The sequence below is a fragment of the Canis lupus genome, chromosome 8, assembly GCF_048164855.1.
Source record: "Canis lupus baileyi chromosome 8, mCanLup2.hap1, whole genome shotgun sequence".
NCBI classification, from domain to species: Eukaryota; Metazoa; Chordata; class Mammalia; order Carnivora; family Canidae; genus Canis; species Canis lupus.
In genome coordinates, this window is record NC_132845.1 from 36,768,229 (window position 1) to 36,888,094 (window position 119,866).

Below are 119,866 nucleotides of genomic sequence, written 5' to 3' on the forward strand. Positions count from 1 at the left end.
GGTTCTACTCAGGGCAAACACTCAGGTTGCTTAACACCCATTCTGCCTTTATCTTGGCTGGCAATCTTTGGCTAAAGTTGTATCACGTGGGCGGAATCTGATCCTTGAAGTCCAAGTTTCCTCTCTCGAGCTTCATTTATAGTGGGCATGCAACTCAGCTCTGACTAGTAAGGAGCTATCTATTCTAGTCGGGGGGCAATCTGCTGGGGATATCTGGTACAAGTTTCTCTAGAAGGGATGGTATTTTTCTGCCTCTGGACATCACTGGGTTTGGACATGACAGGAGCTGCTGAGATGAAGCCAGCACTTGCGCAGAACGAGGCCAACATGCTCTCAGAGTAAGGGGGCAGGTGCCAGGGGTGGCTGGCAGGAGCTGGCAGCTGCCTCAGCTCTGCACTTCTTACCCGAGGTAATAGTTCTCACAGAAAGGGGGTGAGCTTTCTAAATACATTTTACATGGCATACAACACAAATACACATGCATGTAATATACAAAAAACATAAAACTTTCACAGGACAATACCACTCCTACTCTGTGCAAGGTATTTCTCCTTTTTTCTTCCAGTCCACTATTGCATTTTTTAAAAGAAATAATTGAGTGGGGCACCTGGGTGGCTCAGTTGGATAAGGGTCCAGCTCTTGATTTCAGCTCAGGTCATGATCTCAGGGTTATGGGATCATTCAGCCCCTGTCAGGCTCTCCGCTCAGCCGGGAGTCTGCTTCAGATTCTCTCCCTCCCTCTCCCTTTGCCCCTCCCCACCCCTGTGAGCTCTCGCTCGCTCTCTCTCTCTAGAAATAAATAAATGAATAAATAAATAAATATTAAAAGCTATAATTGAGGCACCCTAAAATGATTACACCACTCCCCCAAAATGTGTGTGACTATGCTTTAAAAATTTGGGGCTTTTCTGGTACTTTTTCTGCAAATTCTATAGTCAGACTACCTGGGTTGGTATCCCAGCTCTGCCAGTTACTAGCTTTGTTAAATTAGACATGTTTCTTAACCTCTCTGTGATTTAGTTTTCTTCTATCTGGTAGGAATAAGAATGGTACCTACTTCCTAGGGTTGTTTAAAGGATTTAATGAGTTAATACATGTAAAGCACTTGGAATGGGCAACCATTGGGAAGTCTGAACAGAAAACTGGCACTATCTCACAAAGATAAATAAGGCATGGTCCCTGTCCTTACAGAGTTTACATTCCTATGGAAAAGATATTTTAATGCAAAAGTACTGGGATTAAGAAAAATACGCAGCTATCTAGGGCCATGAAGGAGAAACGTGCATTCCAGCCCAAGAAATTAAGTCTGATCTCCAGGAGGTAGGATTGTGAGATAAAAGTGAATTTGGAAAATTCTATTTACTGGAAAAATACAATAATTTTTAGAGTAATTTCAGGTATACAAAAATCAAAAGGAAAGTACAATACAGAGAATTCCTATGTATGCCCTCACCTTCACCCTCATAGTTTTCCCTATTATTAACATCTTGCCTTTGCGTGCTACATTTGTTGTGACAAGCCAATACTGATACACTGTTATTCACTGGTGTCCATAGTTCACTTTAGAGTTCACTGTTTGTCTCATACATTCTGTGGATTCCGCAAACCTAGAGTAACATGTATTCATCATCACAGTATCAAGTGGAATTTCACTGCCCTAAAAGCCCCCTGTGCCCTACCTATTCGTTCCTCTCTCCCTCCCTTGAAGTCCCTGGCAACCACTGATTCTTTTGTTGTCTCCATAGTTTTGCCTTTTCCAGAATTTCATAGAATTGGAACCATACAGTATGTAGACTTTTCAGATTGGCTTCTTTCACTTAGCAATGTCTACTTACTTAAAAAAAAAAAAACTTTCTAAATACAGAATACATTCAAAAGAAGAGCGAACAGAATTTGAGAGTTTCGTTTTGGCACTATTCAGGGCTTTGAGCAACTGATAAACATGACCAATTTTCTTACAAGCAACTACTTTATAGTATTTGTTGAATAAATATGAATAAATTCCCAGCAGTACGACTGCAACATTAACGCATGCTCAACATGTATCTGTTGAACTGAACTATAGTCCTAAATCCTTGATTATACTTAGGAAATTCCCAGTTCTTCCTGGCCATTCATTCATTAGGAACAGACCACTCTTCGTGGATTGAACTTTTTCTATATGTAGGCACTACACTAAGCATTTGATAGACATCAAATCAGCTTTACCAATAATCCTTCGAGTTAGGCATTACTATTCCAGCTTTATAGATGAAGAAACACTCTCAGAAATGTTAAGTAACTTGCCAAAGTCACAAAGCAGATAGAGTGCATCTTTCGTTTATACTCAGATGAACCTTATTTCCAGGTTCTTGGGGTGGAGGGGGGCACTACTGATGAGTATACACCAGCAGTTGTCGTAGAGTCTTCTGTGAAAGCCCAGTACTCAAAGCCTTCTCTGATGCCCTCAAACAGATACCTATGTGGTGATACTCAGGCCAGTCAGCTCATTGCTCCCAGTGTGCCCTATCTTCCACACTGAGGAATTCCCCAAACTATATATATTTTTTAATAATAAATTTATTTTTTATTGGTGTTCAATTTGCCAACATACAGAATAACACCCAGTGCTGATCTCGTCAAGTGCCCCCCTCAGTGCCCGTCACCCATTCACCCCCACCCCCTGCCCTCCTCCCCTTCCACCACCCCTAGTTCATTTCCCAGAGTTAGGAGTCTTTATGTTCTGTCTCCCTTTCTGATATTTCCTACCTACCCCAAACTATATATGAGGACTTTTTTTTTTTTTTTTTGTCATTGTTTCCTACATGGAACAGAGGCTCATCATAATAGGTGTCACTGCTACTGGCAGTCCTTGAGATGTAAATGACAGCTCCAGAGATAAGGCAGATATATAGTTCTGTAATGCCAGGGAAATTAGCCCATTGTTCACCATTGTAGGAGCAAAGAAGGGCACTCAAAGATCAGGGAGGGCTTTGTAATTCATCAAAGATCATTAGACATTTCCACCTACAATTAGATATGAGAAATACCTGATCTTCTCCACTGCTTCCAACTTCTGATCCAATAAGCACCACCTTCCCAAGCAGGTGGACAAGCCTTGTAAATCAAACATATCCGCCTGCCAAACGTGGTATAAGCAGACAGAGCATAACCAAAGCAGCATCGCGAAGACAAATTACTTTACCTGAATGAACACAATTTATAAAGGTACTGATCCTGATTCATTTCTTTACGGTCTCCCTGCTTCTTTGTGCAATTTCCCAGAACTACATATTTTTCACATCTGACCAAGTGAAACTTAAAAACCACCTTGGTGTCATGATGGCAGTAACAGACATTTCAGAGTCAGGGCTTGGTCTGAGACTCTGGATGGGGAAACAAGGCTTATGCAACAATTCCAAGATCATCCTAGATGAGCCCTACATTAATAAGCCGAACCCTTCTTATAGTAATAAAGTCTTCTCAATCCTACACCTTTGTCATCTATACCTGCATCTTCTACCACTGTTTTGATTTTTTGAGTGGTAACCTTTTTTTTTTTTTAAGATTTTATTTATTTATTCATGAGAGACTCACAGAGAGAGGCAGAGACACAGGCAGAGGGAGAAGCAGGCTCCCTGCGGGGGAGGCATGGGGGGCATGATGTGGGACTCGATCCCAGGACCCCAGGATCACGCCCTGAGCTGAAAGCAGACGCTCAAGTGCTGAGCCACCCAGGTGCCCAGAATAGTAACCCTTTCACCAAAATGTCTTCGGCATGAACTCTAATTGACTAATTTGAATCCAAATTCAGCTTTTCTTTATCTGAATTGCAGTGAAATATTTCTATTGTCTGCGTGAATTCCACACCTCTTTGATCCCCTACAACTCACTTGTCTCATTAACCACCATATTCTGGTCATTTACTGACAGAAGAAACCTAGAATCGTCGAGTCAGAAGGAAGTGTATCCGAGGCATTCTTGTGCTCCAGGCTGTCCCTGTCATGTGCTGGCACCTCTGCTGACATGGTCTCCACAATGGGAAGATCCCCGCCTTGAGAAAATGAGAGTCTTCCAGTTCCTGGCCTTCCCAGCAGGGGCAGGGGGTGGGGTGTAGTGGTGTGGGGGTGTAGGGAAGTCTAGTCACCACACAACTAGTTAGTGGCTGTCAGGATCAGAACCTAAGATGGCTCTGTCCAAGCCCTTGTGTTCAGCCTAGTGAAGGGATCTGAGGAAGAACTAACTACCTTCTATCCTTTCCCTTTTATTCACTTAATGAGCAGAGACAGGAGCACGTAGCACTGCCCTACGACATGGAAATCAGTATATATTTGTTCACTGACTGATGAATGACATCGACACCCAGCTGTCCACGTTCACCCTCATTACAAAACCCAAGAAGGTATGACCTCCATGCCCCCACAATTCCCCCTCCTCTTCCCCTGCCCAGCCCAGGAAGAAGCTGTGCTGAACAATGGTGGCCATGGCCATTGTGGGGGAAGCTAAGGAAATGATGAAAGGCTTTGAAAGACAAGCATGTGAAGAAAGGAGGAAGTGAGGGGGGAGAGTCACGGTGGAGAGGGATGAGGAGGGAAGAGAGGAACGTGGTTGGGTAGAGAGGCTGGGGGCAGGACTGGAATCATCCACAACCATGGCCCCCCACCAGGGTCTGAGAGACTGCCCTCTTCTCTTCCCTTTCGCTCCTGCAGAGAATATCATTCCACCTTATGTCCTGGTCATACTTAAAGAGATGATGTGCATAGATGTGTGTACGGACTGATGTACACACTCACATAGGTACCTACGGGTCTATTTACCTATATGCCTCCAGTTGACACCTGTTCCAAAACTGGACTCTACTGAATACAGCCACTCAAACTCGGTGCCCTTGGGAGCTTGCACACTTGAAATTAGACACCGACTCAAGGGTAACGGTTAGCCTCAGACTTGGCAGGTGCCCTTACCAGACCTAAGAGCTGAGAAGGGCTAAGCCCACTTCCTCATTTCTCCTCTTCCCAGCTCGCCTCAGTTGTCACTCTAACACCTCTTCCTGCAGCTGTCCTTTGCTGAGCGTCTCCTGTATCCCAGGCCCGCTGCCATAGATTGAGTCGCGCAAACCCGAACTCAGCCCCAAGAAGGCACCGTTTCAGCTCTCAGAGTTTTCACACCCAACAGAACCTGTGGGCTACTTGCAAAGGCCAGGGGAGACTTTAGTTGTGAAAATGCTCTGAATAAGCTGTATCTGAGCTAATATTATGCTGTGTTGTACTTCAGTGTTGTATATAACAGAGCTCATGAGGGAGCTTACCGCTGAGAGGAAGCAGAATGTAACAGCACTTGGCACCTTCTGGACTGCATGACAAGTGGGAGGTCTGAACAGCAATCCAGGTGTGAATACATGGGAGACCACGAGCATCAGGTTCCCAGGGTGAATGGGGTTATGAAATGAAAGCTGCTTTCTTTTGCTTTTGCTTTATCATTTTTGCTTTTTGTGACACACCAAAAAAACAAAACAAAACAAAACAAAACACACAACAACAAACAACCCCAAAGGAAACCAAATTCAGATTGCTACTTATTCTCAAGGGGCCCAGATACCTGTTCCCTGCTTATCAGGAAATTAAAAGTATCGGTTGCCCTAGTAACAGAGGCCTGGCTGCTGGAGACCTGGGGGGTGGAAGGTAGGGCTAACGTTGTTTACCAGCATGTTCTGGGGAAGGAGGTGGAACCGTCACCCACAGCACTAACCAGAGGAAACTGCCTGTTCCCCAAGGTTGTCACAAAGCTTCCTGCCAGAGCCTCTGACTTTACAACTGAGGTGGGCCGTCACCTCAAAGTCTTTCCATAAATGTAGACAGGAGGGTTTGAGAGTGACCAAGCACTTGCCGCCTCCCTGTTTGGACCCCAGCTCCTTCATGCTGGCTGGGGTGGGGTTGCAGGTGGAGACAGCACCAGGCTTTTGTTTGGTTCTGGGTTTGGGTTTGTTTTTTTCAGGCCTTTGAATTTCTGTGTTTAAACCCTGGGTCTCCTGTGGGAAAGCTATGGGATTCCTTCCCTGTAACAGGCAGGCAGGCTATAATGTCCACCAGCTGAGGGTCACGGAACTGTCTTTCCCATCCATCTTCATTTTCCCCTTCCCTTTTGGGTTCCCGGGATCCCTTTACCCCTCCTCTTGCATGGCTGGCCGAAATTCAAAACTCTTTTTTATTTGGCAAAGCAATTTTGCTTAATTTGTGTCATGTGTGGTTCTCTAAACCAAATCCTGGGACATAATTTTTTAGAATCAAGTGCTAGGCAAGTGCTTTGCTGACAACAATGACGAAAGTTCCCTAAAAGTGATTCTGCCTCCAGCTTTAATATAATATAACGCATCCCCACCCCTCCTTGGCTATACTGGTTCTTTACTCTGCATTCCCTTGTTTCTCAAGATAACCTTCAACAAATGAGACAGACAGTTCAACAGGACAATAGACCTGTCCTACCCTCTTCTATAGACTTCATGAATCTCCAGTGCATTGCTCCCCTCACAGGCCGGGTTTTTTTTTTTTTTTTTTTTAATTTAAATTCGATTTGCCAACATACAGTATAACACCTGGTGCTCATCACATCATGTGCCCTCCTCAGTGCCCATCACCCAGTCACCCCATCCTCCCACCCCCCTCTCCTTCTGCAACCCTTTGTTTCCCAGAGTTAAGAGTCTCTCATGGTTTGTTTCCCTCCCTAATTTTTCCCACTCAGTTCCCCCCTTCCCTTATGGTCCCTTTCACTATTTCTTATATTCCACATGAGTGAAACCATATGATGATTATCCTTCACTTACTTCACTCAACATAATACCCTCCAGTTCCATCCATGTCGAAGTAAATGGTGGGTATTTGTCATTTCTAATGGCTGAGTAATATTCCACTGTATACATAGACCACATTTTCTTCATCCATTCATCATTCGATGGACACCGAGGCTCCTCCCACAGTTTGGCTATTGTGGACTTTGCTGCTGTGAACATCGGGGTGCAGGTGTCCTGGCATTTCACTGCATCTGTATCTTTGGGGTAAATCCCCAGCAGGGTAATTGCTGGGTCATAAGGTAGCTAGCTCTATTTTGAACTTCTTGAGGAACCTCCACACTGTTTTCCAGAGTGGCTGTACCAGCTGGATGTAGCTTGTAGGAAAGCTTTTGCTTTCTTGGGTAAAAAAGAGACATGCTCAACTGGCAGGGCACCTTGGCCATTTCTTATTTCCTGAAATACTGATAGTATGCCTGGAAGTACAGCAGCCACCTTGGGACCATGAGGCACAAGAACAAGGGTAAAGAAACAATCTGTTAAAATATGGTTTAATAGAAGGATAGCAAGAGCCTGGGATACTATGGCAACCTTGAGTAGTGGACCAACCTGGGACTAACCAGTAATGTGAAATGAATAGGCCTCCATTTGTTTATGTCATTGGGCCTTTTGTTATGCACACTTAAATGCAGTCCTAACTGATACATAGTTTTTGCTCTTAAGAAATAGTCAGTGGCTCAGTGTATACGACTTGACATCACTCTTCATTGTAAATCCAGGACATGAAAAAATCCTGTCTGCTCTACCACCAAATACATCCAAGGAGGTGCCTGGCTGGCTCAGTCGGTAGAGCATGCAATGCTTGATCTTGGGGTCATGAGTTCAAGCTCCACATTGAGTGTAGAGCTTACTTAAAAAAAAAAACAAAAAAAAAAAACTAAAAAATACATCCCAGATTTCAACCATTTCTCTTGCCCTACTATTAACCTAGATTAAGCCACCATCATTTCTCACTCAGAATATTGCTGGCACTCTGCTGTCTGTTCTCCACAGAAGCCAGGGTGGTTACACTCAAAGGTAAATCAGATGGGATTACTTCTACCATCAAAACTCTCCGGTGTTGTCAGGTTACCCCGAGTAGAGGCCAAAATCCTTAAAGGACCTACAGGACACCTGCACGATTTAGCTCCTATTTTTTTGTCATTTTGTTTGGTTTCTATTACTCTGCTTTGCTATTTTCTTCTCCAGAATCTCATCTACTTCTATGCTCATCCAGTGAATTTTTCATTTTGAGTATTTCATTTTTCAGCTCTTGAGCTTCCCTTTTTTTCTTGGTTTTTCTCTTCAATTGTACTCACGATTCCCTTACATCCTTGAACATACTCATGAAAGCGGCTGCGAGGCCCTTGTGTGTTAATCTCTGTCACTTCTAGGCCTGTTTCTAGACAGAAGTTTTTCCCCTGATTCTGAGTCACATTTCCTGTTTTGTTAGCATATATAATAATTATCATTGGATGTCGGATGCTGTAACTATTGTGTCGACGCATGTTTAGAGTATGTGGGCAGGCAGTTCATTTACTTACAGATTGACTGGAGCATTTTGCAGCTCATGTTTCAGCTTTGTCAGGGAAGGGCTGGAGTTGTCTTCAAGGGCCAGTGTGTCCTTTACAAGCATTGAGCTTTCTGAGATATCAGTTTAATTTCCTCGCTGCTTAACCAACATTTTCCACTCTGGCCAGTCTGACAGAGAGAGAGAGAGAGAGGAAGAAAGAGAGGGAGGGAGGGAGGGAGGAAGGAAGGAAGGAAGGAAGGAAGGAAGGAAGGAAGGAAGGAAGGAAGGAAGAGAAAGAAAGATAGGAAAAAAGAAAGAAAGAGAGAGAGAAAGAGAGAGAGCGCGTGAGCACACAAGCAGGAGGAACAGCAGGCATCTGGAGAAGCAGGCTCCCCATGGAGCAGGGAGCCCGATTTGGTGCTTGATCCCAGGACCCTGGGATCACAACCTGAGCTGAAGGCAGACACTTAACCCACGAGCCACCCAGGCATCCTGCCCTGGTGTTTGTTCAGTTTTCAGCTGTCTGATGGCGAGTTGGTTTGTTTGTTTTTATCATTGTTGTCTATTGTTCTGGAGCTACACCCTGTGTACATACAGCTTTGCATTCAGCAGAAGATCCAAGGGAGGACCACACAGGTTTCTGAAGCTCTTTTCTTGGATTGCTCTGTCAGCTCTGGTATTCCATAGCACAATTTCATACAGCTCCAACAGCTCAGTGAGACTTCCAGACTCTTCAGTTTCCCCTCCCTTGTGTTGCAGTCTGAAATTATCCCAAAGCAGAAATCTGGGGTCGCAGTGGGGATCACCTCATCTGTTTTCCTTCACTCAGAGCTCACAATCCTGCAAAATGTGTTGCCTAACATCTGAAAACATGGTTTCGTATATTTAATCTAGATTTCTAGTTATGGCATGAGGTTACTCAGTTGTAACAGGAAGTGGGCACAAACATTTCTTTTTTTTAATGATTTTTTTAAAATTTCATTTTGCCATTTTTACCTTCACATGACATGATTTATAATGATGCTGAGAAGGGAGGTGAAGGTGGCAACAGCTCTTTGGAATATGGTTATAGCTCAAGTGGATTTAAAAGTTATGAAGAGCAGAGTGACTCAGAGCACTGGTCCCCAGGTCCTTCCTGCACAGCAACCACCAAAAGCAAGTATGTGTTCAGGCTGTGTAGAAGACAGAGTATCTCATGTTTGTTTCCTTTTTCAAGTTTTTGTTGAGATTCTAGTTAGTTAACATATATGGTTAGTTGTTGGTTTCAGGTATAGAATTTAGTGATTCATCACTTACATATAACACCCAGTGCTCATCACAAGTACCCTCCTTAATACCCATTGCCCATCTAGCTCATCTCCCACTCACCTTCCATCAACCCTCAGTTCGCTGTCTGTCATTAAGAGTCTCTGATGGTTTGATTCCCTCTTTATTTTCCTTCCCTTATGTTCATTTGTTTTGATGAGTGACTATCTCAGGTTCCCTCCAGGGTCCTGGCCCCCCTCTTCTACAGCATGAGCCCCTGATAATGGTTTCCTTCTCACCTGTTGCTGGCTCCCTTTCCTCCTTCCTCCCCCAATTCTCAATTCTGCAAGTGTAGCAGCCCATGCACTGGCCCCACTAGCAAAGCAGAGGCACTTTCAGTGCCCAACACCCACCCTCGAAAGTAGCAACATGCGAAGCTCTCAGCCCACATCCTGTATCTGAGCAAAGTTCTCACAGGTGGTTCAACCCAGGCAAGGCTTTATGCAACATCTTTGAGCTTACCACCAGTCTAGCAACCACCAAATCTGGGCTCCCAAGAGGTCATTCATTCATTCATCCATTTATCTACACTGAACCACCAATGATGGCCCTACTGGGTACAGGGGCCGGCTGGAAGTACACAGATGAATCATCTCTTCTGTCATTCATATGCTTGTTTATTTAACAATGACTTACTGAGATCCTATGCTTTCTGAAGCACACATCCTGGCCATATGGTGGGAGCAAGAAGCAATCTTGACCTTGCATTCCACAGGAAGGGAGAAGGCTTAGAGCGTATTATTCAACTACACACGAAGTCCAAGGGACGTACAAGAGATTTTTAGTTCAGGTTGGACAGTGACTTCTCACACAGAGGGGTTCTCTCAGACAAGGTGGGTCTTTGGGCATCTCCTTTGGTTGGTTCCTTCTTAGTTCTTTTTTTTTTTCTTTTTAGATTTTATTTTTATTCATGAGAGATACACCGAGAGAGGCAGAGACAAGGCAGAGAGAGAAGCAGGCTCTCCGCAGGGAGCCCAATGCGGGACTCGATCCCAGGACCCCGGGATCATGACCTGAGCCAAAGGCAGACACTCAACCACTGAGCCGCCCAGGTGGCCCCTCCCTAGTTCTTTTGGGGCTGGGAGTTTTCAGTTAGGCTGAGTGCCTCACAGGTGCACTCTTCTCACCAAGAAGCAAGCCCCTCTCTCAAAACCTGCTCTCTCCTCTCTTCCCTCCCAGGGCTCTGTCTTGTAGACAGGCCTTTCTTACGATGCCTCCTGTGTGTTCCCAAGGCTGACATATGCTGAAAAAGCCCATGCCTTCCTCTGCCTAGAGGCACATAAACAAAATGCCCCTTATTGTTACACCAAGTTTAGGCCTGAACCAGGTCCCAGAAAGCAAGGTGGGGAGGTGCCAAGCCTTAGGAATGCATGCATGTTGGGGCAAGCAAGGAAAACCTATCTTGCCATATTTAAAACAGAGTGCTTCTTCCTCATTTTTTATGCATTTTCTCCTTGGACTTTCCCTGGGGTTCTCCCTCTGCTTCCTTCTTTTTTGGGGGTCCATACCTATTTTCACAATAAGCCAGGTTATGGACTCATTCCTCTCTCCCTATTTATCCTCCCAACTTTTCAGAGACAATCCTTATCCCAAGAAAAGACTTGAGAGGCTGGAGGAGACTACCTCCCCGGGCGCCTCCCCAGTGTTGAGCCGCCTGCCAGCCACCTCCAGAGGGCTGGGGCTCCCGTCCAGGCAGCGGGTGGTTCAGGGGCGTGGGGGTCGCTCAGGTCTCCGTCGGGACAGCGGCACTGCCTCCGTTGCTTCGATGATTAATAAAACGCCATCTTCCATTTTTATTCCCTTCTTTGGCAGAGCAGGCTTCTGAATTTCCTCCTCAAGCCAATCACTAAAGCATATGTTTTTTGACCAAACCTTGGATTAATAATATGGTTTACTCCACTTTTAGGGATTCTGATTTTCTCTGGGGTTTCAAACAGAGCTAGGTTTAGCCTTCTTAGTCCCTTGTAAGCCAAGGTGACCCAGGACTGGCATCTAAGTCTGACCTGACCGTGTAGCCCCCCCCCCCCCGCCCCCCGGTGGCCCAATGGTTGAGCATCTGTCTCTGGCTCAGGGTGTGATCCCGGGGTTCTGGGATCCAGTCATGCATCAGGTTCCCCACCTGGAGCCTGCTTCTCCCTCTGCTTCTCTCTCTCTCTCTCTGTCTGGCTTCATGAATAAATAAAATCTCTAAAAAAATAAATCTGACCTTACTAACCAAAAGTGGATGTCCTCACATCTGGCAATTCTCAGTTGCTGTGAGGCCCCCAAAGGCTCTTGCTGCGCCGTCTGCCCAGGAAGACCATATCCATCCCCAACACTTCACTGATGGGTGAATGCTGAGTATGTTTCTAACTTTTCTTCTGCACCCTGGTCATGCCCAGACCCTCTTTCTAATTCTATCTCAAAGTTCACTGCCCCCCCCTACTTTTTTTAAACTTTTAATTTAAATTCCAGTTAGTTAACATACAGTGTAAGATTAATTTCAGGTGTACAATATAGTGGTTCAACACTTCCATATGACACCCAGTGCTTATCACAAGTGTCTTCCTTCATCCCCATCACCTATTTCCCCTATTTCCCCCACGTCCCCTCTGGTAACCATCAGTTCATTCTCTAGAGTTAAGAGTCTGTTTCTTGGTTTGCCTCTCTCATCCCTCCTTTGCTCTTTTGTTTTATTTCTTAAATTTGATATATGAGTGAAATCATAGGGGATTTTTCTTTCTCTGACTTTTTTTTTTTAAGATTTTACCTATTTATTCATGAGAGACACACAGAGAGAGGCAGAGACACAGACAGAGGGAGATGCAGGCTTCATGCAGGAAGCCCAATGTGGGACCCGATCCCAGGACTCCAGGATCATACCCTGGGCGGAAGGCAGATGCCAAACCGCTGAACCACCCAGGGATCCCTTTTCTCTGACTTTTTAAAAAAGATTTTATTTATTTATTCATGAAAGACACACAGAGAGAGGCAGGGACATAGGCTTCTTAGGAAGCCCGATGTGAGACTCGATCCCAGGACCCCAGGATCACGCCCTGAGGAAAAGGCAGATGCTGAACCACTGAGCCACCTAGGTGCCTCTCTCTGACTGACTTATTTCCCTCATCAAAGCTCAGTTTCCAGAGGAAGCCAACCTGATTCCTGCCTGAGCACACCCCTTCGTTCCATTCACCAGTCTGCATCTCATTTGTACTGCTGTGCTGCTTAGACACAATCCTCTGCTCCTTCCTCCTGGATCTTACACAGGTTCCCCACTATGTCCTCCTTCCAAGGTTCTGTCAGAAGCCATAAATGAAGATTGACAGATTGGACTCCATGAAAACATTTTTATAATCGCACAAACACAATATAAACAAACTATGATGGAAGAATATGGGGGAAAATGGAAATAAATATGAGAGAAAAGATCAACTTATGTAATACAGAGAGAACTCCTAAAAGGCAATACCAAAAAATGGACAATCTGATAGGAATGGACAGAAAACTCAGAGTAGCAATAATATTGGCCAATAAATGTATGAAAAACTAATTTCTAAACCTTTAATTTTAATATAAGAAGGTGTCATTGTTTAATATAAAAGATATAGAAGTGATAATACCCATTATTTGTTAGAATGGGAGTAATGGGTATACTTCATACACTGGTGGAACGAATATAAACTGAAGCACATTTTGAAGAGTGGTATAGAAATAGTAAGTGTGTGTTCTTTTATACAAACTCATTGCAGTATTGTCTATTACTGTGAAATTTAGAAACAACATCAGTGGGAGATTGTAGCCATTAAAAGAGCATAACATTGACATATCTAAATTGATGACATGTGAGAATGCTTGATCTTAAATTGTTGAATGTGTGTGGACGGAGATGGAGACAGAGGCAGAGAGAAAGAATAAAGTTAGGAATGATAAATACTAAACATTAATACTGGGGTTTTGGGGGGGAGAATGAGTAGTTACTTTCATTTTCTTCCTTATATACTTTCATATTCTTTAGGGTTTGGTTGCAATGCACATTTGCTATACTTGTAATTTTTTTTCAAATTTCCAGTTTGAGGAAAAAAGAAACAATTTGTTTATGTATTTGTGTCTTGCACTAAGAATATGAGATATTAGAAAGCTGGAACCAAATCATATTTATATTTATAAAGTAGCTGGCATAAATACTCCATTTATATATATATGCAAATATATAATTTTTTTTTGAGAGAGAGAACACACATACATGCAAGCTGGGGTGAAGGGGAGAGAGGAGGGGTGGAGAGAGAGGGAGAGAATCTTAAGCAGGCTCTATGCTCACTGTGGAGCCTGATGCAGGGCTCAATCTCACAACCCTGAAATCATGAACTGAAATAAAGAGTCAGACACTTAACCGACTAAGCCACCCAGGTGCCCCACCTATTCACATATTTTGAACTGGTTATCTTTTACACATTTTAAAGATTGGTACTCTATTTAGCATATCCTCATTTTATATAGTATTATATTTAGTTGTATTTACATATTTGCCTCCCTAAGTGGAGTCAAATTCCTGACGCAGATCAGATGCATCCCTTATAAGCTCCTAGGAGTTCGTTGCAAAATGTAGCTCTCCCATAAAGTTTGTTGTACTTGCTGGATACTGAGTGATTAAAAGTCTTACTCCCTTTCCAAACTTTAACCCCTTCAGCCATGTTCTCTTCCTCTTCCATGGTGGAGCTTTGAGTTTAGAACATACTACTGCCTGTTTGGGAAAGAGCACAAGTCTGAGAAGGAATGTCCTCAGCTTAGGCTTTGAGTTCAGATAGGCAGTGTAACAGTAGATCAGAATCCACAGCTTGGACCTGGAATGAGACTTGTTTAAGGTCTATAAACAATTGTCATGACCTTGAAGGTAACAGGATCCCAGCCGGGCTGGCAGCAGGCAGAGAGCTGGGCAGAACGGGACACAGGAGCCTGGGGGAGGGCCATCTTCATATACTACGGCTGCTCTGTTCTGACATTCCTTTGCAACCATCTGCCTTGTTTTCTTACTGATTACGCTGGTTCTGTTCTATTGGTGGGTTTTCCATAGGCTTTTAAAATAATAACTGTGATAATTTTGATTACCATTTTCTGTGCATAGTCTGAATTAAGGGCTTTTTCTCATATGTGTAGTAGGGAAACACTGACTCTACCATAATCCTTCATTACAAAAGCATCAGTTTTAATTTTCTAAATGAGAATAAATCTGATCCTGCGCCCTTAACTCCCTGGGCTGATGAGAAATACAATCTCAATCATGAGTAATGCTCCCTCCCCCCACTCCAACAGTTGATCTTATTTTAGTCCATATATTCAGGAGTTCCTATAGTCATTGTTGCTATGCTCCTGCCCAAGCCTACCTATTGTTCTAGAGGCAGGTGGTTTGGTGGCCCCTTCATCCCTGGGTCATAGGTATCCTATGGCCTCTTTGGTAGGTGGGAGCTGTTGCTGACTCACCAGCCAGGACAAGATGGTCAGAGTGGAAGCAGAGGGTTGGGGCCCCCTTGCAGACAGACCTCTGGAGAGGACTGGCCATGCTCTCCTGGAGTGGAGCCCAGAGCAGTTTGAATCTCCTGGAGTAGATGGCTGGGCAGCCGCCTTCCAGGTCTCAGCATCAACACTTTAAGTGACTTGGTTCAGGCCTCAGGTTACTAACTTGGGCTTTGAAATATTTTTTTTTTCTTTGTTTCCAAGCTTGACTTATTTCAGAATAGGCAATGTGACCTTACTGTGTGCTTCCTATCCAGGAATTCTTGTGTAGGATTCTTGGAGGCTATATGAACCCTCCAGATCGCCCCCTCCAGGCCTTCCCTTGACTTCCTCTCAGACCTTGAACTTGGCTTTGTTCTCCTGCAGCTGCTGACTTGTTACACAGACACACACACACACACACACACACACACACACATTATTTTGTTCCATTGTTCCAGCAAGTGTGGCCTCATTTGTGCAATCTTGACCCTGCGGTGTAAGGCTGTCCTGTTCCTACTGTTTGTGAGGCCCTGAGCTAGGGTGCAAGCAAAGGTCTGTATATCGTATGTTTAAGTATTTAAAAGAGCTAACTGTTAAAATAGGATTTACAGCCTATATTAACAAATAGGATTTCACAACAGCCTAGAAGATCAGGTTTGGATTTAGCATTGTCAGATTCCTGGGAATTCTACACCAGCATGTGTTTGGCACTTAGCTCACGGGCAACCCCCCACTTCTCCTTTTCAGCTTCTCACAAAGCAGGGGCTTTACACGCATACTTGTGGGCAACTCAGTCTTTGCATCCAAGCTTCAAGTCTACCCTACCCCCATCCCCCAACACACACACACACAGACACACAGACACACACACACACACACCCACACACACACACACACACACACACCACAAGATCCTCTGGGCCAGGCATGTGTACATCAGCTTTGGGGACCACACTCAGGATGACAGTACCAAGGAAAAGGCCTATGCAGCCCTGACAGTGGGCACCAGGCTATTCGGGCAGGAATCCTGGGTATCTAGGTCATAGTTTACAAGAGGAGAGATGTGAGTTCCAGGTGGTCATGCTCTTAGCACTGGAATCGTGTCTCATGGTGAGAGGTGCAGCTGGAGGAAGACAGAGAAGAATCACCAAAAGCAGAGGGCAGCCAACTACAGCCCATAGATCAAATCCAGCCCACTGCCTGTTTTTGTAATTATATTTTTTGGGAACACAGCTATGCCCAATTTGTTGATATATTGACTATGGCTGCTTTCTCTCCACAGTGGCAGGGTTGGGAAGTTACAACAGACACAGTATGGCCTGCAAAACCTACAATATACCAGATGGTCCTTTATAGAAAAGTTGGCAGTTCTTTCTCTAAAGCATGGTCCCCAAATGAAGGACTAAGGCTGTCAGGGTGTAAGGCTGTTTCTGGGTCCAGACACCTTCATTTCACCATAAATTTCCCCTGATTCTCCTACCTCTCTTCTAATCTTTTCCTTCTAGAAGAATAATTTTTAACCTAAACTTTGAACTACACTTTCATGAGCCTATTTAATCCTCACAGCTTATGCAGGAGGTCCTACAGGCCTGATATGCAGATGAGCTAAGTGGGGCTCAGGGAATGTAAGGTCATATATCTAAGGGGTGGCAGCACCAGAATTTTCTGCAGAGGAGTGGCTGCAGATGGCTATGCACTCCAAAGGGGAGTGAGAGCCATTCACTTGGGGATTTATTTCTGAGGGGCTTTGAATATTTCCTTATGGCTGAGAAAACACCAGATGTACGTCCCAAAGAATGGCGGGGGGGTGGGGGGGGAGCACTGCTGGAGTAGGGGAACTTAGTCCCCAAAGCTGCCTAAACACTGCCCTGGCTCTCAGATTTTCTTATGATAAGGTGGACATTACCTGGGACAACTTTCTGACTTTAGTTTAGTGGTTTCCTCGGGGCATTGTGTTCTCAAGAATCAGAAAAGCAGAATAATCAAGAGTACAGTCTAAAATCAGACTGCCCGGTTTCATATCTTGGCTTTGTTGCTAACTTACTGGCTGTGCAACCTTGGGCAAGTTATTTACCTTCTCTGTGCCCCAGTTTTCCCATCAGTAAGATGGGAATAATAAGCATATTTATCTCCCAGAGCAGCAGAGCTCTCAGCATCACTCTTCCCAGGACCGGCAGTTGCTGTCATTTTTCCTGGATCGTCCTCTCACCAGATCCTTGGAACTACATTCTATGTGTCCCAGTGTCATCCACAAGGGATTTGCCCCTTGGAGTCAGCCATGTGCAGCACAGCCTCACACCAACATAAGGGCTAGCTGCCAGTTCAACCTAAAGCGGATCTTGTGTCAGTTAAATGCTTCACATATTTACTGGACGGCAACTGTGTGTCAAGCATGATGCTAGATGCTTTTCATTTATTAATTATGTAACCCTCACAACAAACACCACGAAGCAGGAGTTTTAAAGTTTTGAAAAACATTTTAAAGTTAAGAAAACTGAACCACAGAGAGGTTAAAAGCTTTCTTTGGCCCACAGACTAGCGAGTGCAGAACCCAGGAATGCTTGATCAGATAGGTTAATTGACACTTCAGTCTAGTTGGGAATCCAATGGGCAGGGTGTAAGGTCAAGCTCTCAGGACCTGAGTGCTTGCTGGAAGATATCACGGAAAAGAGAAATTTGGTTTGAATCCTGGCTCTGCCACCTTAGTAGTCAGGTGATCTTAGGCAAATGGCTTAACTTTTCAGAATATCACTTAAAGGTCAAATGAGATTGTTCTTTGTGCCAGTGACTGGAAGCAAAGCAGGGGACCTAGGGTGAAAATGGAACCATGAACTCTTTATTTCCAGCAAGGATTGGTGGAGTACAGAGGAAAAAAAGGGAGGCACGAGGGGAAAGTGGCCCTAGCAGAGCAGGCCATATCTGATTGATAACTGTTCCTTCTGCACCTGCCCCAGGTCTGCTCTTTCCTGAAAGGAGCCACCGAGTTGTGGAACATTGCCCCCACCTCTTCAAGGAGGTGCCCTGTGCCTAGAAGGGGAACCAGTGGATTGTGTATGTCAACCTTAAAAGCTTCGCCCTCAAGGTAAAGCCCTCTGCACTCCTTCTTCTGCTCAGTTGGGAAAGACAGAGTGCCTCCCAGTGCATTTGGTGAATTACAATCCCAGAAACACCTAAGAGAGGTAAGGCAAGGTGAGGCAAGACCAGGGAGGCCCTAAGGTTTCAAAGTGAGCCAATGACCTAGCTGCAGAATGTGGCAGTTGCAGGAGCCCCTCTGCTCCTGTGCAACTGCAGCTGGCTTCCTTTCTTCCCTAAATTCCTGCACCTTCTCATCCCCCCAACTCATGGAGACTCCCTTTTGGTCTCTTCCCCTGCTCTGCTCTGGTCCTGACCCAGCTCAAGGACCAGAGTGTAGTGATCTACACTACACTGGAGTTTCTTCCTCTCCTTTGCTCACCTCCTGCTTATAGCAAATATGTACAGGAGACAAGAGATCTTTCAGGCCATTAGGCTTCCGCCCCTGATCTTTGCATGCTTGGGTGTGGGTGGTAATTATGTACCAACCCCAGGGCCCTTCACTCTGTACTTCCACATCTTGAGCCCTATCTCTTTGCCCAGACACCTGCTATAAGAAAGATGCTGCTGTATTTCTTATGACACTACAACCCACGCAAGTCCCAACTCAGACAAGCCTTCTCAGAAGGTGGTTGATAATAACTGAGGGCAGGGAGAGAGGGATGCTTGGAATCCAAGATGTATTCTCCCTGATTCGGCAGTCCTAAAATCTTTCCTTGTAAACAAATAAGTCCACGAACCCCCCAAAGTCGCTGTGAGAAAGCCACTCTCCTATTCCCTCCTCCCCATGATTGGATCATCTTCCTCCCACCATCCTCCTGGATTCATCATCATAATAATAATTCTAAGAGATAGTACGATTATCCTATCATTAAATGGAGGAAATAGAGGCACAGAGAAGTTAGTGATTTGCTCATGGTCACACGGCTCATGGCAGAGCTGGGTTGTGAATTTGAGTAACATAGATTCAGGCCCAGAGCATTTAATGACTGGTTCGGGCAGGATGTTCCTTCCCTTGGCTGAGAGGAACCTCCAGTGTTGGACACAACAGTCACGCTGGGAAAGGAAGCCATTGCAGAACCCACAGGGGCCCTTTTCTTATTCTCTTCAGGTTGCAGAGTGCTCACCTCTGCTGGGGTACCAGCTCAGCCACCATCATCACTGCGGCTCCTGGGGTGGAGCACTAGTGAGAGTGGATTCTGTGCCAGGAGGTCCAAGAGTCTCTATCCCAGTTCCTTCCCACCCCCCTCACCCTCACTGAGTGCACCTTCTATGTCCATGTGGATGGGCACACCCATGAGGAGGCTTGTCAGATGGGCCTGATCTTTGAGCCAACTGCTCTTGCTGTAGCTTAAGCCATCCACCTGTTGGGTCCACTGGGGACTATAGGATAGAAGGATAGTTAGATGGAGGTTTTCCCTTAGAATACCGGCTGTCTCTTTGGATTTATAATTATGCGTGCTTCTGCCCTGCATGTAAAGGAGAAGCCCACCTTCCTGATCTGCAGAGATTGGGGCTGGAAGGAAGGCAGGTATCAAGTCCTTGTTCCTTCCCACAAATATGCTTCCAAAGGGTCTTACAAAAGGACCTAGAAGAGTGGCTGGACTCAGAACACTTAATTTACTTCCTTACCTCCTTGAGGAACTCTTCCCTCATCAGGTTTACATCTCCTAACTCCAGGGCTCAAACCCCACACAAGCTGTACTGGTTGTTTGAGGATAGAGCCTGGTGTCAGGATAGTCTGAGCATTCCACTTCCACACCCTCGAGGGTAAGAATAAACACTATCAGCTCTGATTCCAAAATTAGTTCCCTTAATAAAAAAGTAACCTCCTTATCATCTTTACTGCCACACCACACCCAAACGTTCCTTTCAGTTCCCACAGGGAAGGCATCAAGAAAATTAAAAGAAAGGGGCTCCCCGATGTTTATAACAGCCATGTCCACAATAGCCAAACTGTGGAAGGAGCTTTGTTGTCCATCAAAAGATGAATGGATAAAGAAGATGTGGTCTGTGTATACAATGGAATATTCCTCAGCCATTAGAAATGACGAACACCCACCATTTGCCTCGACGTGGATGGAGCTGGAGGGTATCATGCTGAGTGAAGTAAGTCAATCGGAGAAGGACAAACATTATATGGTCTCATTCATTTGGGGAATATATAAAATACTGAAAGGGAATAAAGGGGAAAGGAGAGAAAATGAGAGGGAAATATCAGAAAGGGAGACAGAACATGGAAGACTCCTAACTCTGGGAAATGAACTAGGGGTGGTGGAAGGGGAGGAGGGCGGGGGATGGGGGTGACTGGGTGACGGGCACTGAGGGGGGCACTTGATGGGATGAGCACTGGGGGGTTATTCTGTATGTGGGCAAATTGAACACCAATAAAAAATAAATTTATAAAAAAAAAAAAAAGAAAAGAAAGGGGGTGGGAGTCTTGTTCTCACCATCCTCAGAACAGCGTGGCCTCTGTCCGTCCTCAGGCCAGGTTCCAAGCTGAAGAAGCTGAGGAAGAATGCAGCTCCCAAGCAAGGACGTGCTTCCACACTAACTAGTTCTGGGTTGGGGGTGCTGAGGATTAGGCTCTTTTGACAAAGCCATAAGAATAGTAAGGGGAAGCAGGATGTGTAGTCATCTGGGTCTGCTTAAGGTGGTCCTGCCTGTTAACTGTGGTTCCAGCCTCCCATTCACTTACTGATTTTGCTGGTGTTTCAATTTTATAAGAATGTTTTTGTCACTGGTTGGAATGAAATGATCGGAATGGGCTTTATAGACTTCCACTTTATACTTTGACTTTCTGCTGTGTTTTGTACACAAGAGTTCTTATTTTTAACACGTGGTTACATCTAAATGTTCACTAGTGATAACCAATTTTTTCCTTTCCTGGCCCTTTCAGACAAAGTGTAAATTATAGCCTCTTGCAGTGACCACTGGCAGGATGATCACTGATGGACTGACATTTGCTTGGGTGGACATGGCAAGGCTCAGCTATCAGTCTGTTCTCCAGGATTGGTTGGAAGATGCTGGTGACCCCCCCTTGTGCCACGGCTGAAACTTTACATAGCCTGCGAAGTGCACAGTCCTCAGGCCGCCAGTAGTGGGATCAGTGGGAAATGTGGGAAATTTTAGGTTAGGGGTATGTGGAATATGATAAGGAAACAGAAGCCAAGCATTCCTACCATGGAGCTTGTAGAATAGTCCAAATGCTTTCGCTACAGGCTTTGCCACTTTTTGTGTGGCATAAATCTATAGCCACTTACTTATTTTACTGTTTGAAAACATATTTTATTTTGCAAGTAAATGCTTTTGTCAGTAATGAGATATGAAAAATAAACTTAAATGCCTATTTAATGAAAAATTAAGTATTCAATATCTATTTTCCAAGAAGGTTCAGATGAATGTATAACTTGCATAAAGATAGTAGTTGGCATTTACTCTCTGCCATGGAACTGTCTGACACTGCATGAAAACCAAAAGACACAGATCTGCTGAACAAGCACCAGCATCTACATCAAAAGTACTAATTATTTTAAGGGAATTTTTACCTCAGGAGAACGACTTAGTAAAGGTAGTTGTCAAAGGTGTTTTTCATATCACCCTGTAAAGCATAAATTTACATTTAGGTGAATCTAGTAACAGCTGTGCCAAATTAATTTTTCCTTTTTCTCTATTCTTGTTCCGTATGTGTTTGTACACATATAAAAGTGAAACTCTATTTACAGAACTAATTCACAAGTTTTTAAGTAAGATCAAATTGATATCAAAGTGATCAGATGCTTCAGATAGAAAATCAGATAAGTTAACTGCAAAAATGGGTGAATTTCTTTCACCCAGTTCATAAATTAAAAGTAAGGCTCAGGTGGCACATTTTGTCAAACATGAAACATCTGACATTATTGTAAGTGCTATTGTAAATTCAGTGAAAAAGCTCAACATTGAAAATAACTTTTGATGATAATAATAAAGTCCAATATTAATGGAGTACATTATGTGAAAACAATATTTTTTTCTAAATTAAAAGAAAAACAACATACAAAGTAGAAATGCCCTGGGGATTGAGTGTAGGCCACAAATAACTCATTGATGTGTCCAAAACAAACTGCAACATTCTGTTGTACAAAATAAAAAGAGTGAAATTTTCAAATATTTTTAGATACATAGAATAACTGGCCGATAACTGTGAAGAGGTAATTGGTAAAACAAAATCATTAGAGTGGGCCCTCATGACTAGTCCAGTATGACTGGTATCCTTACGAAAGAGGATATTAGGACTGAGACACACACAGAGGGGACTATGTGAAGACACAGGGAGAAGATGGCTCTCTACAAGCCAAAGAGAGAGGCCTCAGAAGAAGCCAATCCAGCGGATACCTTGATCTTGGACTTCTAGCCTCCAGAACTTTGAGACAATAAAATTCTGTTGTTTAAGCTGCCCAGTTTATAACATTTTGTTATGGCAGCCCTAGTAAACTCATACAGAAGGTATCAGCATTTTCAAAATAATTAACTATGAAGAGCGACTTTGAGGATTTCAGGAAATATTATGAAAAAAAACTAAAAATAATAAAACCCTATTGAAAAACTCCATTCTTCAGAAAATGTCAGTGATACTGAATTAGAAATATGGATGAGAAACTGATTGAAACTTATCAGTATATAGCAAGAATAGTTAGTTAGATTATTGTTCATTTTATTAAAATCATTTTCTTTTCTTTTCTTTTCATCATATGTGTACTCTTTAATCCCCATCCCCTATTTCACCCATTCCCCTACTCACCTCCCCTCTGGTGAGACAAACCTTCAGTTTGTCTTCTATAGTTAAGAGTTTATTTCTTGTTTTATTTCACTCTCTCTTTTCCTTCGCTCTTTTGTTTTGTTTCTTAAATTCCACATATGAGTGAAATCATATATTTGGTTTTCTCTGATTGACTTATTTCAGTTAGCATAATACTCTCCAGCTCCATCTACGTCATTGTAAATGGCAAGATTTCACTCTTTTTTATAGCTAAATAATATTCTATTGTATATAAACATCACATCTTCTTTATCTATTCCATCAATTGATGGACGTTTGAGGTGCCTCCATAATGGGGTTATTGTAAATAATGTTGCTATAAACACAGAGGTGCATGTATCCGTTTGAATTAGTGTCTTTGTATTTTGGGGAGTAAATATCCAGTAGTATGATTACCTGTTCATAGGGTAGTTCTAGTGTTAATTTTTTGAGGAATCTCCATGCTATTTTCCACAGTGTCTGCAATGTATAACAAAAATGATTACATTTTTAAATTTCGATTTACTCTGCAGACGTATATTATTTTTTTAGAAAATATATTTTTGAAAAGTTTCATTGGAAGTATTTAATAAGTTTATTTGTATAGCAAAGCAATCAAAAATCAATATTCCCAAAGTGAAATAATTCCAACGTCCCTTTCACTCTCCAATGTCTGGGTTTGGATGATGATTCCGTGAAGGGATTCAGAATTGTAGGTCAGACCTGGCATCACAGAGCCCGGCGCTCGGCGCATACCGCCCCGCGCCCTCGGGGTTCCCCAGCCCTGGGCTCCACGCCCCCTCCCGCCAATCCTTAGACGGGCGCTGTCCGCAGGCCAGAGCCCGGCCGGCCGCGCCTTCCCTCGCCCCAACCGCAGCCCGAGGCCGCCCCCGCTCCCAGCGCACACGGCTGCCCCGGACCGCACCCGACCTGGGGAGCTGGCGCCGCAGGCCCGGGGCGCCACACGGACGCCGCCGCCCTCTCCCGACTTCTGCGCAGCGCACCCAGACCCCGGAGCCCTGGTGCACAGGCCCCCACCGCGGAGCCCGCACAGTCCAGACACCTCTCCGCGCCCTCCCCTGCGGAGCCAGCGCCCCGCCCCCGGGCCCTGTCCGCCCCGCCCCCGGGCCCTGTCCGCCCCGCCCCCGCCCCGCCCCCGCCCCGCCCCGGGCCCTGTCCGCCCCGCCCCCGCCCCGCCCCCGGCCCCCTGTCCGCCCCGCCCCCGCCCCGCCCCCCGGGCCCTGTCCGCCCCGCCCCACCCCCCTGGGCCCTGTCCGCCCCGCCCCCGCCCCGCCCCCGGGCCCTGTCCGCCCCGCCCCCTAGCGGCCGCCAGGAGAGCGCATTGTGGCTCCGCGCTCCGTTCCCTCCCCTCCGCCCCTTCTACAGGCCCCATCCTGCGGGTGGCGGGGGCCCTCTCCCCAACCCCTTCAAGGAGTGTCTTCAAGGGTGGTGGAACGTTGAGCTGAGGGCTCGGCCGAGGCGCCGAAATCTCCGCTTATGGAGATGAAGTGGCCGCAGGAAGCTGGCCTGTGGGCAAGGCAGCTTGGGATAGAAGGCGACAGGGTGGGGTGCGCCCAGCAAGGAAATCCCCATCCCTGTCCCCGTAACGAGGTGACTAACTGTAAAGTGACACTCCGTGAATTGGAGGTGTCGGTGACCAATGCCTCGTGCACTAAACAATTCTCGCAGCTACCTGCGCCCTTCCTCCAGACGCTGGCTGGGTGATCTATTGCCAAAGGCTGTTAAGAGTTTTTCAGGACCTCTGCGCGAGCATCCAACATCCCTGAAGTGGCCTGAGCCGTCAAGCAAGACAAACGCTGGCCGGAATTCAAGGGAAATAGCGCACCTTCAGCCGGTTGGAGGGAGCGTCAGGCTCTGCCCAGGAAACTCACCAGGGAAGTACAGACCCTTACTGGCACCACTGCCTGCCACTGCGGCTCTAAGGACTCTCTGGGCCCTGGGCGCTAGCCCATGTGGGCCACCACCGTGTAGCCAGGGGCAGTCACCACTATTCTCAGCAACATGGGGCAGGGTTTAAAAACTATATGGGGGATCCCTGGGTGGCGCAGTGGTTTGGCGCCTGCCTTTGGCCCGGGGCGTGATCCTGGAGACCCGGGATCGAATCCCACATCGGGCTCCCGGTGCATGGAGCCTGCTTCTCCCTCTGCCTGTGTCTCTGCCTCTCTCTCTGTGTGTGTGACTATCATAAATAAATAAAAATTTAAAAAAAAAATAAAAATAAAAACTATATGGGAGGATCCCTGGGTGGCTCAACCGTTTGGCGCCTGCCTTTGGCCCAGGGCGCGATCCTGGAGTCCTGGGATCGAGTCCCGCGTCGGGCACCCGGCATGGAGCCTGCTTCTCCCTCCTCCTGTGTCTCTGCCTCTCTCTCTCTCTCTCTCTGTCTATCATAAAATAAATAAATAAATCTTTAAAAAAATAAATAAAAACTATATGGTCTCATTCATTTGGGGAATATAAAAAATAGTGAAAGGGATTAAAGGGGAAAGGAGAGAAAATGAGTGAAAATATCAGTGAGGGTGATGGAACATGAGAGACTCCTAACTCTGGGAAAGGAACAAGGGGTGGTGGAAGGGGAGGTGTGCGGGGGGTTGGGGTGACTGGGTGACGGGCACTGAGGGGGGCACTTGACGGGATGAGCACTGGGTGATATGCTATATGTTGGCAAATCGAACTCCAATAAAAACATATACAAAAAATAAAATAAAAATAAAAATAAATAAAAACCTTCTGGTCAAAATTTCCAAGTGCCCAGAACTGATCAGGCAAGACTGTGGGACCAGATGCCCAGACCAAAGTCTCCTCACTGACATTTGTTCCATTCTTATACTGCTGTCTCTAGGTCCTCACTCCACTCTTTTTTTTTTTTTTTTTTTTTTACCTCCCTATCAGAGTTATCATTTGGATCTCAATAGGTGGCCACTTCCTTCAGCTGAGGCATTTCACAAAATGGGTTCTAAATAACACTAGCATTTTGTAAGCTAGTAATAGACTTAACACATTTGGGGAAATGCTATCCTATATTCATGCTATGTGTGGGCCACAGATTTGATTCTATACTTTTGGTAGCTAATGAAAGATAGGAAGTGAGTTACACAATTTATACTGTCCAGAAAGTCAGAAAAAAAGAACACAGCAAAACAATTTAGATTCTAGGAGCAGAAATATACTTCTCCCATGATATTTATAAAGAGAACTCTAACACTGTATAATGTTAGGATGAACAGTCTTATAATAAACACAGGCCTATTTTATATATGGATGCTCCCAATAGCATCCCTCAGAAGAAAGGGAGGACCTAACTGCAACCAATCAAAGCAAACCTATGGGAAGCCTGTAACAGAAAAGCCATATCTGAGCTCTCTGCCAGGCTCTCTAGAGCCGGATTGTCCAATACAGTAGCCACTAGTCACAGCTGGTTACTGAACACTTGAAATCTGGCTAGTCCAAATGGAGATGGGAATTTAAGTATGAAATACACCTCAGATTTTGAAGACTCACTAGGGGAAAAAATCTCAATAACTTATGTATAAATTATATAAGTGAGTAGAGCAGTCCCATGATGAAATGATAATAGTATAGATAGATTAGATAAAACATTTAATTTCAACAGTTCCATTTTACTCTTCTGAAGGTAGCTATTAAAAAATTAGAGTTACATATGTGGTTCTTAATATATTTCTATGGAACAGAGCTGCAATGTTTCTTGAAATATAGACTCTAAGATATCAATAAATACGTATGACAAAAGGATACTATGGCTTAATGATTTGGGAAACACTGTTTGCACTTAGCCCCTTCATTATGTGTTCTGTAGGACGATAATGCAACGTCATAAGTTTCAAACTTGGGGGGTAATTCCATAAATTAACACATTTAAGGAATGCCAGAATAAGCATAGAGGGTTTCTCACAACTTTTTTTTTTTTTAAGATTTTGTTTATTTATTCATGAGAGACACAGAGAGAGAGGCAGAGATAGGCAGAGGGAGAAGCAGGCTCCCTGCAGGGAACTCAGTGCAGGACTCGATCCCAGGACCCCAGGATCACAACCTGAGCCAAGGCAGACGCTCAACCACTGAGCCACCCAGGTGTCCCTCTCATGACTCTTAATATAATGATAATAAGGATTTTCCAAGAGCAGTTTCTCATACATAGCATTTCTTCAACATCATCAGTCAAAGAACTCCTATTCATCATGAACTTAACGTTCCATTGATGTCATTCTGAAGATCAATTTAGGGAACCCAGGGGCCTTACCCCAGGCCCTAAGCTTCCCTATATGACTTGTGGTTTGGCTCTGAAGTCTTTCCCCTGGCTTTTTTTCCTCCAACTAACATCCTAACTGGTATTTTCACCTGATTTCAAGTCCTTCTCCCAGACTAAACGAATCTGATTCTTTGAGACCACCCTTTTTATGTTAACTTTAGCTACATAATAAACCACCTCAAAATATAATGCCTTTAAAACAGCCACAATTTCACTTGCTACAACATGGGTGAACTTTGAGGACATTATGCTGAGTGAAATAAGCCAATTGTTGGCAAGATGAAAAAGTTCTAAAGATTTGTTACATAACAATGGGATTAGAGTAAACACTATTAAACTATACCCTTAAAAATGGTAAAGAGGATAAATTCTATATGTTTTTTACTAAAATTTCAAAAAATGAAATTTAAATTTAAAGATGCCAGCAGCAATTGGTTCACTACTCTATGGGTCAGCAGTTTGACCTAGGTTGAACTGGGTACTTTTTCTATTGGTCTTGGCTGGGCTCCCTCATGCATCTATGGTCAGAGGCAGTTAAGGAGATGGGCTTCTGGGAGTTGCCCGGCTGTCAGCTAGGGCCGTGAGCATGACTAGCCACATGTTTCTCACATTTCCTCTATCTAGCCCTGCTCACGTGGCAATCTTGGTATTCTAAGACTGTGAGAGCCAAAGCGTCATGGACTGTTCCGGACAAGGCCCTGAAATCACCAGTGTCACTCCAGCTGCATTCAGTTAATCGAAGCAAATCACAAGGCCAGCTCAGATTCAAAGGGTGGGGGAAGAATCTCTGTCTCCCAGTACAAAGAGCTCAAAATCACTGTGGCCATTTTTTAATGCTCCACACTTGTCCCATATTCCCACTGATGAAGGAGAAAGGACTGTCTCTATGCGGCAATGAGGAGCCATTAAAATCCCTATCACCACCACCACCACCACCACTAGGGACTTGGGGCCATATACTGACCAGATTTAAAAGGAAATGAAATGTGAGGCCACAGTACAGTGTCACAGATGATAAACTCTGAGAGCAGTGGTAGTGGATAATGGAATGGAGGGTACTGAGAAGAGGAGACACTCTGGCACCAAAGGGGAAGAGCACTATATCTTGGTGATCAATGGGTTGTGGAGAGTAGAGGAAGGGATAAGTCAGAGAGACTACTGTGCTGTGAGCCTCAGTAACCAGGAGAAATTTGGAACCATTTACAGAAATGACAATGGGAAGAGTGCTGGACTAGGTGAAAAACCCACCTGGGGAGGGGCACTCATTAGGCTCAGGGTCTGGTGGGCAGGTCTGCTATGCTGGGGGCAGCCAAGACTGTGGGATAGAGCCTGAGCAGAGAGAAACAAAGCTAGGGCCACTTCAACAAAAGAAGTCTAGGAGAAAGTAGGAAGAATAGGAACAGGGAAATAAAGAGGAGTAAAAGAAGTAATAATGAATTTGGGGGCAAAATGACAGAATAGGCTACATGCCTCTATGCCTTTGCTTAAGGAGGGACCTTTCTTCTTACATTGAATGAATGCAAATAATGACTGCAAACAATGAATGAATACAAATGTAGTCAATGCTTCTGCCCATCAAAGAAAGTGTGAAATAGTGCTTCACTATCAAACAGAGCATAACCCACTACATAAACCATTTTGAATTATGTAACGTACTCTGTAATGGAGCTTAAAGGTGTGGTTCCTGGGCTTGAGGCCAATCTTTTCTCATAAAGTAAAATCAAGATAGTATCGTTTCCTGGCCAACAATGGGGCTCTTAAATTGGTTTGAGCTTTGTGAGCACTACCAAGGTCAACATTTACTTTAGAGGCAATCACAAAAAAGAAGAATCTGATAAGTCATGAGAGAGGAGGAGAGTCTTAGAAGGTAGGTTTGATGGGGTGGTGTCTACTACTGAAGCAGGATGACCAATCTTACTGTCCTCACCGGCAAGAACCATCACAACTCTGTGTCTGTGAGACACTCTCTCCCTCTTATTGTTTTGCCCCTTTAAAAGTTTCAAACAAATTACCTGAGATGATTATCTTTGGCAAAAGTACAGGGACATAGTCTCCTCCCCAGTGATAGGGGACTGCCCCGCATCCTCCCTTCCTTCGAAAGCCTCAAGGCTATGGTACCTTAATGATCTCATGAATGGGAGAATAGGGGAGTGGGCTTCCAGAAGAAACCATGAAGCTTTATCAGCCTCAGTAGGTTGGGAGTCTATAGAGAGTATTAAAACGACTCATGGAGTAAAACAATAAAATTTTCCTACTATAAGTGAAGCACTAGTTTACAAAGTCTGCTCTTCCTCTAGTTCTATTATTCTCCATGTCGCTTTAAGATCTGCTTCTTGTGGGGAGGTCTGGGTGGCTTAGTGGTTGGGCCTCTGCTTCGGCTCAGGGTGTGGTCCTGGAGTCCCGGATCGAGTCCCACGTCGGACTCCCGGCATGGGGCCTGCTTCTCGCTCTGCCTGTGTCTCTGCCTCTCTGTGTGTGTGTCTCTCATGAATAAATAAAATATTTTAAAAAAAATATCTGCTTATTTTGTTTGCAGTTGGCATAGGTATGCATTCTTGCGATGGATCACCATATTATTTGTCTTTGTCTTCATAATTTGGAAATTCAGAATGGCCCTTTGTCCTTCTACTTCAAACAAAGGTCATTAATTAATCTTTTTAGAGAGTTTGAAATTCCTTAACCAAATTTACAAGATTGGGATCATGGACCTAAAAATCCCAAAGCTGAAACCAACTGGTCTTAAAAATGAATGTTAACAATGAAAAATAATATGGAGAAGCCATACACATGTTGCCTTCAGCGCTGTTAAAGCGTTTTCAAATCTTCATCTTACTGGGTCTTTAAAACAGCTCTTCCCTGAGAGGTGGACAGGAAAGGCATTAACACCCCAGCTCACAGACCAGTTAACTAAGAGGTAAGCCGTAGGACTCATCCTAGGAGATACGGAGTTTGTGGAGGAATCCGCAGCGGAAGCCAGGACTCTTGACTGCTAGTAGATGGCGAATTTCCCCAGGTGAGATTCTCCTTAGGGAGCTAGCTTTTTATTTTTATTCTTTTAATTTTTATTTATTTATGATAGTCACACATGGTGGGGGGGGGGAGAGAGAGAGAGAGAGAGAGAGAGAGAGAGAGAGAGGCAGAGACATAGGCAGAGGGAGAAGCAGGCTCCATGCACCAGGAGCCCGACGTGGGATTCGATCCCTGGTCTCCAGGATCGCGCCCTGGGCCAAAGGCAGGCGCCAAACCTCTGCGCCACCCAGGGATCCCCGGGAGCTAGCTTTAAGTGCTGGGTAGACTTCCACCATTATCCTTTCTGCGTTTAATTTCCAAATGGATAAAATGGAAGTAATAATAGGACTTACCTCATAGGGTTTTGGTGAGGATTAATAAATGAATTTAGTAAATTACTCAGAGCAGTGCTTGGTATATAAAAGTGCTGAGTAAGCATTAGTAATTGCTATTGTTAACATGTAGAAGAGGCTAGAATACGTCTAAATCACAGTTTACTAACTATAAGTTTTCATTTCAGGCTTATGACATTGATTTCTAAGGTTCTTTCATTTTCCCTTGGAGGGACAGAGCCACCTCTAAGAGATATCTTCCTGAATTGCCTGCTAATTATGGGTTTGCCACAGTACACAAGGTTCTCATGCAGATCTTCCCCCTCCCTTTGAGACTTAAACAGGAAAGTTATCCGGAAATCTGTGTTTTCTGAAGCTACTTATGGTCCTCTGGGCAGCTTTCCTGCAATAGTTTCTCATTCTTCCAGTAAAAGGTTCTGCCTACCAGCTGACACTACTTCACCACCTGGGCCTAGTACTGGTCAGGCCTGAGGCACTTCAACCCTGAGGTTATCAACCCCTGCCTCTGTACTCACCTGAAGTGGGATACAAGATGAGATCACTGTCTGTGAATGCAGTATGTTACTCCGGGAAGCTTTCAATGACCTGAAAATGAGTAAATAGTGAAAGGATCAAAATCCTTTAACCTTCAAGAACAGTTTGAGCAAAACCTTCCAGAGTAGGCTCTAGGCTGCAATTCCAAATAGGCCAACAAAGCAGAACACAGTTCAGTTCCAAGCTTTCTTATTATTTCCAGCAGAGTGGTGACTCTAAAATTAAGAGGAATGGATGGCTTTCAAGAGGTGGTTGTCAATTAGTTCAGTTGCCAAGGAAATTTAGCAAAGTCCAAGTACTTGTAGACTCAGATGAAAACAATCTTCCACTTGGAAACCACATAAAGCTGGCATTGATGACACACTTGGTGTCCTTAGGGACTTCACTCCAAGGGGAGTAATTGCAACTGTAGAGACATTGAAACATACCAATCCCAGGCCACCTACTCCAACCACTCTCACAATAACAATGAGAATGAAGAAAACCAGTATGAGAGACTGCATCAGACTTTTCCTGCCTTCTCAATCCTTATAACTAATGTTGAAATGAATGATCTTTTGTTCTGACCAACAAATCTTTGCTTTTTTTCCCTCAGAAACAGCCACCTGAAAAACTCTTCTGGCTTTTGGTGTCTAGAAGTTTAGACTGTTTTTTGATATGACTTCCTACAGATTTTACTACAAGGTACTGGGACCACCAAGGCATGTCTTCTTTGCGTTTCCCTCAACTTCTCTGCCATGGTTTCCACTTCTGAGAACTGCAGAACTTCATTGCCTCAGTCATCAAATTCCTGCATTGGGAGGAATGGGAGTACTCCGGCTCTCATGGAACCTCTCCTCAGGACAAGCATTTCTTCACTTTCCTGGTACAGGGGATCCATATTCCATATCATTTTGACTGGAAAGCCCACAGCTAGTCTCCTATGAAAAATCACTGAAAACCTAGCTTGTTATGATCTCAGTTGGAGATGGAGGATCCTATTCCAGTAAGGATACTGAAGAATGAAAAATGGGAAAGGTTAATTTAATTCAAAGAGTAGTCATGGAAGTCAACTCAGAGTTGATACTCATAGACTTTCTCCTATTTGTATATAAGAAACATGTGAAGCTTATGAATAGGAAGCCAAGCAGATCAACAAGCCCAAGTTGATGGTTACTGCCATGGTAATCACTGGCATCTCCAACATCTAGTCTGGCTATGAGATCCCACAGATGTCTTGGTGAGTGACAGCTTGTCCCCATCGCCTCTGTGTGTCACTTGTTCAATGAGTATGAGACATACTCATCTTTAGTCTGCCTGATGATCAGAGAACTTGTTTAGAAAGTGTTCATGAACTGAACCCAAACAAATAAAGCTTTATTATCCAAAATAAAGTTAAAATATGAGCTTAAGTAACTTTTAAAAACTAGAGGTTGTATTAATCAGGGTTCTTAATTTTGTTTTTTTTTAGAGCACATAACATAAAATTTTCTACCTTAACCATTTTTTTAAAAAGATTTTATTTATTCATTTGACACACACAGAGAGGAAACATAAGCAGTGAGTAGCTGCAGAGGGAGAGGGAGAAGTAGGGAGCCCCACCTGGGGCTTGATCCCAGGACCCAGGGACAATGACCTGAGCCAAAGGAAGACTCTTAACTGACTGAGATACCCAAGTGTCCCACATCTTAATCAATTTTAAGTGTACGGTTCATTAGGGATAACTGTAATCACATTATTATGCCACAGATCTCTAGAACTTTCATCTTGAAAAACTGAAAGTCTATACACATTGAACAGCAGCTGCCCCTTTTCCCTCACCCCCAGCCCCTGGTATCCACCATTCTAATTTCTGTTTCGAAGAGTTTGGCTACTTTAGGTACCTTGTATAAATGAAATCATTAAGTATTTGTCTTTTTGTGACTTCGTTCACTTAGCATAATGTCCTCAAGATCCATCCATGTTACAAATGGCAGGATTCCTTCTGTTTCATGGCTAAATAATTTTCCATTGCATGTGTGCCTGTGAGTATTTGTGTATATTGTGTACCATATATAGACAGATGATAGATAGATAGATAGATAGATAGATGTAGACATATAGATGTCACATCTTCATCCATTCATCTGTTGACAGACATTTTTGTTTCCATTATCTTGTATACTGTGAATAATGCTGCAATAACATGGAGTGCAGATGTCTTTTCAATATCCTATGTTCATTTCCTTTGGATACAGACCCAGAAATGAAATTGCCAGTGGTTCTATTTTTAATTTTTTTATGAACTTCCTTACTGTTTTCCACTGTGGCTGAGCCAATGTACATTCCTACCAACAGTGCACAAGCATTTTTCTTTTCTCCACATTCTTGTAAACACTTGTTCTTGTGTCTTACTGATAGCCACTCTAACAGGTGTGAGGTGGTATCTCAATATGGTTTTGATTTGCACTTCCCTGATGATTGGTGATGTGGAGCATCTTTTCATCTACCTTTTGGTCATGTACCTTTAGATGATTTCTTTGAACATTTTTGCCTATTTTTAAGTTGGATTTTTTGGAGGGTTTTTTGTTTTTGAGTTATAGGAGTTCTTTATATATTTTGGATATCAACCCTCAATTTATGGTTTGCAAGTATTTTTTTTTTCTTCCATTATGTAGGTTGCCTTTTCATTGTGCTGATTGTTTTTTTGCTGTGAAGATGTTTACTTCTTTGTCTTGCCTAATGTCTCTGGCTAGGACTTCCAGTATTATGTCAAGTAGAAGCGGCAAAAGGAGGAATCCTTGCCTTATTCCTGATCATACAGGGAAAGCTTTCAGCTTTTTACCATTGAGTATAATGTTAGCTGTAGGCCTTTTTTTAAAAAAAAATTATTTATTTATTCATGAGAGACAGAGAGACAGAGGCAGAGACATAGGAAGAAGGAGAAGCAGGCTTCCTGCGGGGAGCCTGATATAGGACTCAATCCTAGGATCCTGGGACCATGACCTGAGCCAAAGGCAGGTGCTCAACTGCTGAGCCACCCAGGTGCCCCTGTAGGCTTTTTATACATGGTCAGAGTTCTTAGTTTAGTATAATAAATTATACTCAGGCTAATGGAGCTTATTAAAGATGTGTTTTGACCCACAGAATCTCTGGAAGACTGAGAGACTGAGAGAAACAGTGCCTTTCTACTGTGGGAGCAGCTCTAGTTGAGATAGCACAGTGTCTGTCTACAACCAATGACACTCAGTACTGGACGTCAGCAGCTTACCAGTGCTGCCCTGGAAGAATAAGTCACATTCGCCATTGCACTTCTTGGAAGGTGGATTCTCTCACATAAGGCCACTTCTCATGTTACTTACTTTGTAATGCAAGACTCCCACTGATTGGCAGATTGTGGGTCACAGGCCTGCTCACTAGCTGTGTGGGAGACAGGAAATATAAGTTTCTTACTTCTACTTGGAAAAGTGGGATTCACAAGGAAGAAATTATCAAACCGTAGGTATAGTGTACAAAGATGTTGGATGACCACAAACGACAAATACCAACTACAGTAATAAAAGGATTAGAGTTAGTAGGTGTATTGCAGATAAACATCACACTTTCTTATTTTAGCAGAAGTCAAGAAAATTCTACCTAGATAGTATAAATCAACAGTGAGAGCAACTGGGAACATGCAGACCTGGCTAGACGAAGATCCCTCAGTGCTTACAAAGTTTTGCACAAATAAGCATACCAGACCGAAATAAAATCAATAGGACAGAGTCCTGGATGAAGGCTACTTTTCCCATTTTGCCTGTTTTTACTCCCTAAATCATATCTCTAATAATGAAGAATGCTTTGCTCTGAAGAGCTTTATGCTATGGTTTTTGAAGATAAGAAAAGGATTCATTGAAGTATATGTCAATTTAATCATTGTTATTTCTTTCCCCTTTCTTACCAAGATTTACATTTCTCTTCAATGAAGTTCTGCAGCTTCACTATTTTAGTTTATATTTAATTTTCTGTTTAGGTATGGTTTTATTTTTTTCCCTTTGACAATGTCATTTTCAATCTGAGGACTCACACAACTTTTTTCAATTCTTACCCTTTATCTTTTTAAAGATCAACCTTAGTTTTGGCGGAAATAATACATGTACATAAATTAGGAGTTAAAAATACTACAAAGTTACAAAATAAAAACAGCAGTTCCCTAGAAGGTTATCTCCATCAGCTATATTTCTTAGTACTTATTAGTGTCATGTATTCATTAGCCATTATTTGTACAAATGAAAGAAGAGACAGAATAATTTTGTAAATCACAAGTAGAAATGCTCTTTATAATAACAAAGTATTTTATTTTACTTGAGTTTAAAATAATAATATGAAAATTGCTGAATTTCATACACTTTTTCAATAAAATTTATATAATTACTTACTGAGCACCTACTAGATTTCAGGCACAATTCAATGTATTAGAATACAAAAATGAGAGAAAGATCCCTGTCCATCATGGAGCTTACATTTTAGCCAGGAAGGCAGATATTAAATAATAAATATAATAAATACATGAACTATACAGTATGCTGGATGCTGAAAAGTGTTATAAAAAAAATGGAAGGAACAGGGGCTGGAGGCTTCCAGGGGAGAAGTCACTGTTTGAAATGGGGTGGTCAGCCAGTTTCTTAGGTGCATTACCTACGTGCTTGCTTTAATGCTCTGCTGTTAACGTGTCGGATTCTTAATAATTTTTGAACATGGGGTCCCACGTTTTCATTTTATATGGAGCTCACAAATTAACTGAATAAAGGGATGAAGATGTTAGCCTTGTGGCTATCTGGGGGACAGTGTTGTGGTGGGAAAGATTCATACAAAGCTCCTAAGGAAAAATTACTGACATACTGAAGGAGACCAGTCTGGAGAAAAGGGAGCAAAGGCAGAGGGGGTTGAGGAGCAAGTTATAAGAGATATCGTCAGGAGTGAACAGATTGTTTAAAGCAGCAGTTGGCAAACTTGTTCTGTAAAGGGCCAGTTAGTAAATATTTTAGGCTTTGTGGGCCATATGGTCTCACTGCTACTACTCAACCCTGCTGTTGTAGTGGTGAAAGCAGCCAGAGACAATGCATAAACGAATATGCATGGCTGTGTTCCAATAAAAGGTTATTTATGGATGCTGAAATTTGAATTTTGCATAATTTTCATGTGTCACTACATGTCCTTCTTTGTTTTTTTTTTTTCCCCACTCATTTGAAAATGTAAAAATCATTCTTAGCTCCCAGGCTACTGTACAAAAAATAAGCAAAGGTCACATTTGGCCCTCAGACAGTAGCTTGCAGATCCATGGCTTAAGGCTTTACAGAGCATTATAAAGACTTCTGCCTTTATTTTGAAGCAATGAGGAGACATTGAAAGCTTTTAAGCAGACAAATGATTTTACTTCTATTTTAAAATAATTTGGCTGCTTTGCTGAGAATGTAGCTTGGAGGCTATTGCAGTGATTTAGGCGAGAGATGATGGCTCAGAATAGGGTAGCAGCAGGAGAGAGTGGTCAGAAGTTATTGAATTTAGGCTCTGTTTTAAAGCTTTTTTTTTTTTTTTAACTAAACAGATTTCTTCATGGACTGTATGTAGAGTATGGCTGGGAGAGGGAAGGATTCAAGAATAATCCTAGCATTTTGACCTGAGAAATTACAAATATAGAGTTGCCATTGACTGAAATGAGAAAGCTGAAGGGTTCTGGAGGAGGATTATGATCTCAGTTTTGGACATGTTAAATTAAGATTCCTATTGGATTTCTAGTAGGAAATGTTGAGAAGGCAGGTGGACATGAAAGTTTTGGAGGTTGAAATGTAGTTAATATTTAAAGTCAATAAACTGGATGAGATCTTTATGAGATAAGTGTGGAAAGGGAAAGGAAAGAGTCCAAGGGCTGAGCCCTGGGCATTCCAGAGGCTGCAGAGAAAAGTAGCAATGAGTAATGAAGACCAAAGAGGGAGAGATGCATGAGGGAGAACACAAGAGAGTTCAAGAGTCTGGAAAGAGGAAAAAGTGATCAACTGTGTCTAATACAGCCAGTTTGGTTAAGTAGGGTGTGCTCTGTGAGTGACCATGAGATTCAACATGTCAGTCATACCCAGAGCAGAGGCAGTACCTTGCTTGGTGGCAAAAGCTTGAGTGGAGTAGGTTTAATAAAGAATGGAAGGAAAAGAATTGAAAATAGAATATACAAATCCATCTGATGTGCCTCAAAGGAAAGCAAAGAATTGGGTTAAGAATGAAAGATGAGGGATCCCTGGGTGGCGCAGCGGTTTGGCGCCTGCCTTTGCCCCAGGGTGCGATCCTGGAAACCCGGGATCGAATCCCACATCGGGCTCCCGGTGCTTGGAGCCTGCTTCTCCCTCTGCCTGTGTCTCTGCCTCTCTCTCTCTCTCTCTGTGACTATCATAAATAATAAAAAAAAAAGAAAAAGAATGAAAGATGATGGAAAATAGGAGCTGGACTTATGTGTTTAAGCTCATGCTTCAATATTAGAGGTATGAAAACTAAACATTTAACACTCTTCCAATACTTTCACCTCTAGACTTTGTTATTTTCATTTGCTCAAAAATTTTAATATCACTTCATTTTATAGAACTAAACCTTTTTTTTTTTAGAACTAAACTTTTATGTTTAAATTAACACAATGCTCATGATGAGTACTTTTACTACAGTTTCTCTAACACTGAATTCTCCAGTTCATCTCCTCCTTTGTTTTGGTTTTGCTTACCAAGAAGGGCTTGAAGTTGTGGTCTTCTGTTTTCCCACAGGTATGAAAATGCCTGACTATTGCTTTTATACTTGATCTATAGCTTGTTAGACATAGAGTTCTTGGCTCACTCATTTTCTTAAAATTTTATATCAGTTCTTTTTAGAAAAAAAATATGCCATTGCATATTGAGATATTTCTGCTCCTATGGCTTTTCATTTACTTTTTGTTACTGTTGTTGTTGTTGGCTGATTTTGCAGCTGAAAAGTTTTATTTAAGTTGTGTTGTGGCTGCTACAGACAGAGTCCCCTCACATGTGAGAATGTCTGCCTGTTCCTTTTTTACTTGCAAAATTTCTCAGCAGAGTATGATATGACAGGTTAATACTTTCTTTTCATCAGAACTCTGTAGGTGTAGACAAAACCTCTTAGCACTATTTCAAATTTTCACTGCCTTACTTTTTAACTTCAGCCACAACTGCAACAAGCCATCTGCATAAGTTTCAATCACCTTCATGGAGTTGTAGTACCTTGCTTCAGGCATGTGTGATGCGTTTCTGGCTCCTTATATGGGGCTTCATAGATATAGGCTTCCACTAAAGTATTGACAACCTACACATGCAGAGGAGTTAATCTCATCTCTGGGATGTCAAAGGACCACGGTCTTTGCACTTTCCTTCTCTGGGTGGTCTAGAAACACATTTCATAAGACTTCTAAGACACTCCCAAGGGACTGAGCATCCAATGGCCTCTAGCAATAACCAACTTAATATATTTTTGTAGTGTTCCTCCCTTTTCTCCCTGCTTGATTCTTTCATCTTTTATTCCTCCTTCCTGGATTCCACTCCCAAATAAATTACTCTCATATCAACTACTTCCAGAAAAACTTAGCCTTAGATAGTAGGCATTGCTCTATTGTGCTCTGACATCAAATATTATTGTGGGAATATTTGAGGCCAGTGAGTACTCACTACCCCTTCATCAACCCACACATTTTAAGTTAGTTGATAAATTTTTCTTTCTGGTGCCTGAAGAACTCAATAACTTAACCAAGACGTGTCTTGGTTATGATGGTTCTTTTTTTTTAATAATAAATTTATTTTTTATTGGTGTTCAATTTGCCAACATACAGAATAACACCCTGTGCTCATCCCGTCAAGTGCCCCCCTCAGTGCCCGTCACCCATTCACCCCCACCCCCCGCCCTCCTCCCCTTCCACCCCCTTCGTTTCCCAGAGTTAGGAGTCTTTATGTTCTGTCTCCCTTTCTAATATTTCCTACCCATTTCTTCTCCCTTCCCTTCTATTCCCTTTCACTATTATTTATATTCCCCAAATGAATAAGAACATATGTTTGTCCTTCTCCGATTGACTTACTTCACTCAGCATAATACCCTCCAGTTCCATCCACGTTGAAGCAAATGGTGGGTATTTGTCGTTTCTAATGGCTGAGTAATATTCCATTGTATACATAAACCACATCTTCTTTATCCATTCATCTTTCGATGGACACCAAGGCTCCTTCCACAGTTTGGTTATTGTGAACATTGCTGCTAGAAACATCGGGGTGCAGGTGTCCTGGCATTTCATTGCATCTGTATCTTTGGGGTAAATCCCCAACAGTGCAATTGCTGGGTCATAGGGCAGGTCTATTTTTAACTCTTTGAGGAACCTCCACACAGTTTTCCAGAGTGGTTGCACCAGTTCACATTCCCACCAACAGTGCAAGAGGGTTCCCTTCTCTCCGCATCCTCTCCAACATTTGTGGTTTCCTGCCTTGTTAATTTTCCCCATTCTCACTGGTGTGAGGTGGTATCTCATTGTGGTTTGGATGTGTATTTCCCTGATGGCAAGTGATGCAGAGCATTTTCTCATGTGCGTGTTGGCCATGTCTATGTCTTCTTCTGTGAGATTTCTGTTCATGTCTTTTGCCCATTTCATGATTGGATTGTTTGTTTCTTTGCTGTTGAATTGAATAAGTTCTTTATAGATCTTGGAAACTAGCCCTTTATATGATGGTTCTTTATCAATTTTTCTTGGAAGATAGCTGACTTAACTGATGATAGCAACCCTTTAACTGATGGGTAGGCTGGCCTCCTGGAGAGGAAGTTGGTTTGCTGCCTCTAGCACCAACAATAGCCTATGACCTAGGGTGTGTTGTAATGCATTCTGGCAGAGAGCTGACATGTGGATCAGGACATCAGCCAAGTTTCCACCTACTAGCAATGCTGTAATCACAAGGGTTAAGATCACACCTGTGGAAAGCCAAATGTTCTCCCAATTGATGAATGCTGAGATAGTGGGTAGAGCTGAAAGCCAAGGTTCTGCTGGTAGAGTCTATATCCTAATATCACTAGGAAGAGGTTGGTTCTTTAGAAATTAATAAGGTTGAAAAACCCCAACATCTAAGGCCCAGGATCTCTCCCTCAGACCTAGATTTATATATAGTCTGTTGTATTGTTGTGGGCTTCCTGAGAAAAAGATGGTCATGAGAGGGTCATTCACATGTATTGGGGATAGAATTCCTTTAAAGGAGGTACTTAAGGTTAAATGAGGTTACAAGGATGGAGCCCCTGATCCAATGGAACTGTGCCATTATAAAAAGAGATACTAAATCTATCTCTGTCTCTATATCCCTTGTGAGAATACAGCCAGAAGACTACTGTCTGCAAGCCAGGAAGAGAGCTCTCACCAGAAGCTGAATCCTGCCAGAACCTTGATCTTGGACTTTCCAACCTCCAGAACCATGAGAAAATAAATTTCTGTTATGTAAATCACCTGATCAGTGGCATTTTGTTATAGCAGCCAGAGCAAACTAAGACAATCTCCAAACCTAACCTGATAGCTATTTCGTGTTTCTTATTACCCACAGAGGATGAGAGCAGAAGAATGAAGAGAAGTGAACACAAAGACAAATTGCTTAAGCCTAGTGTTCACTCCAACTGGTGTGCTAACTGGATTGCTTTCCAATACTATAAATATCCTAAATAGAGCCATTCCCAGCAACAATCCATCTGTTCTCAGCCATCTGTTAGGAACCTAGGAGACTGAGGACAGGAAGTTTTCTGGTGCTGAACAACTGTGATTTGGGGACCCAATCCAGATATCCCTTCCCATGCCCTTTTCTTTTTATTCCCCCAACCCTGTCTTAGCAACTGTGGAATCAGGACTGCTGCCCTAAAGGACAGGTGGAGAATAAGCTGGGTTGCTATCTCACCTGTTGTTGATGGCTTACCTGATTGCATCTTTGCCCATTACCTTTCCCCTGCTGTGGTCCCAATACTCTCCCATGTGGGCATTGAGAAGCCATTTTTACCATGATGTTGGTGCAAAGGAAGTGGTCCAACTATTGCATGACCATGGGAATGGGAAAACTTTGGTGCAGGATTCTCACCACGGTAATGGTCCCAGGTATAAGCAAAATGCCATGGATATTTATGGAAGTAGAAAAAGTCCCTTGCTGAATAGGAAGGAAACTTCTGAAATCATGAGATGTGGAGTGGTGATGCATTCTCACTGTCTTGCATTAGATCCTCCCAGGATAATTCTCAATCAGGTTGTCCCAAGTTGCAACTCTCACAGGTAGTAGACTCTTCTGTTAATCTTCATGCTACTAAATCTATTTTCCCCCAAGCTTTTATTTAAATTCCAGTTAGTTAACATACAGTGTAATATTAATTTCAGGTTAGAACTTAGTGATTCATTACTTACATACAACACCTGGTGCTTATTGCAAGTGCATTCTTTAATCCCCATTACCTATTTCCCCCATCCCCCCACTCACCTCCCCTCTGGTAACCATCAGTTTGTTCTATACAGCTAAGAGTCTGTTTTTTGGTTTGCCTCTTTTCTCTCCTATGTTCATTTATTTTGTTTTTTAAATTCCACATATGAATGAAATCATATGGTATTTGCTTTTCTCTGACTGAATCTATATTCCAGAAGTAGATGCAGCCAGGGAGACCCAGGGTGCCATTTTGGTGATTCCTAATGTCATTATCCTTTTAGAATATTCTATTGAGTTATACCCCCGGGATCTGCCAGTGTAAATCACTGTCAGTGTAAGATCATAGGTCCTAGGCCTAGTAGGCCATGCAGGAGAGATTTATTTCCCTCTGGGATGTTATTTGCTCCATGGTCATTGGAGTTGATATGGGACCAATGTAGTAGCTATTACTTAGTTATATCTTGACCTTTGCACTGCATCTCCCAATAATGGCCTTGTTCAACTCCACAGAATGCTTATGTTCATCAGTAAGGAGAACAACCAATGACTGGATGACACTGGCTGTATGTGGTACTTTCTGGCCTGTATAGCATGTCCATGAGGGGGTCTTCCTCCTTATGAATGCACATACTCCCTGGTCAGTCTCAAGCAAATGAGACCTGTACCCTGCAGAAAGTTCACCCAACCACTCTTAGTTTTCCAGTACTTCCTTCCAGAACTCTATGCCCATTATTTGTTCTGGATAAAAAGAAGTCACTTTTCTGTGGGGTGGGAGTCATAGCATTCCTCAACTTCACCTATAGTCTCATCTTTGAAATGCCAAGAACTATCAAATTCACTAGAGATATGAAGATGCATAAAAAATAGTACTTGCCTCCAAGGAGCTTACCTATTAGTAGGAGATGTAAACTGTAAACAAGTGACACAAAACACAATGATGTATATAATGAAAATATGCCTAGGGTTGTAAAAAATCAATTTATCAATCACACAATGAGTGAGATTTGAGTCGGTTTCTGAAAGAAACTCCGTGTGAAGCAACAATATGATAAAGTTGTTGCAAAAGATAATAGTCTTAGGCTGCATTAGTAGAAACATAGAATTCAGCAAAAAGAAAGTAAACAAACATAGGACCAGGAGTCAGCAAGTCTGAGCTTCAGTTCAGGCTACACATCTGACTGTAAAATTTCATCAAGTTCTTGTTATCCATTTCCTCATCTGTATATATGAGCAATAGAGTCTAGTTTGCCTCCCTCTTGGGAGAATGGTAAGAATCAAAGGGGTCAGAAGAGTCTTTAATGGTCAGCAAATCCATTGTCTGTTGACAATCAAAAGTCCTTTACAAGGTGACCTCAGATATCTTCCAGTCTATACTTAAACAACTCCAGAGTAGGAAATTTACCACTTTTGAAAAGTCTGTTTCCTCTCTGCCAGATTCTAATAGTAGGCTTTTTGAAGTAGGGAGAACCATTTCTAAAATTTAAAAAAATTAATTTATAGACTCCTCTCTGCAAACACATAGAGGGAGAGTGGTAGTTGTTTTCCTCCTCTACCAACTGAGGAAATACAGGAAAAAGCAACTAGAATTTTCAAATGAGTTGGTACTTTATTTAAAATCTGTATTAAAAACTAATAAATTCATGTTTGAAACATGTCATTTAACCCATACACAAAGATTAGTGTGCAAACACTCCCAGCACCCATCATTGCTCCTCAGCTATCCAAGGAATTCAGATCCCCAGCCTGGGAATAATTACAATGGCTAAAATTTATTAAATACCTAATATGTGCTAGGCACAGTACAAGGTGTGTTACATAGGTGATCTCATTCAATCCTCACAATGGTCCTATAAGAAAAATTATTATCCAGAGGTGATGGGTGAGGAAATTGAGGCTAATGGCTAGAATGACTTGTTTAATGTACATATATACTAAGAAGGAGAACCAGGATTGGGATCCAAATTTGTGATGCTAGAGTCTACCTTGTTACTCTGTTCTGTTCCAAGGCAACCACAATGTCAGGTCAGTGTGGGAGAATGCTTTATGACAGTGGCTATTGTGCTAATCATGCTCCTCTTTCTGTGTGAATAAACTGGCATCCAAGCATCACCTTAATTCCAAAACCAGACAAAGACCCCACCAAAAAGGAGAATTATAGACCAATATCCCTGATGAACATGGATGCAAAAATTCTCAACAAGATACTAGCTAATAGGATACAACCATACATTAGGGAGATTATTCACCATAACCAAGTGGGATTCATCCCCGGCATGCAAGGCTGGTTCAACACTTGTAAAACAATCAATGTGATTCATCATATCAGCAAGAGAAAAACCAAGAACCATATGATCCTCTCAATAGACGCAGAGAAAGCATTTGACAAAATACAGCATCCATTCCTGATCAAAACTCTTCAGAGTGTAGGGATAGAGGGAAAATTCCTCAACATCTTAAAAGCCATCTATGAAAAGCCCACAGCAAATATCATTCTCAATGGGGAAACACTGGGAGCCTTTCCCCTAACATCAGGAACAAGACAGGGATGTCCACTCTCACCACTGCTATTCAACATAGTACTAGAAGTCCTAGCCTCAGCAATTAGACAACAAAAAGACATAAAAGGCATTCAAATTGGCAAAGAAGTCAAACTCTCCCTCTTCGCTGATGACATGATACTCTACATTGAAAACCCAAAAGTCTCCACCCCAAGATTGCTAGAACTCATACAGCAATTTGGCAGTGTGGCAGGATACAAAATCAATGCCCAGAAGTCAGTGGCATTTCTATACACTAACAATGAGACTGAAGAAAGAGAAATTAGGAGTCAATCCCATTTACAATTGCACCCAAAAGCATAAGATACCTAGGAATAAACCTAACCAAAGAGCCAAAGGATCTAAAAACTATAGAACACATCTGAAAGAAATTGAGGAAGACACAAAGAGATGGAAAAATATATCATGTTCATGGATTGGCAGAATTAATATTGTGAAAATGTCAATGTTACCCAGGGCAATTTACATGTTTAATGCAATCCCTATCAAAATATGATGGACTTTCTTCAGAGAGTTGGAACAAATTATTTTAAGATTTGTGTGGAATCAGAAAAGACCTCGAGTAGCCAGGGGAATTTTAAAAAAGAAAACCATATCTGGGGGCATCACAATGCCAGATTTCAGGTTGTACTACAAAGCTGTGGTCATCAAGACAGTGTGGTACTGGCACAAAAACAGACACATAGAGCAATGGAACAGAATAGAGAATCCAAAAGTGGACCCTCAACTTTATGGTGAACTTCGACAAAGCAGGAAAGACTATCCTGGAAAAAAGACAGTCTCTTCAATAAATGGTGCTGGGAAAATTGGACATCCACATGCAGAAGAATGAAACTAGACCACTCTCTTGCAACATACACAAAGATAAACTCAAAATGGATGAAAGATCTAAATTGAGACAAGATTCCATCAAACCCCTAGAGGAGAACACAGGCAACACCCTTTTTGAACTTGGCCACAGTAACTTCTTGCAAGATACACCCATGAAGGCAAGAGAAACAAAAGCAAAAATGAACTATTGGGATTTCATCAAGATAAGAAGCTTTTGCACAGCAAAGGATACAGTCAACAAAGCTAAAAGACAACCTACAGAATGGGAGAAGATATTTGCAAATAACGTATCAGATAAAGGGCTAGTTTCCAAGATCTATAAAGAACTTATTAAACTCAACAGCAAAGAAACAAACAATCCAATCATGAAATGGGCAAAAGACATGAACAGAAATCTTACAGAGGGAGACATAGACATGGCCAACAAGCACATGAGGAAATGCTCTGCATCACTTGCCATCAGGGAAATACACATCCAAACCACAATGAGATACCACCTCACACCAGTGAGAATGGGGAAAATTAACAAGGCAGGAAACCACAAATGTTGGAGAGGATGTGGAGAAAGGGAACCCTCCTGCACTGTTGGTGGGAATGTGAACTGGTGCAGCCACTCTGGAAAACTGTGTGGAGGTTCCTCAAAGAGTTAAAAATAGACCTGCCCTACAACCCAGCAATTGCACTGTTGGGGATTTACCCCAAAGATACAGATGCAATGAAACGCCGGGACACCTGCACCCCGATGTTTCTAGCAGCAATGTCCACAATAGCTAAAGTGTGGAAGGAGCTTCGGTGTCCATCGAAAGATGATGGATAAAGAAGATGTGGTCTATGTACACAATGGAATATTACTCAGCCATTAGAAACTACAAATACCCACCATTTGCTTCAACGTGGATGGAACTGGAGGGTATTATGCTGAGTGAAATAAGTCAATCGGAGAAGGACAAACATTATATGGTCTCATTCATTTGGGGAATATAAAAAATAGTGAAAGGGAATAAAGGGGAAAGGAGAAAAAATGAATGGGAAATATCAGAAAGGAAGACAAACATGAGAGACTCCTAACTCTCGGAATCGAACTATGGGTGGTGGAAGGGGAGGTGGGCCTGGGGTGGGGGTGACTGGGTGACAGGCTCTGAAGGGGGCACTTGATGGGATGAGCACTGGGTGTTATTCTGTATGTTGGCAAATTGAACACCAATAAAAAATAAATTTACAAAAAAATTAACTGTAATAATGGTTTTTATGGGCTAAATGAAACAATGAAGTAGACCCTCTGATGAATATTCATTGTTTTTCAGTGACTCAATATTAGCCCTCCACTATTGTAGGATTTCATTTAGTGATCAATCCTGATGGAAATTTGAATCCAAGTGCCCTGTTTTTTTCCCTAATCAAATGTCTGATGGAAGCTCAAAGATACACAAACTATTTCTCCTGGGACTTTGATTCTTATGTGGAATGAAGCATGGCTAAAAAATAAAATTAGAGTTTATCCTAAGACCCCTTCCACTCCATTCCTCCAAGAATTACTTGATTTCTGTCTTATCAGAGGCAGTCCTATATTTATCTTTGATTCTGTGAGCTTCCTCATATTTTTTCAATATACCAATCTGTGCTTGTTATAGTTGGTTTTAGCCATTTGCAAAAATAAGTTCTTAATGATATAAAACACCAGGAACAATCTCTAGCACATAGTTTTTGTTGTAGAGTTTGTTGATATTACTATTTTCACAACTGAAATCCTCCCTGGCAGCACTTCTACCAAACCTCTGGTCCTATGTGTGGGAACTAAGCACTCAGGACCTAATTATCATTGAGTGAATGGATACAATTTAGTTTCTAAATGTGATAGAGTAGTCAGTTTGCATTCATAGTAAGTCAGTGAAGGCACCCATGTGCCCACCAACTACCTTTCCAATATTATACAAGGCAGGAGCATATAAGAGTGCAGATAATAGGTACTAGAGTGCACAAGGTATTTCAGAGGAAGAGGAGATAGATCATTGAGCTTTGAAGAGAGTGTCTGAGCTAGGCTTTACAGAACTGTCACACTGGGACAGGCAATGAAGAGAAGGAGCAGATGTTACAGACAAAGGGTGGAGAGACAGTATAAGCAAAGGCATGCAAGACATGTTTGGGGACAACAAATAGACCATTTGGTTTGAAGACCAATCTCTGGCTGAAGCAGAAATTTATTATAGGATAATGGTAGTGGATAACGTTTAGAAAGGCAGATTGCAATTAATTTTAAACATAAAATTCTAGACATAGTCAAGTTGCAAACACTTCTATTAAAAGAGACTCCTTTCAACATCATCAGCATTATCTTTACCCATTGCCAATCTGAAAATATTTTTTTTAACATCTTCTGGATGTAATTTGGAACTATAGAATACTAGAGAGTTCTTGTTGCCCTTCAGAGAGGACATTTTGGAAACCATACATTCTTAGATAAAATTATCATATAATGACGACTTAGGGTCATTTCAAAGAACAGGTGCGGGTAAAATGTTCAGAAAATAGCACCTAAAGATGGAAAGTTTGTACTGATTGTACAAATTATACATGAATAATTCCATGAAGAAAAAAAGGTTTAAAAACAGCTAGTAACTTCTAAGTGTTTTTATTATTTGCTTTCCAATAAAGATATGCTTTCATGCCAGGCACGAAATGTCCACAACATAAAAACCTAACCAGAATGTTTAAACAGATGCTTATCAGTGCTGGGAACTGCCATAAAAGCTATTATGCTGGTGGTTTCCATTGTGATGGTCTCTACCACCTTATTAGGGGTCATAGCATTACTTTGTCCTTATTGAGCATAGAAAGTGGTGGTGGTAGGAGACTATAGGTTGCAAGTCTAAGGGTGGTGTTCGTAGAGGAGATTTGTTGATTTACTGATTAGCTACATACACATCTGAGTTCATTGTTCTCCACTTGGAAGCCCTTATGATAACCTGGGACTCGGATGGTATAAAAAGTAAATCCAGGCTTTCCTAGACCAGTACCAATAATAGCCATGGCAAAGCTTATTCTCCTGACAGGTGAGTCTGCAGTCAGAGACAGAGCCTTACTTTTACCTGATTTCCTTTTCTTTCTGCATCTGACAAGCCATGAAGGTGTCTTCACATTATACTTCTAGGGTGTTCCATTCTTCTTTCATCATTTCAAATTTCCAAGAGAATCCTGACATATACAAACCAGTCTATCTTTTATTCCTTTAATATCAGTTATCTCTAGTAACATTTCTACCTTCATTGATCCCATAGGCATTGTCCTAAAAGAAAGGCTTGTTTTCGTTCAATGCTTATCTTATTGTTATCCCTTATCGATTGTTTCTTGTTCTGTATTCATCTTCCTGTGGCCACCTCATTTTAATTGGTATTATTTTTATCTACATGCTTGCATCCTTGGTCTAGCTTTTCCAGGGATTAAAATCAGTAGAAATTATGTGTACTGTTTTTAGAGTTACTTGTCTTTTATCCCCTACTGTCCTACTGACTTGCTGATGTACCATAAAAATTTCAGCTAGAAACTCAGTCATTTAAAGGAATTAAGCAAGTAGATTGTTTAGGACAATTGATTTATTTTTATTTTTTTAATATTTTATTTATTTATTTATTCATGAGAGACACACAGAGAGAGGCAGAGACACAGACAGAGCTCCTGGCAGGGAACCCAATGGAACTCGATCCTGGGACCAGGATCATGCCCTGAGCCAAAGGCAGATGCTCAACCATTGAGTCACCCAGGGGTCCCTAGGACAATTGATTTAGAACAGTTGTTTAGAACAATGTGATTTACAACCCTTTTATAGTTTCAGAACCTTTTCTCAATGAAACCTCTAATTCAATTTACAGAACAATCATGTCAGAAGTGCTCTGGTAAGACCAGGGAGAGGCATCTGTTCTTGCCTCACAGTTACTGGTACTTCTTTTCTACTGCAAGAGCTCCTAAAAGGTGGCTCCCCAAAAATTCCAAGGCTCCGGGAGACACTGATGCACTGCTTCAGAGGATGCCTTGTCTGTGGAAGGTTGTACTCATCCTGGTTCAGGGAGATGAAGCATGGATGGTTGTGTACTTATTGAGTAGAGTACATTCTGGGTAATTTCAGTAGAAATTCAGTAGATCTTCTATAGATAGTAGACTGTGAACTCTGCATTCAGGAATATATATTACTGACATGAAAAATGGGAGAAGAGAAACCATGGCCATTTTTTACTAAGAGGAGGGAAGTGTAGATCTGTTGGTGCCTTCCTGGAAAGCCTATTTTTCAGCAGAATCCCTATTTGCCACTGGGTTGTAACAACCTATGGCAAATAAGATGGCACCCAAGGCCTCAGAATTAGATTCCATATGGTATAGACAATTGATTCAGAGTGCATGTGTTTTCCTTCCCTCTAGGTCTGGCTCTTCTGCTGAATACTCAGCTAGGTAAGTCATGAGCTCTGTCTTTTATATTTTCCTACCATAAACCACAAATCTCTATAAATTACTCATAATGCAATTGTCTGAATAATATATTTTTTAAAGTGTATCAAGAGATAAGCCATATGAGGGAAAGAGAGCTACTATCTACTTCATAGATGAGTTTGACATCGGGAGAACCTATTATTTTGGATTGACTGTCAGTGCTATCCTCCTTAGCATGACCACTGGGAGTTTAAGTTGGTATTCACTGGGTTTCACAGGAGTAATGGAGATCTTTTCTTACGTGGTTCGTAGGCTTAAGATCCCCAAATGACTCTGTTAAAGTAAAAAATAACTAATCCCAAGTCAGTGACTAGTTCCCAAGTTAGACTATTTTAACTCACTTGCAAGAGTATTTATATTAAATACCGCCACATAGAGTTCTGGCATTGAGGCAAAAGGAGGGAAATAAAAGTAGGGCCCAAACTCACAGCACATTTCAGTGGCACCTAAATCAGGGCATTATTCTCACTTCTTACTGCTCTCAGGTTCTGCTTACCAGTTGACATGCTACTTCACTAACTGGGCGCAGTACCGGCCAGGCCTGGGGAGCTTCAAGCCTGATGACATTGACCCTTGCCTATGTACTCACTTGATCTATGCCTTTGCTGGGATGAAGAACAATGAGATCACCACCATCGAATGGGATGATGTGACTTTCTACCAAGCCTTCAATGGCCTGAAAAACAAGTAAGAGATGGTGGAGAGATCTAATTTGGTGTCTCCTAGGTCAGTGCTTCCCAAACATTAATATGCAAACAAATTACCTGATATCGTCTTAAAATGAGTTCAGATTCAGTGAGTGTGAGGTGAGGACCAAGATTCTACATTTCAAACAAGCTCCCCGATGATGCTGATGCTTCTGGTCCAGGAAACTACACTTTAAGTAGCAATGATATAGATAACATAGCACATCGCCTGCTTTCTAACATATTCAAACTATATCAGTTCTGTCTCTTCTTTTCCCTGCCAATATCTTTCATTATGACCCAAGAAACTGCAAGCCATAGTAGCTACTTACATCAGAGAATAGGAGGTAGAAGATAATGAAGATTAGACATCACTGAGCCCCCAAATCAGAAATGTCTGCTGTATCTTAAGAGTTCTATTTGTGTAAAAAGGAAACATAACAAAGAAACAATAACCCTGGTATCTTTTAATTTCTGGTTTTCTCAGTTTAGCTATTTCTAGGAAAAATAAGGCTACATACCATCACTACCACCAGTAGTGGTACTATCTTGAATGTAGCTGCTAGAATTAAAGCTGTGATAGAGAGGAAATAAACTCCTTTGGAATGGTATTTTTTGAAGTGTGATCCATTAACTCTGCATCAAAATCGGATGGGGTACCTGATAAAAATGTCAATTCCTCCCATAGTTCAACTAAATCAGAATCTCTGAGAAAGGGGCTATAACACCAAAATTTTAATGATTTCCCACTCTGACCCTTGTATTCCATTCTTATATAAACTGAGAGCCACTATTCAAAAAATGTGCATAATTTTAATCAATTGATTTATATTCATTATTTTGGAGGCTGAGAGGGTAATTACGCTCAAGCAACATTATCATTTCATCTGAAGGAACAGAATATGATTTAATTATGCTTTTAAGTTTTATATATATTATGTTGGCAAATTGAACCCCAATAAAAAAAGTTTTATAGATATTATGGCTAATGGATTCATATTTTTACAAAATCTGCTCTCATAGTGTGGATTTCCTCAAAGAATTTTGACTGCATTTATTATAACAACACAATTTTTGTTGTTATTGAAGTATAATTAACACACAGTGTTATATTAGTTTCAGGTTTGCAATATAATGATTCAACAATTTTATACATTACTTAGTGCTCATTATGATAAGTGTACTCTTAATCTCCTTCTTATTTCACTCATCCCCCTATCCACCTCCCCTCTGATAACTACCAGTTTGTTTTCTATATTTAAAAGTCTGTTTTTTGTTTGTCTCTTTTTTGTTTGTTTTATTAAATTCCACATATGATTGAAATAATATGGCATTTGTCTTTCTCTGATTGACTTATTTCACTTAGTATTATACTTAGTATTGGATAACAGCATAATTTTTATAAAGAAAGTCTTCAGTACTGATGGAAAATTATCCTACAGGATATCTTTATTTATTTATTTATTTTATTTATTTGACAGAAAGAGAGCGTACAAGCAGGTGGAGCAGCAGGCAGGGGGAGAGGGAGAAGCAGGCTCCCTGTGGAGCAGGTTGCCCAATGTGGGGCTCGATCCCAGGACCCTGGGATCATGACATGAGCCGAAGGCAGATGCCCAACCAACTGAGCCACCCAGGGGGCCCTATCCTGCAGAATATGTTATCAAGGCAACATCAAAGTATATGACCAGGCCCAATGCCAAAGCAATGTTATGTTAAATAGAAGGACTTGTGAATTTTGAAGCTTTTCTTTTCTATTCTTCACTTTTTAGGAACAGCCAGCTGAAAACTCTCCTGGCCATTGGAGGCTGGAACTTTGGAACTGCTCCGTAAGTCCTCTGTGAGAGAGCCTGGTGTTCATTTGTTATTGAAAACACGTTATGTTCCTTAAACTTCACAATCTAAGACAGGTTATGAAGGATATGTATTAAACAAATAGGCTACTGGGCTACTAGAGTAAATTACCAGAACCTCAAAATTATTTATTCTATACAAAATAAAATTATTTATTTTACATTTAGATGGATATTCTGGGATTCTATTCACAGCCATTTAGTTACTGAGATTTCAAAACAACCTGTTCCTAAAGTATTTCAAAAGCACAATACCTGCGTAGAGTGTGATAGCACTCCTATTTATCTTCTAGGAGAAGAGAAGAGAAGTCATGCAAATAAACCAGAAGACTTCTTTGAGGGCATATGAACTTGGCGCGGGGCGGGGGCGGGGGTGGCCAAGGTTTGGAGAGAGAACAGTGAGCTGGGAAGCCAGGTGTTCAAAGCAACAAATGCAACCTAGGAAAAAAATCAGAGCTGGGTGGATAACAAAATAAAGAGAACACTGAGGTCCCATGGCTGACTGAGCACTGATTACAAAGTAAGTACAAGAGAAAATCAGAAGCATATTTATATTCAGGTTGTGTGTCCTGGTGAAGAGCTCTGAGGTGGAAATCTAAAAGTTTAATTTTACCACAAGGTGTTAGGATCACCAAGGCACTCCCTCACCTTTCTTTCTTTGGGTCTCCCTCAGCTTCACTGCCATGGTTTCCTCTCCTGAGAACCGCCAGACTTTCATTGCTTCAGTGATCAAATTCCTGCGCCAGTACGAGTTTGATGGGCTGGACTTTGACTGGGAGTACCCTGGCTCTCGTGGGAGCCCTCCTCAGGACAAACATCTCTTCACCGTCCTGGTGCAGGTGAGGATGGAAATGGCAGTCTCTAGCCCAAGAAAATTCAAAGCCTTTTCTTTCCACAGAGAATCTAGTGGTTCCCAACTACAACTAAACTGGAATTTAGAATTATGGAATCTTCACATCGCAGATTCTTAGAGATCATGCCTTCATTCAAGAGCATTTCACAATGATAACAAGAACACATGTGTGCTATGTGCCAGGCACTATTCTGGTTTATTCTACTATTCTATTTTAAAAATTATAACTCATTTCACTTGTACATCTAGTCTGTCATCTAGGTACTATAAGTATCACAATCTTTTTTTTAAATTTTGATTTATTTATTATTATTATGACTTATTATGATGATTTATTTATGATACACAGAGAGAGAGAGAGAGAGGCAGAGACATAGGCAGAGGGAGAAGCAGGCTCCATGCACCGGGAGCCAGACGTGGGATTCGATCCCGGGTCTCCAGGATCGCGCCCTGGGCCAAAGGCAGGCGCTAAACCGCTGCGCCACCCAGGGATCCCTCACAATCTTTATTTACAGAGGAAACTAAGGTTTAAGCAAGTTGCTTAATACCTAGACCCTGATCAAAGATTTTCAAGCCCAATTCTCAGAAAAAGGTTCCCATACACAAATGTACACACACCCAGGGGTGGCAGCAGCTCCCCCTCTCAACAATACACACTAGTGTCCCCTAGGCAGCTAGGCCAGGCACATCATGATGGCTTTGACATGTCAAAGCCTCCAGCTATTCAAACACCAACTTGGATGTTGATGTGAAGCCATTTTGCAGATGTACTCAAAGCCCCTAATCAACTGACATTAAGCAAGACTATAGTGGGTAATTTGAGAGGCTTGATTCAATCAGCTTAAAGGTTTTTTAACGAAGGGCAGAGGCTCTCCCCACGAAATCCCATCTGAGAACAGCAGCTTCAACCTGTGCTATGTGGGTTCCAGCCTGCACATGATATTCTCTGACAGCCAGGCCTGATTTTGTATTTGCTTATTATATTAGCTAGCCGCCCCCCCCCCCCCGATCACATAGGCCAATTCTTTGTAATGAATTAAATGCACGTATACATACATAGAAAGTCTTGTAGTGGTTCTGCTTCACAGCTTTAGCCCTGGTAAACACCAATATTAAGGACAAGACCCCACACCTAAGCTGAGGGGCTAGACACCTATGGAAGTCTCCCAGGAGCACTCAATCCACCCCCTCTCCAAGATATGGTTAAAGAAAAAAAAAACCCTAGTAGGGGTCATAACTACCCTTGTAGTCTGGCTACCAAGCCCCCTGCCTCTAACCATTGCACTAGACTGCCTACTATTACTGAACACCTACTCTGTCCCAGATATTGGCTTAGGTGTCAGGTTGAAGATAAGAATAAGATAATCCTTGGCTTTAGGGAATATAATATGAGGTGGCAGGTTGAAAAATAACCAACAATTATAGTATGCTTTGAGTACACTGCAGCAGGTATAGAGGGTACCTAATTGTACTCTGGGAAAGGATCGAGAAGAGCTTCCTAGAGAAAGTGACACTTGGGCTCAATCTTGAAAGCAACTGGTATTAGCAATGAATAGGGGAACCTCACAAATGAATACATGTGGATGATTGAGTCATATGAGTCTGCATATGTGGCAAGAAACAGATCATGTGGGACTTGTATGTGATGTTAAGGAATTTGGGTTATATCTCAAGGTTGTAGGGCAGCTTTGAAAGTAATGGAGAGATATGATGAAATTTGTGCTTTAGAAAGGTAACACTGGCTTAACCATGGAGGACGAATCAGAAGCAGGTAGGAAGGCAAGGATATAGTGCTGATGGCCCAAACAAAGGTTCTAACAGTGAGGACAGAAAGGGCAAGTATACAAGGGACATTAGGAGGGTACAATCGATAGGATTTGGACACCAATTGGAAGTGGAAAAGAAAAATAAAATAAGATAATAAAAATAAAGGAAGTGGAAAAGAGAGGACTTTCAGTTTACTGACTTTGAGAAGGGTTTGATTGTGTTTCTATTAACTAAAATGTAAAAACAAGAAGAAGAAGAACAGATTTGAAACAAGAAAGACTCATTAATTTGTCTTTGAACACCAGGAGTGAGAGGAATCTGTAGGACCTCCTTTAGGAATGGCCAATAGTCACTGAATGAATACCACTCCAGAGTTCAGGACAAAGAAACTAACTTTATATTCTATATTAAAGTTATCAGCAAAGGCAAATAATTAAGAGATCACCAAGGAAAAGTGAATGGAGTAAGAAAAGCCAAGGATGGTTTTTAGATCTACTCTCTTCCAAGATAGTTTCTACACCATCTCACATACTAGATCAGCCTCCAAAAGGTTTCAATGTTAAGTAACTCACTAGTTGAAAAGTCAATCTACTTATTTTGTTGAACAGATCTAGGGATTAAAAAGAACATCTCTATTCTTAGCCAAAACATGCCTCCAGTCATAATTTATGACTTCTAGTCATTGGGAGTCTAGCTCTGCCCATCAAAATAACAAAGGATAAAACACCTTTTATAATTTGTCATTCAATATTTGCAAACTGCTATAACATCCTGCTTATAATTTCTCTTCCTCAAGTTTAAATATCCTAATTCCTTTAACCAGTATCACATGACAATTCTCAGACCCACCCTTCACTCTGACACACCCTAATAATACAATTATAAAAACTGAACCCAGTCCTCCAAATGAGATTAGAGTCACCCAAAGTAAATATGCTAGTGCTGGATGGGAACCTATCACCTGGTAACCACTTCCTTTATTGGCTAAATCAGCTTTCATTTGATGGGATGTCAGTCCTATGAAGTAATTTGTTTACTGGATGAAGGGAAGCAACATATATACTGCCAAAAGCTGGATATAGGTTACTGCAGCAAATTCAGAATATAGTGATATAAATGGAGCTCTGACAGGTCATCTGGGACCTACATCTGATCATGACCTGGCTACTAACTTGCTCTGGGACTTTGGTGGAATTGTCTAGCATCTAGTCATATTAGATAGCTATAAAACTGATTAATGTCATCTAAAGTAAGACAAAATGGATAAAGAAGATGTGGTTTATGTATACACTGGAATATTACTCAGCCATTAGAAACGACAAAAACCCACCATTTGCTTCGACGTGGATGGAACTGGAGGGTATTATGCTGAGTGAAATAAGTCAATCAGAGAAGGACAAACGTTTTATGGTCTCATTCATTTGGGGAATATAAAAAATAGTGAAAGGGAATAACGAAGAAAGGAGAAAAATGAGTGGGAAATATTAGAAAGGGAGACAGAACATGAGAGACTTCTAACTCTGGGAAACGAACTAGGGGTGGTGGAAGGGGAGGTGGGCAGGGGGTGGGGGTGACTGGGTGACGGGCACTGAGGGGGGCACTTGATGGGATGAGCACTGGGTGTTCTATATGTTGGCAAATTGAACACCAATAAAAAATAAATTTATAAATAAAAAAATAAATAAAGACAAAATATATGAAAATATTTTGAAAAAGAAAAGGGTGATACAAACTTATGATTTAAGGGGCTGAAATCATATGCATAGATGACCTACCGTACTTGATTATTTTATAGGAAATGCGTGAAGCTTTTGAACAGGAGGCCCAGCAGATCAACAAGCCCAGGCTGATGATCACTGCAGCAGTCGCTGCTGGTATCTCCAACATCCAGTCTGGATATGACATCCCCCAGCTGTCCCAGTGAGTGATTCAGTTTATCCTCAAACTCACTTTTGCAAAGTAGACTTGTCCTCAGTCTCTCTTGCTATTTAGGGACCTTGTTCAGGAGGCTTTGGAAATGGTATCTTTTGCCTACATAGGAAATGACTATCACAAACATTTTTAAATCCCTTAGGTACCTGGACTACATCCATGTCATGACCTATGACTTCCATGCCTCCTGGGAGGGCTACACTGGAGAGAACAGCCCCTTATACAAATACCCTTCTGACACTGGCAGCAATGCCTACCTCAATGTGGTGAGTCCCTGCACACATGCAGATGCAGACCAGGTATGGTTGTATATCACATGGAGATTCAGGGACAAAACAAATGAAAATTCTACAAATATCTCACTTGGATAACTATCCGTTCTAGGGGCTAAGCATATCTCATTAACTATAATTTCACCAAAATGCTTTGAAAAAATACTATCTGTCATTAACATCATATAATTTTGCCTATCAGAACAGCAGACTATCATAACTAAGCACTGGGTCATCCACGGGGTGGTATCTTTAGCTAACACCCTGCCATTGCAGGATTATGTCATGAACTACTGGATGGACAATGGGGCCCCAGCTGAGAAGCTCATCGTTGGATTCCCTGCCTATGGCCACACCTTCATCCTGAGTGACCCGTCCAACACTGGCATTGACGCCCCCACCTCTGGCGCTGGTCCTGCTGGGCCCTACACCAGGCAGGCTGGGTTCTGGGCCTACTATGAGGTATGTAGATTAGGCTGTGCAATTCTGTGGATTCCATGCCCTGTGCTAAACAGAATGAGTGCTTATTCTGTCCACTGCGTATCTACTTAAAGCACAGCTATCATTCCAAATGCTTCAAGTATTTAAATAAGCTATTCATTTACCTAATCTAGTATGAAGAGCACTTATAATGAACAATATCCCTTCAAGAAACAGACTACATATTTAAGGTCATTTATATTAGCATAAAATGGAATAAAAGAACTATATGTCTCATATTAATGTGGGTTCCTAAAATCAAGCATTAAGGATAGGGATAACAGGAATATTTCAAAAGCAACTTGATCCCATTAATTTCAAATAACAACCCATAATTAGAAAACAGGAGAATCCCAATTGAAGACAAGAAAGAAAAATAATCAAAGAGACAAGTGTTTATTTTTTTCCCATGGGAATCATATTTAAAAGATTTGATCTCTTGACTTTTTAAAGATCTGTACCTTCCTGAAAAATGGAGCCACTCAGGCATGGGATGCTCCTCAGGATGTGCCCTACGCCTATCAGGGCAATGAGTGGGTTGGCTATGATGATGTCAAGAGCTTCGGAATTAAGGTAAGGTCAGCCCCTCTGACGTACTGTGGGCCCAAGCATGAGTCCAGGGAAGTAAAATGACCTTTGGTGTCCTTGATCCTTAAATAGGCTCAGTGGCTTAAGGAGAACAATTTTGGAGGTGCCATGGTCTGGGCCATTGACCTGGATGACTTCACAGGCACTTTCTGCAACCAGGGCAAGTTCCCCCTGGTCAACACCCTGAAGAAAGCCCTTGGGCTACAGAGTGCAAGTAAGTGAAAACAGGAGAATGCCAGGGGTAGACAATGACTCCTCTCTAATTCAAAAGGCAGCTCTAACATCTGTCTGCCCCACAGGCCAGAGAGTCACTTCTCATTTCACCTCACTGCTCTTGCCCACTGAGACACACAGGTGCTGCATTATTTCCCTACCCTTGAACTCCCAGGTCAGGAATATTATGCTGTTGTGGAAAACTAGGCCTACGGGGGGGGGGGGGGTTCCATGTTGGCTAAATCTTAAAGGTATGGGAAAGCCCCCAAGAAACTAGGCTGACCTTCAAAATATAAGCATTTTACTTTTTCCTTTTTTTTTTTTTTTTTTTTTACTTTTTCCTTATTAAAAGTCTCTCTCAGTCCACCTGGAGACTGAACAAGAAACTCTAAGTACTGCTCACATGTTTTTAATCTATAATTCAGGGGAGATACCACATCGCTAAACTTTTTCCAGATTTTTCTCTTAGAGCTTATTGGCTTGCCACTTATATACCTAGATCCTAGAAAAGTATTTTGGACATACTGGCACTCAGTAATTTTTGTAAAAAGTTGGGACACCTGGGTGGCTCAGTGGTTAAGCACCTGCCTTGGCCTGGGGTGTGATCCTGGAGTCCCAGGATCAAGTCCCACATCGGGTTCCCTGCATGGAGCCTGCTTCTCCCTCTGCCTGTGTCTCTGCCTCTCTCTCTTTGTGTGTGTCTCATGAATAAATAAATAAGATCTTTTTAAAAAGTTATTTTGACATAAAGGAAGAGAGAACTTTTTGTTTTTTTTTTAATTTTTAAATTTTTTTTATTGGAGTTCAATTTGCCAACACATAGCATAACACCCAGTGCTCATCCCACAAAGTGCCCCCCTCATTGCCCATCACCCAGTCACCCCAATCCCCCGCCCATTTCCCCTTCCACCACCCCTTGTTCATTTCCCAGAGTTAGGTGTCTCATGTTTTGTCACCCTCACTGATATTTTCACTCATTTTCTCTCCTTTCCCTTTATTCTCCTTCACTAATTTTTATATTCCCCAAATGAATGAGACCATATAATGTTTGTCCTTTTCCAATTGACTTATTTCACTCAGCATAATTTAAAACCAGAGTAGCTTGAAATTGTAGCTTTCCCTGAGTATGGAGTTCTCTTGTGATCTCCTCACTAGTAAGGATCTAGAGCTAACAGCACCCCACCTCCAGACCTTCAGGGCCACTAGTCTCCTCACCTCTAGGAGTCCCTGGGAGCCTCTCCCAGGTCCATGAATCTGTTTTGTGCTGTTTCAGGTTGTACCGCCCCTGCTCAGCCTGTGGAACCCATACCTTCTCCTCCCAGGAGTGCAAGTGGGAACGGGAACAGCAGCTCTGGAAGCAGCTCTGGAAGCAGCTCTGGAAGCAGCTCTGGAGGCAGTGGATTCTGTGCTGGAAAAGCCAATGGCCTCTACCCTGTGGCAAATAACAGAAATGCCTTCTGGCATTGCCTGAATGGAGTCACATACCAGCAAAACTGCCAGGCTGGGCTTGTCTTTGACACCAGTTGTGATTGCTGCAATTGGGCATAAACCTGACCTGTCTCCATTCCCGAGTCTCCTTTGCTTAGTACATCTTGCTCCTACTTAGAGTTCTGCAATAAAAGCCATTAGTCAAAACATGAGCGTTTTGGGTTTTAATTGCTTTGGGTGGAAACCTATCTAGATGTGAAAAGACAGGCTGCTCAGGGGGAGGAGGTGGTGAGGAAAGGGAGTGCCAGCAACCCCACAGTCTTCTCTTTGCCTAGGTTGATCTGCATGAAAGTTGGAGGCTGTCGGGAGGAAATGCTTGAATATTTAGTGTTGGGATCGGATGAAGAAGATAGGTCTGTAGCCTGGTGACTGTGCTCTGGAAAGAGCCAGAATGATTCTGTGAGACTTGGGGGCACAGGCATGTGTGGCTTACTCAAAAAGCAGATGCCCAGGGCATTCTGTCCATATCTACTGAGGTCCCCAATCTGGTCCAGTGCCTCCTAGACCAGGCACTGGGAAGATCTGTGTAGTGGACTCCTTTGGAGATGTCTGCCCAGCCTGTGGACCAGGGGTGTCCCTTTATTAGGAGATTGTCCCCTTCTGCTGCCGTGCTTATACTACATCTTCTCCTACCCTGGCTTGGCTGATTGGCTAGGACGGACATCAGACTTAAGAGGGCTAATCAGATTATCAAGCCTTAAAATCTGCAACTGACAACAAGGAATGGCTGTCATACCCTGAGTGGCTTGCCCTGGGATATTTAAACTCAAGAGGTATAGTGAGGGACTGCAGAGAAGGGCAGTTACAGAGCAAGAAGACTAAAGGGGAACTACAGAGAAAAGCCACTATGAGAGATGGAGGACACTCACTGACAGCTTTCCACCTTCTGATTACAGCTCCTTACTGAGATCCAGATGCATTTCTGCATTTGGGCTCTGTGAAGTACCCTATATCTATACGATAAGTTCCTCTTTGCTGCTTAAGCTGGCTTAAGTTTGTTTTTATTTCAACTAAAAGAATCCTAATCCTAATGGCTCCTGTTCTTTTTCTGGCAGACTTAATGTATGTCAAACTCTGTTCTAGGTATTTTACATGTATCTTATTATTTAATTCTCCCAGCCACCATGTGAGGAAGATTAACATTAATTCCAGGAAACTGAAGCACAGAGGAATCAAGTCACCTGTCCAAGATCACATAATAGGTGCAGAGCCAGATCTCAAGCCAGGCAGGCTGGCACCAGGGCTCACAGTCCTAACTTGTATATTTTACCACCTCCCTTCATACAGATGTCAGCGTTCACACAGTAGATGGCCACGTTGGTGACAGTGATGAGGCACAAGCAGCTTTATGAGTAATGATGACACACTCATGATCATACTCACAGCCCTTAGTCATTATTATGTGCCAGGTAATATTCTAGGTACTAAAGACATAGTAGTAAATAAGATAAAGACTCTACCTCTATGGTGATTATATTTTGATGCTGAGAGTGTTAGGCAAACAAAGAAATGAGAAAAGTGTAATAATGATAGAAAATGACAAGGGAACAAACGTACTTTTGTTTGGACAGTCCAGGTAGGCCTCTGTGAGGGGTTCCTGGGTGATACAGTTGAATAAGTGCCCGACTCTTGGTTTCAGCTCAGGTCATGGGATCAAGCCCTGGGTCAGGCATGGAGTCTGCTTGAGATTCTCTCTCCCTCACCCCCTGCCCCTCTCCACACCCCACTCAAATAAATAAATAATCTTTTAAAAAGGGGGAAAGGCTTCTGTGGGGAGTTCCCAAATGGGATGAGCCTTGATATTCAAGAAGAACCAGTCATTTTGAGATCTGGGAAGAGGGCATTTCAGGCAGAAGTGCAGCAGCTACAAAGTCCTTGAGCTAGAAATGAATGTGGCATGTTAGAAAAAAGACCAGGGTTGCACAGAGGTAGTGAGCACAGAAAAGAAATAAAGAGGAGTCAGATTACATAAGGTCTTGAAACATGGTTAGAAGTTTGGATTTTGGGGCACATGTGTGGCTCAGTGGCTGAGCATCTTGCTTCGGCCAGGTCATGATCCCAGGGTCCTGGGATCAAGTCCCACATCGGGCTCCCCACAGAGAGCTTGCTTCTCCCTCTGCCTATGTCTCTGCCTCTCTCTTCTTTCTCTCTCTCTTTGTGTGTGTGCGTCTCATGAATAAATAAATAAAATCTTTATAAAAAATAAGTTTGTATTTTATTTTGAATGAGTTGTGGAGCCATTGGAAGTTTATGGCAGGGATGGGGAGGTGGCGCTGTGATCTAAATTCACCATTGAGAAGACAGGGCTGGGACAGCATTACAGAATGTGGGAAAATCGGAGAAGGACAAACATTATATGGTCTCATTCATTTGGGGAATATAAAAAATAGTGAAAGGGAATAAAGGGGAAAGGAGAAAAAATGAGTGGGAAATATCAGAAAGGGAGACAGAACATGAGAGACTCCTAACTCTGGGAAACGAACAAGGGGTAGTAGAAAGGGAGGTGGGCAGGGGGTGGGGGTGACTGGGTGACGGGCACTGAGGTGGGCACTTGATGGGATGAGCACTGGGTGTTATTCTATATGTTAGCAAATTGAAACCAATAAAAATAAATTTAAAAAAAAGAATGTGGGAAAATCACACTCATGGTGATTGTAGCTGATGTATTGACTTCTGAGCACTTACATGACATGCCTTGGAGATCAAAAGCATAGATATAGGAGTGTCCTCAATAAGCAGGGGAAGGCAAAAGCCAGTAAAATTCGGTATTATTATTAATATAAACACATTTCTTTTTTAAGATTTTATTTATTTGAGAGAGTATGCGAGCACAAGCAGAGGCAGAGGCAGAGGAGAAGTAGACTCCCCGGTGAGCAGGGAGCCTGACACAGGCCTCAATCCCAGCCCAGGACCCTGGGACCCGGGTCCCAGGATTATCCAACTGAACCACGTAGGTGCCCCAAAGTAATTACACTTCTCAGCAAAGAATAAGAAAGCCTAGAGTAAAACAGAACATAGGAATTTGGGCAGTCTTTTTGGAAGGAGTTTCCATTTAAGTCACTACTATGGCAAATGACACTGAGGAAAGGATATGCAGGGAACTAGACTTGGTGAAGGACATGAAAGAGGCCATTGATCTGAGGAAAAGTGTCTTTGAACAATACAATGACCAGTTGCTAGATCAAATTGGTTTCCCAGACATACCTTCTTCTAATGCCACTATTTTCCCATAATGATTGATTCTGTCATCATTTCTAGAATGCAAAAACTACTGCAGCCCCCAAAAATGGTGTCTCCCATTTCTCCTGCTACATTTACATATTAACTAGTCTATCAAGTGAAAGTTTACCGCACCTGCTACATGCAAGAAGAGGACATGCACAATCTGGCTCTAGATCTATGAAGGCTCTAACCTCACCTCATTTGACTCTTCTCATTCCCTCTATTTTACCTAGTTCAGCTTCTTTTTCTGTTTCTCAAGTAGCCCAGGCATGTTACTGCCTCAGGGCCTTTGCACAAGCTACGACACTCACCTCAGATTTCCATTCGACTTTTGACCTCACTTTCTTCAGGCCTTTCTTCAAAGCCAACTTCTCAGGGAGGCCATTTCTGGCTGCACAACCTAAAATTGAAACCTCCTTATTCCTTCTCCCCTTCCTGTGCTTCTTTTTTCTTGGTACCTGCCATATCATACATATTATATATTTATCATTTTTATTGTCTGCCTCCTTCAGGAGAATTAACCTCTGTGAGGATAAGGATTTGGGTTTACTGCTATGTTCCCATTGCCTAGAGCAGTGCCTGGCATATTGTGAGAGTTTAATAAGTGCTTGTTTAATAAATAAATTAATGAGGACAGAAAGGGAGACAGGAACTAATATGGTGAGTATTCCAAGCAGGACATGAGGTACTTTATTTAGGCTATCTCCTGTGTGGTGAATATTGTCCCCATATTATAGGTAAGGAAATTAAGATCTTGTGAGAAAACCTTGCCCCAAATTGTGCAATTAATAATTAGAAGAAATGATTTTCAAAGTGGGGCCTTTCTGGCTTCCTTTTCACCATGATGCGACCCTTCAGAAAGTAATGTCACAATGACTTGGAGGATTTCAAGGGTGGGGCTGCTGCTTAGCAGCCAGTCTTAGTTATACCCTTCATTTTCTTGGTTAAAGTATTTTTATGAGAGTGGTGACTCATGGAGCTATTCTTAAATGAGAGAAAAAAGTCAATTCAAAGGCCTTCTGATGGGGATATCTGGTACACAACTTCTTGGAGATCTTTAAACTCTATACCATCTCATCCATTTGAGAATTTGAGAGACAACAAAGCCATTCCATGGATCACCCATCCATTTCTTTGGAACTTCGCTAATGGTAATCATGTTCTTAAACTCTAGTACATCTATGAAAACTCATTTCTTCGGTATGGGAGTCTAACCAGAAAGAGATGGTATATGCACAGGATTCCATAAAAGCCCTGATCCAGGCAGGGCTGGGGCAGTGCTCTTCTCACCAAGTCCTGAGCCTTGATAAGAGGTGGCACCCATTCAGATGAAAGGGTTATTTATTTATTTATTTATTCCCATAAAGGAACTCTGGGAGTTAGCTGTGGCTCTGGACACAGACGTGGTAGATCAAAAGTGCTTTATCAAAAGTTAAATGCCAATTTTTAGGCTAGTCATTTGCTTTGTAAGATTTGTCTTGCATTTCTTAAATTCCCATGGTAGCCCTAGGAGGCAAGAAATAATTAGTGCCATTTTAGAGATATGTCAAGCCTAAGTAGCTTCCACAAAGTCATGTTGCTAGTAAAGGACATACCAGTACCTTTTGGAAACCAGTTGAGAATCTTCAAAGCCTGTGTTCATTCCTCTACCACCAGATGAGAGAAGCTGGTACTTAATAAAGTCTGGAAAGTGGGATTAATAAAGTCTATGTTCCTCTCCTTCTACCTTCTGAAGACACATCCATTCTCCCGCAGAACCCCTATTCTCTAGATAGGAGTTCTCAATCCTCTTCAGACCCAAGTAACTTTGAGTAACATTATTTTTAATACTCCTTTTATTATCCTAAAATTAAATTCATTGAAACATAACCTACCATGAATAATATGTCACAATTGTAAAGAAGAAAAATAATGTTTTTCAATATATAAATGCTCAGATGTGACTACTTTATGAAGTAGTCAGACTCTTGCACCATATAATAAATAATGAATAAGCCTGTAATTAAGAAGGAAGATTAAATGTCATCTCATACAAGCAGTTTAGGAAAACAAAAAAGTAGATTTATAAGTGGGCACCAGAAAAAAGCTAGTATTAAGAAAATTACTACCACTCCAGACTTACTGCTTCCTTATAACAGAAAGAGGTGAACAGCTTTATTTAAAGTAGGGATAGGGGCAGCCTGGGTGGCTCAGCAGCTTGGCGCCTGCGTTTGGCCCACAGCATGATCCTTGAGACCCGGGATCGAGTTCCGTGTCAGGCTTCCTGCATGGAGCCTGCTTCTCTCTCTGCCTGTGCCTCTGTCTCTCTGTCTCTCGTGAATAAATAAATAAAATCTTAAAAAAATAAAGGAGGGATAATACTCAACAAATTACAAACCAATGAAAAAGGAAAAGAAGTATGACTATATTATTTTTGAAAAGAAGTAAATAATGTTAATGTGCTTCCTCTAGGATTGCCAGATTGTTAAAAAATAAACTATTTTATGGGTCTATCATAAATACCAAAAAAGGTCCAAATCATAACTGAACAGATTAATAAAATATGCAAAGTGAACTCTGCATAGGCAGTACCCAGTCCAAGAAAGGGATCACCATTATCTCTCCAAAAGCCCTCTCATGTCCCCTCTCTTTAATTGCTTTCACCCTCCTTAAAAGGTACAGCCATCCTAACTTCTAACACAAATTAGTTTTGCCTATTTTTGGATTTATGTAAATATATTCATAAAGTATGTAAATGTTTGTGTCTAAATTATTTCATTCAAAACTGTGAGATTGGGATGCCTGGCTGGCTCAGCAGTTGAGCGTCTGCCTTCGGCTCAGGGTGTGATCCCAGGGTTCTGGGATTGAGTCCCACATCAGGCTTCCTGCATGGAGCCTGCTTCTCCCCCTGCCCGTGTCTCTGTCTCTGTGTGTCTCTGTGTGTGTGTGTGTCTATTATGAATAAATGAATAAAATCTTAAAAAAAACAATTTAAAAAACTGTGAGATTAAGCTATATTGTTACATGCACAGGGTTTTTGTTCCTATTCATTGTTATGTAGTATTCCTTCATCTGAGTATTGCAAAACTTATTTTTCCATTCTACCATTAATGGACATTTGTTCCAGTTTGGGACTATTATGGATCATGTTGCTTTTAATGTTCTTATACATGCCTTTTGGTGCACAGTTGTATGCATTCCTAGCTAAGTAAGTACCAAGGAGCAGGAAGTATTAGGTCATAGGGATGTCCTTTCATCTTTGGTAGATACAGCCAAACAATTTTCCAAGGTTAATATCAATCTGCATTCACACTAAAAGTATATTCAGCTGTTTTGCTTCTTAGCAGAACCAAGTGCTATCTGTTTTTACTATTTAAGCCATCTTGTGGGTAGCTCATTACGGTTTAAATTTCTAACTCCTTTATGACTACTGAAGTTGAACACTTTTTATATGTTCACTGGTTATTTGGCTATTCTTTTTTCTGAGTTCCCATTCAAGTATTTTATCTATTTTTTTATTAAGTTGGTTTTTTCTTACTGATCTGTAATAGTTGTTTTATATATCCTAGATCAGCACTATTCAATGGCAATATAATGTAAGCAATGTGTTAAGTTTAAATTCCTAGTAGCCACATTAAAAAAGTAAAAGAAAGAAAAAATAAAAAAATTTAAAAAAGTAAAAAGAAACAGGTGAAGTTAATTTTACTACTATGTGGAATCAGAAAAGACCCCGAATAGCCAGGGGAATCTTTAAAAAGAAAACCATAGCTGGGGGCATCACAATGCCAGATTTCAGGTTGTACTACAAAGCTGTGGTCATCAAGACAGTGTGGTACTGGCACAAAAACAGACACATAGATCAATGGAACACAATAGAGAATCCAGAAATGGGCCCTCCACTCTATGGTCAACTAATATTCCACAAAGCAGGAAAGACTATCCACTGGGAAAAAGACAGTCTCTTCAATAAATGGTGCTGGAAAAATTGGACATCCACGCGCAGAAGAATGAAACTAGACCACTCTCTTGCACCATACACAAAGATAAACTCAAAATGGATGAAAGATCTAAATGTGAGACAAGATTCCATCAAAATCCTAGAGGAGAACACAGGCAACTCCCTTTTTGAACTCGGCCACAGTAACTTCTTGCAAGATACATCCATGAAGGCAAGAGAAACAAAAGCAAAAATGAATTATTGGGACTTCATCAAGATAAAAAGCTTTTGCACAGCAAAAGAAATGGTCAACAAAACTAAAAGACAACCTACAGAATGGCAGAAGATATTTGCAAATGACCTATCAGATAAAGGGCTAGTATCCAAGATCTATAAAGAACTTATTAAACTCACCACCCAAGAAACAAACAATCCAATCATGAAATGGGCAAAAGACATGAACAGAAATCTCACAGAGGGAGACATAGACATGGCCAACAAGCACATGAGAAATGCTCTGCATCACTTGCCATCAGGGAAATACAAATCAAAACCACAATGAGATCCCACCTCACACCAGTGAGAAAGGGGAACATTAACAAGACAGGAAACAACAAATGTTGGAGAGGAGGTGGAGAAAGGGGAACCTCTTGCACTGTTGGTGGGAATGTGAACTGGTGCAGCCACTCTGGAAAACTGTTTGGAGGTTCCTCAAAGAGTTAAAAATAGATCTGCCCTATGACCCAGCAATTGCACTACTGGGGATTTACCCCAAAGATACAGATTCAGGGAAACACCGGGACACTTGCATCCTGATGTTTATAGCAGCAATGTCCACAACAGGCAAACTGTGGAAGAAGCCTCGGTGTCCATCAAAAGATGGATGGATAAAGAAGATGTGGTCTCTGTATACAATGGAATATTACTCAGCCATTAGAAACTACAAATACCCACCATTTGTTTCGACGTGGATGGAACTGGAGGGTATTATGTTGAGTGAAATAAGTCAATCGGAGAAGGACAATCATTATATGGTCTCATTCATTTGGGGAATATAAAAAATAGTGAAAGGGAATAAAGGGGAAAGGAAGGAAAATGTGTGGGAAATATCAGAGAGGGAGACAGAACATGAGAGACTCCTAACTCTGGGAAATGAAAAAGGGGTGGTGGAAAGGGAGGTGGGCGGGGGGTGGGGGTGACTGGGTGATGGGCACTGAGGGGACACTTGATGGGATGAGCACTGGGTGTTGCTATATGCTATATGCAACATATGCTATATGGTGGCAAATTGAACTCCAATAAAAAAAATTTACTACTATATTTTATTTAACCTGATAAATACAAAATATTATTTCAGCATGTAACCAATATAAAATTTATTATTTTGGTATTTTGTACTTTTTTCATTCTGTCTTTAAATTTTGATGTGTATTTTACACTTACACAAATTTCAATTTTAAATATGGGTAGTGGCTCGTACATTTGATGGACACTGTAGGTCTTGATGCTTTTGTGCTTGTGTCTTCCTCGGTATCTTGTCTTACTTTCTCACTTTTGTAATGGTATCTAGTTTTTAACTATTATTTTCAAGCATTTTCAAACCTAAAGAAAAGTTGCAAAGACAGTACAAGGAATCATCTTACCTATTTGCCCCAAATTCTTCAATTATTAGATGTTAGTAACCCTTTCCTCCCTCTTTTTTCTTTCCTCCTTCCCTCCCTCCCTCCCTCTCTCTCTCCATATATATACATCCAGTTGACCTTCAAATACATGAGATGAAGAGTGCTCACCCCCATGTAATCAAAAATTCACCTATAACTTTTATTCCCTCAAAACTTAACTAATAGCCTACTGTTGATCAGAAGTCCTACAAATAACACAGCTGATTAACAAGTAGTTTGTATGTTACATGCATTATACAATGTATTCTTACCATAAGATAGCTAGAAAAAATTAAATCTTATTAGGAAAACACATTTACTGTTCTGTACTTTAAAAAGATCTGCGTCTAAGTGAAACTTTTCGTTGCTTCTCAACTGTCAATTTTCCCCTGCATTTCCTGTCCTTTTGCATCTCCAAGTTTCAAGTCTAAATATTTTCTTCTGATTCAATTCCCAATTCTTTCATTTTTTTTCAGCTTTTATAATCTGCTGTTATACTCATGTCTTGAGTTCTTTCAGAGATGGTGCTTTCTTTCTATCTTTTTTTTTCCCTCCTGCAAGCCTCACTGGGATTGTTTTATTTTAAGAAAATGTTCAAAAATCTAGTCTCACAAAAAATATGAATTAGAGAACATGAATTGGCCTTACAAAATGTGCTCTATTTGAAAACTTTAAAAATAGGATTTGACATAGAGAATATTTTGCATATAAATCTTTGGGAACTGCATGAACTAATCTTTGTGTTTATGTAACATTCTTAAAGGAGCATTTGTTGAATAGTACAAAGGAATATAGGGAGTATTATATATCCCTTACAACTGCCCCCCCTCTTTTTTATTTTATTTTTATGTATTTTTTATTGGAGTTTGATTTGCCAACATATAGTATAAGACGATGTTATTTGTGCAATTTTTATTTGACTACTTTTTATTGCTTCTAAAATTCTCCAACTTATCATTTATTGAATTACCAGCTTTATCCCCTTTGCTAAATTGATTTCTTATTTAATTCAATAAATTTTTTAATGAGACAAAAATCTATTTAAAACGCTATACCAAAATAAATACATAAATAAATTTAAAAATTAATTAATTAATTAATTAATTAATTAAAAAAACACTATACCAGAGGCAGCCCGGGTGGCTGAGTGGTTTAGCACCACTTTCAACCCAGGGTCTGATTCTCGGGTCCCAGGATCGAGTCCCAAGTCGGGCTCCCTGCTTGAAGCCTGCTTCTCCCTCTGCCTGTGTCTCTGCCTCTCTCTCTCTCTCTCCTCTCTCTCTGTGTGTGTGTCTCTCATGAATAAATAAAAATCTTTTAAAAATTAAAAAAAATAAAACATTATACCAAAAATCAAATCTATTTAGCCAGTTCAACTAGATCACTGCAGAAGAGCAGGTGGTTTCCCAGAATAAGAATTCTTTTTATTTTTTAAAAGATTTTATTCATTTATTTGAGAGAGAGAGAGCACGAGAGAGAGAGAGAGCACAAGTGGAGGGTAGGGAGGGGAGGTAAAGGAGGAGGAACAAAAAGACTCCCTACCGAACAGACAGCCCGATGTGGGGCTCCATTCCAGCACCCTGGGATCATGACCTGAGCCAAAGGCAGATGCTTAACTAACTGAGCCACCCAGGAGCGCCCAGAATAATAATCCGTACAATGGCCTCATACACAGACAGATGAGGAAATCTGATAAACTGTCTGATAAAGCTAAAACAGTCTCCATAAACATCAGGCATCCTTGATGTTATAACTATGGTTAGAAATCTACATGATGGGAACTGCAAAATTCTTTACTTAAAGTCTTCATCAGAAGTGGCCCCATGATAAAACTTTGTCTAAACATTCTTTGGTCCTAGACAATCATCTGCATAGGTTCCTTTGTGTGTGATTATCATGCAAACATTGAATCCTTGATAATCCTTAGAGCTGCCTGAACTTCTACCTTAACTTCTCAGGTTTACCATTACATAATTGGTTATACAGGAGATACATATAGCATATAAACAGTTCATCTTTGACTATATGATGTTTGGATTGGCTTTAATGAAAAGTTGATAAATTTGCATCAATCATGATATAGGTGGTCACAGCTGTGTGTTACATTAGTAACATGAACAGGAAGACTGATGGGGAAAAATTCTCTTTCTTGAGTACAGTAGGATCTTTACTGACCCTGTCTTTAGGGTCTAATCACTTTTTTCTTTTAGCCTCTTACCTCAGAAGCCAAGAATTTGCTTGATGGTCCTTACTTTCTCTTGCTTTGCATGTTTACCCTGCAGTCTGAAGGCTTCCTCCAAAAGCTCGGCCAAGTACAGTTACTTTAAAGTCCATGTTTGAAAATTTCAATCTCTGGATTTCCTTTAGGTTTATTTCTACCCTTTTTAAAAAAAAATATGAGTTGCTGTTTTATATTGAATGCCAAACATTTTGCATGAAAAATTATAAAATTAGTTAATGCTTTGGATGATATTATACTCAGAGATAATTTACTTTTTTCCCTCTGGTATGCAGTAAAGGTAGAAGCAGATTACCTTAATGCTGTTGGAGACTATGTAAATACAAACGTGGATTTCAGGGTTTTTGGAGAGCTGGTCTATTTTTTATTTACTCTTATTCCTAGAGTTTATCCCTTTAGGGTCCCAGCTAAAAGCCCAGGTACTTTCCAGTCTCCCATCCTCCATGGCCAGCCTAATTTTTGATCCTCAGCTTTTAGAAACATACATGTCCAAAGTTCCACTTAAATCCTCTGCTTCTCGGCCACTTATTGATTAACAGATGTTCAAAGAGAACAGCAGCACCAACTGTGGCTCACCATTTTAGGCTTTCCCTCAGTCTGCAATCTTGGCCCTGTATATTCTTTCATGGTATATTTCTGATGTCTCCAAACATACATAATTTATTTTGCCCAGCTTTTCTACCTCTTCTCAGCTGGAAGATTAGTCGGAAGCAATCCAGTCTACCAATGAGGAATTGGATGCCGTAATATCAAAGTACTTTGCAAAACATGTTTAATGTCACTAGTAATGTAAACAGTAATTTCAAAACACACCTGTGGGTACCTAAAAATATTAATATTACCTGAAATATTAATGAAAGTGAAAGTTATCAAATCAATACCAATATTTTTATATTTTATTTATCATCAGTTTTACTGCAATTATATTTTGAGGAGAGAGAAGGCTTAAAGCAAATTATTCAATAATTTTGAGAGTGTGTCTTTATTTCATTTATAAGCTTTGTTTCTCACACAACCTTGTCCTATATTACTGGGTTTCATGCATTATTTCTTGTAAAAATTTTTATCAATGTTATATGTAAGTCAGGTACAACCAATTATTTCTATAAAGTCCAGCAGGACATCTGAATGTTATGCAAGACATGTGACAATGCACCATGTATTGGGGCAACACACTGCAGGGTGTCCAGCCTCCTTGGCCCCATGACCAGGAGCATCCCCTCAGGAATTTTTCACAAGCAAAATGCTTCCTCGAGTTTGCAAAATATCTTGTTGTAGCCGGTATCACCTTTCTTGGAAGCCCTACATTAAATGTATGAAATCATCCTGCAGATAGTTCTATGCCAGGGTGTGTGTGGATCCCAGGGTCATCCTCAGAGGCCAAAGAGTAGCATGGACCAGTCACACTGTATGTCTGCTGCTTCCCACATCTGATAACTCCTAAAGCTATCCAAAATTCAGGACAGAACAGGTTGGTGTTAATATGCAGGACACTTGATGGGATGAGCACGGGGTGTTATACTGTATGTTGGCAAATTGAGTTTAAGTTTTTAAAAAGGTAAGAAAATATGCAGGGTAAAGGCAAAGAAGCCAATACACACCGCACGTTTCTTTGTGGGTTAGGATAGGAGTGCTCATAATGGGGCTGGATACCATCTTCATAATAACCTCTTGCCATTGTCACCTGCCAAGTACCAGGGCCTGATTGGTTTCATCCTGTTCTCTTAATCCTGCTGTTACCCAATAAAGAGGAATTATTATTCCCAATTTGGAGATGAGGAAACTGAGACTTAAACATTTAAGAGATGGCCAAGGTTTTACAACTATTAAGCACTTCTGTGATTCCTCTGCAGTCCCACTGCTGCACTCAAGGCTCCCAACCCTTTTAAAGCCTCGTGCATGCTACGGTTAGAGGTAGAAGGGGGCAACCTGCAGAAAAATGGGTCTAAGAGGGGCCTAGTAGGGAACTGTCTAGGCTATGCTCCATTTAGTCCACATTCCCCGGCTGTAGGCATGGTCCTGGAAGCCCATCCCACTCGCCATCATTTTCCAGGTTCCTGACCCTGGCAGTCCGGATTTCGGGGTATTCTAAATCCAGCGTTCCCCCTTCTTCAGCCCCACATCCCGGTGGCCCGACTTCCAAAGCCCTTGTGCTCAGTCCCTCACCCGCGCAGGCGCAGTGGCCGCGAGGCCAGCAAACCCTCCATCTGCGCCCCCCGGCCCCCCCTGCCCCGCCCCTTCCCCCCTCCCCCGCAGAGATCGCGGGGCTCTCGGCCAGGACCCAGGGGGGCGGGGCCCGCTCCTCAGGATGCAGGCGCGTGAAGCCGCTCGGGGGCGTGTCGGCGCCCCTGCGTTCCTTTAGCATCGCGGTACCCAAGCGCTGCCCTGCAAGGCGCGATGGGTGTGCGGGGCTGTGATAAGGCGTCGAGGGTGGCAGGAGGAGGAGTGGGGAGGCTACGGGGGTGGGATGCAGGCCGTCCCCTCCACCGGGTTCAGTCAGGTGTTTGTTCTCAATCGGGCCCCAGTGATCTGGGCCTCCCCGCAGCCCACGCACCCCCAGAGCGCTCACTCAGACAGGGGCCTTCCTCAAGTGGAGTTTCTGCTCTTTCTTGATCTTCAGAGTCACTGGTTAACTACCCCTTTGGAACAAGTCAACCGAGGAAGCTCTTTCCTCATCACCACCCCCCAAGCTTGTTGGGGAACAAGTTTCTCCCTCTTCGAGGAGCGCCCCACAGAGGCCCTGGATGTTACATAGCAGAAGATGTGAGTATTCACCTTCTCTTGGGTGGGTTTCGGTCCCCTGACTATGCGAGGATACCCAGGTTCCATGGAAGAAAAACTCACAGGATTTGTAATCTTTGGGGTGGCAACATGAGAAGGTGCCCTGGTCCTCTGCAGCCAGCTGTCAGGTCCAATGTCAGAAATTAAGGGACCCTTTTGCTCCACTTCCAACATCCACCAAACGCAACCCTTTCTTCATACAGTCCTCACTGCATTCCCGCCTTCAAAAGTCTCTGAATCAAAGCCTCCCATTAGTCCAAATTTGGAATGTGGCTGTGATGCTAGGTCAGTTTATGAAATAATGTAATCAGACTGAGGGTGGGATTAGGGCAAATTCAGCTCAGGGGCTTACAGGACTGGATACACTGGAATACACAGGAAGGTCATTTACTCTACCTGGCCAGCCACATTTCTTTGCAGACTGGTATGCCTGCCTTGCTTATATCATTGTTTCTATGGTCGTCACTCAGAGGAGTTAAGATAGAAAAAGCAACTTTTGCAAAGGACATTCAGATAAGAACATTTTGAGCCCACTCTGTTTTGATGACTGTAATATTCTCTACATGTTTTCTTTCTTTTTCTTTATATACTACCTGAAGGTGTATGGATTGGCATATAACCTCTCTAAGACCCCGACCAGTAAAAAAGGATATACTTTTGGTGCCAGAACAGCTGAGAGGTTTAAGACAATCAACAAGGTTAGAAATGGCTGAATGTGCTTAGATTTTACTGGGATCCATGTTGCTGCATGTATTTGCATCAGGGAATGAAGTTGGGAGAGCAGGAGGTTACCATAAAATGTGCCCTGAAATTCAAGAAAAATATTTAGACAAAAACTACGAAGAAGTCTATCTGAGAAGCTTAGGTGTTAGCATCTCAAATGTGTGTGAGAGTCCCTGGAGAGTGGAAAACAATTCTGGAAAGAAATGGTACCAAGACCCTGCTTCAGGGCTGACACAGCTGACATTAAGTATCAAAGTTTATTTACATGCATCCTATTATCTTGCCACTTAAAAAGCAAATTCCTACTTTTGAACTCCTTTTGTGTGATTGGATTTCAATTCTAAAAGTCTTCTGTATTGGATCCTAATCTGTTGTTGGGCATTTTTCTGACTCTTGCACTCAAAGAGAGGGATACAGGCTCTAAAAAAAAATTCTGAGTGGAATGGTAGGGGCAGCAGATCCAAAGTCACCTTGTTCCTTTACCTCCCATAGATCTCTTTCTGCAACCTCAGCATGTATATCTTTGGCTAGCCAAACCCATACTTATCTTGATTTTCTCCCTGTATCTATAGCCTGGGTAGTGAAACTATAACTGATACATGAACTGAAAGAGGATGAATTGGCCTATATTATATTATATTATATTATATTATATTATATTATATAGAACTTTGGGCTATGATAGAAGAATTTGTTAAAGATGGTGATGGAAAATAAATCAAGAGGAGTTCATTGCAGGGGTGGGGCAAGATGGTGGAGTAGTAGGGTCCCCAAGTCACCTGTCCTCAACAACTTACCTAGATAACTTTCAAATCATCCCAAAAACCTATGAATTTGGCCTAAGATTTAAAGAGAGAACAGCTGGAATGCCACAGTGAGAAGAGTTCACACTTCTAACAAAGTAGGAAGAAGAAAAAAATTAAAAAGCATCCAGTGGGGGAGGGGCCCCACGAGGAGCCGGGATAAGGCCCGGGAGAGAGCCCCCAGGACAGGAAAACCCAGGCCCAGAGATACAGGAACTTTAATAATCTTCCTGGATGGAAAGGCGCTCTCAAGGAGCTCAGGCAGGATCCCAGGAGGAGGAGTGGAGCCCCCAGGTTCCTGGGTTAACTAACAGAGGAACTGCACCCTGGGGAGAGTGCACCACACACTGCGGGCCGAGCACCTTAAAGAGCTGGAGCGCGTATCCCAGTGGCCCCGGAGCAGCTCGAGGGGCGGCTCAGGCGGCGGCTGCACGCGGAGTGGGCTGCGCGGCCCTGGCAATGCAATTCCACCCGTGCAGGCCCCGGAGCCCAGGGCACCAAGGGACACAGCCCAGGATCCAGCGCTCCCCTTGGGACAGGCGGAACTTGGGAGGACACAGGACAGTGAGGACACTCCTGCCGCCGGATGCCCCCAAGCTGTGCAGATCAGCGCCCACCACCACCGGGAGCATCCAGGCCAGTGTGGACTGGGAGCTGCAGTAGTTACTGCGGGAGCTAAATCCAGGGCTGGAGAGCTGGCCGCTGCCAGTCTTGTTGTTCCTCCTTGTGTCACCCAGTGCCTGGGACAGAGCAGGGATGACAGGGAATAGAGGCCTCACAGGATAAACGGCTCCCACTGCAGCCTGCACCTGGCAGGGGGCGGAGCAGCTCCCCCAGGTGCACACACCTGAGAATCAGCACAACAGGCCCCTCCCCCAGAAGACCAGCTGTAAGGGAAGGGGAAGAGCAAGTTCTAGACCGAGCAGTGCTGGAAAGTTCCAGGGAAGTCAAGAGACTTACACTATATAGAATCAGAGGATACCCCTCCTGGTTTTTTATTGTTTTTGGGTTTTGGTTTTTGGTTCCCCCCCCCCTTTTTCCCATCCTTTTTACAGTACAACGCATTTTTAGCCACTGTACACTGAGCAAAATGACTAGAAAGTAGAACTCACCACAAAAGAAAGAATCAGAAATATTACTCTCCAACAGAGTTACAGATTTGGATTACAATTCAATGTCAGAAAGCCAAATCAGAAACACAATTATAAAGCTACTGGTGGCTCTGGAAAAAAGCATAAAGGATTCAAAAGACTTCATGACTGAAGAATTTAGATCTAATCAGGCCAAAATTAAAAATCAATTAAATGAGATGCAATCCAAACTGGAGGTCTAACAACGAGGGTTAACAAGGTAGAAGAACGAGTGAGTGATATAGAAGACAAGTTGATGGCAAGGAAGGAATATGAGGAAAAAGAGAAAAACAATTAAAAGATCATGAGGAAAGGTTAAGGGTAATAATGATAGCCTCAGAAGGAAAAATCTGTGTTTAATTGGGGTTCAGAGGGCACTGAAAGGGACAGAGGACCAGAAAGTGTATTTGAACAAATCATAGCTGAGACTTCCCCAACGTGGGGAGAGAAACAGGCATTCAGATCCAGAAGATAGAGAGATCCCAACTAAAATCAATAAAAACTGTTCAAAACCAGACATTTAATAGTGAAACTTGCAAATTCCAAAGATAAAGAGAAGATCCTTAAAGCAGCGAGAGAAAAGAGATCTCTAACCTATATGGGGAGCAGTAGGTTAACAGAAGACCTCTCCACAGAGACCTGGCAGCCAGAAAAGGCTGGCAGGATATATTCAGGGTTCTAAATGAGAAGAACATGCAGCAAAAAATACCCTATCCAGCAAGGCTCTCATTCAGAATAGGAGAGAGAAAGAGCTTCCAAGATAGGCAGAAACTGAAAGAATGTGTAACCACCAAACCAGATCTGCAAGAAATATTAAGGGACACTCTGTAAAAGAGAGTAAGCCAGAAGAAACAATTCATAAACAGGGACTGAATAGGTATCATGATGACACTAAATTCATATCTTTCAATGGTAACTCTGAACGTGAATGGGCTTAATGACCCAATCAAAAGACGCAGGGTTTCAGACTGGATAAAAAAGCAAGACCCATCTATTTGCTGTCTACAGGAGACTCATTTTAGATGTAAGGACACCTACAGCCTGAAAATGAAAGGTTGGAGAACCATTTACCATTCAAATGGCCCTGAAAAGAAAGCAGGGGTAGCCATCCTCATATCAGATAAATTAAAGTTTAACCCAAATATTGTAGTAAGAGATGAAGATGGACACTAAATCCTATTTAAAGGATTTATCTAATAAGAGGACCTAACAGTCATGAATATTTATGCGCTAATGTGGAAGCTGCCAAGTATATCAATCAATTAATAACCAAAGCTAAGACATAACACAATAATACTGGGAGACTTCAACATGGTGCTTCCTGCAAATGACAGATTTTCTAAGCACACATCACCAAAGAAACAAGGGCTTTAAATGATACACTGGACCAGGTGGATTTCACAGATATTTACAGAACTTTACATCCAAACGCAACTGAATACACATTCTACTCAAGTGCACATGGAACTTTCTCCAGAATAGACCACATACTAGGTCAAAAATCACGTCCCAACAGACCAAAAATTTGGGATTATTCCCTGCATATTTTCAGTCCATAATGCTTTGAAACTAGAACTAAATCACAAAGAAGAAATTGGGAAGAAACTCAAACACGTGGAGGTTAAAGAGCATGCTGCTAAAAGAAGAAAGGGTCAACCAGGAAATTAGACAAGAATTAAAAAGATTCAAGGAAACTAATGAGAATGAAGATACAACCCTTCAAAATCTTTGGGATACAGCAAAAGCAGTCCTGAAAGGGAAATACATAGCAATACAAGAATCCCTCAAAAAACTGGAAAAAACTCAAATACAAAAGCTAACCTTGTACCTAAAGAAGCTAGAGAAGAAACAGCAAGTAAAACCTTCACCCAGCACCAGAAGAGAGTTAATAAAGATTCGAGCAGAACTCAATGAAATAGAGACCAGAACAACTGTGGAACAGATCAACAAAACCAAGAGTTGGTTTTTTGAAAGAATTAATAAGATAGATAAACTATTAGCCAGCCTTATTAAAAACAAAAGGGAAAAGACTCAAATTAATAAAATCATGAATGAAAAAGGAGAGATCACCACCAACATCAAGGAAATACAGACGTTTTAAAAACATATTTTGAACAACTATACACCAATAAATTAGGCAATCTAGAAAAAATGGACGCATTTCTGTAAAACCACAAACTACCAAAACTGGAACAGGAAGAAATAGAAAACCTGAACAGGCAGATAATCAGGGAGGAAATTGAAGCAGTCATCCAAAACCTCCCAAGACACAAAAGTCCAGGGCCAGATCGCTTCCCAGGGGAATTCTATCAAACGTTTAAAGAAGAAACCATACCTATTCTACTAAAGATGTTCTGAAAGATAGAGGGATATGGGATAATTCCAAACTCATTCCATGAGGCCAGCATCACCTTAATTCCAAAACCAGACAAAGACCCTACCAAAAAGGAGAATAATAGACCAGTATCTCAGATGAACACAGATGCAAAAATTCTCAACAAGATACGAGCCAATAAGATCCAACAATACATTAAGAAGATTATTCACCATGACCAAGTGGGATTTATCCCCGGGATGCAAGGCTGGTTCAACACTCATAAAGAAATCTTGTGATAGATCATACCTATCACAAAAACCAAGAACCATATGATCCTCTTAAGAGATGCAGAGAAAACATTTGACAAAATACAGCATCCATTCCTGATCAAAACTCTTCAAAGTGTAGGGATAGAGGGAACATTCCTCAGCATCTTAAAAGCCATCTATGAAAAGCCAACAGCAAATATCATTCTCAATGGGGAAACACTGGGAGCCTTTCCCCTAAGATGAGGAACACGACAGGGACGTCCACTCTCACCACTGCTATTCGACATAGTACTAGAAGTCCTAGCCTCAGCAATCAGACAACAAAAGAATAAAAGGCATTCAAATTGGCAAAGAAGAAGTCAAACTCTCCCTCTTTGCAGGTGACATGATACGGTATATAGAAACCCAAAAAACTCCACCCCAAGACTGCTAGAAGTCATCCAGCAATTAGGCAGTGTGGCAGGATACAAAATCAATGCCCAGAAGTCAGTGGCATTTCTATACACTAACAATGAGACTGAATAAAGAGAAATTAAGGAATCAAATCCATTTACAATTGCTCCCAAAAGCATGAGATACCTAGGAATAAACCTAACCAAAGAGGTGAAGGATCTGTACCCTAAAAACTACAGAACACATCTGAAAGAAATTGAGGAAGACACAAAGAGATGGAAAAATATTCCATGCTCATGGATTGGCAGAATTAATATTGTGAAAATGTCCATGCTACTCAGGGCAATTTTCACATTTAATGCAATCCCTATCAAAATACCGTGGACTTTCTTCAGAGAGTTGGAACAAATCATGTTAAGATTTGTGTGGAATCAGAAAAGACCCTGAATAGCCAGGGGAATTAAAAAAAATAAAACCATATCTGGGGGCATCACAATGCCAGATTTCAGGTTGTACTACAAAGCTGTGGTCATCAAGACAGTGTGGTACTGGCACAAAAACAGACACATAGATCAATGGAACAAAATAGAGAATCCAGAAAAGAGCCCTCAACTCTATGGTCAACTAATATTTGATAAAGCAGGAAAGACTATCCACTGGAAAAAAGACTGTCTCTTCAATAAACGGTAAAATTGGACATCCAAGTGCAGAAGAATGAAACTAGACCATTCTCTTACACCAAACACAAAGATAGACTAAAAATGGATGAAAGATCTAAATATGAGTCAAGAATCCATCCAAATCTTAGCAGAGAACACAGGCAACACCCTTTTTGAACTTGGCCACAGCAATTTCTTGCAAGATACATCTATGAAGGCAAGAGAAACAAAAGCAAAAATGAATTATTGGGACTTCATCAAGATAAAAAGCTTCTTCACAGCAAAAGAAACAGTCAACAAAACTAAAAGATAACCTACAGAATGGGAGAAGATATTTGCAAATGACCTATCAGATAAAGGGCTAGTTTCCAAGATCTATAAAGAACTTATTAAACTCAACAGCAAAGAAACAAACAATCCAATCCTGAAATGGGCAAAAGACATGAACAGAAATCTCACAGAGGGAGACATAGACATGGCCAACAAGCACATGAGAAAATGTTCCGCATCCCTTGCCATCAGGGAAATACACATCAAAGCCACAATGACATACCACCTCACACCAGTGAGAATGGTGAACATTAACAAGACAGGAAACAACAAATGTTGGAGAGGATGTGGAGAAAGGAGAACCCTTTTGCACTGTTGGTGAGAATGTGAACTGGTGCAGCCACTCTGGAAAACTGCGTGGAGGTTCCTCAAAGAGTTAAAAATAGAGCTACCCTAGGACCCAGCAATTGCACTGCTGGGGACATACCCCAAAGATACAGATGCAGTGAAACACCAGGACACCTGCACCCCAATGTTTATAGCAGCAATGTCCACAATAGCCAAACTGAGGAAGGAGACTTGGTGTCCATCGACAGATGATGGATAAAGAAGATGTGGTTTATGTATACAATGGAATATTACTCACCCATTAGGAATGATGAATACCCACCATTTGCTTCAACGTGGATGGAACTGGAGGGTTATGCTGAGTGAAATAAGTCAATCAGAGAAGGACAAACATTATATGTTCTCATTCATTTGGAGAATATAAAAAATAGTGAAAGGGAATAAAGGGGAAAGGAGGGAAAATGAGTGAAAATATCAGTGAGGGAGACAGAACACGAGAGACTCCTAACTCTGGGAAATGAACAACGGTTGGTGAAAAGATAGGGGGGTGGGGAGTTGAAGTAACTGGGTGATGGGCACTGAAGGGGGCACTTGATGGGATGAGCACCACTGGTATGATATATGTTGACAAATTGAACTCCAATAAAAAAAGAAACATTTAGCTACCAAAATTATGGAGAAAAACATAATGCATTCTACAGTTTATAAATAAATAAATAAATAAATCCCCCCAAATAAATAATATAAAGTAATAAAAATTGAAAAAAATAAACTACAAAAATAAATAAAGAGGAGTTCATTGCTATTCTGACTGGTGACATAAAGAATTACAAGGTAAACACTAAGAATGTTGCAGTTCTCATCTCATATTCTATTTTTGTGCCTGGAGCCATGTTAAAAAAACAAAAAAACAACTTAGTTCTTTTTTTCCAAAAAGACCAAAAATAAGTGTCTTATGTATTAATATTTTAGTACTGTTAAGTTTCTTTGTATGAACAGTACTGTTAGCACTCTAATAGTTTAGCTTTGTATTTATTATACTGATTTTATATATATAAAGGTTTATATATATATATGAAGTTTAAAAAATTGAATCATGTGGTATACATTCTCTTAAAGTTTTTTATTTGGCATCAGTAGTGACTTTGTTTTGATGCACATGTTATAGACTTTCATTAAAAATGCTTATTTTAGTAGGATTTAATATATATATATTTTTTTCACCCTCTAACATGTTATTTTTTTCTGAGAAACAGGACATGATGCTTTACCCAGGCATGTACCAGGTTGCAAATCCTCAGGAGCAAATACACAAACAAAATTTTGCACCATTTAATGCCTTGTTGCCTCGATTTAGGACATCAAAGGACTCTTCTTATCCTGGGTATGTCTCCTCTCTTCTGGAGCACTTCACCAAACAGCAATAGGAAAGAATGTACAAAGGAGGGGTTCCATCGAAACCATGGCAGCTGAATAGGAAACCACCCACCCATCTTTAAAGCACCAACCTCTGACCTTCCAGACCTCTGGCATTATAGAACTCTAAATCATAGTGGTTCATTCAATCAACAGTTATAAGTGTCAGGCACTTTCAAGGGATCCAGCGATTTTGCACAAACCCATCACACAAGGCTCCTCATTCCTTGGAACTTACACTCTTGAGTCCAGACAGATGGGAAGCAAATACACTAAAATAAACAAACAACAACAACAACAACAACAAAAAAAAAACCCAATGGTGATAAGGATGGTTACCATATAATTAAGCAGTCAGGCAATGACACGTCTGAGAGTAAGCTTACTAATTATACCAAGACAGTAGCCATGAGCTAGGACTGTCACAGGCACACCAGGCAAGGTGGTGACCCGGTGATGTGCTATCTGTGAAGATGGTAAACAGGGTGGTGGTGATGGGATGGGTGGCGCTACTTTGGCAAGGATGTCCAGAAAGTTCCTTAGGGGAAATGACACTGGATCTGAAGTCTGAATGACAAGACTGAGCCAGCCCTGTGAAGATCTGGGCCAGGGCTTCCCAGGCAGGAGGAGCTGCAAGTGCAAAAGCTGTAAGCTGGGGAGGAACTGGTGGGAAGAATAAGGAGGAGGCTGGTGTGGCTAGAGTGTGGTGAGCAAGGAGGAACTGAAAAGAGAAGAGAGAGGCTGAGCACATGGTCCCTATAGACCAAGTATTTCAGGAAGCCATTCAGCATGTATGGAGCCGAGAGGCAAAGGGTCAAGGTCTTTGGTTTTATCATGAGAAATCCAAGGATCAGTGGCTGAGCGTAACTTTCTCAAGGTCAAAGTAAGGAAGTGGAAGTGTTGAACATTGGCCCCTATGTTCATTCTAAGTATGATTTCTTTTTTTTTTCCCAAGTATGATTTTCAACACAGCAAAGAGTCTACCCCAAAGACCAAGTGTTATGAGCAAAGGCAATTATAAATGCCATGTCAATCAAAATGTAACTGGTTTTGCCTTCTTGTCCTGCAATTGCTGATATTGCTGATTGAATTATCATTACACTTTTATCCCCAGTTTCAAAGCACAGCAGTACTTGTTCATGACTTTGGTAGGCTATTTCCTTACCCACCACTCCTGGGATCCTCAGCCAAGGATACTGAGCTGCCAAAATGTTTTTCAAACTAGAGTCGATTTTAATCCTAACTGGGATGTCAAGATTAGATATATTTAACACTCACACCTAATCAGAAATACATTAACAGGCAAGGGACCTCCACACTTGCCCCACATTAAAAAGATGATTAAGATGTTGCCTGTTTCTCAAGGAATTAGACCAAGTGCAGATATAGATGGAATTCATATATGGCTACTAAGTCATTGCACGGGATGCTTTGTATTTTCATTTCTAGCCCTGGCACATATAACCCAGAGATGAAACCACCCCCCAAAATCACCTGGCCAATGAAATTTGGATCTCCAGACTGGGCTCAAGTTCCATGTCTACAGAAAAGAACCCTAAAAGCTGAGGTATAAGACTGGAATTGTGTAGAACTCTCTATCTGGTACTTTCATATGTGTCAGAGGTTTTTATCCAGGAGTGTCTGAATGAGCTTCAGACAGTCCTTGTTCCCCTGACAGGATATGCAGTTTTGTGCGAATATGCATATGGGTATCTTTTTCTGACAGTTTTGTTAAAATTTTTAAAGGTGGATACAATGGAAAAAGTCACATTTTATTACCTAATCCTCAAGTGTAGGAGCAGGAGAATTATACCTTGATGATAGAGGAAGAAAATCAGGCTCTGATGGATTAAGTGACAAGTGCACGTTGACAACTGGAATCTAGATCTTGTGATTCCTAAGCCAGTGCTCTTTCCATACACTACTAGAGTATTAGATCATCAGGGGGCTGTAGAACATTCTCAGAAGAACATGGATTCAGGGGACAGATTGCCTGGGTTCAAATACTAGCTCCCATATTACTGGCTGTGTGATCTCGGGCAACTTTTCTAAGACCCAGTTTTCCTTACTTTAAAATGAGTATAATAATAGAGTCAATCTGATAACATTGTAAAGATCGAGCTAATGTAGAAAAGCACTTAACATAGTACCTATAACATAATGAATGCTCAATCCATGTGAGCTATCATAATTCCAGTGGTGCCATATTTTAAGAGGAAGCTTGGATTCATTCTACTACTATTTGTGAAATGCCTAGAGTAGCAATGTTATCATGTTAGACATATGCGTAACATTCAGGAATCAAACATATACTCTTTGTTTTTGAGTAGTTTGCCAATTAACTTGGAGATTTACCAAGTAGGAAACAATTCCTAGCGGGACAGCAGAGTAAGATGACAGAGTAGCTGTTGACAGAATCCTAAGACTAGGCTCCAATGGGGTGGGCTTCAGCTGGGCCACAACAGTGGTGATGTGCAGTTCATTTTGCACAGCCAGGAAGACAGAGGCAGAGGCTTCTCGCTGGAATATTGACCTAGACAAAGTTCCTTCCATTGCAGCTGTCCACTGACAAGGACTTCAGAAAGCACCGGAACCGTGTGGCCTACCTAAGCCTGTTTTACAGTTGGGGAGCTGTGACTACCTTCACCCACTCCTCCTGACCACAGCTCCAGGATTGAGGACAGAGCTGGTCTTCCGCCTGCACTGCTGTACTCTCTTGTCTGCCAGCATGGGTCCCAGGGAGGGGAAGGGGCTCATAACTACTTTCTGTGTGAGAACAGAAAGACTACTTCCGAGCATTCTGTGTCCATGTGCTGGTTTGTCATTTACATACATACGTGGGCCTGGAGGGTTCCTGCCCAGCGTTCAGTGGGGTGGCTCCATTGTACTTAGATGCTCATGGGTCTTTGTCCTCATGCTAAGTTCCCAGGTTCCAGTTTTATGTCATCTACCACTAGCCCTGGGAACAGGGGCTATTGGCCTCTAAGTAGCAAGGATTGGATGGCTTCTTTGGCTTATACTTGGGCTTCCTACACACAGATGATACATACAGGCAGAGTAAAACATTTATATTTTAGAAACTCTTCCAGATTTCTGAGTTCCTGGCATGCAGTGGGCTGATACGGATTTTGTTGCCTTTCCCAGACTGATATTAACCTCACTGAATCAAAATTCCCCAATTCCAGGGAACCTGAATGGCTCTGTTAGTTAAGCATCTGTTTTTGGCTCAAGTTGTGATAGCAGAGTCCTGGGGTTGATCCCCATCAGGTTCCCTGCTCAGCAGGGAGCCTGCTTCTCTCTCTCCTTCTACCACTCCCTGTGCTCATGCTCTCTCTCAAATAAAATATTTTTTTTTATTTTTTTTTATTTTTTTCTAGGAAATAAAAAATTTAATGGGGAAAGACAGCCATGCAAAGAAATAATTACAGCTTTGAGTTAAGTGTTAGTAGAGACATGAACTAAGTATGAAAATACAGGAGAACCATTTCCTTCAGCTGGGGAATATTAAGAAAGGCAGCCTTGAGGAAGTGGCATTTGAGGGAAACCATGACATATGAGTTGAAATTCTTTTTTTTTTTTTTTTTTTTTTACAATCCTGAGGTCTTTTATTTTCTTTATAGTTATCATGCCATGAATTCATAGGGAATGGGTTCCAGCAGTTCAGGCTCCTTTCCATTGGTTCTCACAAAGTGTGTTTCTGTGGGTGGGGCAGGCTCCCGCTTCAGTTGGACCCAAGTACCTTTCTCTTTGGCTTCCTTCTTTATCTGATCATTTTCCTTCACACGCTTCAGGAAGCTACCTCGGCTCTTTGAGTGTTTAATATGCTCAATGCGGACATTAATTCTCTTGGCAAGAATCTTGCCCTTAACTTGTTTGTTTACAACAATGCCAACGGCATGCTGAGTAACATTGTAGACTCTTCCAGTTTTGCCATGGTAATATTTGTGGGGCATTCCTTTTGGAACAGTGCCCATTCCCTTGATGTCCACAATACCACCTTTCTTATAGATTCGCATGTATGTGGCCAAAGGAACAACTCCATGTTTTCTAAAAGGCCTAGAGAACATATAGCGGGTACCTCTCCTCTTTCCCTTTGTGTTGGTCATTTTGGCAAATTACTGGAAGATGGCGGTTCCGAGTTGAAATTTTCTAGGCAGAAAAGACATGGTAAGAAAGAAATTGCTAAGCTGGTGTTGCTCAAAATTTCTTAAGGAAAGGAATACGATAAGGATGGAGTTGGAGTTGGGTTATAACCTAAAGTAACTTTTAGGGAACTCAAGATATCTGTAGTGTTATAATTTTTATATTAACTATGGGTTCAGCAATTCTACACTCTGCCACCTATTTTCATAAATAAAGTCTTATCAGAACACAGGCACACTCTTACATATGCTTTTGTATTACAACTGCAGGATGAAAAGTTGCAAAGCATCATCTATCCACAAAACTTAACATATTCCCCATCTGAACCTTTAATAGAGTTTACACTAGAGCTATAGATTAATAAATCTCAGAAAATATTGAGTTAAAGCATGTTTCAATATTATAAAGAATCATGTCATATAAACCTTTTTTTAAATAAATTTATTTTTTATTGGTGTTCAATTAACCAACATACAGAATAACACCCAGTGCTCATCCCGTCAAGGGCCCCCCTCAGTGCCTGTCACCCATTCACCCCCAGCCCCCGCCCTCCTCCCCTTCCACCACCCCTAGTTCATTTCCCAGAGTAAGGAGTCTTTATGTTCTGTCTCCCTTTCTGATATTTCCCACACATTTCTTCTCCCTTCCCTTGTATTCCCTTCCACTATTATTTATATTCCCCAAATGAATGAGAACATATAATGTTTGTCCTTCTCCGATTGACTTACTTCACTCAGCATAATACCCTCCAGTTCCATCCACGTTGAAGCAAATGGTGGGTATTTGTCGTCTCTAATGGCTGAGTAATATTCCATTGTATACATAAACCACATCTTTATCCATTCATCTTTCCATGGACACCAAGGCTCCTTCCACAGTTTGCTATTGTGCACATTGCTGCTATAAACATTGGGGTGCAGGTGTCCCAGCGTTTCATTGCATCTGTATCTTTGGGGTAAATCCCCAGAAGTGCAATTGCTGGGTTGTAGGGCAGGTCTATTTTTAACTCTTTGAGGAACCTCCACACAGTTTTCCAGAGTGGCTGCACCAGTTCACATTCCCACCAACAGTGTAAGAGGGTTCCCTTTTCTCCGCATCCTCTCCAACATTTGTGGTTTCCTGCCTTGTTAATTTTCCCCATTCTCACTGGTGTGTGGTGGTATCTCATTGTGGTTTTGATTTGTATTTCCCTGATGGCAAGTGATGCAGAGCATTTTCTCATGTGCATGTTGGCCATGTCTATGTCTCCCTCTGTGAGATTTCTGTTCATGTCTTTTGCCCATTTCAGGATTGGATTGTTTGTTTCTTGGGTGGTGAGTTTAATAAGTTCTTTACAGATCTTGGAAACTAGCCCTTTATCTGATTAGTCATTTGCAAACATTCTCCCATTCTGTAGGTTGTCTTTTAGTTTTGTTGACTGTATCCTTTGCTGTGCAAAAGCTTCTTATCTTGATGAAGCCCCAATAGTTCATTTTTGCTTTTGTTTCTTTTGCCTTCATGGATGTATCTTGCAAGAAGTTACTGTGGCTGAGTTCAAAAAGGGTGTTGCCTGCGTTCTCCTCTAGGATTTTGATGGAATCTTGTCTCACATTTAGATCTTTCATCCATTTTGAGTTTATCTTTGTGTATGGTGCAAGAGAGTGGTCTAGTTTCATTCTTCTGCATGTGGATGTCCAATTTTCCCAGCACCATTTATTGAAGAGGCTGTCTTTCTTACAGTGGATAGTCTTCCCTCCTTTATCGAATATTAGTTGACCATAAAGTTGAGGGTCCACTTCTGGATTCTCTATTCTGCTCCATTGATCTATGTGTCTGTTTTGTGCCAGTACCACACTGTCTTGATGACCACAGCTTTGTAGTACAACCTGAAATCTGGCATTGTGATGCCCCCAGATATGGTTTTATTTTTTAAAATTCCCCTGGCTATTCGGGGTCTTTTCTGATTCTACACAAATCTTAAGATGATTTGTTCTAACTCTCTGAAGAAAGTCCATGGTATTTTGATAGGGATTGCATTAAACATGTAAATTGCCCTGGGTAACATTGACGTTTTCACAATATTAATTCTGCCAATCCATGAGCATGGAATATTTTCCCATCTCTTTGTGTCTTCCTCAATTTCTTTCAGAAGTGTTCTATAGTTTTTAGGGTATAGATCCTTTACCTCTTTGGTTAGGTTTCTTATGCTTTTGGGTGCAATTGTAAATGGGATCGACTCCTTAATTTCTCTTTCTTCAGTCTCATTGTTAGTGTATAGAAATGCCACTGACTTCTGGGCATTGATTTTGTACCCTCCCATGCTACCAAATTGCTTTATGAGTTCTAGCAATCTTGGGGTGAAGGCTTTTGGGTTTTCTATGTAGAGTATCATGTCATCGGCGAAGAGGGAGAGTTTGACTTCTGCTTTGCCAATTTGAATGCCTTTAATGTCTTTTTGTTGTCTGATTGCTGAGGCTAGGACTTCCAGTACTATGTTGAATAGCAGTGGTGAGAGTGGACATCCCTGTCTTGTTCCTGATCTTAGGGGAAAGGCTCCCAGTGCTTCCCCATTGAGAATGATATTTGCTGTGGGCTTTTCGTAGATGGCTTTTAAGATGTTGAGGAATGTTCCCTCTATCCCTACACTCTGAAGAGTTTTGATCAGGAATGGATGCTGTATTTTGTCAAATGCTTTCTCTGCATCTATTGAGAGGATCATATGGTTCTTGGTTTTTCTCTTGCTGATATGATGAATCACATTGATTGTTTTACAAGTGTTGAACCAGCCTTGTGTCCCGGGGATAAATCCTACTTGGTCATGGTGAATAATTTTTTTAATGTACCGTTGGATCCTATTGGCTAGTGTCTTGTTGAGAATTTTTGCATCCATGTTCATCAGGGATATTGGTCTGTAATTCTCCTTTTTGGTGGGGTCTTTGTCTGGTTTTGGAATTAAGTTGATACTGGCCTCATAAAAGAATTTGGAAGTACTCCATCTCTTTCTATCTTTCCAAACAGCTTTAGTAGAATAGGTATGGTTTCTTCTTAAAACGTTTGATAGAATTCCCCTGAGAAGCCATCTGGCCCTGGACTTTTGTGTCTTGGGAGGTTTTGGATGACTGCTTCAATTTCCTCCCTGGTTATTGGCCTGTTCAGGTTTTTTGTTTCTTCCTGTTCCAGTTTTGGTAGTTTGTGGCTTTCCAGGAATATGTCCATTTCTTCTAGATTGCCTAATTTATTGGCGTATAGCTGTTCATAATATGTTTTTAAAATTGTTTGTGTTTTTGGTGTTGGTAGTGATCTCTCCTTTCTCATTCATGATTTTATTAATTTGAGTCTTCTCTCTCTTCTTTTTAATAAGGCTGGCTAATGGTTTATCTATCTTATTAATTCTTTCAAAGAACCAACTCCTGGTTTTGTTGATCTGTTCCACAGTTCTTCTGGTCTCGATTTCGTTGAGTTCTGCTCGAATCTTTTTTTTTAAATATTTCATTTATTCATTCATAGAGACAGAGAGAGAGACAGAGACACAGGCAGAGGGAGAAGCGGGCTCTATGCAGGGAGCCCGACGTGGGACTCGATCCAGGGTCTCCAGGATCACGCCCTGGGCTGCAGGCAGCGCTAAACCGCTGTGCCACCGGGGCTGCCCAGTTCTGCTTGAATCTTTATTAACTCTCTTCTTCTGCTGGGTGTAGGATCTATTTGCTGTTTTTTCTCTAGCTCCTTTATGTGTAAGGTTAGCTTTCGTATTTGAGTTCTTTCCAGTTTTTGAATGGATGCTTGTATTGCGATGTATTTCCCCCTTAGGACTGCTTTTGCTGCATCCCAAAGATTTTGAATGGTTGTATCTTCATTCTCATTAGTTTCCATGAATCTTTTTGATTCTTCCTTAATTTCCTGGTTGGCCCTTTCATCTTTTAGCAGGATGGTCCTTAACCTCCACGTGTTTGAGATCCGTCCAAACTTCTTGTTGTGATTTAGTTCTAATTTCAAGGCATTATGGTCTGAGTATATGCAGGGGACAATCCCAATCTTTTGGTATTGGTTCAGACCTGATTTGTGACCCAGTACGTGGCCTATTCTGGAGAAAGTTCCATGTGCACTTGAGAAGAATGTGTATTCAGTTGAGTTTGGATGTAAAGTTCTGTAGATATCTGTGAAATCCATCTGGTCCAGTGTATCATTTAAAGCTCTCGTTTCTTTGGAGGTGTTGTGCTTAGAAGACCTATCGAGTATAGAAAGAGTTAGATTGAAGTCACCAAGTATAAGTGTATTTTTATCTAAGTATTTCTTCACTTTGGTTTTAATTGATTGATGTATTTGGCAGCTCCCACATTCGTGGCATATACATTGAGGATTGTTAAGTTCTCTTGTTGGATAGATCCTTTAAGTATGATATAGTGTCCCTCTTCATCTCTCACTACAGTCTTCGGGGTAAATTTTAGTTTATCTGATATAAGGACGGCTACCCCTGCTTTCTTTTGAGGACCATTCGAATGGTAAATGGTTCTCCAACCTTTTATTTTCAGGCTGTAGGTGTCCTTCTGTCTAAAATGAGTCTCTTGTAGACAGCAAATAGATGGGTCCTGCTTTTTTATCCAGTCTGAAACCCTGTGCTTTTTGATGGGGTCATTAAGCCCGTTCACGTTCAGAGTTACTATTGAGAGATATGAGTTTAGTGTCACCATGATATCTACTCAGTCCTTGTTTTTGTGGATTGTTCCACTGAACTTCTTCTTAAAGGGGAATTTTAAGAGTCCCCCTTACAATTTCTTGCAGAGCTGGTTTGGAGGTCACATATTCTTTCAGTTCCTGCCTGTCTTGGAAGCTCTTTATCTCTCCTTCCATTCTGAATGAGAGCCTTGCTGGATAAAGTATTCTTGGCTGCATGTTCTTCTCATTTAGGACCCTGAGTATATCCTGCCAGCCCTTTCTGGCCTGCCAGGTCTCTGTGGAGAGGTCTGCTGTTATCCTAATACTCCTCCCCATAAAGTCAGGGATTTCTTGTCTCTTGCTGCTTTAAGGATCTTCTCTTATCATTGGAATTTTCAAGCTTCACTATTAAATGTCGAGGTGTTGAACGGTTTTTATTGATTTTGGGCGGGGGTTCTCTCTATTTCCTGGATCTGAATGCTTATTTCCCTTCCCAGATTAGGAAAGTTTTCAGCTAGGATTTGTTCAAATACATATTCTGGCCCTCTGGCCCTTTTGGCGCCCTCAGGAACCCCAATTACACGTAGGTTTTTCTTCCTCAGGCTGTCGTTTATTTCCCTTAATCTATCTTCATGGTCTTTTAATTGTTTGTCTCTTTTTTCCTCAGTTTCCCTATTTGCCATCAACTTGTCTTATATGTCACTCACTCGTTCTTCCATCTCGTTAACCCTCATTGTTAGGACTTCTAGTTTGGATTGCATCTCATTCAATTGATTTTTAATTTCTGCCTGATTGGATCTAAATTCTGCAGTCATGAAGTCTCTTGAGTCCTTTATGCCTTTTTCTAGAGCCACCAGTAGCTGTATGATAGTGCTTCTGAATTGGCTTTCTGACATTGAATTGTAATCCAGATTTTGTAACTGTGTGGGAGAGAGGACTGTTTCTGATTCTTTCTTTTGAGGTGAGGTTTTCCTTCTAGTCATTTTGCTCAGTGCAGAGTGGCCAAAAACAAGTTGTATTGGGAAAAGGGAAAAAGAGAGGAGAGAAGGAAGGAATGGAAAGAGAAAAAGAAAAAAGAAAAAGGGAAGAAAAAAAAGAAAAAAAAAAGAAAGGAAAAAAATGGGTGGGGGAAGCGAACAAATAAAAAAAAAAAGAAAAACACGGGGGAGTATCTTCTGATTCTGCATACTTTAAGTCCCTTGACTTCCCCTGGAACTTGTCCGTCTAGTTGGTCTTCTGGGGGAGGGGCCTGTTGTGCTGATTTTCAGGTGTTAGCACTTGGGAGAGCTGCTCTGCCCCCTGCCTGGTGCAGGGCTCAGTGGGGGTTGTTTACCCTGTGAGGCCCCAGGAGGAACAACCACAGTGGCGGCGGCCAGCTCTCCAGCCCTGGAGTCAGCTCCCGCAGTAACTACAGAGCTCTTCGTCAGCAGGACCTGGAGGCTCCGGGGCTGGGCCGCTGATCTGCTCAGCTCGGGGCAGGAGCATCTTGCTGTCCTGTGCCCTCCTGGCCTCTGCCTGTCCTGGAGGGAGGCCGGATCCTGGGCTGTGTCCCGGCGCCCATTGCTCCCAGCCTGCGCCGCTGGATTCGGCTCCGGCGGCACAGTCCCCTCCAGGGAGCCGCAGCCCGAGCCCATCCAAGCTGCTCACGCAGCCGCACAGCCCCCTCCACACAGAGCCTCTTCCTCTGCCCGAGCCCCTCCGAGCTGCTCCCAGGCCGGCGCAGCAGCCCCCTCTCCACGGATCCACTGCTGGAGCCCCTCCAAGCTGCTCCAAGCTGCATTCCAGCTGTTCTCTCCTTAAATCTCAGGCTGAATTCATAGATTTTTCAGGATAATTTGAAGGTTATCTAGGTAATTTGGTGGGGACAGGTGATTTGGAGACCCTACTCTTCCGCCATCTTGCCTCTCCTCTCTCAAATAAAATATTAAAAAATATCCATATCTCCCAATCCTTCATCTATGTCACTTGTCACTTATCATATAAATTGAGTTCCAACCATGTGTCAGGCACAATGGCAGGGACTGGGGATACAGCAGGAATTGAAGTAACCTCTTCTACTGGTCCAGAAGCTACAGAAGCAGAGCCCAAGTCTAGATCTATTCAGGGGATGCCTGAATTGCTGGAACACACCTCTAGGTCTTTGAAATGTTGTATTTTGTTCCTTTAGTACTTTCTAGCAATCCACAGAGAACCTCACTCTTTGAATTCTGATATCATATCTGGGTCAGATACACAGGGGTCTTTCATTTCTATTTAGGTCTTTCAGCTATGATTATGAACCTAGGAAAATGTCCAGAGTTCTAGAGCAGATGCTCCACAGGGAACAAAGGCTATTCATCTATCTGGAGTTGAGTTTCTGGGGGAGCCCAGCGGAGGGCTGGTCAACAGCAGAGGAGCCCTGCCAGCAGAGCCCTCTACCTCAAATATCGTAGGTCTCTCCTCCGCTAAAACCCGTTATGGGGCCCCTTGACTGGAGAATCAAGTCCAGACATTTAGCAAGACCCTTCCCATCTGGCCACAACCCACCTTGGATGCCTCATTTCCTGCTATCCTCTCAGGTGCCTTGTGTCCAGCCAGTTGAGATATCCTGCCACTCGCTGTTTACACAAATTCTCCAGCCTCTTTGCTGTTCTTATGCTGATTTCTGCATGAGATCCCTTTTCTAACTTTTTCTACTCAGTGAGTCCCTCCTGCATATAGTTCAAGATGAAATCTAGCATGCTTTCCTTTGTGATACCTTCCTCTTTCCTGCCACTCTCGGGCACCATTCACTGTAACAGCACTTATGTCACTTGTATCATCATGAATTTGGTGGTATATAATTGCTAAGCACTTGTTGTCAGAAGACATGTCAGATCTGGGGACTTAAAGAGAATAATAAAGTCTCTCTCCTCTAGATCATAATTGAGTTGGGGAGACAGATGTGCGATGAGTAAAATACAGTGCATTGTGTAGTGCAATGTCAGAGGTACAAAGTGCTGTGGGAGGAGGAAAGGAGCAGTAATTACCTCTCATAGCTGTTGAGAGGGTAGGCAGAGGAGATGCAAAAAGATGTCAAGGACCAGGGAAGATTTTACTTACACAAAGACATTTCAATAAATACTTTATGAACAAATGAATGATATTTCATAAGTAGTGATGACATAAGAAATAAAAGCTCTAGAATACTTTTACAAGTGTAACCCAAACATAGACTAGGGTCCATGTGGCCACTTTCTGCATGAATTACATTTAAAAACCACATTATAGGGGATCCCTGGGTGGCGCAGCGGTTTGGCGCCTGCCTTTGGCCCAGGGCGTGATCCTGGAGACCCGGGATCGAGTCCCACGTCGGGCTCCCAGGTGCGCATGGGGCCTGCTTCTCCCTCTGCCTGTGTCTCTGCCTCTCTCTCTCTCTCTCTCTCTCTCTGTGACTATCATAAATAAATTTTAAAAAAAACACATTATATCTGCCAAAAATAATTTAAAAGGAATTCCAATCTTTTTTGTCTCTTGCAGAACATTAAAAAGTCTCTAATCTGTGGGGTCTAGGGTGGCTCAGTCAGTTGAGTGTCCATCTGACTCTTAATTTTAGCTCAGGCCATGATCTCAGGGTCTTGGATAAGCCCCTCACGGGCTCTGTGCTCAGGGGAAAATCTGCCTGAAATTCTCTCCATCTCCCTTCATCCCTCCCTCTACTCATGTCCTCTAAATCAATCTCTCAATTTTTAAAAAACATCCTAATTTTTAAGTATATGCAACTTTTCTCAAAATCTTCCTCCTACATGCTCCCCCAGATATGTTGGTGTGGAACATCTCCCCCAAGAAATTCCAAATTCTAAGTTTCTATTTTCGTCTCCCCCACCTATAATTTCTATTCTTTCTTTCTTCCCTGTTGCCTTCCAGCTCTTTTTTTATAAATTTATTTTTTATTGGTGTTCAATTTGCCAACATATAGAATAACACCCAGTGCTCATCCCCATCAAGTGCCCTTCCAGCTTTTTAAAAATCTCATTTACTCCTCCTCTTTTTACCTTTTTTGACCTAGTGGCCTCTCTCTTTCTCTCTCTCTCTCTCTCTTTCCTTCTCCAGTCCCTCAGTCTGTATACATATAACATAAATAAGAAACAGGAATCAGACAGACAAGATCTTTATTAGTGTGATGGGGACAGAGTGGGAAGGTGGGAAACAATCACACATTAATAAATCTTGTCCCCATCCTACAATGATAGACAAGGTGGAATAGACCATAAGCTGTGGAGAGCTGCTCTTGGTTGCTAGTTTCTAGAATCCAGGAGCAGAGAATTTCTAGCTTTGGCTTTACCAATACCTTATGTTGCTCCAGTGGCTGAGGACAGTCCCTGCTGATGAATTTCAGCTTACTCATGAGAGTTTCTAGCAATCATATCTCCATCTCAAGATCTTTGCACTCTATAGTTGCAGCCGACCACCAGAGCATGAATAGAGGTGATACTGCGGCAGGAACAGTGGCTGACAGGGCAGGGATGAGAATGCAGGTGAATTGGGGCTGAACTGAGCTCCCTTCTCTCTGACCAAAAAAAGGCCATATCTCGCATAAAAAGAAACACAACGGAAAGAAAAAGGAATGGCCAAAGTGCAGACATTACCCAACTCCTTAAGATCAACTTCATTATGGGTTGGTGGAGGGGAATGATGCCAACAGTGTAGAAAAATGGATACCTCCATCCATCACCACCACCCGCACACATCTGGGTTGAGAATTCTTTGCATCTTTCTTTCCAGGTATGTCCTTCTAATTACATTTCTTGAAACAAGTTTGAACTCCAGAGCGATACCAGTTTTTAACTCCATAAAGGCAGCATTACTGCATTAGAAGAAACCACTGCAGATGATTGTTCATAACCTATTATGGAATGTGAGTTCAGCTACTGGGCTTACTTCAGACAGGAAACATGCTCAAGAGCAATATGTTGTACTTGCTAGAAAATTCCTAGTGTGCCAACGCCATGCCTCATTTGTAATTGTGTGCCCCCATGGCTAACATGTAGCAGAGTTTATTATATAACAACAGAATTAAAAAAATGTTTAATGCACAGTTTTGGATCTGATTTTAACACTACCTGTATGATAACAGGTCTGTGCCTCTCCTTCTTATACTGTAAAATGAGACTGGGTTTCAAAACTCAAAAACTTTCAGGACCAGGCGGGTGAATTGTATATGCGAACAGCTTGAGACCATCTGTATTAAGCAGGGAGGAATGGGGCCTGTGAAAATACCAGAAACTATTCATTAAAAATGTGCTACTCCCTTCAAGAAAAACTACCATTTTCTGATCTGTTTCCTCAGAGAGCCAGTTTGAAACATTCTCTAAGGTTACTTTTTTCTTCTTTAATATTCTTGAGTTAGAGACTACTCTGTTTCACATTCTTTTCTAAGAACGGAGTGAAAATTGTCTTGGAAGTGCCAGTGCTGGGAGGACTGGTCACCTCTACAAGAGTACCTCATGTAGGTACTACTGTGTCCTTAATGTCTGTGCTGTGCGTCCTCACTCAGAAACCTTTGCTCCATGTCCTTTCCCATTGGTCAATTCACAGATTCTCCCAAAGAGCTATTGCTAACTCAATTTAGAAGAAACTACTATAAACAGAACACAAGACATTTGGAAGGAACAGCAAGGATTTTTGGAGATTCTTAATTTATTAGTTGCAGGAAAAAAAAGACTAGTGCACAGAAGGGTCAGATAGTCCAAAATGCTTCTGTCAGACCAGAGAAACAGTAGGGCAACCCCAGAGTCCTGCTGGAAGGATGGAGACAGCTACCTTTTGCTAGTCTAGGAAGAGAGGGCAAAACCCACTCTGTTGGCAGCCATATCAAAGACTGTGTAATATTCCCTGAGGAAGACATCTCCCAGAATCCACAGAGGCTGCCCATTGGGAGAGGGCAGGTAGGTGACTTCAATCCCGAGTGTGCAGTAGCCATTGTTCTAAAAATACAAAGAACATGAGGATATAACCAGGTAAATGGAAAGGCCTTTCCCCACAGGAACTTCCCACCCTATATTCCATGACACCTATAGGGTCTCTGGCCTCTTGTTCACCCTCAGCCCTGCCACTGATGACTTCCCATAGGTGCCCAGATGTGAGCTGGGACACAGAATGGCATTTTGGGTCATCCAATCCCATATTCATGGAGCCTGGGGTGTATACATACATTAAGAACATAGGTAGATGGAGGCAGAGGTAAAGGTGACCCGCTGATGACAAAGGTGATGGTGGGCATGCTCTGTATGGAGTTGCAGTTGACCACAAACTGAGAGAGAAGATAAGCAGAACTGTAGAGTGGCAGGGGACTGAGGGCCCAGACAAAGGTCCTGAGTTCCCCTTTCCCAGTGAAGCCATCTTCCTGACCTTCCAGCAGACGTTGGTTGAGAGCATGGAAGGCAAAGCCCAATTCACAGGCACAACACTGACCAGGTGCTTCCGCTTTCCTGGGCCTCCTTGAACACATCTCAGCTCCAAGATTCCAAGATCTTGGTTGTACTTTTATGGCCATAATGAGTTAGACTCTTTTCAGATCACAGGATTCTACTGCCAGAATGTACCACTTACAGAGAAGCATGGGCACACCCTGTGGAACTGTGCTTTTGAAAATTCATACCCACACTTGTGTGTACCTGTCAATATACTACACACACACACACACACACACACACACACACACACACTGAAGAATCAAGATTTACTCTGACTATACTAGACTCTTGCATGCAGGAGGAGCAAACTACAGAAGTGTATATAAAGGGATCTGGGGTAGGCACAGGAGGCTGCACAGAGTAAAAGCCAAAGGAGAACTCCTAGACAAGAAAAAAACCCAAGTGGAATGGACAAATGGAATATGCCTGGCTCTGTTGCATATAGTCAAATGACAGTGGCCACATCAAGGTGAGATGTGTTCGTAAGGCTTGCCCAGGAATAGTCACCCCTCTTGACAACCATTCAGCCCATACTTATGGTATGGAGTTGGTATTATTCCCTCCCCATACCCATTCTTGCGTTGAGGGTTCATGATTGAAAGAACATGGTGTTCCCCACCTGTTATATCTGACCAGGGGGACAGTTCTCTACCATTTCTTCCTCTTGTCTCTCATGAACTCATTCCACTCAGGCTCCTATGCTGAGGCTGCCTGGATGTGCGAGGAACCTTTCTTCTGGGTACTCACATTGCCACTTTGATCTTGCTGGGCTCCTGTTGCCTTCACAAAGGAGTCCAAGTACTGCTGAGGAACAGTCAGTGGGAAGGTTCCTGTATCCACGATGCCTTGACAGCCCTGAGAGCACAAGCCAGTGGCCTGGTTACCGATGAGAAACCTGAGGGGAACACCAATACAAAAAGAGTCAGGTGTTTCTAGGGATAACTGGGTGACACAGTCAGTTAAGAGACTGACTGGTTTTAGTCTGGGTCATGACCTCAGGGTCAGGAAATTGAGCCTTGGCCGAAGAGGAAGAGGACTCTGATGAAGAGAGTGATCATGAGATGAGTGAGCAGGAAGAGGAGCTCGAGGATGACCCCAGTGTGGTCAAAGACTATAAAGACCTGGAAAAAGTAGTGCAGTCTTTCCGGTATGATGTTATCTTAAAGACAGGCCTAGATGTTGGAAGAAACAAAGTAGAAGATGCATTCTACAAAGGTGAACTCAGGCTGAATGGGGAAAAATTATGGAAGAAAAGCAGAACGGTAAAAGTGAGAGATACATTGGATCTTCTAATTGGAGAGTATAAAGAAGCTGAAACAGAGACGTCATGAGAGTTCTTCTGAAAAAAGTGTTGGAGGAGAAAACGGAAAGTGAAAAGTACAGAGTGGTCCTACACCGGTGGAAAAAGTTAAAAAGTTGCCTAAAAAGAGTATGTCTAAATAAATGGATTGCTTTTTACAGATAAGGCTGCTTTCTAGTGATGGGAGAAAGGGCCGGCTTCAAGAGGACATTTTTATCAAAATAAAGTTCTCTTACCTTCACTGGAATCTGCTGAGCTGTTTTAGGGAAATTGGGATCCAGAGCTTGGAGACACTGCCCATGGCCTGGATTCTTCTCCAGGGCTTGATTTGTGCTCATTTTGACCTCGTTTTGGCCTCGTGAGCGTGAATGAGATGTGTGCTGAATGAACTAACCCCAGAGAGGGTTTTAATGACTAGCCTGCTGTTTCCCACATTAACTACCTCGGGAGTCTGTGTAAAATAAACTGGCCTTGTTTGTGCTTTCAAAAAAAAAAAAAAAAAAGGAAATTGAGCCCTGCATCAGGCTCCATGCTCAGTGTGGAGTCTGCATGGGATTCTCTTCACCCTCTGCCCCTTAACCCTGCTCTCTCTCTCTCTCTCTGAAATCATTCAATCTTTATTTTTATTTTATTTTATTTTTTATTTTATTTATTTTTTAATAAATTTATTTTTTATTGGTGTTCAATTTGCCAACATATAGAATAACACCCAGTGCTCATTCCATCAAGTGCCCACCTCAGTGCCCATCACCCAGTCACCCCCACCCCCCGCCCACCTCTCCTTCCACCACCCATAGTTCGTTTCCCTGAGTTAGGAGTCTTTCATGTTCTGTCTCCCTTTCTGACATTTCCCACTTATTTTTTCTCCTTTCCCCTTTATTCCCTTTCACTATTATTTATATTCCCCAAATGAGTGAGACCATATGTTTGTCCTTCTCCAATTGACTCACTTCACTCAGCATAATACCCTCCAGTTCCATCCACGTTGAAGCAAATGGTGGGTATTTGTCATTTCTAATGGCTGAGTAATATTCCATTGTATACATAAACCACATCTTCTTTATCCATTCATCTTTCAATCTTTTTTTTTAAAGAGAGGGTCAGGCACTTTTGCCATAAATAAGTCTGACATTCACCCCAATGTCCAACCCTACAGCTCTGAAAATATGCCACTTCCAAAAATCCAGGCTATATCTTGACACTGTATTCCATGTAATAATTCTGTGTCTTTGTGACTATTGGAGTAATATTCTCAGTTTTGCTCTGGTAACCCCTCCAGCTCTGACTGAAAGCACTGGGGAGGTAGGGACTGTGTCTTATCCTCTTTACTCTGCCTATATGAGGCCCAGAACATAGTGCCAAATGTAACTAGCACTGGTAATCACTTAATAAATACACATTGGCCATCTACTATGTAAAAGGCACTCTTACAAGAATTATGATGATATAAAGAGGAGTAAATTGTATTCACTGTGTTCAAAGACTGCATTCTAATGACATGAGATAACACCGTACATGAGGCACAACACGATAGGACAGCAGCTGATGATCTCCATAATCTAGTCCTATGTGATTCAGTTCCTGATTCCTCATTCAGCTTTTTCTGCAGCTCTACCCTTCCTCTTCACTCCATTTATATTTTGAGCACGGTTGGTGAATCAAGGCACTTGGATATAATGGTGAACAAGATAGACACCACAAACCTAACAGAAACACACAAATGGTACTTAATTGTAGTCCTGGTGAGTGCCATGAAAAAAATAAGGAGGCCAGAGAAGAGGGACTTGATCTACTATGGGTGTGAGAAGTAGTCGGTCAGACAAGGATTTTTCAGAGAAGAGATGCTTAAAGGGTGAGTGCCATTGGTCCAAGTGACAAGACCCCTCTATTCCAGGCACAGAAAACTACTTGCCAGATATTCAACTGCTTATCTCCCTGTCTATTCATGCACATTGGGCTGGTGTCCCTGTGGCTACCCTGAAATGAGGAGATACAAGTTGGGATACACGCCAGTAATACTATGGGACTGAAAGAGAGATTGGGCCCCTAAGAGACCTTTTCGAGGGGGAGAGGACTTCATCTGGGCTCAGAAGGATGCACCCAGGACATGAGGGGGGCACTTCAGGTGATATAGTCAAAAGAGAAGCAGCAAGAGAGTCATGGCAAGGTGCAAGGACATGGTGAAGTCTGTGCTGCACATCAGGAAGTGGTGGGAAGGCTGTACCCGTAGGAAGTGCCCTGCTGTTATATATGGTCTTGAGTATAGGCCAAAGAAGTGTATCTTTAATTGGCAGTGATGGAGATTTCCTGAAGGCCTGGAGTGTAGAAGTAACTGAGTCATAGTCCTGAGCTATGGATCAGATATCCCTGGGCTCAAATTTGGAAATTTGTGAAATGTATGACTTTGGATAAGTTACTTAACCTCTGAGCCCTGATTTCTTTATCTGTGCAATGAAATATACTACTGACCACCTTATAGTGCTGCAGTGAAATACACATACAATAATATATATAAAATATTTAGCACAGTATCTGGCACATAGAAAACATCGATGACAGCTATTACTCTTACTTATGAAGGACTTGATAAAGATTGTGCTACTTGAGATAATGAAGCTTCAGGGAACAAAGACATGGGTTCACAGAAGTCTAGGAATGACCAACCTGCTGGCATGACAAGGCTCAATGACAAGTCAAAAAGTTTAGTCTAGAGCTAGATGCCAGAGTCTACTGAGCTCCTGGAATAATGAGCATGAGGATTTGCTGATTCTTTATGAAGTTTGTGCCAATGCAAGAACAGGAAATATTGTCACACTGGAGGAACACCCTAGGGGTATCCACAATCCATAGGAATTTTCCTCTGTACTTACTCATCGATGGCAACCTGCCAGTACATTTCCCGAGTGACTGGAGCCCAGACGATCTCACCAGAATAAAACTGTGTGTCCACACCTCCCAGGATGAGCTCTCCACCATACTCATAGGTTGGTTGGCTGGGGAGAAAAGGAGAAGAGCACAAGTTCTTCCCATAACTCACATAGTTTCAGGCAGCTCCTCCCTCCGCTTTAACTATCCCTCTGTCTTTCAGACACAGAGGAACCACAGCACAAGGGGTATCATCCTCTGACCTGCTCTCAGACTCTACCAGGCTCAAGGCACAAGGGAGAAGAGGCTGCTCAGAGGAACACCCAGAATATCAGAGAACTGGAAACACAGACTATTCCCATAAAAGAGGAGATGGAATTGGAAACTAGGCCTGTGAAAACAAACTATCAAAGCATTCCAGAGAAACTCTCCTGGGGTCAGAGTGAGAACAAGAAGAAATACCTCAGGGAGCACCTGGGATGGGGCCTGACAGAGAGAGAGAGAGAGAGAATGAGATCTAGTGTGCAGTCAAGAGGATACTCCTGTCGTGCTCATGTTGGTAACTAGACACAGTGCCTGGCTGGCTCAGTTCGTTAAATGTCTGCCTTTGGGGTTCTGGTCACAAACCTGGTATCCTGGAATTGAACCCTGCATCAGGTTCCCTGCTCCATGAGGAGTCTGCTTCTCCCTCTCCCTCTGCCCCGCTGCGCTCATGCTCTCTCTCTAATAAATAAACAAATGTTTTTTTTAAAGTTCATAAGTAGACAGTATTAAAAGGATTTGGGTCTCTTCTCTCCCCTACTCTGGGCCTGCCACTCACTGAAGAAAGACATTTGGACCAAGCACCCTGAGGATTGTTGTTCAGGAAAAAAGATTCAGTGAGTAAAGTTTGCCATGAAAGCTCAAGGCTACTAGAGTAGGAAGAGTACTGGATTTGTGACCAAGATATTTGCATTTGAGTCATGGCTTCATATCTACATTGAGTTAGTGGGTGACCTTGACATAGATCACATGTTTGAGCCTGAATTTCTTTTCTGGCAAAAAGAATCCAACAGAATTTTTGAGATGTTATTTGACGTTATTACTATGAGAACACTTTGGAAAGTCAGACATATATTGCAATATCGTTGCATTGTTGTTCTCTTTCCTAGCAAGTTATCACCAGGCTTGTTTTATAGCTCTACAATTGTACAAAGCTAATGAAATAACTTTAAATTTATTCATCAAAATCTGAGACACTATAGTTCATTTTAAAGAAAAGAATCATCTTATGGTTTATGGCCTGAATTTAAAATACTTCTAGTGTATTTAAAGTAAAATTCCCTCCAAAATGAAATAATAAAATTTCAGAGATGCATGAATTTCATAGAGCAACCTATACTCATTGTATCAGGAAACTTTGAGACCTCAGCCCTGAAGGCACACACAGCACCTCATTTGCTGAAAACTACCCAGGGCAAGGGTACTTACGGAGAGAAATAGAAACTGAAGATGGGCTGGGTGAGCTGGCCCTGCTGCATCATGTTCTGCAGGACTGTTGGGCCATTATCTACTGCCAGGTTGGAGTAGGCCATTCCCAGGATACCATCAAAATATGAATAGTAAAATGGGTAGTTGGGTTCATTCTCACTCATGCCAAATAGCTGGTTATGGATGACAATGTTCTGAACCTGGGACAATCAGAAAGAAAAGATTGACAATTCAGGGGGGCAAATCCTTCCCAGACGTAGGTGCCCAGAGAATGGAATTAAGACCCTTTATTGGGAGAGGACCCTTTTTTGGGAGAGGAGGTTGGCTTCTTTCACAATTAGCACAATCATGAGGTAGGGTATGTAAAATGAAAGAACAAGAGCATCATTCAATGATGTGTGTCTTGGAAAGAAGAGTGCAAGTATTGAGGAAGTGTTGTGCAGTTAGTTTCCACTTCCATGGACAGTGAAAGGACAGTGGCGGGTTTTATATTGAACAATCCACCTGCACAAATGACATAGAAACTGTGGGTGATTGATGTAAAGAAAAGAAAATACTGAAAGGAAAGTCTTCAAATACCTAGAGTGAAATCATGTGGAAAAGAAAGCAGATGTACTCCATGTGGCTGCAGAGGGCACGTTAAGAACACGGAACACAGTCACAGGGAAGCACAATGTAGAGTCTGCTGCGATCAGGACTGCTTGGGGGAGAGGTGGCAATTTTTGTTTTGGGAGAAAGGTTTAATTAGATGGCCTTTGGCATCCTTTCCCACAATTAGCTTCTGGGAATTTGTACCTATTTAGTAATCATGAGACTCTCTGATAGATGAAGGCTCTAGAAAAGGGGAATCAAAGAGCAGACCCACAGAAGTATGAGAACAGCACTTACAGTCACAGTGTCATATCCCAGGAGCACAGTCAGGCTCCCAAAACCATAGGCCAGTGTATAGGTTTGCTCGCTGCTTTGGTAGGTGGAGGATCTGCTGGGGTTGAACCTGTTGTGATTGGCTGTGTAAGATTAGAATGGAATGTTAATGTCAATACACTTTCCAAAAAACTTGGAGGACATCTATCTTTGATGGCCTAAGACCATCAGACCAAGCCTGAGATTGGGCCTCAGCCTCAGATCCTTTATGCTGGAGACAATCTGTGGCCCCGAAAAGACTGTCCCCTTGGGAAACAGATGCTGCCCTAATTCCTTCCATTTCCTAAGGGATTGCTCAACACAAAAGTGCCAGGAATTGGGGCCAATAGGAGAAAGCTGAGGAAAGGGAACAATGTAGAAAGGAATGGAAGCTTTGGTCTATTTCTGCTGTCTCTCTCCAGAACTGTAGTACTTGTGAAATCTAGACCAAGGCAAGATTTCCAGATGGTCTGAATTTAAGGAGGATGATATCAAGGGTATGCACTGGGAACTTGGGACTTTGATGCTGAGTTTGTGATCAATTCTGACTTTGCCCCACCCTCTTCTCCTATCTGTGGGTGGGTGGTGATGGTGGTATACTCACAGCAGGCCTGGCTCTGGCAGTAGGTGGAGGGCACCCACAGGTTGGAGGAGCCTGTATCAAAGAGGATCAGGAAATTTTGTGGTGGTGTCCCAATGCTGATCTCTCCAAAGTAGTAGGACTGCAAAGACAAAAGATTGTCACTCTCATTCAGCTGCCAAGTCTTGTCTTGAATAGGGAGAGGTTGACTCACTAGAAGCAACATTTGTCCAAATCACTTCCTTGGGGGAGTTAATAACTTCTCCTTCCACAAGGTCTCCTTCCTATCTGGAGCTATATTCAATATTTCCGATTTTTGTCCCTAATTACAAGCCTGTGACTAGCTGAGTCTGGCAAGACGATATCACTTCCAAAGCTTTTTGTACATTGTATCACGTAATACCTCCATGGATTTATCATTCTGTGCCAGAACATGCAAAGTTGGAGAAGCAATCACTTTTTTCTTCACTCCCAGTGTCCATCCATCCTCCCCATTTCTCTCTCTCTCTCTCTCTCTCTCACACACACACACACACACACACACACACACACCCCTCTTTCTCTTCCAGTGTTAGATATTTCCCCACCATTCTTCTCCTTCTGGTCACGCAGTAGCTAAGGCCCCAGGAAACCTAGAATGAGACGTAGCATGGAAAGCAAAAAGGTAACTTCACTGAGACACAGTTTCAGTTCTAAGTGAATTCGGGCCAGCCACGTCACTTACCTGCCTCTTCCTACACATCTATAAGAAAGGGGAAGTCCAAGTAGGAAATCCCTAGGGTGGCTTCTAGATCTGACACGCATGTAACACCTCACTAAAGACAGCCTACAGGACACCAGTATGATGAGATGCCCTGAGCAGACACTGCAGCCTAAAGAATGTTCAAATACTTGCTCTGAGTACCAGTGTATGTTTCCAAAAGAGAAGATATATAGCAGCTGGGGCCACTGGAGATTTTGCCTGGCAGCTTTGCACGTGCTCTCCTTCTTTCCCCTGCAGCTCATCACTTGGACTTCCTTCCTGGCCCTCTCAACTGACTTGAATATGTCACTGTGAATCTCTTAACCATATAAAGAGAGCTTTAGAGAGTGAGCCAGTAATGAGAGGAAAGAAGGGGGATCCCTGGGTGGCGCAGCGGTTTGGCGCCTGCCTTTGGCCCAGGGCGCGATCCTGGAGACCCAGGATCGAATCCCACATCAGGCTCCTGGTGCATGGAGCCTGCTTCTCCCTCTGCCTACGTCTCTGCCTCTCTCTCTCTCTCTGTGACTATCATAAATAAATAAAAATTAAAAAAAAAAAATTTGAGAGGAAAGAAGGAAGGAAAGGAAATACTATAGTGTCAAGTGGTACCAACTCAAAATTATCCAGATACTTTCCATAGGAAGGTGAGACATAGGTTTAGTAAAAAGACCAAAATCAGACTAATGGGAGGTCTAAATAGTATCAAGAGTGCTTATTAGCCAAAGGTTATGGACATTACCTCCCCCTCCACTTACATCCAGGTAGTTGGTGAAGGGCTCATAAGCAACAGCATCATTATTGAAAAGATACTTGGCAGCTGGGTCAACCTTTGGGTGGTTCCTCAGGAATGTCTCTAGGACACCCCGCTCTTCCATCACCTGGCGGATGGACTTGCCTTTCTTCAGGATAATTCTGTGGAGAATAGGCAAACAAAAGGAGTGAGCTTCACCTTTTCCATTATAGCAATCCCTTCAATGACCTGATCTGGAGTTTCCAAACCTCCCTAGTCCTCTTAGAAGAGCCTCTTATAAGAAATCCTCCTGGATTTTAGTGAGTTCTGACCACTGCAGTCACTCCAGCATTTCCAGCAGCATTCCTAGCCTGAAAATCCACTACAAGGTATATATGGGGTTTCCTGCTTGCATATTGTTTCCAAGGAATAAATTTCTGTTTATCCAAAGTCCCTCCTATAAACTTGAGACATGAGCCCTGTATCCCTCTTTCTTAGCCAACAAAACACCAACGTACCTTTAAAAACATACACACACACCACACACACACCTACATACTCATCATCATCATCATCATCATCATCCATTTTAAGTCTTTGGTCCCTGTGGTTTTGGGGTTCATGTACCAAGACACAATCTGCCCGCTTTTCCATGAGATCTGCAGGGGAAGGCCTTTGCTCTTCCCCAGCTTCTGATGCTGCCTTGGGGCTGAATATCACTGTAAAGCTGAATCCCTATACACACCTTTCCACACCCTCTGAGAGGTGTAGGCAAACCAAAACCAAGACCAGGATCTTCATGGTGCTGATTTCTGTGGCCCACAGACACACAGGACACAGTGGCACACCCAAGAGTTGGAACAGACAGAGGGAGATTGAGTCTCTCTTTTATACCCTGATCTCCCTGCACTTTCCCCCTGTTGGCATGTGGGCTTCTTAGCCTTGTACCAGCTTGTGCTCCTACACATCCATGGGTTCTGTTTGTTTTTCCTTCTGGCAAACACCTTGGCCTTTAATGTCCACTCTGCAGTCAATTTAAAAAGTGATTAGTGGCTTTGCTGATGGAATCCAAACGATATGATAACAAATGTGAAATGCACTGGGGACGAAGGATCCTGGTGCCCACATCTACTGGGAAATGGGTGCTGGCAACTTCTGCCAGAACAATCTGTTCTTTGGCTCCAAAGTCCATGTGCTTTCTGGAGATTTACAGTAGACTCTCCACTTCTGATTCCCCTTTTCCTTCCTGTTCCTCTCATCAGACTCATCTATAGTCTTCTGCTGTGATTCTCATAGCCCATGGCACTCTGATCTGTATTTTCTGTTTCTTAGTTCTCAATTAGCCAACGTTGATGGAAAGTCTACTCCATCTTAGTGCTTAGTGCTCACTTCTGCACTAAGCTCTGGAAGTACAAAGAAATTTCGGAAATGGTCCTGCAAAGTCGGCATCCTGCCTAATGACTGATACATAATCTAATTACAAGATGATGTGATGGCTCTACCATCCAAACATGTGTTGAATGATTGAGAGTGATAAGGACAGTATTCATGAAGCAAGCACAGACAAGAGGTGATAGCTCCTGGGGGGATGGAAAAGCTTCAGGGAAGAGGTTACATTTGAGTTAGGATCTTGCAGGATGATAGATGAGAGAGTGAGGAAAGTGGAAAAGCCACTGGAGGCAGAGGCAAAGCCTGAGCAATGGCACCCAGGAGTGCAGTTTGTGTCACGAAGTCAGAAAACACTGTGACCAGTGTGGCCAGAAGAGCAATTCCCAACATGGCCTCTGCAAGCCAAGACCCACCCACAGGACCGGCACTGGGTTTTCTCAGTCCTCCTCATGACAATTAGCTCTGGAAATTATTTTCTTTTTTTTATTTGGAAATTATTTTCTACTCAGGATTCCCTTGCAATGGAAAGCACTGTAAAAATAAAAGGAAAACTCTTGATTCTATAAAACTATATGAAAGCAGCATATATTCAGCATCCACAGAGTATTAACCTGTCTTCCATCAAACTATTTATTATGCCTCATACTGGTGGAGCACACCCTGGAGCACCTGGATAAAACTTCTGGAGCACATCACTAGGTGTTCACAGGGGCGTGACTGGATGGTGAGGTGGACCTCGTACGTCAGGCCAAGCAACATGGACTTTATTCCTTAAGCAGTAAGGAGCCATTGATTTTTTTTTAATCCCAGAAATGACACACTCAATGCCTTCTAGCTACCCTATGTACTAGTTTCTAGATTGGAGCCTTTTAGAAGATGTGGTAAAAGAGGCCAGTTTACAAAATGATTCCCTAAGTAAAGTTGTCATGGGCATGAGAGAAGTAACTGGAACTTTGTCATGAATCTACCTTGAAGCCTTTGAGCTATGCACAAATCCAGAGGGTTTCTAATTTCATATATATGATTTAATGCTTCTTTATAGAAACAAATTATTAGAGAGAAACTGGAAGATCTACAGAGGATATGCTTATACAACCCCCTCTTATCGCCCTTGGACCAGGCAAATATTTCATTTAACCATTGTAACCAGCTTAGAAGCTGATCTAACTTCCCAGAGATCACATAATCAAAGACGGAGCTGGGACTTCAAGCCTGGTTTGCCTGAACTGAACCTGTATCTAAGCCTGGGGTGTTCACGCTCTCTCTGCCTCAATTGCTCCAAATTATCAGCTTTAATGATAACTTCTTTATCCATTCATCTTTCTATGGACACCAAGGCTCCTTCCAGGTTTGGCTATTGTGGACATTTCTGTTATAAACATTGGGGTGCAGGTGTCCTGCCGTTTCACTGCATCTGTATCTTTGGGGTAAATCCCCAGCAGTGCAATTGCTGGGTCGTAGGGCAGTTCTATTTTTAACTCTTTGAGGAACCTTCACACAGTTTTCCAGAGTGGCTGCACCAGTTCACATTCCCACCAACAGTGCAAGAGGGTTCTCCTTTCTTTACATGCTCTCCAATATTTGTTGTTTCCCATCTTGTTAATGTTCACCATTCTCACTGGTGTGAGGTGATATCTCATTGTGGTTTTGAATTTTATTTCCCTGATGGCTAGTGATGCGGAGCATTTTTTCGTGTGCTTGTTGGCCATGTCTGTGTCTTCCTCTGTGAAATTCCTGTTCATGTCTTTTGCCCATTTCATGATTGGATTGTTTGTTTCTTGGCAGTTGAGTTTAATAAGTTCTTTATAGATCTTGGATACTAGCCGTTTATCTGAGATGTCATTTGCAAATATCTTCTCCCATTCCATAGGTTGTCTTTTAGTTTTGTTGACTGTTTCTTTTGCTGTGCAGAAGCTTCTTATGTTGATGAAGTCCCAATAATTCATTTTTGTTTTTGTTTCTCTTGCCTTCATAGATGTATCTTGCAAGAAGTTGCTGTGGCCAAGTTCAAAAAGGGTGTTGCCCGTGTTATCCTCTAGGATTTGGATGGATTCTTGTCTCACATTTAGATCTTTCATCCATTTTGAGTTTATTGTTGAGATGGTATCAACAAGGTATATTCTAACCTGGAGGTAGTTCAGGTGACCAGGGTGTAAGGCAGTGGATGGCATCACTTTAAAAAAAGTAAAAAGGATTCTCCCCCCTGATGTAGATGAATCAATTGTAGAGGAATATGAAGAAGAAACTGATCATCTAGGGATGCCTTGGTGGCTCTGTGGTTGACCGTGTGTCTTTGGCTCAGGGTGTGATCCCGGGTCCTAGGATTGAGACCTGCATCAGGCTCCCTGAAAGGAGCCTGCCTCTCCCTCTGTCTATGTCTTCTCTGCCTCTCTCTCTCTCTCTCTGTCTCTCATGAATAAATAAATCTAAAAGAAAAGAAAAAAGAAAGAAAGAAAGAAAGAAAGAAGAAAGAAAAGAAAGAAAAGAGAAGAGAAGAGAAGAAAAGAAAAGAAAAGAAAAGAAAAGAAAAGAAAAGAAAAGAAAGAAAGAAAGAAAGAAAGAAAGAAAGAAAGAAAGAAAGAAAGAAAGAAAGAAAGAAAGAAAGAAAGAAAATGTAATCCTGTATGCTGCTGCCTCCTGGTGGCAACATTCCTAACTTAACAGAAACAGGGTTCAGAAGCTCTCATGTTACTCTTCAAAAAACAAATGAGCACTGGGTGTTATTCTATATGTTGACAAATTGAACACCAATAAAAAATAAATTTATATAAAAAATCTATTCTAAAACAGAAACAAAAACAAAAAACAAATGAGAGCAATTGTAAATGGGATTGACTGCTTAATTTCTCTTTCTTCAGTCTCATTGTTAGTGTATAGAAATGCCATTGATTTCCGGGCATTGATATTTTATCTTGCCACACTCCCGAGTTGCTGTATGAGTTCTGGCAATCCTGGGGTGGAGTCTTTTGGGTTTTCTATGTACAGTATCATGTCATCTGCAAAGAGGGATAGTTTGAGTTCTTCTTTGCCAATTTGAATGCCTTTTATTTCCTTGTGTTGCCTGATGGCTGAGGCTACGACTTCTACTACTATGTTGAATAGCACTGGTTAGAGTGGACATCCCAGTCATGTTCCTGATCTTAGGGGAAAGGCTCCCAGTGTTTCCCCATTGAGAATGACATTTGCTGTGGGCTGTATGTAGAGGCTTTTAAGATACTGAGGAATGTTCCCTCTATCTCTACACTCTGATCAGGAATGGATGCTGTATTTTGTTAAATGCTTTCTCTGCATCTATTGAGAGGATCAATTGCACCCAAAAGCATAAGATGCCCAGGAATAAACCTAACCAAAGAGGCAAAGATCTATACCCTAAAAACTACAGAACACTTCTGAAAGAAATTGAGGAAGACACAAAGAGTTGGAAAAATATTCCATGCTCATGGATTGGCAGAATTAATATTGTGATACTATCAATGCTACCCAGGTTAATGTACACATTTAATGCAATCCCTATCAAAATACCATGGATTTTCTTCAGAGAGTTGGAACAAATCATCTTAAGATTTGTGTGGAATCAGAAAAGATCCCAAATAGCAGGGGAATATTAAAAAAGAAAACCAGAGCCAGGGGCATCACAATGCCACATTTCAGGTTGTACTACAAAGCTGTGGTCATCAAGACAGTGTGGTACTGGCATAAAAACAGACACATAGATCAATGGAACAGAATAGAGAATCCAGAAATGGGCCCTCCACTCTATGGTCAACTAATACTCCACAAAGCAGAAAGACTATCCACTGGAAAAAGGACCATCTCTTCAATAAATGGTGCTGGGAAAATTGGACAGCCACATGCAGAAGAATGAAACTAGATCATTCTCTTAAACCACATACAAAGATAAACTCGAAATGGATGAAAGATCTAAATGTGAGACAAGAATCCATCCAAATCCTAGAGGAGAACACGGGCAACACCCTTTTTGAACTTGGCCACAGCAACTTCTTGCAAGATACATCTATGAAGGCAAGGGAAACAAAAGCAAAAATGAATTATTGGGACTTCATCAAGATCAAAAGTATCTGCACAGCAAAAGAAACAGTCAACAAAACTAAAAGACAACCTACAGAATGGGAGAAGATATTTGCAAATGACATCTCAGATAAACGGCTAGTATCCAAGATCTATAAAGAACTTATTAAACTCACCACCTAAGAAACAAACAATCCAATCATGAAATGGGCAAAAGACATGAACAGGAATTTCACAGAGGAAGACACAGACATGGCCAACAAGCACATGAAAAAATGCTTTGCATCACTTGCCATCAGGGAAATACAATTCAAAACAATGAGATACCACCTCACACCAGTGAGAATGGTGAACATTAACAAGACGGGAAACAACAAATGTTGGAGAGCATGTAAAGAAAGGAGAACCCTCTTGCACTGTTGGTGGGAATGTGAACTGGTGCAGCCACTCTGGAAAACTGTGTGAAGGTTCCTCAAAGAGTTAAAAATAGAACTGCCCTACGACCCAGCAATTGCACTGCTGGGGATTTACCCCAAAGATACAGATGCAGTGAAACGGCAGGACACCTGCACCCCAATGTTTATAGCAGCAATGTCCACAATAGCCAAACTGTGGAAGGAGCCTCGGTGTCCATCGACAGATGGTGGATAAAAAAGATGTGGTCTATGTATACAATGGAATATTACTCAGCCATTAGAAACGACGAATACCCACCATTTGCTTCAACCTGGATGGAACTGGAGGGTATTATGTTGAGTGAAATAAGTCAATCAGAGAAGGACAAACATTATATGTTCTCATTCATTTGGGGAATATAAAAAATAGTGAAAAGGAATAAAGGAGAAAGGAGAGAAAATGAGTGGGAAATATCAGTGAGGGTGATAGAACATGAGAGACACCTAACTTTGCGAAACAAAACAAGGGGTAGTTGAAGGGGAAGTGGGCAGGTGATGGGATGACTGGGTGTTGGGCACTGAGGGGGGCATTTGACAGGATGAGCACTGGGTGATATGCTATATGTTGGCAAATCAAACTCCAGTAAAAAATATATACAAAAACAAATGAGAAAGCTCCTCACATAGTGTCCACAGCTCACTTTCCCATGTGGAGACGACTGGTGCCTGCTCATTAGTCATACCCATTGAGCCTGTGTCCTGTCCCTGTCTACGCACATCCAACCTGCCAACCGTTCCTGGGATTTTTCCATCACCCACCTGTGCCTCTGACCTCTTGTCAATCCCTTAACACTGCAGGCTCTCTTACTGTACTTACCAAGTCTTCTTTGCAGCAAGACATTGTTAGCACATAAGCTCTCTGAATCTGCTTCCTCAGCATGAGATGAGATGCTTGTGACTCACAATCGCTGGATTCTCTCAGAAGTATATGATTTGACTACTTGTCTTCTCTCTCCCACTAGCATTTAAGGTCTTGTAGAAGCCTGGGTCCTGAAATATCACTCATTGTCCTCTGCACAGCAGCCTCCACTCAGAATTATCTACCAGGAGAAGGCAGAGGGGAACACGATACATAGGCATCCATCTCTAGTTAGCAAGAGGTGCTTAGGGACCTTCTCTTCAAGGTACCTGATCTATTAGGAGATACAGTGTTAAAATTGTTCTTTGTAAATGCCAGTTTTTTTTCCAACATAAGTATATTATGTCTAATATGTCACATATCTGTAGGAAGTGATCACAGTTTAAAAAGACCTCTGTCATATTCAGTTTTCTTATCACAATATTTGAAGAGTTTACATAGTCAGGATGGAGGAATAGTGTTCAGTAGGTATTATTAAAATCCTTATGAATCAAAAATTCTTCAGTTTCTTGACTCGGGCATATGAGGTCTAGGTCAGAGCACACATCTAAAAAGACGGCATACATAAGACAAGGAATTAATCAGAAGTTGGGGTCCTAAGGGTCCTTAGTCTTAGGAAAAAATAGATCTTTAACTAAAAGCTACTAAGAAGTCCATCTGAAAAGCTTGGGTGTTAGATTTCAAATGATTGTGAGAGTCCCAAGAGAGTGAGAGATAATTCCTGAAAACAAACAAACAAACAAACAAACAAACAGAAAATGGTACCAAGACTGGGTTCATGGCCAACACAGCTAATGTTAAGTACCAAAGCTTAATATACATCCTATTATCTTGTCCCTTAAAATCAAATTCTTGCTTTTTTCCCATTTTGTGTGATTGGATTCAAGTCTGAAAGTTTTCAGTATAGGATCCTAATCTCTCAATGAACATCTTCCTGATACTCCAGCTCAAAGAAAGGGATACTGGCTGTAAAAATTATCTGGGTGGAATGATGAAAGCAGCAGGTGCAAGTCACCTTGGTCCTTTACTTCCCATAGGTCTCTTTCTACAACCTCAGTGAATGTGTCTTTAGGTAGCTGAACCCCACCCTCATCTTGGTTTTCTCCCTACTGTGGGCTTATTTCTATAGCTAAGGTAGTGAAACAATAGCTGATAAACAGTGTGGAGGACAAGGGCAGGTCACCAAATGTGCCACTTTGGCATATTGATTATTAATAAGAGTTACTTAAGAAACAGTTGGTATAGGGACACTCAAACCCTCTTCTGTCCCTCTAAAAGCAGGAAACCAATCTCTCATATGAAAAATGCCCTCTCGGGATCCCTGGGTGGCGCAGCGGTTTGGCGCCTGCCTTTGGCCCAGGGCGCGATCCTGGAGACCCGGGATCGAATCCCATGTCAGGCTCCCGGTGCATGGAGCCTGCTTCTCCCTCTGCCTGTGTCTCTGCCTCTCTCTCTCTCTCTCTGTGACTATCCTAAATAAATAAATAAAATATTAAAAAAAAAAAAGAAAGAAAAATGCCCTCTCTACTAGGAAGTAAAAACAAATCCTTATCACCAGAGATAGGGAATTTAAGCTGAGAAAGCTATAAATACAAATCTTATTTTTTCTAATCTACTACTTCACCCTAAATTCTGCTAAGAATTCCCTAATTAGGGCTTCTTAATATCTGTTTTCTTCTTTCACAAATTTATTTTCCATTGTCTAAACTCTACCTGCCTTGATCATTTCTTTAGGTCTCAATCTCATTATTGAGCCTCCATGAAACCTCATAAAACTTTGGGGTTTTTATCCTGTTAATTTGTTTCATGTAAATTTATTTTTTTTAATTTATTTTTTATTGGTGTTCAATTTACTAACATACAGAATAACCCCCAGTGCCCGTCACCCATTCACTCCCACCCCCGCCCTCCTCCCCTTCTACCACCCCTAGTTCGTTTCCCAGAGTTAGCAGTCTTTACGTTCTGTCTCCCTTTCTGATATTTCCCACACATTTCTTCTCCCTTCCCTTATATTCCCTTTCACTATTATTTATATTCCCCAAATGAATGAGAACATATAACGTTTGTCCTTCTCCGACTGGCTTACTTCACTCAGCATAATACCCTCCAGTTCCATCCACGTTGAAGCAAATGGTGGGTATTTGTCGCTTCTAATGGCTGAGGAATATTCCATTGTATACATAAACCACATCTTCTTTATCCATTCATCTTTCGTTGGACACCGAGGCTCCTTCCACAGTTTGGCTATCGTGGCCATTGCTGCTATAAACATCGGGGTGCAGGTGTCCCGGCGTTTCATTGCATTTGTATCTTTGGGGTAAATCCCCAACAGTGCAATTGCTGGGTCGTAGGGCAGGTATATTTTTAACTGTTTGAGGAACCTCCACACAGTTTTCCAGAGTGGCTGCACCAGTTCACATTCCCACCAACAGTGTATGAGGGTTCCCTTTTCTCCGCATCCTCTCCAACATTTGTTGTTTCCTGCCTTGTTAATTTTCCCCATTCTCACTGGTGTGAGGTGGTATCTCATTGTGGTTTTGATTTGTATTTCCCTGATGGCAAGTGATGCAGAGCATTTTCTCATGTGCATGTTGGCCATGTCTATGTCTTCCTCTGTGAGATTTCTCTTCATGTCTTTTGCCCATTTCATGATTGGATTGTTTGTTTCTTTGCTGTTGAGTTTAATAAGTTCTTTATAGATCTTGGAAACTAGCCCTTTATCTGATATGTCATTTGCAAATATCTTCTCCCATTCTGTAGGTTGTCTTTGAGTTTTGTTGACTGTATCCTTTGCTGTGCAAAAGCTTCTTATCTTGATGAAGTCCCAATAGTTCATTTTTGCTTTTCTTTCTTTTGCCTTCATGGATGTATCTTGCAAGAAGTTACTATGGCCGAGTTCAAAAAGGGTGTTGCCTGTGTTCTTCTCTAGGATTTTGATGGAATCTTGTCTCACATTTAGATCTTTCATCCATTTTGAGTTTATCTTTGTGTATGGTGCAAGAGAGTGGTCTAGTTTCATTCTTCTGCATGTGGATGTCCAATTTTCCCAGCACCATTTATTGAAGAGACTGTCTTTCTTCCAATGGATAGTCTTTCCTCCTTTATCGAATATTAGTTGCCCATAAATTTCAGGGTCCACTTCTGGATTCTCTATTCTGTTCCACTGATCTATGGGTCTGTTTTTGTGCCAGTACCACACTGTCTTGATGACCACAGCTTTGTAGTACAACCTGAAATCTGGCATTGTGATGCCCCCAGATATGGTTTTCTTTTTTAAAATTCCCCTGGCTGTTCGGGGTCTTTTCTGATTCCACACAAATCTTAAAATAATTTGTTCTAACTCTCTGAAGAAAGTCCATGGTATTTTGATAGGGATTGCATTAAACGTGTATATTGCCCTGGGTAACATTGACATTTTCACAATATTAATTCTGCCAATCCATGAGCATGGAATATTTTTCCATCTCTTTGTGTCTTCCTCAATTTCTTTCAGAAGTGTTCTATAGTTTTGAGGGTATAGATCCTTTACATCTTTGGTTAGGTTTATTCCTAGGTATCTTATGCTTTTGGGTGCAATTGTAAATGGGATTGACTCCTTAATTTCTCTTTCTTCAGTCTCATTGTTAGTGTATAGAAATGCCACTGACTTCTGGGCATTGATTTTGTATCCTGCCACGCTACCGAATTGCTGTATGAGTTCTAGCAATCTTGGGGTGGAGACTTTTGGGTTTTCTATGTAGAGTATCATGTCATCGGCGAAGAGGGAGAGTTTGACTTCTTCTTTGCCAATTTGAATGCCTTTAATGTCTTTTTGTCGTCTGATTGCTGAGGCTAGGACTTCCAGTACTATGTTGAACAGCAGTGGTGAGAGTGGACATCCCTGTCTTGTTCCTGATCTTAGGGGAAAGGCTCCCAGTGCTTCCCCATTGAGAATGATATTTGCTGTGGGCTTTTCATAGATGGCTTTTAAGATGTTGAGGAATGTTCCCTCTATCCCTACACTCTGAAGAGTTTTGATCAGGAATGGATGCTGTATTTTGTCAAATGCTTTCTCTGCATCCAATGAGAGGATCATATGGTTCTTGGTTTTTCTCTTGCTGATATGATGAATCACATTGATTGTTTTACAACTGTTGAACCAGCCTTGTGTCCCGAGGATAAATCCTACTTGGTCATGGTGAATAATTTCCTTAATGTACTGTTGGATCCTATTGGCCAGTATCTTGTTGAGAATTTTTGCATCCATGTTCATCAGGGATATTGGTCTGTAATTCTCCTTTTTGGTGGGGTCTTTGTCTGGTTTTGGAATTAAGGTGATGCTGGCCTCATAGAACGAATTTGGAAGTACTCCATCTCTTTCTATCTTTCCAAACAGCTTTAGGAGAATAGGTATGGTTTCTTCTTAAAACGTTTGATAGAATTCCCCTGGGAAGCCATCTGGCCCTGGACTCTTGTGTCTTGGGAGGTTTTTGATGACTGCTTCAATTTCCTCCCTGGTTATTGGCCTGTTCAGGTTTTCTATTTCTTCCTGGTCCAGTTTTGGTAGTTTGTGGCTTTCCAGGAATGCGTCCATTTCTTCTAGATTGCCTAATTTATTGGCGTATAGCTGTTCATAATATGTTTTTAAAATCGTTTGTATTTCCTTGGTGTTGGTAGTGATCTCTCCTTTCTCATTCATGATTTTATTAATTTGAGTCTTCTCTCTCTTCTTTTTAATAAGGCTGGCTAATGGCTTATCTATCTTATTAATTCTTTCAAAGAACCAACTTCTGGTTTTGTTGATCTGTTCCACAGTTCTTCTGGTCTCAATTTCGTTGAGTTCTGCTCGAATCTTTATTAACTCCCTTCTTCTCTTGGGTGTAGGATCTATTTGCTGTTTTTTCTCTAGCTCCTTTATGTGTAAGGTTAGCTTTTGTATTTGAGTTCTTTCCAGTTTTTGAATGGATGCTTGTATTGCGATGTATTTCCCCCTTAGGACTGCTTTTCCTGCATCCCAAAGATTTTGAACGGTTGTATCTTCATTCTCCTTAGTTTCCATGAATCTTTTTAATTCTTCCTTAATTTCCTGGTTGACCCTTTCATCTTTTAGCAGGATGGTCCTTAACCTCCACGTGTTTGAGGTCCTTCCAAACTTCTTGTTGTGATTTAGTTCTAATTTCAAGGCATTATGGTCTGAGAATATGCAGGGTACAATCCCAATCTTTTGGTATCGGTTCAGACCCGATTTGTGACCCAATATGTGGTCTATTCTGGAGAAAGTTCCATGTGTGCTTGAGAAGAATGTGTATTCAGTTGAGTTTGGATGTAAAGTTTTGTAGATATCTGTGAAATCCATCTGGTCCAGTGTATCATTTAAAGCTCTCGTTTCTTTGGAGATGTTGTGCTTAGAGGACCTATCGAGTATAGAAAGAGCTAGATTGAAGTCACCAAGTCTAAGTGTATTTTTATCTAAGTATTTCTTCACTTTGGTTAATAATTGATTGATATATTTGGCAGCTCCCACATTCGGGGCATATATATTGAGGATTGTTAAGTCCTCTTGTTGAATAGATCCTTTAAGTATGATATAGTGTCCCTCTTCATCTCTCACTACAGTCTTTGGGGTAAATTTTAGTTTATCTGATATAAGGATGGCTACCCCTGCTTTCTTTTGAGGACCATTCGAATGGTAAATGGTTCTCCAACCTTTTATTTTCAGGCTGTAGGTGTCCTTCTGTCTAAAATGAGTCTCTTGTAGACAGCAAATAGATGGGTCCTGCTTTTTTATCCAGTCTGAAACCCTGCGCCTTTTGATGGCGTCATTAAGCCCGTTTACATTCAGAGTCACTATTGAGAGATATGAGTTTAGTGTCATCATGATATCTATTCAGTCCTTGTTTTTGTGGATTGTTCCACTGAACTTCTTCTTAAAGGGGAATTTTATTTTTTTTTATTTTTTTTTAATTTATTTTTTATTGGTGTTCAATTTACTAACATACAGAATAACCCCCAGTGCCCATCACCCATTCACTCCCACCCCCCGCCCTCCTCCTTAAAGGGGAATTTTAAGAGTCCCCCTTACAATTTCTTGCAGAGCTGGTTTGGAGGTCACATATTCTTTCAGTTCCTGCCTGTCTTGGAAGCTCTTTATCTCTCCTTCCATTTTGAATGAGAGCCTTGCTGGATAAAGTATTCTTGGTTGCATGTTTTTCTCATTTAGGACCCTGAATATATCCTGCCAGCCCTTTCTGTCCTGCCAGGTCTCTGTGGAGAGGTCTGCTGTTACCCTAATACTCCTCCCCATAAAAGTCAGGGATTTCTTGTCTCTTGCTGCTTTAAGGATCTTCTCTTTATCTTTGGAATTTGCAATCTTTGCTATTAGATGTCGAGGTGTTGAACGGTTTTTATTGATTTTAGGGGGGGATCTCTCTATTTCCTGGATCTGAATGCCTGTTTCCCTCCCCAGATTAGGAAAGTTTTCAGCCAAGATTTGTTCAAATACATATTCTGGCCCTCTGTCCCTTTCGGCCCCCTTGGGAACACCAATTAAACCTAGGTTTTTCTTCCTCAGGCTGTCGTTTATTTCCCTTAATCTGTCTTAATGGTCTTTTAATTGTTTGTCTCTTTTTTCCTCAGTTTCCCTCTTTGCCATCAACTTGTGTTCTATGTCACTCACTCGTTCTTCCACCTCATTAGCCCTCGTTGTTAGGACTTCTAGTTTGGATTGCATCTCATTCAATTGATTTTTAATTTCTGCCTGATTGGATCTAAATTCTGCAGTCATGAAGTCTCTTGAGTCCTTTATGCTTTTTTCTAGAGCCACCAGTAGCTGTATGATAGTGCTTCTGAATTGGCTTTCTGACATTGAATTGTAATCCAGATTTTGTAACTGTGTGGGAGAGAGGACTGTTTCTGATTCTTTCTTTTGAGGTGAGGTTTTCCTTCTAGTCATTTTGCTCAGTGCAGAATGGCCAAAAACAAGTTGTATTGGGAAAAGTAGAAAAAGAGAAAGAAGGAAAGAAAAAAGAAAAAGAAAAAAGAAAAAAGGAAGAAAAAAGAGAAGAAAAAGAATGAAAGGGAAAAAAGGGTGGGGGAAGCAACAAAGATACAAATGCAATGAAACGCCGGGACACCTGCACCCCGATGTTTATAGCAGCAATGGCCACGATAGCCAAACTGTGGAAGGAGCCTCGGTGTCCAACGAAAGATGAATGGATAAAGAAGATGTGGTTTATGTATACAATGGAATATTCCTCAGCCATTAGAAGCGACAAATACCCACCATTTGCTTCAACGTGGATGGAACTGGAGGGTATTATGCTGAGTGAAGTAAGCCAGTCGGAGAAGGACAAACGTTATATGTTCTCATTCATTTGGGGAATATAAATAATAGTGAAAGGGAATATAAGGGAAGGGAGAAGAAATGTGTGGGAAATATCAGAAAGGGAGACAGAACATAAAGACTGCTAACTCTGGGAAACGAACTAGGGGTGGTGGAAGGGGAGGAGGGCGGGGGGTGGGAGTGAATGGGTGACGGGCACTGGGGGTTATTCTGTATGTTAGTAAATTGAACACCAATAAAAAATAAATTAAAAAAAGAAAACCACGGGGGAGTATCTTCTGATTCTGTATACTTTAAGACCCTTGACTTCCCCCTGGAACTTGTCTGTCTAGCTGGTCT

At 41.9% G+C, this 119,866-nt stretch overlaps 4 protein-coding genes, 2 long non-coding RNA genes and 1 pseudogene across 8 annotated transcripts; 3 read left to right on the plus strand and 4 right to left on the minus strand.

Moving 5' to 3' along the window:
- Positions 1–21,065: 21,065 nt before the first annotated feature.
- Positions 21,066–50,078, minus strand: LOC140638165 (uncharacterized). The gene is made up of 4 exons (XR_012035341.1): positions 49,989–50,078; positions 31,107–31,176; positions 23,359–23,421; positions 21,066–21,765 (listed from the first exon to the last, which is right to left on the minus strand). It is a non-coding gene; the product is annotated as an uncharacterized lncRNA (long non-coding RNA).
- CHIA (chitinase acidic) lies at positions 47,768–59,677 on the plus strand. Of its 2 annotated transcripts, XM_072834979.1 has the most exons (11): positions 47,768–47,970; positions 49,331–49,360; positions 49,885–50,086; positions 51,855–51,911; positions 52,609–52,774; positions 56,351–56,475; positions 56,630–56,753; positions 57,036–57,221; positions 57,693–57,812; positions 57,900–58,041; positions 59,314–59,677. In XM_072834979.1, exons 1-11 carry the CDS (start codon positions 47,946–47,948, stop codon positions 59,586–59,588), a joined length of 1,452 nt encoding a protein of 483 aa, XP_072691080.1. In that variant the 5' UTR covers positions 47,768–47,945; the 3' UTR covers positions 59,589–59,677. The 2 variants fall into 2 exon arrangements, with proteins under 2 accessions (XP_072691080.1, XP_072691081.1); XM_072834980.1 differs by lacking the exons at positions 47,768–47,970; positions 49,331–49,360; positions 49,885–50,086; positions 51,855–51,911 and adding an exon at positions 52,349–52,455.
- Positions 52,200–60,824, minus strand: LOC140638164 (uncharacterized). Its single transcript, XR_012035340.1, has 3 exons — positions 60,710–60,824; positions 59,350–59,472; positions 52,200–52,373 (listed from the first exon to the last, which is right to left on the minus strand). It is a non-coding gene; the product is annotated as an uncharacterized lncRNA (long non-coding RNA).
- A 2,844-nt stretch (positions 60,825–63,668) lies between these two features.
- LOC140637603 (ciliary microtubule-associated protein 3-like) lies at positions 63,669–84,466 on the plus strand. 2 transcript variants are annotated; one of them, XM_072833959.1, is made up of 6 exons: positions 63,669–63,901; positions 73,187–73,329; positions 73,947–74,045; positions 81,516–81,643; positions 83,125–83,242; positions 84,234–84,466. In XM_072833959.1, exons 1-6 carry the CDS (start codon positions 63,724–63,726, stop codon positions 84,333–84,335), a joined length of 768 nt encoding a protein of 255 aa, XP_072690060.1. In that variant the 5' UTR covers positions 63,669–63,723; the 3' UTR covers positions 84,336–84,466. The 2 variants fall into 2 exon arrangements, with proteins under 2 accessions (XP_072690060.1, XP_072690061.1); XM_072833960.1 differs by lacking the exon at positions 73,947–74,045.
- Positions 84,467–85,273: 807 nt separating this feature from the next.
- On the minus strand, positions 85,274–85,806 carry LOC140637604 (large ribosomal subunit protein eL21-like). The gene has a single exon (XM_072833961.1). It carries the CDS (start codon positions 85,779–85,781, stop codon positions 85,299–85,301), a length of 483 nt encoding a protein of 160 aa, XP_072690062.1. The 5' UTR covers positions 85,782–85,806; the 3' UTR covers positions 85,274–85,298.
- Positions 85,807–96,090: 10,284 nt separating this feature from the next.
- LOC140638166 (pepsin B) lies at positions 96,091–106,379 on the minus strand. The gene is made up of 9 exons (XM_072834986.1): positions 106,220–106,379; positions 105,500–105,656; positions 104,027–104,144; positions 103,408–103,526; positions 102,520–102,719; positions 101,055–101,177; positions 97,632–97,779; positions 96,623–96,721; positions 96,091–96,395 (listed from the first exon to the last, which is right to left on the minus strand). The coding sequence occupies exons 1-9, from the start codon at positions 106,273–106,275 to the stop codon at positions 96,243–96,245; spliced, it is 1,173 nt and encodes a 390-aa protein (XP_072691087.1). The 5' UTR covers positions 106,276–106,379; the 3' UTR covers positions 96,091–96,242.
- Positions 97,898–98,692, plus strand: LOC140637717 (mitochondrial transcription rescue factor 1 pseudogene; annotated as a pseudogene).
- Positions 106,380–119,866: the final 13,487 nt, after the last annotated feature.

Bases quoted from the DNA above. Each gene is read 5' to 3' on its own strand.
- CHIA (XM_072834979.1), top strand. From the start codon at position 47,946: ATGGCAAAGCTTATTCTCCTGACAG. The intron at 49,361-49,884 runs GTAAGTCATGAG...TACTGCTCTCAG, and splicing joins TCTGCTGAATACTCAGCTAG to GTTCTGCTTACCAGTTGACA. The intron at 57,813-57,899 runs GTAAGGTCAGCC...ATCCTTAAATAG, and splicing joins TCAAGAGCTTCGGAATTAAG to GCTCAGTGGCTTAAGGAGAA.
- LOC140637603 (XM_072833959.1), top strand. From the start codon at position 63,724: ATGGAGCTATTCTTAAATGAGAGAAAAAAGTCAATTCAAAGGCCTTCT. The intron at 74,046-81,515 runs GTTAGAAATGGC...TCTGAGAAACAG, and splicing joins GGTTTAAGACAATCAACAAG to GACATGATGCTTTACCCAGG. The intron at 81,644-83,124 runs GTATGTCTCCTC...TTTCATTTCTAG, and splicing joins AAGGACTCTTCTTATCCTGG to CCCTGGCACATATAACCCAG.
- LOC140637604 (XM_072833961.1), bottom strand. From the start codon at position 85,781: ATGACCAACACAAAGGGAAAGAGGAGAGGTACCCGCTATATGTTCTCT.
- LOC140638166 (XM_072834986.1), bottom strand. From the start codon at position 106,275: ATGAAGATCCTGGTCTTGGTTTTGGTTTGCCTACACCTCTCAGAGGGT. The intron at 105,657-106,219 runs GTGTGTATAGGG...TATTCTCCACAG, and splicing joins CTCTCAGAGGGTGTGGAAAG to AATTATCCTGAAGAAAGGCA. The intron at 97,780-101,054 runs GTAAGTACAGAG...TGTTCCCCTCAG, and splicing joins TGGCAGGTTGCCATCGATGA to GTTTCTCATCGGTAACCAGG.